This window comes from Balearica regulorum, chromosome 7, assembly GCF_011004875.1.
Source record: "Balearica regulorum gibbericeps isolate bBalReg1 chromosome 7, bBalReg1.pri, whole genome shotgun sequence".
Taxonomy (NCBI): Eukaryota; Metazoa; Chordata; class Aves; order Gruiformes; family Gruidae; genus Balearica; species Balearica regulorum.
The window spans coordinates 21,995,977-22,139,834 of record NC_046190.1 but is presented as its reverse complement, the minus strand read 5'-3'; the positions used below and the strand labels follow the sequence as shown (position 1 = coordinate 22,139,834).

The 143,858-nt window shown below is 46.3% G+C and overlaps 1 protein-coding gene across 22 annotated transcripts; it reads right to left on the bottom strand.

Moving 5' to 3' along the window:
- Window positions 1–34,903: 34,903 nt before the first annotated feature.
- On the bottom strand, window positions 34,904–132,829 carry PAX2 (paired box 2). Of its 22 annotated transcripts, none has more exons than XM_075758456.1 (13): window positions 132,782–132,828; window positions 132,414–132,562; window positions 119,807–119,917; window positions 115,821–115,989; window positions 114,285–114,482; window positions 85,666–85,751; window positions 83,475–83,594; window positions 61,347–61,522; window positions 59,382–59,508; window positions 46,969–47,178; window positions 43,158–43,259; window positions 37,212–37,298; window positions 34,904–35,864 (listed from the first exon to the last, which is right to left on the bottom strand). In XM_075758456.1, exons 2-13 carry the CDS (start codon window positions 132,436–132,438, stop codon window positions 35,788–35,790), a joined length of 1,488 nt encoding a protein of 495 aa, XP_075614571.1. In that variant the 5' UTR covers window positions 132,439–132,562; window positions 132,782–132,828; the 3' UTR covers window positions 34,904–35,787. The 22 variants fall into 22 exon arrangements, 21 of the variants coding, with proteins under 21 accessions (XP_075614571.1, XP_075614569.1, XP_075614585.1 ...); XM_075758454.1 differs by having other exon boundaries at window positions 34,904–35,845; XM_075758470.1 differs by having other exon boundaries at window positions 115,821–115,986.
- Between the last annotated feature and the right edge of the window lie 11,029 nt (window positions 132,830–143,858).

Here is a 143,858-nt window from a genome sequence, read left to right as displayed (position 1 = left end):
CTCTGTCCCCTTTGATTAAAGTGGCGCTGCTGTGAATTTCTCAGTTAATCATGCCTTGGCTCGCAGGGTCAGCTTGCAACTTGGCAAGTTCAGAAAACTACAGCGGAGGAGAGAAAGGTAAAATGTATTATGCAAATGCAATTATGATTGAGTCCGACTCCACCCGGCCCAGACCTCGTGCTGCTGGAGAGGCTGGAGGGAGAGGAATCAATAGCCTGTCCTTCGACAGGAGCCTCTCGGTGGGGGAAGGGGAATGGAAAAGGAGACTCACCTTTCTTTTCCCTGAACTTCCCGTACCACTGAGGAGTGCAGGGTTTTGGGGACTTTGAAACGCCCAGCAAGGCACGGTGTGTTGGGAGGAGAACGTGACTTCCCAGATGTTTTCCATCCCTGGGAGCTATGATTTATGTTTTTTCCTTGGACTACATTGAAATGGGAGCTCCGCCAATGGGTTCAGGACCACTAACTCTGCTTTCCACTCCACATCACTTCCCAGAGCCTCAGGATGAGAGGTATCAGCAGGCATCGGTGGCAATGTGGATCCAATTTCAAAGCACGCAGTAAGATAGACAGGTGTGTAAGTCACGAGGTGTATGTGCAGGGCTAAAGATGAAGGTTTGAGCCCCGGGAAGGCCGTAGTGTGGGATGTGAAAATCAACAGAGTTGGCAGTGAATTAGGTTAGCGAACACAGCAGCCTAACCCTGTTTTGAGGATGCTGAAGGATAGGACTGCTGAGTAGAAAGAGGTCAGCGTTGTTGAGTCTCATTATGAAAATCGCTCTTTCCTGTTCTGTGTCTTGTTTTCCCTACCTGCACTAGGGTGTGATGGTATTTCCCCACTGTATGGACATGGATATGAGAGTTCCTCAGAACTCAGGATATGGTTAGGTTTTTTTAGGAAGGTACCCTATTCTTCGTAACATTTCGGTAGCCCCTAGAATTGGCTGTCAAGAACTGGGCTATCTAGAAGCATATGGTAAAGCCATATGTACATGCGGAGATTTTAATGGTGTAGAAATACCAGTATAATGTACCAGTGAAGCATTTCTACTGTGGTTGCAAAACAGTTGCGTACATTCTTACTGAATCCAAGTGAAACAAACTACAGCTATAACTCAATTTTTGCCATTATTACTGCATCTTCAGGTGTGGTTTTGCCAACTAGCTATCGATCAAAGTTTAAACCCTAGCTACCAGAGTTGCTCCATAAAAGATGTGCAGCCTAGGAAAGGTCTGAGAGGGACGTTAGACCAGCAGTAGCTGCGGCAGAGCCACTGAGCCACGGGTTGCAAACAGCTCAACAGTGCAGCCAGGAGCAGAACCATGTTCCCGGAGCTCCAGCTCCCCTGTGTCAAAATTCCTGCTTCTCCTGGCCCTGGTTGACTTTTGCAGTGGTTCTCAGATTCAGGAGGTTGCCTGCAGATAAAGGGAATTTGCTGTTTCCACTGGCCTGGCAGAATCTTTCCTTATCAGTTCATATTCTGTTTGGATCCCAGTCTATTTTGCTAAGTCATCACATTCCTACCTTCCTTCCCACTCTTAGGGGAAAAGGGTGTTTTCCTGCCACTGCCGAAACCTGTTGTGCTTCCTGGCTGTGAAGGGGAGAGGAGGGAAGGCAAAGAATGAGATGTTTCTAGGGAGACTGGTATTCAGGAGTGCTGGTTAAGGTGGCACAGGGGGATGTTTCAGCTCCAGCTGTGCTGCAAAGCAGATCTGAACTGGTGAGCAGAGGTGAGAGGAGAAGGCAGCGCAGGGGCACGCCTCTGCTGCTGCAGTGCGGGTCTGAGCAGCGTGCCGAGCACAGAGGGGGAGTGGGGAATGCTGGAGGAAGAACGAGCACGGCAGGGCATTCTTGATCAGACCCGCTAATTAACTGCTTGCTCTTATTTTATTTACTCCAATCTTTCTATTTTTGCATCATTTGTTTCCCTGTTCAAGCGAAACAGCAAGGAACTTTTTAAAATTTAAATTCAGAAGTGCTGGAACTGAGCTCCTGCTGGGGAGAAAGTCCTGGAGCTCTGCTCCTGATGGCTTTTGGGAACGGATGGCAATGTTTCATTGTCTCTCGCTCCCTTCCAAAGGCAGGTACCATTCTGCTCTGTTGGGGCACGTGGCTCTCATTATGTTATCAAGCCTCACAAGCATGGGAATGGAACCGCAATGCCTGCTGCTATTTGAAAGACCCCTAAGCTTGCATTTTAGTAGGTAACAGACATTTTCCCATTTTAGGCTTTTCTTTACTTTACATCTATCTTTTCCTTGTGTACTGCTCAATCTTCTTGCACTGTTTTATTGTTTCAGATTTGTGACATATAATCATTCTGTATTTTTTTGGGAGATGTTAAAGATACTATCCAGATGGCTCAAAGGTGCAACATGGTCCTGGGCAGGATTTAACTAAAAATTACAGTTACATGCCCAGAATTTCCTCTTTTAAAAAAAGAAATGCTAAATTACATCTCTTTTGTCAATGTGCTTTGGGAAGATAATGCAGTATTGCTGTCCCCATTGCATGGATAAATCGTGGCTGGGAGAAAAGTTTCACCCAAGTCATGGGAGAAGTCGGTACTAGAGTCAGGAGGTGAATAAGTGTTCCTGGTAGTCCTTCTGTTGTATTGTATGTCCTCTTCCTACAGAAAATGGGTTTTCTTCCAGCTTCTGTTTTCCCATCTTCTGAATCTCCCTCTGATTTCTTGATCAAGCCTCCAGGAAAAGAAACTGGCATTGCACTCTGAGCTGAGGATTAGCAGAGTTTGCTCAAGTCCGGAGTGAGTGCCTTCTGTGATTTACTCTAAGGTCTAGCAGCTTCGCCGTCCAGGAGGTAGTCATGAAACACCACAGTCAGGGAGACTGCTCCTCTGTCAGGACTTGGTGGGGCTCTGTAGAACAGAAGCTGCACCTTGAACTTCCTCTGTAAGCTGTGAACTAAAGTAACTGTGAAAGAAAGGGTGTGATGGGCCAGAACCAAAACTCTTAAATCTCTGCATCTTACCCCACACACATTATGTTTCTCCTAGCAAGTGTGAGGACCTTCAGCCCAGATGAATCTTCCAGCATCCTTTCTGTAGTTTCTTTTGCAGATCTGGATTACTTGATCTGTAAAGGGGCTAGATAAAATTAGGCGCTCAGGTCCTTTTGAAATCCAATGTAAGCTGGGCTTCTCTCACCCTTCACTTAGTTTAAAAATCTCTAGCAGTGACTAGAATGGACTCAGCAGAGCAGGCTTCTTTGAAACACTTAATGCCAGATTTCTTAAGTCATTAATATCTGATCTGTGTGCTACTGGATCCTCCAGCAGTGTTAATGTGATTGATTCAGCTGCAGGTACAGGTGGAATTTCTGTTCAGTGTGCTGGAGCACGTGGTAGGATCTTAAGTACGCAATGTTTTTATGCATTACAGGATATGTGGGAGAGTTATGCCTGGGCAAACATGGCAAAATAGTGGAATGGATCTGTGACTCAGGTTGTTACAGATTCTTTAGAAGAGATATTCCTATGGATAGTCCTTGCCATAAAATGCAGCACTCCCAAAGCTGTTCAGATTTACATTCCAGATTTCCCCCTGCAACAGCCTAGTATTCCAAAGTTACAAAGGAGGGAAATGCTAACACCCTTTAATTTAGAGGTCCAACATAAAAGCTTATTCCTTATTTATCACAGCTAATTCTTTCAGGGGTGCTCATCACTGTAATATCCTGCTTCCTCTCCTCGCATCTTCCATCCTTCTTTCTTTCCTTCCTTCTTCCTCTTGCTCTTCTTTTCCCTCCTTTCTTCCCCTCGGCCCTCTACTTCCCTGTGCAAGTTTGCTGCCTCTTGATTAAAATGTTGACTTTAACTTGGAATTAACCTGATTAATGTAATTGAAAGTAAAAGTCTGCTGCTCAGCACTTTGGGTGATGAGTGGAGATGGATTGAGAAAGAAAGCTTTCAGATTGAATACACTTCTCTCCTCTGGCTGTTAATTGCACCGTTTACTGGTACCTGACTCACTGACCGTCAGTGTTTAGTCCAGTTAATGATGATACACAGTCCATACTTTCCAGAGATAATTAAAAAACATTCCAGCAGACACTCTGCTGCAGAGAGCTTTCCTATCTGTCGCAGTCAGCAGGCCCCAGGGGTTAGGGGTTGTAGTAGGCAGAGACAGAGAAGGCTGTGCTCTGGGTGCAGAGTTGAGCTGGCCTTGGTTATGCCGCTGTTTTGAAGGGACGGTGACTACTTCACGTGTTGGCTTTAGCGTGTCTGTCTCCTGACTGTACAATATTGTGCGTGGGTGAGCATGAAGGCTCTCTGGGGTTGGGGACTTATTTTCGTGCTTCCAAAACGCTTTGGCTAAGACATAGGATTTGTAAGTAGAGCTCTCTCCCCGCAAAGTCATTTGAGCTCTTATCCATAAGGGTAACTCAGCACTGAGATCAGTGAGAATTAGGCATTTAAAGGCTTTGTGCATCTGGACATTGGTCTCTTGTGGCATACTTTTACATCTGCAAAACAGGAATGCTCAGGCTTCCTTACAGATGGGGAGCTCTCAAATGGCTGTGGACAGAGATTTAGAGAAAATGCCTTGGCTTCCACATCCCAGAGACTCCCATACACTGAAGTGGTAGTAGAAAAAAAATTTTCTCCAAATATAAGAATCCATTTGGATGCAGACTGGCAAGAGATGTGGTGAGAACTCTTATATTGCTGAAAGAAGTATTCAGGCAAAACAGGCAAACTGTACCAATGCCAGCATTGGTTAATATATTTGCTAATGACCTGAAAAAGGAATGAACAAAGGGAAGAGGAACTTGTAGGTGTGACAAAGGTGGGTATGCTGATCAAGATCGGGAAAGATGCAAAGAACTTGAGGAACCTGGCAGCAGTGGATGAGTAGGTAACAGAAAGAATAGATTTACACAAAGAAGGAATCCTGAAATCATCTACCCTGCCCTGCTGAGTGAGGCACATGCTGTACAGATGATATCAAGAGAGTGAGAACTCTCTATTTCAGTTGGCACTTTGTTCCAATAGCTAATCACTGTAAATTAAAACTGTGGGACATATTTTTATGTGAATTTGTCTGTGTTCTAGCTTCCAAGCCACCAGTTCTTGTTAAGTCTTCCTCTTCTAGATTAAAAAAGCCCTTTTATACCTTACATTTTCTCCCTGTTCAGGTATTTCTGTGTTAGACTCAGTGTAAGATAATGCACACCAAAAGCTATGATTTGCACTTCTTGTATGCCTTATGCTGTCAGCTCAGGAAAAAAAAGCTAGGTGTCACTGTGACCAGCTAGACAAACACAAGTACTCAGCATGTCCTTATCCACCCTCTCTTGTCCTGCTGCCGTTTCCCTTTACACATGGGCTATGTGCAGTGACCTATGAGCAGTGCTGAAGCTCTGGGGAAGAGGACGAGATTTTAATGAGAGGAATGGGGTTAGTGTTTATATTACAGTAGCAATGAAAGGCTCTCATGAGATCAGAGCCCTTGTCATGATAGCTTTTGTGTTTTGGTGGTGGTTTTTTTTATTAAAAATATATATATATATTATATCCCAGAGGCTCTATAATCCAAATGGTCTGGAATTTAGGAAGACTGTATCCTCTCACACATGCGGAATTAAGATGTGGATTTTGAGACCACAGAGGGGAGCAAAATGAGGACTGCAACCCTCACCTCTTTCCCCTTGGTCCAGCACTGGTATTGTAAGAGCCTTCTGCATCTTGGGTAATTTTTAAAATTGGTATTGCTGTGCAGAAGAAGAGTGAGACAGTGTTGTTGTGTTGTTTGTTGTTTTTTTTTTTTTAAATACTGTTCCCTATTCCCAAGAGACTAGGAGTCTGCATGTAGCAGTGGTGTATTTCTATATATCAAAATAAAACGTAAATAATGATAATTGTAAGTGTTAGGGGCTACAAGACTCCTTTCCTCTGAGCAGGTGACTCCTCTAGGGGATTTTCAAGCATTTAAATCTGGCCCATTCCAGACACAGTATCAGGTTAGGTATTTGGTCAGGATGCTTAGCCAAAGCATCTGAAAATACTAACTCCAAGAGGATGGTTTCTTGTCCTACTTCTCTATCTAAAGGCATGGGTTGAGGGGTGGGGGTGGTGTTTGGCTTTAAGTGGAAACTTATCTGGTAAATCCAAGCTTTAAAAAAAGGCAAAACTTTGGAGTATGAATGAAGAGCTGTGTCTTGGCTCTGTTCCACAGTACTTTTCATTTTTAACTTTCCATTCCTGTATCTGCTTTAGCCTTTGTTTATGCTCTTTTCCATAGTTATACTATCTTCTCTGACCCTTCTTTCTGCTCTGTATCTCATCTGCTTGTACACTTACCCACCAGCCCTGGGTCCTTTACCTTTGTCCATAGCCCCAGGCTGTCTTTATCAGATTTACCCTTATGGCTACCCCATGGAGTATAGGAGTGCTCTCATCTCCATTCAGCAGCAAAAAAAACAAGACTCAGAAGAGGAAGGGGACTTTGGCCAGGGCCACCTAGCAAGTCTTCGGTACAGCTTGGGTTGACCAGCCCCTAAGACCAGGAGTGCTTAATCACTTAAGAGCTGGGTAACCTTCCTCTAGATTTTCAGTGGGATTATTTTCATTGAAAATTTTTCCCATCATACTAACAGTGCTTAGATGAGAAGAGGGACAATTTCCTTACAGTGGGCTGGTCCCTGTCCTTGGCAGACCTGTGCCTCTGGAAGTGGGACATAGCTGCACCTGGGGGCGTTACTAGGGTCCTTGAGACCTGGCCTGCAGGCTGCTGGGCGAGTTCCCAAGGGACATTGCCCCATCACAGTAGAGAGTGACCCTGCTGTGGCTTGCCTTGGGCTTGAGCTTGATGCTGCAGTGAGTCTTTGACAGCACCTAAATGTGGCTGGTGGGTGAGGCTTGCCGAGGCAGAGCGCAGTGGGAGGATGCTGCCGTGGGACCAATTGTGCTGGCACCTGCGAGGAGGCCAGGCTGGCTCTTGTTTGCTATTCCCTGCACACACGCAGGGAGCCTCGTGCACTAAATGACATCAAGGCTCATTATTTTCATCAGATGCCACATTTGTAACCTGTTACCGAGTGAATTGTGATAAAATAGACTGGAGCAGCCTAGAGTCTTACTCTCTGAGATGGCTGCTGTGAGCATAGCAGGCAGGTATAGAGCCTTACAGGGCTGCTGGCTCCAGCACCTTAAAGGCGCAGGGAGCTCTCTCAGAGAGTGGGGTGCCTGGATAAGCAGATGCTTATGATGCATCTTTTTGGCAGACACTGTGTGCCTGGGATGAGGGTGAACTGTGTCCCTTCCAATGGTCCTAGGAGGTCATTTACCTCCCTCCCTCTCCTTTTTGCTACTGGGGAAACTGAGACAGGAGGAAAGAGTGACTCACACAATGTCACATAGTAAATCTACAGCTTTATCTCCTAGTTTTGCACCCTGTGCTTGGAGCCAAGAACAGGTTCCCTACAAGTTACAATCCAAGTGGCAGGGTGAACAGTTTTCACTCTTTCTTTCCCCCATGCTGGAGTCCAGATGATGTATGTGACTTGCAGTGGTAGTTAAGAGCACAGAAAAAAAGAAAAAAAGAAAAAAAAAGAAAATAAAAAAAAACCCCAGCTCATTGCTAGGGTTTAGTTTTCTGTCTTTGAAGATTCTCAAAGTCTGCCAGGGACAGTCAGGTTTTTGAAGAGGAACTGTGTTTGTTTCCATACTAGGAGATACCAACTCTTTCAATTGCTTTCTGCTTCCCTCCCAAGCCTCTCCCTGCCCCACAGATGCAGACAAATATATTTGCCCTACAACATATTATGAAGCTGGATTAGACATTATCTTCAGTTTGTATGTGGCGAAACTGAGGCAATGAGAAGCTAAGAAATTTCTGCAAGGACACCTTTGTGTCTTGGAGAATTAGGAAGCTGAGAGCAGGACCTTTAGAGGAGATGAGATCTTCCAGTGCTGTGCATATATGTGATTGAACTGCACATCTTTTTATCTGGCTTCCAAATAAATAAGTTTTTATAGGATTAATAGATGCTGAATAGCAAATACAAAGATGCTTCACATGTGAACAGTATGTGTGACTGGTGGTGCTGCAGTGGAACGTGCTGGAGGTGGTTATAATGAAGGTTGTAAATACAGAGTTTCTTAGGAATTTTAATACATCAAAAAGTGTAGTTAGTACATCAAAAAGAATAGTTTTGGGGAAGTTTGACTAAACAGAATGAAATAATTTAAGAGCAAGATAAATATTTCACCTTGGCAAAATCAAGATGGTGTGACTTTTATAGCCTTTCTGTATTTTAATCTTTTACAAATAGAAGAAAATGTTGATCTGAAAATGTTTTCAATAGAAGTACAAACATTTATCAGAAAATAAACTGAAAATATTTGCTTCCAGATTTTTAGAGTTTAAAAATGACTCTGACGTAGTGAAATTATGAAGTACTTTATTGATATGAAAGGTACATGTTGGGTTGAGGGAGGGAATGAGCATTTTTTCTAACTTTATATGCACATGGACTCTGGTTACCAGCTGACCAGCTCTTTACTGCAGCACTTCTTTAATGCTTACTGATCCCTTATAAATATAATAGAAGGTATGCTCTACTCTCTGCCCCAAAGGTCTTACAATTTAAATTGGCAGTTCAGAAGAAATATCTCCCTATTTCAGGAACTGGAGCATAGCAAGATCAGTGATTTGCTCAAGGTGACATGGAAAGTATAAAAAAAACAGCACCAGCTCATTCCATTGTCCAGATGAGATTCATCTTCCAAGTTACCCCTCATTTTGGGAGCCCTCCATGATTTCCAAGCTGGCCTGCTTTACTGTCAGAGTGGCTTGAGGTGGGGAGATGGCCAGTGGCTAGGGACAGGAGTGGCCGGCCAGCTCTGCTGCAGCTGTCACTGCTCTTTGCTGACAGTTGCTGTAATCCATGGTGCCTGCTTTTATGGTGCTAATTAATCTCTTTTAATTAATGAAATCCTTCTACCTCACGTTCCTCCCCTTCTTTTCCTCTTTGCCTCTCTTCACCTTCCACAGCTGAAACCTACAGTCCTCCTTGAGCAGGGGCTGATAAAATCTCCAGCCTTTAAACATCTCTGTGTACTCGTCTGTGGCAGTGCTGGTGGCTCCATCTGCTTTTCTCCTTTGGTGCAGTAGCAGCTTAATCTTCATGGCCTGTTATCTTTGAAGCACACTTGATTTCTCAAAAGAAAAACAGCTAAGCATTTTAGCACCCGCTGCTTTCCTTCATAGTCTGCTACATGTCATTGCTGTTTAATCACGGCCCGAGTTTGCAAACACTGTGTATGCAATGGTACTCCTTTGAATAGGCTTATGGGCTTGATTGGGACAACACATTCAGATAACATTGCTTGCCTGCATCTTTGCACTCCAGGACTATGTTTCTCTTCTTTAATTCCATCCCTTAACTCCTACTCATAACCTTTTCTCTCTTCTCCTAGGGGTACATAGTCTAATTCTTGTCCTTGTGCTATGAAGCTTGTCATTGTGGGATAGGTAAATCATGGAGCAGAAAAGAGTCTTGGGAATTGCAGGACTGGATGTACCCAAGCAGTCCACCCCTGCTCCGAGTTATCACTTCTGGTATTCCTGAGAAAGCGAGTACCAGAGCCCGGCTGCACAAGCAATGCACAACACACAACAAAAATATAGTCCTGGTCCTGCAGGACATTCAGTTCATCTTGGGACAAAGGGCCCATTTTTGCACTCGCAGACACATGTCACTGCTTGGCTGAAGGGTGATAGAAAGTTCCAGGGAACAGAGCCATTGGCATTACAAGGGGAGATTTCCATACCTCTGCACATTCGACTGATAATCACAGCATATTTTTTCCCTTTGAAAGCCCTGCCAGATATGTTGTTCTCTTTGTTAGATTTTTTTTTCCAGCAGGTTCTTTCCCTCTCTCAATGTCTAAGTTTACAGTGCCTTTCCTCCAGTTCTGGTGGCTGATTTACATACAAAAGAGTGATCAGCTGCGGGAAGAACAGTCTAGCGGATCAAATACTAAGTGACATTAAGTGGCATCTAAATGACATTACTTCGATTCTCTGCTGAGCTATGAGTTGCTGTGTGACCATGCACAGAGTAATTAATTCCTATGCCTTAGCTCCCCAGCTGTAAAATGGGCATGGTTCTGAGTTCCTGGGAAGTCCTGCATTAGTCTGAGGCCAAAGTGAGCCCTGCCTGGGCAGAGCTGAGAAACAGTGGTGGTGGCATTCATTCAAACACATCCTTAGAAAGCTGCTAGAAAGGCAGTTACTGTGAGTGGGAAGAATTGTATTGTGTCTCGTTTGCGTGACAGACCCATGCTTTTACGTGACAGAAGAACTGCATAGGGACCCTCTAGTTTTATCAGCTTCTGTTTTTTTTTCTGTTCATCCCCATCCCTTTGGGTCAGAACATGCACACAGTCCAGCAGAAGGTAGAACTGCAGACTGGCTCCTTAGCACAATGAAGGTCCAGGTGTACAAATCAATATAGGGAGATAAACTTTCATGGCTTTTATAGTAGTTCATATTTTAGAGAGAAAAACATACTTTAAAGAGTGGTGATAAGAAAGTGATGTTAAAAAAAAAAGAGCTTTGTCTTGCTGAATGCATTTGCTCACACTCGGTCTCACTTTCCTCATGACAGTGTAAATCCAGAATTGGTCTGTTAAAGTCAACATGAATAAATTAATTTTCAGCATATGTTCTCCATGTACTTGGACGGAATCAAGTCATTGGTGTAGCATCAAGTCACTGTTATACCAGAAACTGCAAATGCTTTATGAAAGGCATATACCTTGTGGCTTTAAAGGACTAGATTCTTTTCCTGATTGTGCTGATGTAAATTGCAGATGATCCTGTTCAGGTCAGGGTGAATCCTGACAGGCTGAATAAAGTCTGACTCAAGATGTAGAATTACATGAAAAAAGAAGGGTACAACAGGGAGACCACAGAGGCTTAGTAAAAAGTCTTGTCATCTTCTCTCATGGTTGCATACAAAAGGTCTACCCCAGCTTTCACTCTGTCTCAACCCAAAAATAGACCCCAAGTGTCCCTTGCAGAGACCTTTGCCTCTGGATTGGAGGTAATTTCAGCCAAGCAGTAATGTGGAGGTACTGAACCTTTCTTCCCAAAAGGCAATCTCATCCATCCTTGAAAGGAAACCTGTGGATCAGCATGTGCTTTCATGCCCTATCATGCTTCTCAAGCAGTAAAAGAGTATCATACACTGAGAGAGAGACTGTGGGGTCTCCACTGACACCAAACACGTCACTGAGCTGCCAATGCAATGAGAGCTGGGAGAGCTGCTGGCCTAGGATCAGATGTCAAGAAGTGGCAGGAGGTGAGAAGTGCCAGGAATACTGCTTCCCAGCTGGCTCTGGAAACAGTTTATGCCTGTGTCCGTCTGCACTCAGATCAAAGCCTCCCTGAATTATTCAGGTGCTCTTTGAAAACTCTCATCATGCAGAAAGTGAAGGCAGGTTGGCTTTACCTGGTGGAAAACGAGCACTCATTGTAAGCTCCAGGGCCAAACCACGGTTCCTCTGCTCACACAATGACAGTGTCTCCTGCCACCTTTATGGCAGGAGTTCTCTCTTCTTGTTACACCAGGTTCTTGCGTATAGGTCTCAAATGTGTGAGCCTTCAGTAGGTACTTTGCATCTAATTGGGCCCATCCTTGCAGTCCTGCACTCATGCATTGATACTGCCTTCCCCAGTGTTTTGGGCATGTGGAAATAGGTGCATTTAAGAATATCTACTAGCAAACCCATCTGGATGGTTCAGCCTAAAAGAATCAAATAAGATAGCACGAACTTGAGATTTCCTGGAGGGTGATGGCAGCGTGCATTCTGTTGTGCCATGATGTTGCAACCACTCTGTTGAAGTGATGGGGCACCAGCGCTGACCTCCATGCTCCGAGAGCAGCAGCGCACAGCAGACAGTGCTGCACAGCAGCTTAAAAGAAAAAAAAAAAAAATGGCCTGAGAAAGCTAAGTGAGGCAGGGTCAGAGCTCTCTGCTGTCTTTTAAGCTACCAATGGCTTCCTCTTCTAGGGAGTGAGTCCCGCAATGCCCATGTTAGAAGAGCTGGTTTGGTGTCTTCATGGGCAGATGCAGCTGTCTTACAAGGAGAGACTATGTGCAGTCTTCATACCACTTTCTGTATATTAAGCCCTCTGCATATCCAAGGCTGGGGTTACTCAGTCCAGCATTATCAACTGTGAGGTCTTTGACATATTTCAGTTGTGTGTTTTCTTTTAAATGCCAGTGCAAGGAGACAAATTATTACATGAAAAAGTAATTTTCATTTTTAGAACGGTGCTGGACTAGCCACATGGCTGAGAAGGTGAAAGGATTAAAAAGGAAAAGAAAACCCTCGATCATCCCCAACATCTGAGATTTTGAGGCTGTCTTCTGAGTTGTCGAACACTTGCAGCCCCTGTTACTAGAAGGTTCATCAGCCAAATCCCACTTTTCATCCTCTGCTGTTGACTAAGTTAACAGCTTACAGATTTAGAGAGTCAGGCTGTTCTTGCAAGAACAGGTACCAGCAACAGTAGTGCTTGTGATAGTCCACATTGATCTCCTAGAATCACATGACCTTTTTTCCTGCTTGCAAGGCCTGTGTCCTTGATGTGCACAACTGCGAATGATGGTGGTCTGGAAACCCCCCAAACCCCTCCTCATAAATCATTACCAGCAGCATCACAGAGTAGCTCCCCAATAGACAGTGAAGTGGTTTGACAATTTCATACTGGGAACTGATGACCTGTTGCATTCTAGCTTAGGCACGTATGTTGCCACGTACTACCAGGAGATGATGCTTTGAGAAAAATGCATGCTTCAGAGAGAAAGTGATTATATGGAACAATGTCCACAGCAGAGCTGCAGTGCAGGGACCTGCCAACAGTTCTTTGGCCTCCAGAGTGAGGTATATTTTAAAATATTTATTTATCTATTGTTTTGGTCATTTACAGTTTCACAACAATATCTGAGTGGCCTCAGCATTACTTGTGGTTTCTAGGCGTTCATAGTTCCTGTTACAAAGAAGTTACAATCTAGTGAAAATATGTTAATTGAATGTTCCGTTCTGAATATTAGCTGTAACTTGAGAGAATTACCTTGCAATATGATCCCCATTCTGAATATCTGAAATATGAGGTTTTTAAAGGCCAAAAAATGACAGTTGTATACCTACACTTTTAAAATTCACTGTTTTCCCCATCACTTTTCAGATGAAGCACAGGAATGAAATGAACAGGACTAGCAGGGATCTCAGGGGTTATCGAGTCTGGGTTTTTTCCATGGGAAAATGACTGCTTTTCCTGCTGTATTGTAATGATTACAAAAAGTGAAGGGAGTGGTTACTATTTTTGCATGCGTGCTAATACTTGCACTGCAGTCAGTTACCGAAGAGTCAGTGGTAAAGATTACTGGAGACTGTACAACCTGCAGATCAGCTAAAAACGTCTTTGCCCGTGTACATTACTCAATAGCTGAAATAAAAGATTCTCTTCCTCTTCTCATGTGAAACTAAGGAACAGAAAACATTTTTAATGTAAATTTCTCTATGAAATATTGGTTGTTATCAAGAAATGAATGATAAAAAGCACACTTAAAGCCTGATTGATAAACACTACTGCCATTGATCTTGGAAGGGATTTGTAAGGATCCCGTGTGACTTAAGTAGTCCTTTGTTGACTGAGTTTCCTGATCAGGCTGTATCTTCTGTAACACTAATATTTATCCATAACTGGGTAAGTACTGAGAGAATGGAGCCATAGAGGTATAGATTAATACATAAATACGGATTGTTATTGGATCAGATACTCACTTCATGGCTTTTGTTGTTCAAGATATGCTCTTTAGACATGTTGTTGGGTCTTGAGGACAGAATAGGTATCTCCCCCTGGCTTGCGTAAAACATCTCTCTTTTAAGGAAACTGGCACAGTTATTCCAGTTTAGCTGGCCCATAGTGCTACAAGGTGGTTGTGGAGTTGCGATCTTGGAAGGTTGCCTCTGGGATAGGTGCAAAGGAGCAGTCTAGGATATTCCTCCAAGCTGCCCTCCAAGCTTTGGAAGGATCTGACTGGTAGGCCTAAATTAGGAGGATACATTTTGTAGTTTGTGGTGTTAAACTAAATCTAATGTGCCATCTGATGTGCTGGAGGGTCTGTCTGAACTGCTAGGTCTGTTCTCCCCTCTGTGTACCATGATAGGCAGGGCAAGGATTTCTTGCCTCTTTAAAGCGGACCGCGGTGTGGTTAGGAGATGCAAAGGCAACAGCTTTTTGCCAAGATAGAACTGCTGTGATTCACCAGCTCAGACTTCTACTGTACTTTGTGTTCCTATCGCGCTGATAAGCATGGAGGGACAGGCATGTGTTTAGAGACATCTGCAGAAGAAATGCACTTAAACCCCATATTTGAACACTGCCAAAGACTGGGAAAATCCAGACCAGGAATTCAAAACTTTGAAGTACAACTCTGCATCTCCAGGTGCCAGATGCTGCAGTTCTTCACTGGACACCAGTAATCACGTGCAGAGGAAGAAAGGTTTCTTGTTCAGCAGAGTTGTTAGTGGGAGGCCTAAACTCTGCAACACCAGCGCAATATCACCACTCCCAGGACTTCTTTGCATTCTTCAGCTTATATATGTAAGATAAAGTTTTGGTTCTACTGACCCAGTTGGAAAATACACGTTATATTGGATTAAACCAGAATGCATCCCATTGTTTTCCAATTGGGCAAGAGAATGTGAAAAGCAGTGCAGGCATCATTTGTAAATCTCTGCCGTATGGTAGACACGTATTTCTGTCTCTTGTTTAAAGGCGGAGATACGTCTCAGGGCCTGGCTTGATGTTTTCTGTGAGGGAAGTATTTTCAAATCTTAAAGCCATAACAGCATGGAGGGGGGAATGGGGTAATGGAGCACTGGGGTGGATTGCTTAGGGAGGTTGTGTAACCTTCATTGTTGTTCTTAAAAACAGGCTAGACAAAAAGGTTTAGAAGTATTTTAACGATGGTTGATCCTGTCTTGGCAGAGGCATGGTCTTGACAATCTCCTAAGGTCAACTGTAGCCTTATTTTCTGTGATTCTGTAAAAGGATAATGATATTATTACTATTGTTATTATTATTATTTATTTTCTCTTGCTACCATTCAAGGATTCAAGGAGCACTTCTCCGAGATCAGAATCTGGCATTGCCTGGTGCTGTACTCACATGCTAGAGAAAGATGGTCCTGCCCTCAGAGAGCTTACAAGTATGAGTCAAGAAGCAATGCCTAGTATGGACAGCTGAGGGAATACAGTAAGGAGCAATGAGACGCTATTGATCAGCAGGATAGGCAGTACTCATAATACATCAGCAGCCTAACTGCTGTCAGATTTTTGCAGGCATCATGGCTAAGGAGAAGTTGAAGGAGGATAATGAGGAAGCTTTGCAAATGAATTCTCCAGGCTCCCACCACCTCTGCTCCAGAGCTGGGCAGCAGCAGGATAATGGTTTGCCTCCCACTTCTGACTGTTCTCGTGTCCCTGCCCGCCGCTGCCCACTCTCACCGAGGGCACAGGTGGTGCTTTTGCAAACTTCCTTCTAGCCTGTGTTGTGTCAGGATGGCAGGAGACAGAGCCAGGATAAGGCCTGGCCCTCTATCCCACATGCTGTGGGATCTCTTCCAGTGACAAGAAGTAAAGTTGATGAGTCTGTATCGAGACAGTGAAGTGACCCCCGTGCTGCTCCACATAATTAATAAATAAAGCACTGGGGGAGTTTTTGCCATGCCGGCTGCTATGACAGGGCTGTCTACGGTGCACTTAAGCATTAAATGACCAATTTCTGTCAGACTAACTTCCCAAGCCTCTCTCTCTCTCTCTCTCTCACTCACAAAGCTAGCTTCCTCGCTCCCTGCACTTGGAGTTTTTCAGCAACTGATGGCTCCTGGTTCATTTCTGTGGAATTAATTGGTCCCTGAATGAATTCTGTTGACAGGGCAATTTATCATGTGTTTGGGTTGACAGTGTTGGATACCGGTAAAGGGGGAGAGTGGTGTGTGAGTGGGATGAGGGGAGATGGACAGGGTGGGGGTGGGTGGGAGGATGAAGAAGAGGAGGAGTAGACGAAAGGGGAGGTGGAGGAGGAGATTGTTTAAAAAAATAAAATGAAAGAGAGGAAAAATTCTGTTCCTCTTTGACTCCCTCCAGTCTAACTCAGTGCGATGGATAGTGCAGAAAAGGGATGGGAGAAGAAGGGGGGAGGAAGGGAGTGCCACTTGTGTCATGACAGGAGTCAGGGTGCTGCTTTTTCACAATTTGCACCATGGCTATGGGGATTAAAAAAAAAGAAAAAGAAAAAAAAAAAAAAAGAAAAAAAATCCCAACAGTAAAAGCTAGTAGTTGTTGTGTGGTATCTCTGGGGCTCAGCCAGAAACCTCCATGTGTAATGTCCCCATGTCTACTTCTCCCTCATACCAAAGTGAGTGGGAAGCTAGGGACAAATCTGGTTAACCCTCAAAATGCTGATACGTGCCCAACTACTGTTTCAATAGGTACTGAGTGGTGTCCAGCACCTCACAATATGTTGGTATCTGCCATTGTGTCTACTAGTCAGAGACATCCAAGAAGGAATCACATCTTACAAAATAACATCAGGGATTTGGGTTCTGTTTTCCCTCAGTATGGGTCAGAAAGGGGTGCCTTTCAAAGAATTTGAATAAAGATCAAATAGATTTTAAAAATTATGTCTTTTCTATGAACCTTTGAGTGACCTAAAGAGGTACACTAAAGACTTGATCGGGGGAGGTATGTCTGTGAAATGTTGGTTGCATGCACGTGCAGAGGATAGGCTCCATTAGTATCATCTTCACCTCAGTCTCCTCCCCAGCCTTCCCTACACTGTGAGTGGGATGTTCCAAAATAATCAATGCTGAGATCAGTGGAAGAGTTATCAGTAGTTTTCCTGCTGATCTCGCTGGGAGCAGCAATAAGTCAGAGCTCAGCATTTCTGAAATTTCCATCTGGAGCCTTCAGCTGCATTTGAGCAGGACCTGCCTTTGTTTCTCAGAGCACTGTGGCTCAGTTTGCCAGCGTTCAGTCGTCATCTTTGTCTTGGGACCAAATGTTTCATCAATCCAGCTGACAAAATGAGGCCCATATCATAAACAGCCTGGAGACAGAACTGAATTTGAGTGGCAAGCCCCAAGTGGGGGGTGGTGAAACACGAGTGGGGTGGTGGTAGATGTTCTCTCTCTTATTTTGTTCAGTCAGATATAATGCAAATGCAAATACAATTCTCATCTGGTAAAAATGGTGCAACCGAGCATTAGAAGACAGACTGCTTGTTTATGGTTGTCTTTACATTGTTGCTTTTACCCTGGGTTCTAGCCTGCTCCTACCTGAGAACATTTGAGCATCAGATCTTCTAGAGTGCTGAAATGGAATAGGTAGGGTGAGGAGATGTAGGGAGCTGGCACAGTCAAAGTGCAGAGGATTTGAGAGAGACTTTTTGTAGGGACCCCCGAGTTTCCTGCCAATTAGAAAGCCAGTTAAAGTTACAGCACTAAGAGCGAGTGTACAGGAAAAGACAGCCAGGCAAAGGGATACTGGATAGAGGGAAGATTTATTTTCAAATACTTCTATTTTTGTTCTCTTGGTATGATCACTCCAAGGAAGTGGTGCAAGCAGCTCCTTCTCAATGCTTTTGTAACAGGTTTCCATGGTAGTTACTCAGGCAAATAAAGCTCAGATTCATCTGTAGTGCACAGGATCAACCCTAGAAATACTCCTATCAGAGATGAGTGGATCCAAAATAACAAGTTGTAACTTGAGATAGTAGGCTAAGAAGGAAGCACATGAGTGTAGCAGTTTTTTATGTGAGATCCTAAAGCACAAGTTGTGTGAGTTGAGGACCTGTTGTTTGTTGTAGTTTATGACAACAAACAAAAATACATGTAGGAACTGACATATACAGATTGACAATGGTGGCAATAATAACTGAGCAGTGATTTTTCTGCACAGACGTTATGCAAACAGAGCTTAATCAGAAAACATAGGAGATGTATGTGGTGGTTGGAAAGGACCAATCTGAATTGGGGGTATCTGAAGGGAGAACCTGGTTGGTTACAATCCCACGGAACAGAAACATTGTTGATTGCTAATGAGAAGGTGCTTGCATAGTTGAGTGTCTTTTTATAAAGAGAGCTTCCACACAGAAATATAAAGCTTAAATCCAGGTTATTTATTAAGGGGTTTTTTTTCCTCATTAAAAACAAGATTAGTAGTATTACAGTTTATGAATCAAAATTAAGAATATACAGTTGGGTAGCAAAGGCTCTGCAGCATAATATACGAAGATCTGACAAGCTCCAGCAGCTATAAGTTGATAGTAGGTAAATTCAACCAGAAATAATGTGCATATTTCCAACAGTGCAGGTAATCACCTGTCAAAATATTCTAGCTAGGGTTCACTGTATTTTCCAGCACTCAAACCTTTGTACTTGGTAGCAAATGTTCCTCAGAAAGATTCTTCTAACTCAACCCTAGCTATTGGACCTGCAGCAGGAATTAATTCAAAGCAACCCTATGGGTATCTCATATCAGAGGCCAGACAAGATGATCACAGTGCACTAGGAGTCTCCTCTGGGGTAGCTGTGGCAATGAACTTGAAAACAGCTATCTTAAAAGTCAATGCCTGATTCCAGTTTCATTTACACACTGTTTACATGAGTGTAACTCTTTTGACTTCAGACTTCTGATTGACAGTGGTGGATACAGAAGGCAAATCAAGCTTCTGAGAAAAATGGTTATGATCGGGCTGTCCTGAGCCAGTCAGGTGAACATGACATAGGACACATTAATGGAGTAAACAGGCATATTTTCACTTATGTCACTGAGCCTTTGGGACAGAAACACAAACGTTTTTATAAAAAATAAAGGCTCTAAAAATTGAAAAGAGAGTAAAACCTGAAACAATACAAATCTTTCTGTATTGTGAAATGGAGATGAAAGAACTCTTGTGGTTGAAAAGGCAATGATTCAAAACTGAAGTCTGCATAAAATAGTGGAGACAAAATGGACCAAAACGAGCTCCAGGCAGGTTGCATTTAGAACTAACCAGGATACAATAGGTAGCTAGCTAAGATGACAAGGCTGATGACTTAAAAAATATTCAATATGAAGTTCCTGCAGCAGCTGCTATGATTGGAAATGTAGGCCAGAGTTGCAGGCTGAGTTGCCTCACTTTTAATGCTAAATCTGTGGATTTAGGAGTATAGGATTAGTAAGACTGGGCCAGGCCTGTGTTTTGTTTGGTATACCATCTCTAGGAGTAGTCTCAACAGATTCTTAAGAGGAAGGCAGAAGAACTGCGCAATGGGCAGACATAGGAAGCATCTGCAGTTTGCTGGAGCTCAAGTAATCTGCAGGTTGGCTTAATCCCAGAAATGTTCGTATCTTTCCAGAATGCTTGTTGAATGTTCATAACTCTGTTTTGTTTTTTTTCTAAGCTATAAAACTGTCCAGTCTTTTCTGGAATCTTGGTAACTTCGTGTGGTTACAAATTCAGTTGGTCAAAATACAAACTGTTGGGGAAAAATTTTAACCAGCTTTGAATTTGCTGCTTTGTAATCTAACCAAGTGTCATCTTTTTCATGTGTTCTTGTGACCTGCAGGGTCTGGTTCTGCTAAGGAAGCCTCTGGCTTGCGTTCTGGGGAGTGTTCAGGAACCATTTTGATGAACTCCAATTAAAAGTCTTCCTGACACAGGGGACGCAGAGGTCAAAGAATGCCCTGAGCAGCACAGCAACAGACTACGTGGAGCACAGATAAAGGTAAGAAAATGGCATAATCGGAAAACAGAACAGAAAATTCCTGAAAACATGAGAGAGATTTGAATTTGGAAGGATCTTTGAGTGAATGGTTCAGCTAAGATTTCTGCCTGGAGCCCAGAAGAACTTGATAAAGATTCTTGTATACTTGGTGGAGAAAACAACAGTGATAATAATGCTCTGTCTCATTATGTAGTGATTAATCTGGAATGGAAGTTTGCAGAAAGTTGTAGATGGTCGGATCAGAAGCAAGAGCTTTTTATAGTCATGTGAGACTTGTAAGGAAGAATTATTGTGGTTGCTTGACGATAAGAGATCCCTGAGTGCCTTGTGTATGCCTGTGATTCCAGTTGAAGCTATGGGAAGTCTGTTGCTCTTAAATAACCTAACATAGGTGTTCTGAGACACAATGTAAGTGCCTGATCTTGTGAGAGAAGCAGGAGACCTTGATATGTTGCTAGAGATGGCACTAGTCTGCTTAGCAATTTGTCTTTAACCAACTCTACCTATGGCTAGTAAAAGAAATTCAGAAGACTGACTTCCCAGCCAAGTGGATACTCAGTCATGAGCAGAACTGACAGATTCTCGCTGACATTTGTAGAGTCAATCTTTGTCTTTAGGACAGCATGAGTAACCTGTCATACCAATGTTGTAGCATTAACTGAGCTAGATAGGAACTCTCCAATGAGTCTGAGGGACTTAACCTCAATGTAAATAAACATCTATCTGGCTGTAGGACTAAGAAAAGGTAATGACTTTGGACAGAAAGGTAATATCTCATTGCTCAAGTTGAGGACCATAATTGATTGCATAAACAAGTTGGTTGCTATCAGTATCGTGTATTTTCAAACACTGGAGTCACATTGGAATTCACAGCAGAAACCACTGTGAGTAGTAGTCTACTACTTTGGCAGCTTGGAGAGTAGCACGAATGAGCTCTTTTGCACCATGTTTATTCCAGGGACATTAAATCCTCCTTGGAGGAGGTATGGGTCATGTTCACAAAAAGGTGATGACTAGTGCTTTTCTTTTCAGACTGTTTTCATCTCTCCTTCTAATGACCGTTTTCTTCTCTCTTTGGCCTCTTTAGTCTGGGCTGTATCTTAGGTGACTTGTTCATTATTTGAATAAGAGATGGCTGAGAAAGATCACTTGGGGGGGAATATAGTACAATGGGGATAGATGGCAGAAACTATAGTTGTTGTTATTTTGGCCCTGCTAACCGAAACTAGAATCCCACCATTTTTTTTCAAAGTTGATCAGTTTGTAAACAAGCCATGTTAGACAAAGCACTGCTAGTTTTGGGTGCCTAGGGAGAAACAGTGTCAGGAAAAAACTTTATCCATCTTCACTAAGCAAACCAGATAATCAGTGGCTTACAGATTCACTGCACCTTAGTCGTTTTGAAATTGGGTTAATGGGACAAAGTGAGAGGACCTGCGATCACAGCGCTTATGTATGATGAGGAGCATAAGGAAGTTTGCAGCTGTATGATTTTTTTGTCAGTGTATATCTTCTCTGGTATCAGCATGGGTAATTTCAAACTGAGAAGTGTCTCTTTTGGCAAATTAAGAGCATGAGAACCCTCTGCTGTTCTGGAGCATAAACCTAACTCAGTATTAAGATTCCAGCAGCCTTTTGAGGCTTTTGGTTGGGCATTTAATGCAGACTCTGATGCTCACTGTTACAGTATGCAGATATGTATTGCACCAAAACCACACATGCAATTCTGTGTGTATGTAAACAAATAATCCAGGCTTGACTTCCCTGTATTCTGAGTGGCTGTGCAAGGGAAGAGATGCATCAAAGCTTCTGCTTTTTCTTGTATTAAAGCCCTTCTAGATGACACAAATCTAGTGCCTTTAGTGATGTGTGACTCAAAAGGAAGGGTTCCAAAAAGCCTTGCCTCCTTTCCTCCCAGTCATCTTTGAATAGAACACAAAAGTGATGAAGCCCTGTGATATAACCACATAAACATATGCATTCCCCTGCCACATCCTTCACCATGGGTCCCGAATGTTCTGTGTCTCCCTGTCTTCTGAGAGAACAGGTGATGTCTGTGCTCAGTCTCAGTTTGTGAAGGCGAACAGGTCTCAGAGCAAATAAAAATGTTATTGATTTTTTTGTTTTTGCTGTATCAGCCAAGCAAAATACATATGAAGAGGTAAACACATGAATAAACAAACAATAATGGGTCAAAATAGGCAATCCATATGCAAAGATAAAAATAGAAAGACACATAGAACAATATTGGAGACATCAATGTTCAGGTTTCCAGAATCAAAGACTGTTCTGAGTTCCCTTTAGTTTTGTTTCCACTCTCCTCTCCTCTCCTTTTGGTGGGAACTTCTCATCTGGCACCTTGACTTGGAGCAGGATTTCCTGGGGAGTCAGTAATGGCAGAGAAGTTGTCTTCAAGGAGAAGAAATGTTCAAAATCACTAGGATGTTTCCCAGGAATGGTACTTTGTAGCCTTTCCCCCCAAAATATTTTGCTTTTACGGTTTATTTTGTGGTAGCTCTTTGAGACCTCTGGCATGGGCCAGGAGCCCACTGTGTTACCTGCTGTGCAAACACAAAGCAGTAAGAGAATTCCTGCTACAAACAGTAATAACCTTAACCTCTCGAGAGTGATCACCTGATATAGACAGAAGGGGGAGCACAATTAATAGTTGGAGTGTATAAGTCCCTTCTGATTTATAGTAAAACTTAAAAAGAAGTTGGATGGTGAATATGTATCCTAGTTGGTAGAAGAACAGGGGAAGGTTTTCCTAATGAACTTAGAGAAAAGAATTTTCAAAGAAGGGTAAATTAAAAATAAATTCATTAATTAAAGCCAAAGTCTGATTAGACATAGAAAAAATGATGGATCAGGGATCTTTAGCAACTGGTGTTACAAAAATTTTCTAAAAAGGCTCAGTGTATAATATACAGCTGAGTTGCCTGAACACTCCTCAAAGTCTCCTAGTAAAAATACTGATCTGTACATATTTAAATGCCTAGCTCACATGTGGATCCTTTCAAGGAGCTGGTCACAACTGTAGAAACTGAGCCTTTGGAATATTCTGACAAAGGTGAAGATAGATAATAAAACATTATACAGTTCAGAATATTGGCCAATTTCTTATGGTTACTGGCCAGTGAATCCTCAAAGTAGAGTACTGGGATGGGAATAAATCATGGAAGAAAATCTCACTCCTGAGTGCATCTGCAACAAGCACAGATGGCTGATGAACTAGGAGAGTGCCGGGCTATTGGTGATTTGGGGAAGTTGTGGTGTTTGGTAAGATCCCTGAATACGGGTGACATTTTAGAGAGCTGCTTTTGGGAACCTTGGCCAAGCATCTCCCTGTATTAATAGTTTTATGGTCATTGTTGGGACTGTCACCGTGAGCTATCGGTTGTTAGCACTTTCTTTCCACTGTGTAACATCTTAAAGTTTCTCTTCTGTCACAGCATTTTTCCAGCTGATTTGCTTAGACTTTGTTTACATTATGTGTATGTATTCCTCTGCCAGAAAATGATGCAGCAGGTAGAAAACTTGTGTTGAAGATTCATCATTTTTCCTTGCATTTACTCTCTCAAGAATCTGGCAAACCTTTCAAAGTACATCAGTGGGGTTGTCTGAGCAGCCACTTCTTGTCTCTTCCCAGAACGTGATTGCTTCCCAGCATCCTTCTGCTGGGGCTAATTGGTGGTGGCCCCCTTCGCTTGTATTCATACCTGCACAAAGGGCAGGAGAATCCAGTGTGCTGACATGGCTGGTGAGAATTGTGTGTTGTTCCTTTTCTGTCAATGAGCAGCACTGAATGACTCGCTTCCTCTCTCTGTTTTGTCTAACAATGAGTAGGTTGGTCAGGACAGGAATGATGTCTTACTTTGTACAGTGCGTAATGCACAGAGTCTTCATCTCGGTATCTCTACGTGATATTGTAATATGGTTCATAATCACAATACATAGGGACTCTAACGTTTCTTTCCGTGACTGTAGCCTGTGGCTATGTTACTCTGTGTGCTCATTCAGTACCTCTTAAGCTGCCTGCTATAAGCATTCTTTTAGCAGTCTTTTCAAGACCCCAAACAATGATGTACAGATTGTATTTTGACCTTATACGTGTAGCCCAGCAAACGTGTATATGAATGCTAACTAGCATCATCTGGTCAATGTTTTACCAGATTCATCTCTCACATGAAAATCAGTACTTTGTATGCCCAGTTTGGCAAGTCTCAAACACTCAGTGAGAAAGAATTGCTTTCCTCCACCTGCAAGAATAATGACATGAGCTTAAATGTCATAAAGAGCTTTTTTGCTATTTGTTTTCAAGCTCTTTGTCTTGTCTTTTTGACCCTGCGATTGAAGCAGGACAGTGGAACCACATGGACTCACAACTGTTTTAGGAAGGCTGAGATTTTTGTTTTATATCATATATCCTGTAACTGCAGCAAAAGCACAAAACTTTCATGAGATTTGTGAGGCAACTGTGAGAATTAGTAACGTACCATATTCTGGTTTTGTGAGAACTGGCTGGCTACTGCACTGCCAAGACAATTACATTGATACCCGCGAACAATGTAAGTGACATATGATGGCAGAGCTGTTCTGAGCAAAGCAAAGTAAAAAGAGAAGATACAGGTGCCTGAGATGAGGTTTGTGATGGGGTGCTGAAGAGGCAACATAAATCTATCATCAAACAGCAGCTCTGTGGAAGAACAAGTTTCTTGAATGGTTCAGTGGCAACCTAATGCAAATATGCAAATGATTACTCTTTGAAAAATTAGGTTAAATTCTCTTTTTGAATGCAAAAAAAAATTATGAATAAAAAATTGACACCCTTTTTTGGGGCACACAGCAGAGTTCAGAATTTTCCAGTGAAAACTGGGCAAGTAGAGATGTCCCCTAAAGTCTGATCTCCCTGGGGATCATTCCCACAGGTATCATCAGCTCCTAAGTGCCCCGGTTCCTCTCAAGCACCATGGTGTGAGCTATTGCTCTTTGCTGCCATTTTTCTTACTCTTTTATGCCTTTATAAAAAATGCTTTCCTTGACATGCAAGGCCTCGTTCAATCAGTTTGCAATCCCCTCCTTTCCTAGCAGAGAGGCAGAAATACCTTCTCTGCTTCTCTTCCTCAGGGGGTGACCAGATAGGCAGGGTGCACGCAGGGGTTTGGAATATGTCCTCTCTCTCCTCTGTGGTATCATGGCTCAGTCCCCAGAGCCCCAGGGATAGAGCATGTCACATTTACTGCTCCTGCTACATCCTTTTAGCCACCAGAAACCCTGCATAGTTTAAGGAATCAAAGCTTTCACTTAAGATGTGAAAAAAACCCATGTCCAGAACAAAAGGTGATGCCAGTTCCTTGCCACTCACCAGAGCCATGAGGAAAGAGCCGAGCTGCAGACTGTATTGAAAGTGAGGAGGGTAAACTCCCCCTTCCTCCTTTCCCATCCCAGCCCCAACCCAGCCCCCAATAAGGCTTCATCTCTCCGTGAATGGAGTCCCTCTGAGCACGATGCTGAGCCAGAGGAGTGACAGGTGCCTCCTGATATGCCTAAATGAGAAGAACCAATCGGAGGAACCTGCCCAGCTTTTGTTGTCATCTGGCTTTGCTCACGAAAGATGAGTTTGATTGACAGATGCATCAAGGTTCACAGTTTATTGGTTTTTGCAAAAGAGCCAGATCTGCCAATTTAGACAGGGGAGTGACACAAAACTTTCCATCTAAATGGACTAATTTTACCACAGGGAATTCCCAGGCAGAGCGCGCCAAGGCAGGCGCAGTCCTGTTTTATTTTTTAACAAGGACTGAATGACAAATATAAACGACAGTTCTGGGCTGACGGAACATCAGCATTTGACACTTCACAGGGGAGCGGTGAAATAAACAATAGGCAGAGAAATTGAATTAGAATCAGATCAGAGTCAGCTAGAGAGGGAGAGGAGGGCCTGATTCTCTACCAAATCATTTATAAAAGAGCAAACTGAATACTAAGTAGGTATAACATGCTCACATCCTGGTTTATTAACAAATTTAACCTACTAGCGTATTACACTTGCGTGATATAAATGGATGGCTGGACAGAGGTCGGTGGTAGGGGAGACCAATGCACAGGGCGTGGGAGCGGATAAGGGGTTTCTGTCCATGGTGATGCAAACCTCTTGTGATAATCTTGCCCTGTGTTACTAATAGACTCTACATAAAGTCAGAAAGCAAAAAGTATGACAAATTTCTCTCCTGTTTCCCCTGCATGTTGCCTGCAGAGTTCTGTCCGATCTTCCTGTACTCTGGTGCTTGATAACTTTTGGGTACCCAGCTTTGCAACCTTGGCTCAATTCTTTTGCTGCTATTTTTTTCTCTAGGACTTTTCAATTTAAAACAGGCAATCCATGACATTTAAGAAGAATGATTCTGTGCAGAGTCTGTCTGGGACTTCTGAGTGTGGACCGTGTCTGCTTGAGATAAAAGGTTGTCTCAGCTGATAGCGTTAGCAAGCTATTATCCTATTTCTGCTCAGCTTTAACAGAGGGATAGGATATATAAACTTTCCCAATGGGTTAGACAGCTAACTGTTTGTTAGCTAGGCACTGCTTGGTAGAAATTTGGATTCCTGGATTTTATGTCATGCTCTGAGATTTGAAGCGTATCTAGAAAAGTGATTTTCTATCTTTTTCAATTAGCAAACAGTAAGAACAAAAAACAATCAGTAGAAGAATAGCTGCCAGTATAGTGCATCTAGGTCCATAAGCTCACTTTTTCCAGTTACGTTAAGAGCGGTTTCCTCAAAAATAAACTAAATATTTTAAAAACATAAGTTAAAAACTACTACTGATCTTGATGTTAGAGAGAGGGGCATGAAGATAAGGGGCTTTGGATTGATTTGCTTGTTAATGATGATTTGACTTTCATATATAAGTCTGAAAAGCGCATATGTGGAAGCTGCCTTATTAGCTAGGTGCTGTAACTAACCATTGCTGGCATATTAAGGAGGTGCCAAATGCAGATCTGTAGTTAAAATTGCATTCTGGTGGAGGCTGGCATGGAGGAAAAATGCTTCTTTCTTGTCTGTACATAGAGGTACTATATCTGTGTGAAATTTCACACTGTTCAGTCTTACACCCTTTGGGTTTTCTGTTTGTCTTCCTTTCATAAATGTTCAACAGGGTGTGTTTGAAATTGGTCTCAGGCTGAAAGTCATTATGTTTGTAATATTTCATTGTCAGCGTGTCTCTTTAAAAGAGAGTGATTTGTCTCCTTTTGAACAGGCACAGGGGCAAAGCCAGTGCAATTCTGATGCAAATAATATGTTTTGAAAGGAGACCATTTAGAAGTGAAGCCATTTTTGTTATGTTTCATAACGGAAAGCTTATCCTTCAGCAAAGACTAGCACGTAGTTCTCAGTGAAACCACGTCTGTGTGTTGCATTGCATCAAGAAAGTCCCTTACTTTTTTTTTCCCGGGGACGGAAGCCACAGGCAGTTTCAGTTTCAGCTGGTCAACATTTACTTGCAAACTCTGGCAGCAGAAAGTCAGGCTGCTGGCAGTAAAGATGGATGTTGCCTCTATCCTGAAACCTGGTGTTCCTATCAGAGTAGTAAAGGGGCCTGTGGAGAGCAGCAGAAAACAGTAAGGATAGAGAAGGTGCTCTGAACGTGTGGGGGAAAGTGATGTGTGGAGAAGCCAATAGTGCCTGAGCAGGGAGCGTGGGGTGTGGGGTGCAGGATGGTCTCCCCAGTGTGTACAACAAGGAACATGGGAGGGTTTATAGCTGAGAGGGTAGGCAGAGAAACGAGGAAGGGGGATTACGGGGATCCACGTTTTCCACATGAGGGGTGATGCCGAGCAGCAACGTGCCTGGGGCAGGAGAACTGGCAAGGCACTGAAGTAGATCTTGAAGGAAAGGGTGGAAGAGGTGTCAGGAGGCAGGGGCTGCAAGAAGCAGCCGGGGTTGACAACAGGGGTTCTCCTGCTAGGGGGGATAAGGAACAGTGGAAAAAGGTCCTCTCCGAGCAGCTGCTATGGAATGAATTTGCAGGTAGAGTTTTGAACCTGAAATGATCAAACATGCTTTGGATGGGCAGCTTCCACCAAAATGTCACACAGCAGAAGGCAGGAAAATAACCCAAGTCTTTGACAAGCTTTGGTATCAGACCAGCTCTGTTAGCCTTGCCAGGAGTTACAGGGCCATTTCCAGGTCTTGTGACATTTGAGCTGCTTCCTAAAGCACTAGACTACAGGGTGCCTGCAATGCAGTGAGATGCTCACTTTTCACTGAACTAGGTGAATTTCTGACTCTCACAGTGGAAGAGGCACAATTAATAACGTAGCTATAGACGCCTTGAGAACATTAGAATTAGAAGTCAAATAAAAGTTCTTTTTATTTTATATACATGTATATAAATATACATATATACAAAATGGTAGCTGCTGTTATATACTAATTACATGTTTTCTAGTCAATCTTGTGATTTTTGTGTGTACTTGGTTCATGATTTTCAAGCACAAGGGGCTGGCAATACAGGCTCTAACAAACTTCCTGTGCTTCACTGCAGACAGTTCCTGAATCACATAAATATCTGTCCTGAGGATATTCCCAGCTTTTTTTTTTTTTTTTGTCTAAAGCAGACAAGAATTTATGTATGGATTGTTTACTATGCGTTTCTTCATTAACTGCTACTTGTTCAGTGAGTTGATCCTTCCCTTAATATTTTGAAGTATTTTCCTTTGGTTACAAACATCATTGTGTAGATTTACCAGATGATAGTTTTCAGAATCAATTTTTTTTCCTTTAAAGCATTGGTGCTGTGTTTTCTGTTCTTCCATTTTAGCCATTCCCCAGCTCCTTACAGTTTTTCAGTACTGATTGTGTGTCCGGTAAATTCATCCACTACCTCAATTAATACCTTCAGACATGTATTATCTTTCCTTGCCTACACCTCATTAAAGAACATCTTTATTTTTAAAGAAGGTTGTCATCATCTCAGAATGTTCAAAGCTTTCTTTATTTTTCTTGTCAGAGTAATTATAAAGAGGATTTCTTTACTTAGTGTTGCATAATCTCTTACAATATCATTTTCCTCATTAGGAGACAGACTGTGATGCTCTTTTTAGTTTTATCACACAACATTTTCACACTGAGAACTTCCATTGATTATGCAGGATTCTTAAAGGAACATAATACTAGTTGGAATGGTAGAAATAGCTCTTTCATGCAAGCATTTCTTTTTGCAAGATATATAAGTTCTTGGAAATTGCAAAAGTTTTGCTATAGTTCAACTATTGGTTATGGAGACTTATGCAGGAATGTCAGGGTGCAGTTCTCTGGGCTGTACTAAGTGCGGTACAAATGAGATGATAATGCTAGCTACTAAATCTTTCTTCTAAGGTTATTTTACCAGGATGAATTTTGAAAATCCATTCTGCTTTCTTCAGGCGCATCTGTCTGTTGATTCTTAGCCCGTCTCTCACCTCTGACAGCGAATGTACATTAGTAATTTCCTTTCATTCTGGTCAGTTTAACACCCAGGATCTCATCTATTAATCTACAGTTTGATTCTTATCGCCTAACCTTCAGTAGAGAAAGATAATTCTGATGCATAAAATATTCCAGAATTTTGAAATCCGATTTTGCTCCGATTTTGAGCACAAGCCCATCCCTGTGTCACATCCCAGGCCTGTCTGTCTCGCAGGCAGTGGACCCTGGAAACCCAGAGTCTCCAACTGCAAAATAGTTGCCAGGCAGTTTTACTGCAGTGTTGTGAAAATTGAATTGCTTTTACAGACTGTTTGGATTTCAACAAATTGACTTTCACTTATGGAAAATGCCCTCTTGGAGGATTTTCAGCCTATTCTATTAATACTGCAAGGGAAAAATGTAAACTGAAACAAAAGGAAATGTTTTAACTCTCTGACGAACAAAAGCTTCATGAAAGCATTTGATTTTATGACAGCACTTCTGCACAGGCTTTCCTTAAGATACACGTACACCAGCAGAAAATGTGGCCCACTGGCTTTCATGAGTTGTTGTGAAAATATTTTTAAATGACTAAGAATTGTAGAAGTAAAATTGATTTTGCCTAGCCTGACTCCTTGCTACATTTTTACTCCGCCTCTGTGACCTTAAACTGCATCTGACTTCCTGGAGAATTAAATGCTTGACTGAGGAAAAATTGAGTGAATACCTCAGTATTTGGTATGTTTATAGCATACCTTAATATAATGCCTAGCTCTTTGTTAGGCGGACAATGAATAACTTGGAGAATGGGTTATTAATGACTTTGCATTTGGTTTTGCCCCCTGGTTGACCAAGACAGATAGAGATTAAGAGAGAGCAAGCTATAATAAAACATTAGGCTAACAGAATTCCTCTCGTGAAACTAAAACCAGGGTAGCAGAGAAGGGGGGGGTAAGACCTGAGAGCTGTCAGCCACCCTCCCTTTACTGGGACCTCGCACACAGCCCCCCCAGCACTCTGACGGAGCATCAGAGCTGATTCTGGAAGCTTAAAATCTTCCCCAGATAAGGCTATGAGGAAACAGGCATAGAGGGGAAGGGGATTCTGGGTTACCCCGTGTCTCTCTGATGTTGCAGCTACCCAACAGTGTTTTGATTATCTGAACTACCTGGGGACACCTGATGTGTTATGGATCATTGGGAGTCAATTGAGTGAGATCAATAGAAGAGGGAGTCCTGCCAGCAACAAATAGGAGCAGGGTGGTGGCTGGTGGGGACTCAGAAGCTGGATTGCACTGTAGGGTGTTGCAAGCATGTGCGGTGCCTTCCATCACACGGCGTGGTGGTTGTTAGCAATCATAGTGTTGTTTACATGGTGCCGGAAGGATGCTAGATGCAAGAAATGTAACATCCTGGAGACCTCAAGGGGAATCCACTGGAGAGAGAAGTGCTGAGGGAGAGAGTGAGAGGGAGAAGGAGAGGGAAAGAGAAACAAGCCAGAAGCCACAAAAATGACATAGAAAAAAAAATTGGTTTTATTTTTCATGTGCACAAAAAGAGAAAAGAAAAGAATCAAACAGAACTGAAGCGATGAGGAAAAGCCAAGAGTGGCTGCAGCAGCCTAGAATGGATATGACCCTGCACCTGGCACTAGCCCCCTCCCCTCCACAGTCTCAGGCCTAGCTTAGCCTGGAGAGCATCAGCAGAGCTGCTTACAGTTGGATTTGTCATCAGTTCTGTAATTGTCATTGTTTGGTCCCTCCTTCCTGCTTTGCAAGTTTGCCACCATCCTGGGCCCAGCCAAGGAGCACACTGTGGTGTTTGTGGTGTCCCTCAGAAGCCCTTATTCTGTCAGTGCCAAAGGGGACAGCTATGATTCTTATTTCTTTTCCCAGAGGGGTGCTTTTCCTTAGGGACAAAAGGGCGGGGGGGGTGGGGGTGGGGAGGTGTTCCAACAGTTCAGCAAACCAAAAATTCCTTTAGGAAAATGTATATGTGCATATATAATTATATACTCAAGAGGAGAAAGAGGTGCAGGGGGGTTGTTTTTCTTTCGTTGTTTAACATCCTTACATTCGTGTTGTGATTAATTCTGAAGTCTTACTCCGAATTTGAATCATCACTTCCGATGGGTCAGAAAGCATGCAGACTTCTCCCTGTTTCCACAGCAGGGGCTCATTGCCACCAACCCTCCCCAACAGATTTACAGGTCGCAAGGGTGTCAGCTTTAATGCATCCACCCAGCACAAACCTTCCTCCCTTCTTGCCCCACATCCCATTGGGCCAAAAGGACGTGGGAGCTTTCTGCTTGGTCCGTTACATAAAGCAAATGTAGCAGCTGAACTAAGAATGATAGGAGAAGAAAGTGAAGGGAGAGCTAAGGAAGAAGAATAAAGAAATGAAGAATGATTTGTGAGAAAAAGGAAAAGAGAGAAATGTAATGGAAACATTCATTATTATTCAGAATAATACTTAACACTTTGATAGAATTTTCTTTCCAGGATCTCAAAGCACTGAGCCGGTGCTAATTAATTCAGCTGCGCAATCCTCCTGTGAACTAGGAATTATTGTTATCCCCATTTTACAGAAGATTGGAATTGAGGCATGGGGGGAAATTGGACTTGACAAAGGTTCTCTAGAGCCTTTGGGAGAACTGGGGAGTTTGAGTTCCCAGGTACCTGCTCTCATATCAGTAATGTTGTTCACTCTCTGGATAGAAAAATGCATTGGGAATGAAGAATAATAAAAGCGAGAGACAGAAATGGAATGGAAAGAGGGTGTGAGAAAGAAATGGGAGAAAGGGAAGAGACAGCAGAATGAGAGAGATATGAGTCATAGACTTCACTAGATTTTGCATAGAGACTTCTTTCTCCAATTCTTTTTCATTTTTTCCTGTAAAACCTTTTAAAGAAAACTGAAAAAAAAATATCCACAAAGCAACTATTGGCCTCTTGGGGAAGGGGTCCTTCCAAGGTTTGGCTGTTCCCTCAGGTTCTGGATTTGTGCTGTGCTTTATTGAACACATCGTTTTGTTTTCAGTGAGCACAACGAGACTTGCACAGTACAGACAGCGTGTTCCTTATCTACAGGATGAGACGAAGCTGTTTTAATAACTACTATGATGAAGATGAAGATGGACTTATATACAAGAGGAATTGCCTTCACATTACACACATCATCTTCCTACAAAGCAGCAATTGTTTTTGCAAATAACATAATATTAAATAATTGGTAGAATTTTTGCGTTTCCTGCATAGTCCAGTCTAATGGAATCTATATGAATATTGATGGTTTTCTTCTGCATAATATCACCACATAAATCCCCATGTCAGCTACTAGACTTTAGCTATAATACTGCTTTACAATGCATCCACCGACTGTAAATCAAAACAACCAACACAAGAAACTCTTTGGCAAATGTAATTCAGTACATTCGCATGGGGGTCTACAGATGGTGGTGGAAGAGGATTAGACTGCCCAGTCCTTTGCATAATTCTGCTTTCCTTTTAATTTTCCTGGTCAAACTACATGCCATACTTAGGAGCTTTCCAGACCAATTCAATGCCTGGTGGAAATCCTCTTTCATCAGTGGAGTTACATCAACAATGGATTTGGCCCTCTGAAGGTCAAATCAAGCCAGCCATGAGTGAGCCAACCAAATCCTGCTTTCATACCCTAGCTCATGTCTCAAGTTTAGCGAAACACCATTATAAAAATAAGCATTTCTGAGCTGCTAGCTTCTCTTGAGGTGGCCCCTGGGCTGCAGGTTGCCAAGTGTGAGGTGTGACAGTCTCCTTTTCTCTAGCCTCCTCACGAGGTTCTCCTTGCTGGTCCTGGGATTTACTGCCTCTGCCCTGACCACCTGCTGAGTGAAAATGGGTGGTGTACAAGGAGAGCAAAGGCTGTACTGAGGCACTGAAAGGGAGACTTTACTAACAGGGTCTAGCATCTATCTGGTGTCTGTGGAGGAAAACAGAAGGAGCGGTGAAAGTAAATTTTTAGAAATTACTCAGAATTTTCTTCTCATCTAGAATAAGATGAGATAATGGGCCAAATTCTGGTCTCGGTGACAGTGTAACAACTCTGCTATTTGCAGCAGGTTACTCAGAGGTAAGACGTGGAATAACACTTTTAATAGATCAGGATTAACCTCTTTGATTTTATTCTGTACAGGAACAGATTTTAGCTCTATATCTTCTATGTAAACATTCCCCCCCCCCCCCCCCAAATACCCTTAACATTTGGGCATCCCGTTAAAGAAGACACAGACCTGTAATCAGCTAGAGCCATGCAAGGGCTAAAAGTGTTAGGTGAGAGGGGCCTTTGGGATCAACACAGCTGTTTACTGATGATGGATTTCATACATACAAGTTAAACTTGGAGACAGAATACCGAGTTTGCAACCACATCTCCTCTGAGGCTGTACAGATTACTCCGCTGTTCACTTTTATGCCCTTTGGGGGTTTGATTCTCAATCCTGTCTTTGTCCATGGACAGTAGCCCACAAGTTTTATCTGAAACCTCTCTAAAACAACAAGGATCTACTTTGGCAGACTTGATGCCCTGGGAACAGGCTATAGCTGCCTTCATGTTTTCTTTGAGTATTTTTTGAGGAAGTGTCAGTGCAAGGAACAGTTTATGAGTTTGCTGACGATACAGGAGTAATAAGCATTTCTATTGACAGTTAGCCTTTTGCAGAACAGTGTTTGCCAGTCACTTGGGAACCAAAAAGAGCAGAGAAGCCCTAGAGAATCATCAGGTGAGCATTTGGGGTAAGGGGTAAATATTAGGGTGCACAATATAGGATTGAAGATGAAAAGATGGGGCTGTTGTTGGGACTGGCTGGTAGGATGTAGGCATATGGATTTGAATGGAGGCCTATAAATTAGTAGGTGTATGAGCAGATGGACTGGGAATCGAAGGGGGCCCATATAGCAAGGCTATAGTGGTTAGGAAATTAGGTGTTGGGCACAGATAATGAGGCTGTTGTCACCGGCTGCGGGGATCTGGAGAATGGGTGTTGGGCATATCTAAAATTGTGAAAGTTGGGATGTGGGTGAACTGAAGTTGTCACGGGTACAGGGGTTAAGGTAAAAGGAGCGGCGGCTAAGGGCTAGGGAACCAAGCAATAATCCCAGCCAATCCTGAATTTGTCCATCTCAGTCTCAGCTGTCCAGAGGGCAATCAGATGGGCCCACGTGAAGCCCCACACTTTCCTTTCCACCACACAGCGCAGTTAGAGCGCAGCTGGGCTTGTTTTCTTTGTTTGCCAACCAGTGACATGGAAAACATTTGTTGACTCAGAGTGCTTTTTTGTCGACTGATGTGTTTGGTAACTTTGTCAGATGTGACTTGTCCACACTGCTCCCCAGAGACAGGATTTGGGAAAGGGGGAGGAGGAGGAGGCGACGGGGGTGGAGCTGGCATCCAATCCTCTCCAATACCACCATCCCATTGTAGTGCAAAACAGAAAGGAAACAAAACCCTAGAGTGAAAGAGGAGCATCAAACGTCAGAGGAACTCTGCCATTCAGGTGGCGGGGAGGGATGGGACTTGGAGTTTTATTTTTGTAGGGTTTTTTAATTATTATTTTGGTTTTTTTGTTGTTTTTGTTTGCTTGGGTTTTTTAGAAAATTGGGGATTTGTTCTTTTTTTTTCCTTTTTACAGACCTTCATGACAAAGCATAAAAACACAGTTATATTTATATATCTATTTATATATTTCTTCATTTCGTCGGTTGGTTTGTAAATGTTGCTCCATCCTCCTGTCTGAGCTGATTGTGTGTCACAGAAATTGTGGGTGTATGTGTGAGGTTTCTCCCAGCTCTGGCCTGCAAAGTCACCACGCATGAGGTGCAGCCAACTGTGGGGGAAGCCACGCTGGAGAGTGGGGATGAGGTGCACAGAGAACCCCTCATGGGGTGGAGATAGTTACTTGGTCCTTTTCTTCATTGCCAGATGGGCCAGGTCTCTGTACCACCATCTCGGCTCTAGCCGCACTGTTCACTCTGTCCTCGGAAACAGGGTGAGCATCACAGGTTAGATATGTTGAAGAGTCCACCACAGAAGAGCGTATCTTTGGGGAAGAGTGTTTCATGAGCGGTGTTCTCCCCTGCTTCCCCTGGCCCCTACCGCTCCCAGAAGAAGGGGGTCCTGTAAGGCAATGGTTGCCAGCTGCATTGCTTCCCAGTCCCCCTGAAGTCCTGGAAGCCAAGGGGACTTCACATGGTTGAGCTTTGCCCAGGTGCGGTGGAGGGCTCCCGCAGGAGAAGCCATTTGGCCGCAGGCTCTTCCCAGTGTGGGGGGAGCGGTCGGAGTGGAGGACAGGGGGAGGGCAGGGGGGTCTCAGTCTCGTGTGGTGAGCGCTTGGTCCGGCGCCTTCGTGGCGAAGAGGAAGGAACTGGACTGTGGGGAGGAATGGAGAAGGTCTCTTCACCCTTCCCAGGGATGGAGGGAGGTGATCAGACAGGTACAATGTGGAGGCCTAAGCTGTCGCCCTGCAGTTTCATGTGGTTTCCATGGTAACTAGTGGCGGTCATAGGCAGCGGCAGCAGTGGGAGGTGCGGAGCCCCGGGATGTGGCACTATAATAATAAGGGGAACCTGAAAGTTAACACAGGAGAAGAATGGACTGGTTGAAAGGACAAACAGTAAAAAAAAAAAAAAAAAAAAACAAAAAAAACAACAACAACAAAAAAAAAACAAACCAACAATCAAAAGAAAAAAGGGAAAGAAACAAAGGAGAACTGAAAAGGAAAGGAAGAAAGAAAAGGAACCAAAAGAACAAACTTGGGGACTCAGCTTTTAATTAGGGAAAGGCAATCAGTGGAAGCCAGCCGAGGGCCGCCTTTCAGTGGAGAGATGGTACTGTGGCCTCTGGCTCTGAACCCTTCTATGGGAAGGAGATCCTTTTGCCCCTTCTGACCATCAGTACGTTGCCAAGAGGGAAGCCCATGAGCACTGCAGCACAAATACGCCACACCTGATCCATGGCCACGAGGAAAGTGTTGGGGTCGGATGTTCTGAGCATACCTGACAAAGTATAGTGGGTCACTTTTAAAACCAGGAGGGGAGAAATGAAACAAAATTACCATGTTTTATTGCTTGGGATTTTGGTCACATTTGGCATGAAAGCTCTCTAGATGGTTATTGAATGTGTGTTAAATAGTGATTGATTATTAAGATCACATTTACTGAGGTTTAACAACACTGGAATAAAATGTGCATCTATTATCCAGTTGTTAAACCTCAATAAATACGTAGGTAATAATCACAGCTGATTTATTTTACATATAATAAATCTCTTCCTATTCCCTTGCAAAGAAATGTTGTAGTAGAAGAGATGGTCTTATAGGAGGTTTTTTCTCCCTCTGAAAAAAACCTGGCTATTTCTGGGCATACTAGAGTCACTGGACATTAATATATTCCTGCAAGAAAACTCTACTGTCTATTATAAACCTAGTAATGCAGCCTGTCTCCCACTCTGGACACTGTTCCAACTGGTCTGATAGGAAGAACTTCTGTGGGACTTCCAGATCCCCAGGAACTGACTCTGTGTTTAGCTTGGGAGAGGAGTGAAACCTCATCTGGAATTTTTTAATCAGACCTTGAATGGATGTTAATTGCGGCCTCAGAGAGCAGCAGAACCTGAATTTAACTTCTGATCTAATCTGGAATAAACTGTGGATGCAGCCCAAGGAGAAGCCAGAGCTGAAATGGAATTTAGAATTGTCTCATGGAAGAGGCTTCAGAACAGATACAGAACACATGAGGTATATACCTATCTAGACACTGGACTGGAAAGTGAGGAAAAGAGCCTCTTATCTGGCCAAATACTTGAAAGCCCTCTTCAGAAACAAAACAAAACAAAAAAAAAAAAAAGAAAGAAAACAAAGAGACAAACAGAAGGAGCGCGAGGCTGGGGGTGTGCTGTGGGAAAGAGGTACTCACTTAGTAATGCAGGGTTGCTGAACCGCCAGGCCTCGTTGTAGGTTGTGTACTGAGGGTGGCTGTAGGGGTTCCCTGAGAACTCGCTCCCTGGAAGAAAGCAAGGAAGGTGTGAAAAACAGTTAAGAATGAAAATTTATGTCTGCTATTCCATCAAGCCAGTGTTCATGTTGAGTCTGTATGCCAGCAGGAAAACTAGTGTGTCTAGCTTGCTTGCCCAACTGGGACTGTGCCCTTCAGGACACTGTAGTGTTTGTTCAGTGCAATGTTGCTTACCCATACAATCAAAAATTGTAACATTGACCTCTTCAGAATCAAGAAATTAGTTTAAAATAATGAAATTCAATAATACATATAAATAAACTGGTTTATTTTTCATTGCCTTCTGACTTCTGATTCTCAGGTTGCAGTAGGAATGCATATGCAAGCTTTTTCTGCAACTATCAGCTTTCTTTTAAATAGGATCTAAGGTTCTCCGGTTGTGTCAAGACAGCAGGCATGGGAGCCTGACAGTACAAGCTCACAGTAAACTTATTGGAACCAGTGGCGCTGTTGATGAAAATATGTATTGCTAAGTTTTGTTTGTAGGGTACTGAGGGTGATGACGTGTTTGTGGAGAAAAGTATCATTTGTTATTGGAAATGTTCTGAGTGTAAAGTGGTTTAAATATAAAATGAAATGGAAAACATATTCTTTCTCTATATGATGGTATTAGAAAAGCGATTCATATATGATGAACCTCACCTTTATGCTTAGAGAGTTACAGAGAAATCTTGCTGTATTCCAGTTCCAGAAAATAATTTTCTAATGATTAGCACTATTCTGAATCTAAAAACAAGCTGGGCTACAGCTCTCTTCATATTCAGTAAAATGTGCCCAAATCAAAATACTTGTGAGCTTTGTCATCTAATAAGACTCTATGATTTGTATGTTGTAGAGTCTTTTTGAATATTTAGTTTTATTGTGCATAAGGAGATGAGTCTCCTTGTTTTATAGAAGTCTGTGCAGGGCTAAGGGAATTATATTTGGTAACTGAGGAAGCATGGTACTGCATTCAAAATAAATAAATCTCCCAAAACTTAAAAATATATGATTCTGTTAAGTAAAAGCATGCCATTATCTGATCATAACCTCAATTTAATGCAGTACTAACAGGCTGGGGACAATTAGCGCTATCTGAAAGGCATTATGCATTTAAAAGACAGTGAAAGAGCAGTGAGACTATTAGCTTCTAGTCTGCCCTGAGGCAGGGGTGGAGTTGTTATAACAAAAGTGTTTGGAAAGCACCTGGGGTTCCTGCTAGATACCATGGAACAGGGAAAGAAGGCAATGCAAGATGTGCTGGATGCCTGTGATACAATTACCAAAGAAATGTCAATTAATTATACTGTAATCTCTGCAAATCTCCCCTCACCAGAGAGTTAAAGCCAAACCCACGGATTCTCAGATGGTGGAAACGAAGTCTGTTGAAGTCAGGGGATTTGCACTGGTTTAAACTTGAGGAGAATATGTCCAGCCAGGTTCTTTAAAGACACTTGGGGTATTAACCAAATAAATCAGTATGAAAACATGTATGTATTGAAAACAATCACCATCCAAAGGTATTTTAGTCATAGTAGGTTTTAGTTTCAGCATAAAACCTCATTTTGTGTGACAGACCTTGCTAAATACTGTTTTAATTATAATAACTTGGTATGTTTCCATGTCTAGAAACATCCTGCACTGAAAATCCTGACAGCTAGCTGGGAAGGAATAGGTGAAACCTGCTAAGGTGACCAGGATGCTGTGGGATAGAATACGAAGGCAAAAAGCAATGCATAGTCCAGATTTACCTCTACCAAAGTGACTTATCTGTGGGATATACTAGAATGAGTTTGCCCCCCAAAGAAGGAAAAAACCTATCCAGATGAATATTTCTGCTTTGAAATGCCTCATATAAACATCAGTTCTCTGCATGGAGGGAAGTTGTGATATTTCAAAGCTTCTCTCTCACCCTCTTCTGAGTTGTCCCCCTAAACTGTTTATAGTGTTCCTAAAGAATGGGTTAAGTAGAGAAGAAAGAGCCCCAGCTACGGAGAGCTGGGGAGGAGGGAGGGCAGCCACTGGAAACAGTGTTTATTGACGAGGAGTGAAAGCATGCATGCAGCAGGATAATGAGCTTTTGAGCTCAACTGTGACCAAGAGGAACTGAGCTATTGCCTTCCCCGATCACTAATGAAACAAGTGTAATTTCCTCATCAACATTGGATTCTGTTTAACGACTCCCTGCCGTTGCCATCACCAGCAGGCTCGACGCTGCTCTGTGTAAACTGCAGTTCCCTTCAGCGGATGCTCACTTCACCAAAACAGTGCGGAAACTTGATGGCCTTTCTGAATTGAGACAGGGATAAAAGGTGCCCTGGTACCTGTGCAGGAAACATCTCTCAGATGCACAGGTTAAGTGTACCACAATACCTGATTTGTCTGTCTTTGAGCGACTAACCCCTGCTTTTTCAAGTGTGTGCTCAGATACCACTGGCTTTCATCCACGTCTACAGCCTGGGACCTGAAGTTACAGGCAAGGGCAGAATGTATCTTGCCACACAATCCACATAAACCTCAGAGATATTTGCGTGCATGACTGACCACGTTGCATGGATGTACTGCTACCGGAGACGAGCTCTTCTCTAGACTATGCAAGTACAAGTCTAGTGAAAGGTTGTCACGGATAGAATAGAGCAGCTTTGGTTAGCACTGGTCAAACAATCTTCTCAGAAACAGTTTTCCACTGGAAAATGCTGTCTCATTGAAATGGAAATGTTTTGCACAAGCTTGTCAGGTTCAATGGAGTTTTGGAAACAAAGTTCTGAAATGATTGCAAATTGAAACAAAGTATTATGTTTCAACTTTCTTGTTTTGTTTCATTTTGCCTTTCTCGTCTCATTTAATTTCCTTTCAACTCTTTTATTATTTTAATATATCTTGACATCTAGAACATGTTGACGTTATTGAAATGTTTTATCCTGATGTTTGCAAATTGAACTATTTCAAGATTCTGAATCCTCATCCCAATGTAAGATGAAAACAAATGTCAAAAATCAGAGTTTTGCATGGATTGGAAATTCTGCTCTCTGACCAGTTCTATTTTTAGCTCTGCACCTTTATGTAGAGAAGACAGAGCCTCTTTCTGGTGTTCACTCACACCTGGACACTAAGGTTCGTTTGCATATCAGTGTGTTTCTTAGAGATGCTCCCTGAGTGGTCATCGGGGCTGGCTTCTTGTTTCCAATGTAGCTAAAGCACTGGCCCCTGATCTTTCTTGGCCTGGGGGTGACATTGTAATTGTTTTCTCTGTTCAACCTGGGCTCTTAACAGAGGTTGCAAGCAAGCACAGAGGATCGATCTCATGAGGCCTATATTCTGTGCAATCTGTGCTCTGGGAACCTTTACTAACAGTATTTCTTGGTATCTGTATTTAAATCTTGGCACGTTTAGTCTTCTAATACAGAAACCATGAGGCATGAAGTGAGCCTAGCAGGTGGCAGGTTCAGAACAAATAAGGGAGGTAGTTTTCACACAATATGTAGTTAGGTTACAGAACTTCTTGTCATAGATTGCTACAGATGTTAAAGGCTTATATGGGTTCAAGAGATACTGTTTAACTTTGTGGAGGGAAAACCTATCAAGGGTGTTTAACGCTAAAATAGAAGGATACTAAGTCTGGCTTAGGAAGTCTCTGAGCTGCAAGTTGTTGGAGGCTGGGAGATCTTTTGAGAAAGTACTGATATGTGCTTGCTCTACTCTTATTCCCTTCGCCAGGCATTCACTTTTGGCCCCTGACAGAGAGTAGTGGCTGCAGAGATCTGCAGTGTGACCCATTAAAGCAAAGTCTTATGTTCCTTCCCAGGAAGCCTCTTTATCTCTAGCTTGTTGGCTTCAATCACATTAGAAAACAGGAATAGAAGGACTGCCAGGCTGAGTTTGACCAGTGGGGTATGACTGAAACAGCCAGAACTTGATGCTCTATGGAAAGATGCAGTAACTACTGCAGGATGCCCAAGTAGGCCACCGGAAAAACTTCCTCTAATTGAATGCTGACATCAGATTTGATGTAAAGATATCCATTTGACTGGAATAATCTTTTTTTCTTTGAACTATAAGTCAACTTTTTTTCTTTATCATTCTGTTCCTACCTTGAAATACCCTAATCTTGGATAAGTGACACCTGTGATTAGTGGTCTTAAATTTTTTGTGCCAGTTTAGATGTCAGTATCATACTTGTAATGAAGATGTTAAACTTACATAGCAATCACTGAACAGTTGAGAAGTTGAAAACAGTTAGGAGTTGAGAAGAGCCCGTTTTTTAGAAGTACCTATTCAAAGAGCCAGCTATTTTGGTGTTATTAACCATTTCTATATGCTAAGACTTTCTATAAATTTTGACCTATAATTGACTTGAATCTTGATAACTGAGTCTACCTACTGTTACGGTGTGAGTATTAAATTGATTTGTATTGTCTTAATGCTTCTCTGATTCTGGAGCCAAACCATCTCCCTGAAAAATTTAGTGTAGAAGGAGATGCCCTAAAATTTGCCAACTCTACATCACCCCAAAAGTTCAGCAAGCTGGTCAACTATACCAAGGGACTAAAGTGGGGGTGAGGAGGGGACCAATCCACTATCTTTTCCTGATCTGGAGGTCAATCACATCATCTTCACAGCATAGCCTGTGGCTTTGTTTTGCCTTAGGATCATAAGCAGTAGGTAGTTTGTTAGCTCTGGAATGTGACCGTAGGTATTAGACAGTACTTCACAGTATATAAGCAGTGATCTGTCATTTAAAGATGTTAAGACTTTGACCTGAAAACATTTCCTACCAGTGATATTTTCACTGTCCGCGCTGCAGTGTAAGTTTGTTTAGCTAGCTGTTCTGAGATTTGGATGAGAGTTAAGTTAGGCTTGTCACTCATAAGCCCTGGCAAATCATATCATAGTGATTTAAGAGCTTTCTGGCCTCAGCTTTCTGCTGCTTCAGTTCTGGAGTCATCCCTCCAGTAGCAGAGGCTGCAGAATGGACTGTGTAGCTGCTTGTTGGCCATCAAAACTCACAACCCAGGGCAGCAACATAAACAAATCAGTGGCAGATGAAGTTCTGAGCTCTGAGATACCATGGCAGAGAAATGAAAATCCTGCCTCTTCATTTATCTGCTGGGGATAACTGTCATCAGAGGACTGGGGAATAGAGCCTGGGGAAATAAACTCTTCAGTTGCCCTGGTCCTCTCTTCTCCCTAAACAGTGGGAGAATCCATTTGCCAAGAGAAGGTATTTCTCCAAAGGCATTAGGTAGCAAAGAAACAGTTTGCCTTTGGATGTAGAATTAGGTAGATAGTTTCTTGGATTGGAGGTACTATCTCACAAACAGGAGGTGGGTAAGTGGTTGGTTGTTGAAAGTGAATAGTTAATTTCTCCTGAAATGCTGTTAATCATTGCTGAGTTCTTAGCTAGTTTAGGCTATGGACAGTAGGTCTCCAAAACCTGCAGGTATTAAATTACCATTGATGATTTTCAGTTTGATGCCCTGGCTTTAGATAGAAGGTAAGTTGTTACCCTAAGTTAGAGGATAGCTGAATATCCTGAGCCACGAGCAGTACATAATAATCTGCACGGGTCATTGGAAAATAATTACATTAGTTAATGAATACTAAGGTTAATTAATTACCAATTAATTGCCACAGGTTATAGATAGCTAGTTGCCCATAGCAGCAGTGAATCAGTTACTAGGGGGAAAGAGATACATTACAGAAAGGGTTGTTAGCTACATTGGTTATAGGCACCTGATGATTTCTTTATGAGAAGAATAGGCCTTCATATCAGCAAAGCAATAGCAAAAGCCAACTGTAACAGCTCTTACAATGCTAGTATACCATTCAAACGTGTGCACTGTTACTGAAGTCTGGAGGCTGACTTACCAGGAACCATTCCTGCAAGAGTTGAGGTTGGGTAGCTGCCTTGTCCAGTTGGGGGAACATGGGGTGGGTAGCCAGGCAAGGTGGTGCTTGCCATGTCACGACCTGGAAAGGGAAAGAATCAGAACAGGTGATCAATAGGGATAAGATCTTTCAATATTGATTTGATATCACCTCTTGTCCCACCATCACATGACTAGCAGCTTGATAGGCAAGTGCTGTGCAGCCTTCTCTTACATAAGTGCTGTCCATCCACTGAAAACTTTGGGGGAATATTGTGGCACTTTTGATCTCACACTGTAAGGATGGATGTTAAAACTTAGCTTTGTGAGGCTCAAAAGAATTTGTTTCATTGTAGATTTTGGATCTGTTTTGACTAAACCAAAATAGCCCTGAGCTGCAAGAGGATGGCATCATATTCATTGCCAGTGTAGCTGTGGTCCTGTCTATATGCAGTGGATGCAGTTCCAGAACTGTGGTGATGTTGCTTTAGGGCATGATCAATGTGCAAGACATTGGAAAGTGATCCAAGAGTTTTCTGTGCTTGTCTCTCTTCCCACCTCTGCTGTTCACCTGCTGATGATTTTGGGCAAGTCATTTCACCTCTCTGCACTTCTTTTTATGCTGCAAACTCTTTGGTGCAAGGGCGCACTTTTAGTACATTTGCACAGTGCTTAGCATGGGATCAATACTGGTTGGACTCCTTCCAGGTGCTGGTGTAATATATATAATAGGATCATTCAAATTAGTTTGAGTCCCACTTCATTTTTACCATAGATACAAGTTTTTGTTAGTAATACTTAAAGTTGTGATTTCTTTTCTCCACCAGAGAAGTAGAGAGGGGTGTGGATGGGGTGGATGATTGTAATTTATTTTTCATCTCTTAGGAAGTGCAGCTGGAGGCTTCTTGGTTGATGCCAGAGGCATTTCCTCATTTGGACTGGTTAGCCTGAAAATGGGCCAGCCAGAAGGGCATTTGCTGTTAGTGCTTATTGCATTTAAATGAACTAAAATCATCTCAGAAGCTGCTGGGAGTTTCAAGCCAAAACCAAAACAAAAAAAAAAAAAAAAACAACAACAACAAAAAAAAAACACGGCTAAATAAATTAAGATAATCTTTCCCCCACAGCTGCTGGGAGATTTACAGCTCAACCTCCAATGCTGCCTACTGAGATCTCAGCCTGTTCCAGACATCCAAAGCCTTTCACATTCCCTAGGTTAACTGTAGCTCACCAAGAAGTTTGTGCCATTTGTTGTTCCTTTGTTAAATTTTGTCTTTCCTGTCTGTTCTAACTGGAGGGCTGGAGTCTGATTCACCTTTAGAAGTAACAGGTTAAGTATGGCCCATTAACACCATTGGTGTCACTGGAACTGTGCTGGGGTATGCCAATGAAAGAAGAATAAGAGTTGGTTTAGCTCTACTAGTGGCAGAATGAAAACTGGTAACTCAGGTTCTGGAACAAGCATAGACCTTGGCTAGGGAATCACAAATAAATAACAGTTACACAGCAAAGCAAAAACTAATCAACACAGAGCATTAACCTGAAGGGAGGAAGTTTCTCTGGGATGTGGTAGGCTAAACTAGTGTTCATTGCTTTCATAGGTCTTGACTAAAGATTACTGAGGTGATTTGCTCAAGAAAAAAGAAATGCAAGTTCATTCTTTCTCCCTGAAGAGGTTCCTGATCAGTGGCTGATGTTCCTAGCTCACCTCCTCAGATAATGGCGCAGAACTACCAGACAACAGCTGAGCCATTTTCCAGCCACTCCCCAATGCTGATAAAAATAAATATATAGTGCCTCAGGGATTTATATTCTATACTCTTCTACTCTTTTATCACCATCATTCCTTTAGTGATTTGTAGCTGTGTGTTAAGCTGTATGATTAACACCTACTAGATACAGTTCGTTGTTTTTTTTTTTCCCCTCACATTCTTTTCAGGCAAGAAAGCTTTATGCTTAAAATTCATGTTCTTTTGGTTTCATTTATTGACTAGCCTGAGAAATAACAACAGGTGATGAGTGAGAAAACAGTGTCACTGAAAAGTTAGAGAGAACATTATGTAGCAGCAGGCAAAATTAATTCATTTTGACACTTCCATTCAGGTGGGAACACATACATGCTCACTCTACTACTCGATCTATGCACATACACCCCTGTGTTTTTATTCAGACATGAGCACACAGAGGCTGATGTTCAAAACTCAGTGTGGAAAATTCATTGGGAAGTGATCATCTGTCAAAATCCCAGTCTTGACAAAGAAGATAACAAACAAGTACAGTATCAGCAACATGAATAAGGGCCCCACAGAGAGACTCTTAAAATGCTGTCACGTACAAGCAGGCCCCTCCCATTACCTCCTCTCATTACCAACAGGTAGACAGGATTATTAAATTATTGTATCCAGGGCTATGACAAAGCTCGCACCTATCCTGCTCATAACATGCTTCCGACTCCAGCCATTCTCCCTTCTCCAAGAGCCTTCTGAGTGAGGAACAGCACCTTCATCTCTGTGACATTGTTTGAGCTTTTGAACACTTTCTCCTATGTCTAATTCTCCATAAGGGTCCTAAGGCAGCTTCCTCTCCTGAAACACCGTGCCTTCTAGGCTAAAGGGTCATCATATGTGACTGCATCCCCGGAGAACTGTATTGTTGGAGAGAGTCTGTCAGGTGACTCCTTGGCTTAGGAAGTGCCTGGAGCTCAGAGGCCCTTACTGGCTGCAGTAAGATTGGACCAAGACAGTGTTACAAACACAAAAGTCTTCTCTGCTGTTACTTGCTGCTTTCCTACAGGGAGGTTTAGAAATGCAAATCTCACCTGACAAGACAAAGGAGGATGTTAGGTCAAAAGAGAAAAATAATATAGGAACATGAAGGAGGCGGAGGTGAGGTGTGTTTTCTTTCGTGAATATTAGGAACTGCGGTCTGCACTAAGACTTGGTTTGTTCTGAAAAAGCCCAAGTTACATTCTTTGACAGTGGAGTGACAACAGCCTCAGTGGTCATCTCAAATGATACCCGCTATTTCATCCAAGTCACCCCTGAGCTTCTGCAGCAATGTTGCTTCAGTCACCTCGCACAGGACTAGTACCTACCTGAAACTTCTCCTTCCTCCCCTCCAGCCTGCTGCTTCTAAGCGCTGCCATCTTCTGCAACCTATTTCTTCACTTCTGTCCTTCCCTTCAAGGCAACCTACCTCAGGTCTGTATTTCTTTGGCTGTAAGACATTATAGTCTCTCAGCCACCCTTCTTAATTACTTGGTCTGCTGTGTGAAGGCACCAGCTCACATTGACACTCCCAAAGTAGGTGACTCAAATATTGCTCACAGCATAGCTATGGTAGTGCTCACCAACTTATCTTAGTAGTTTGTACAACCCATGCTGAACGACCCTGTCAGTCCCAGAGCTGGCTAGGTTATTGAAGCTGCTGTCATCTCCTTAGGCTAGCACACAGTACCCTTGCTGGGCCGACAGTACTCAGGGGCGTTATGACTATTGAGGCAACACAGGGTTTTGCTGTATGAGTGTTGCTGTACTAAGTCCCAGACCCATCCAACTGGGACACCCAGTCGCTTCTAGGTAGTTACAGCTTCTTTTCCCATTTTATTCTAAAAAATGAAGGACAGGCATGAAATCTTTTTGTGACTCTCCATGGAGCTAAGAACGCATGCTGCATACACAGAACTGGAATATGGTTGCTCTGGTTCCCACTTGCACTCAAAGAGCTTGCAGCATTTACTGGTCTCCCCGTCAGACGAAACTGAACCCCTTGCCTGCAGCATCCCCACTGAGTTTGTGGCCAAGGCCAGTTACCTGCTATCAGAGGCTGGCTGCTGGACTGCCCAAAGTGGGCACCATGATGAAGGAAGGCACTGTAGCAAGGCGTGGACGCATCGTCTGAAAGGGCCATGTGGAAGGGCTGAAGATCAGCCTGCCCAGAGCCGACCGGCGTGGTGGGGGTGAAAGGGGTGAGAGAGGCTCCATGAGGCTCTTGCTTTATACTGAGGGGAGAGGAGAGGTTTTCTGTGGTAGGGTAAGGGATGGACACAGACAGACAAAGGGAACAGGGGGAGGAAGAGGAGGGTGGGGAAGGGAGGAGAGGAAGAACAAAATGGGTAAATGAAAATGGAGTGGTTAAAATCTACAGGGAAATTAATTTAAAAACAAAAATAAAAATAAAAAAGGTTAGGAGTAGATCAGAGGAGCCAGTGCTGAGACAACAGCAGTAAATGCACCCGGGGGCTAGGCTCTGACTGCAGGGAGGCCTCTGCAGGGGCAGCAGGAGATGAGGAGAATGGAGTGCAGTGGCAGATGGGGGGAACGGGATGCAGGAAAGGAAAGGTGAGGGAGGGAACGTGCAGGAGAGGGAGGAGAGGAAGAAGCGTAGGGTTGGGAAGGAGAAGAATGCTCTGAAGCTTCTGTGCTCCCTTTCCTGCTGCTTTGTCTCACTGGCTCAGGGTGCATGAAGATGCTACACTTAAGAGAGTTTGGCCCAGGGAATCATACCACTTTGTCTCTTCAAACCCAAGGTAACCTTCCCCAGGAGAGCAGTGTGGTTATGAGCACCTATTCAACAGGATGCTCAGTATAATGACCAAAGTTTCTCAAGCCAAACTCTGACAAAAAAGGTGTAGCTGAAGTTTGACATGCTTAAAATAAAAATGGGACTTTGCAATTAATAGGTGGATAGACAGATGACTCAATTGATCTTGTTCACAGTGGCATGCTTTGGAGCTTTAACCATAAAAGCAGTCAGTACTTACTCTGGTTGTTCCCAGAGTATAGCATTGCCAGACAGATACCTTGACAGAGAGATGCAATGGAGGAGAGGAAATGCGGGGGGCTTATAAAAGGTCTCATTTTTCATTGTTGTTTGCATTGGACCTCCATTTCTGATGTGCGGATTTGCATAGGCACAATAGATACAGCTTTGCAACTGCTCCTAACTTGGCTGCCAAGTAAGAGGTTTGGGAATTGGAGAACTCTGTAACCTAAAGCATGGGTGCTTCAGAACACCCACTGTTGTTGGGTCAGCAGTAATAGAGTCCTGTATTTGAACACCTGAAAGAGAAGTATGGATGATGTGATCAGATCCAATCCAAATCATCTAGCAAACCATCCACCCTCAGGTAAACAAATTAAAGCCAATAAATGAAAGCCATCTCTCTGCCATGATGGCAAGTGTTGCCAATGGCCTATGAAATAAGTTAGTTCTGGTGGTTTTGATTTATACAGAGAAATATAAATGTGACATATAATTAGGTCATAAATCTGACTTCATTAATGTAGAACTGGCTTAATTAACTCCAGGCACCTTATTGTGAGGCTGCAATGCTCACCTAGACGATAAAGGGCTGGGCAGTTTCTATCTGTGAAAGCTGTTTATCCTGAGGCATTTGTTTCCTAAAGGTTTGCTACCTGGCAAAAATGATAGTTTGCCATCTGTGTTCTCCTCCAAGTACCTCTAACCTGGATGGCCAGCAAAGGTCTCTGATCACTGAGACTCCCTTGCAGCAAAGACATATGTTCATGGTTCAGTTGATTGGGAAGGATCAGTCCTGGCCAAAAGGTGTATAGTTCCTTTTTAGTTAGTTTACTTATGTGAAGTCTCTGGTATGCTAAGTGAGGATTGTCATTTCTTCTCCCTTTTTGCTATAGGAAGCTCTGTTTGGCAAGGACCATTTGTGGAGGATATGGGGAACAGAAGCTGGAGTATCTGGTTGTTGTTGCACAGTTAATTAAAGTCACCAGAGTAAGCAGCACATCAGCGCCCAGCTTCTGCTTTTTACAACTATATATTATCCTACAATCCTACCAGTGAGCCTTCATGTGCCAGTCTCGGTAGATGGAGAATCCCCAAAGCTATTTTTCTCCTGCATTCTCTCTCATCAGATGGCAAGGAATGCACAGATTTACCTTCAGGCCAGGCAGGCAGAATCACCACCAGCAGTCTGGGAGTGCTGAAGCCTCTATTCAAATAATGTTGATACTAGCTAATTTGGATGAATAGATCTATCTGCAGGCAGAGGGCCAAAAGTTCCCCTGGCTTTCCGGGGCTGCAAGTGAAGTGATATTTTTCAAGGAAGCCATTTGACAGTCATACCTACATAAGCTAGGGACACTTTGGTCCTGGCTCTTTTTCAGCTCTCTGTACTGTGTAAGAGAGAGCAGGTGTGCGGAGCTGCTGGGGAGAAAAGGGCAGAGAAGAAGATGGACATGGGAAGTGCGGGTGGGCAGAAGCGTGAGGTGCTATGGGCAGAGGTTAATCCTGTTTGCACAGCCCCCAGGCACGTTGGGTTTCCTAGTCCCTCCTCTGCTTTATTTCTCTTTTAAAGCATGGAATTTTCAGCTATAATCCTTCCTAAACCGCAGCATTTTTCAGGCACTCTGTGTAAGTGAAACCATAATCTCTGGTAAAACAGACCGCTTAAACTGCTGTAGCATTAGGCCAATCTGATCCAGCCCCTGGATTTCCGCTCTGCCCAGCCACCACAAAGGGGATTTCAGCCTGAAAGACTGGCTAAAGCCCTTGCAATGGGAACAACAGTGCTAGGCCTTGCCTTGCAAAGCTGAGAAGGGTTAAGGGACCAGGAGCTATTTGTCCCGGTGTTGTGAGGCTGTTAAAGCCCCTGTCAGACTCACAGCAGAGATGAGCCCAGCCCTCTCTTGAACACATCAAGGCTTATGAAGAAAAATTCCTCGCACCTTACAGAGGCAGCACCTCTTACTCAGTGCAGGGGGATAAAGAAGTCAACAGTAACATGGCAAAGCGACTGGGACACAATAATGCTAAACACTCTTCTCTCTGAGAGTAGTGGAGAAGAGGCGAGGATAAGGTCAGACAGCGAATGATTGCACAACCAAAACTCAGACTTTTATGTGTCTATTTATCTATCTGTCTATCTTTCCCTCTACACTCTGCAACTGCACAGGAGTAACATATCTCATGTATCTTTACTGGTGGATGGCATTTACCAACTTTTACTCCTTTGTTGTCCAACTCTCCCCTGACTAAAAGCACCTGAATTCTGTCTCCGATACAACTCCTGCCACTCCTATGCTGGAATAATCGCCCCAGCAGTAAATTATAGGTCCAAAGCGTGTCAGTGTAGACGAGATCAATTGATTGATCTATCTATCCACTTGTGAATAGCACAGTCCCATTTTTCATTTTAACCACCTCAAACTTCAGCTGCACCTTTTCTGTTTTCACTTCTGATTTTCTCCATTCTCTTAACTCTTTCATATTTGTGATGGAGAACTTGCCTTTTCCTATCCCAAGTCCTGCTAGCGCCAGCAAGGTGTGGAGCAGTGCTGTGCTGACTTGTCTGTGTCTTAGAGGGTGTCCCTCAGTAAGGCTGCATCAGGGAACCCCAAGGTATCTGTCAGTGTTTTCTCTCTAAGGCTGGAACACCAACCTGTAACCAAATGGGGGATGGAATGAGTTTGCAACCCACCAAAGCAGCAGAAATCTATTCCTGTCCCAGGCTCCTTTCTTCTTCTAAATGGCAAATGATATCCTTGTTTATAAGTGACAAAAAAATTACCACCCAATGTCACGGTGGGGGAAATTTGAAAGGGTCAGCAGGTGGGCATATAGCTAGAAACATAGCAGAGGACTACATATTTTCTGCACCTCCCACTCCTTGCTTTCTGATTGTACTTGCTGAGTTACGGCTGTTTTTCTTCCTTTCTAACCGTCTCCTCTGTTATTCTGGCGGAGAGCTAGAACTGGTGATCTCTGGTCTAAATTCCCCCTGCGAATGAAGGGATTTTGGCCAGACAGGGCGAGACAAAGATTCACAGCTTTGGGTTCCTACAGGGACTCATCTCAGCTTTTATCGTGCTGTCTGCTTCTGAAGGGAAGTAGGGGGGTTTGCAGGACTAGATAAGCTGCTTGTTTTTCATTGCTGGCTTCCTGGAGGATAAGCTACCTGCATCCAGTGCTCCCTTTTCAGTAAACAAAGAATATCAAGATGGCACATCCCTGCATAAGGGATGGCTTGTACACACCCATTTAACAACACTGCTCACCATCTTTACAATGCTTAGCATCCTTCATCTTTTCCTGGAGTCCCTATCAAATATTTATATGACCCCAGCGCCTCACTCTTTAGCACACATATCTTTACAGCATCCCTTAGGGATCACTGTTTTATCTGTGAGGAACTGAGCCCAGAGAACACATACTCAAGTTCATGTAGGAACCCTGTGCCAAAGCTGAATTTTATCTCAGGTGTTTTGAATCCTATGCTTGTACCCACCATTGAAACATCTTTTTCCATATTTGCATTCTCCATTTCTTAGAAACGTTTCATTGTGGCAAATAGAATGGGACTGGGTCCTCAGCATTCATGAACCAGTGAGTTTACACTACAGCCAGTGGAGTCACATCACTTTATCCCATGTGAGAATCTTGCCTCAAATTCTCGAAGTCATGCAAAAGACCAAACTGGACTGACACAGCATATCTTTCACTTTGCTTTCTGTCATGTCAGAAGAACTACTTGTTCTTTCATTTCTTAGTTTTCTAGCTTTTCTTTTGCAAGACCATTATGCAAGTTAAGATAAAGATCATTCTAATTTTTTCGTTTCTCTGTGATCATAACAGACCTTTGCTAGAACAACTGAAAGGTGTGCAAAGACTAATATGCTTCTTGTTGTACCTTTCTTGTTTTCTTTTTGTATTCCTGCTGACTACAGAATAAGCCTTGTGTGTTCAGGTTTATCTTCTGTTTCTGCACATATCCATCCATGCTCTCAGCCCAATACATTACTTGTGGGTTGTTGAAATACGTGTTTAAAGAAACAACCTTGGATTACTTTCCCCTGAGAGTCAGAAATGATGTGACATCAAGTTTTGAAATCTATTTGACCCATTTTTTATAAAACAGAATTTTATAAATCTAGATTTTGTGTCTGATCCAATTAACTGCTGCTGTCCAGGTAAACTGACCTGCTAACTCTGTATGTTACTTTAGAAAGAAAAAGTTTTATAGTCTTGGTACAGAGTGAAATATGGGTCTTCCAGTAGACCTGTTATCTGGACTTAACTCTTTGAAGCTAGTTGAATACTGTTAGTGTTAATCACTTGAGAACTCCACTGAAGTCAACTTCATGTGGCTATAAGTACATTTGTTTGCAGATGGAGCTGATGAAGGAAGATGTGCTTTAAAGTCTTGGGGTGGAGGGGAGGGAAGACGTGCAACTTGTGCACTTGGCAAACAGAAGTTCAGTGGAGTTCATGTTGTTGTCCTCTTTCTTCAGTTCCAGCCCATCAGGTTGGGCAATTACTTCCTGCCTTAAAGTGTAGCATATGTTTATTCCTTGGTGGGTTGGGACTTGAATGTTACCTCTTAAACAAGATGCTTTTGAAATATATGCTAGGAAATGTAATTAGAACACATTAGTTTTTCACACAGTCCTCGTGATAGGTATCTCCAAGGTTTCATCACAATGATATTCTGCTGATCATAAGATAGGATAGATTTTCCTGGGTAGCCCACAGCAATCCTAAACGTACAAAGAAGGACCAAAGATTGCCGGAAGCTCTCCATTTCTCTGAAAGACTGCATTGGACAATTTCAATTGTACAAGCAGCTGGCCTGCTTAAATTCTGTACAGCTGATGGACATCAAAAGTTATTAACACCTGGTGACAGGTGTTGCTTAACTCAAAATATAAAACAACATCTTTTCTGTCAGTGGGCAAACATCTACATCACAAAAATTTTCATCATAACCATGCTTACTGGATGCTCCATTTTTCCTCAAAAGAAAAGGCAGAAACTGCATTGTTGGGAAGACAATATAATTATTTTCTCTAAAAAAGTTCCTTTCTGTCTGGTAGCATAGAGCATGGCAGCCTGCAACGCTGTCCCCTTGCTGAGGGAAATCGGACTGGGAATGCCAATTCACTGCTATTGTCATTACATGACATTATTGTCATTCACTGCTATTGTTCACTTAAATGCTAATTTAAGGAAGACAAAGACCTTATTTCTTTTGGGCCCATCCATTTCTGGGTTCCTCACTTCAATATACTTTTCAAGCCCACAAGACGCTGCCTTCAGCATCATAAAGTTATTGTCGGTGAAACTTCCATTGGATGCATGGAAATAGTTGATGTGATTCCTTCCCCCCGCCCCCACTATTCCTGTCTGTCCCAGGGATCATTCATCTGATCATCTATCACCCTCGGCCATTTGGTTCTGGAGAAGAGTAGTAACACCTTTTGCCTTTCCAAATTCCCTGACCAGATAAGAAGATATTATCTCTTCTCAGGGATGGGAAACAGTTGATGAAATTTGGAGGTCCTGTGGATTTCTACTTTTGCCGATTCCTCATCTTAAATAGAGGAGAGGCTTGCTCACAGAAAATACCTCCTTCATTTTGATGAGGCAGGATAGTTACAGCCTTGTAGGAGCCACATGAATGATTGTCGTATTCCACTTTCAGGGCCTTGGGGCATCCCGAGATGTGCCCAACAGGCTGCCTGACCTCTGACGGCTGCAGCCGTGATGCTGTGCCGCAGTGTGGGTCTGCGTCTGTGGGATTTGCCATCACCAATGCCAATTTGGGGCCCCTAGCAGGTTGTTAAAGATGTTTTCTTAAGTCAGCTCAGTCAAACCCTGACCAGGGCCATTGCTCACCGGTGTCAGAGGCTAAAGTAGATTGGAGCAAGACAGGAAATTTTCACCAGTACAAACAAGGAAAAAGGGAAGGAAATGCTCCCCCTCTCAGCGTAATGATATAAGTACAACTGAATGTAATGGTCAGTTTTAATCATGATTTAAAAGAGCAAGCTGGATCAACTTGTTTTATATTTGTACTATGAGGCTGTTTTCTAAAAGGTTGACTTTTATGGGTGGTAATGAATATTTTGACAAATACAAAATTTACACTAAATGTGGTTATTTCAATTTTTGCTAACTAGATGAACTGCATCTGTGCACATTTGTTTAAGCAATTATGTTGTTTAATATAATTTGTCTTTACATATTATTATATGACAAAATAGTGAACGATGAGTCCGTATTATTATTTTATTAGATTATTAACTTTTTACTTGTGATCTGTGTCAAGTTATATTTGGATGGAAATTAGAATTAAATTAAAAACAGTATTTGTAATTATTCATGCTAATTAAATAAAATGACCACAAGTTCCCTGACTTCCTAAATATACTAGAACAGAAAAAGCAAGCTTTTCTAAGCAGGTTTTGCATTAAAAATAACTTTTTAATTGAAGGAAAGGATATATATAAGGAGGAAATTGAACTGATTTCAGAACCTGGTTTTAGAACTAATAGATCTCATCCTTTCACACCAAGCTTAACTCACTCACTGACAGAGGAAAACAAATGTTCCTGCTTTTTCAAATTCTAGTTTGTTTCTTAGTTTTGAATGACCTGGTTATTGAACTGAACAAAATTTTCTTCAGTTCACTCACTAAGCTGAAACGAAGGAAATAATATCTTTTCACCTTTCAGGAGGCTAAAGTTCTCAAAAGATTGTTTATAATTTCAAAAAAACTTTGCATCCAGGTGTCTAGCCAGAGATTTCTCCATGCTTAGCATCACAACTTTTTTGAAAACTTTCATAGAAATCAGATGCTGTTTAAGTACTATTTTTGTATGTCTTTCAGACATAGCAAGTAGCCTTTCTGTCAGTAATTCTAATTTTTTTCCCCATACATTCATGTATGAATTAAAGAAATTAACTGAAACTGAAAAAAAAATCTGCCAGAGAGGGGAGGTCTGGAGGAAAGTGAGATCGAAGGGGTTTGTGCTTTTTTGGTACTTTTGTCTGACACATCATGAGTTGTCGTCTCGATTTCTCACCCTGGATGATACTTGTTGCTTTAGGGATTATTTTTTTTTTTCCCCAGAGAGAAGGAAACATTTTCTATATGGGACATAGTAGCTGTTTTGGTAGGTGGTGATGATTTTAAAAGTTATCTATTCCTGTTAACGGGTGCTAACCATAGCACAGAAGCACTCAGAAACCTCCTCATGGGAAGAGAAGGGGACACATATACTCCTGTTTCAGTCAATGGTAGAAGTTCCTGAAGTGCTTTTTTTTTTGCCACATTTTTCTTGGGCTTGTCTTTTACCTTTACTTTTCTTTGTCGATCTCACTGATTGTAGTGGGCTGGCAAACAAGGTCTATTTAGTTAAAACTGCTAGGATTCAATTAAGGGAAGTTTTTCTTTACCTTTGCTGTAATTTTACGATCCATCTAGTAGGTAAGTCCTCCCCTTTAGCTGCCTGTTAATAAGCAAGTTTCAAGCTATACATGAAAAGTCCATTGTGTTTTATTTCCCATAGTGCTGCCTCTTTGTTGGGTAACTTCTAGGCTAGATAACAGAGTTGGAAAGGACTCTGTTCCGAAACTATTAATCCCCAGAACTGAGAACCTGGTTTGAAGACACCTCACTTCTTTCATGCATGCCTATTCCAAAAGATGTGACTTCTGACGGTGCTTAAAGAAGGACCTTAACCTTTTTTCTCAAAGGATTTGAGGCTTCTTTTGAACAACCTCATGCTTTTAAAGTGCTCCTGTTGCTAGTAACAAAATCTCGAGGTTCTCCTCTGCTCGCCTCTCGGGTGTTAGCTACTGAGTACCTTCCAAACTCAAAGATCTGTGGAAACTACTGAATAAAAGAAAGCTATTGAGGTTTTATGTGTTTACTTAGTCCTGTACAGATTTATACTCATCTGCCTGGGCTGTTTGCCTTCAATAGAAATAATTGAAGCAGAACATCTCTGAACAACAGACTTCTTGTCTTGGTGTTCAGCTGCATGTACTCGCCTTATCTTGGTATGTTCAAGCTTAGATCTTTGCTTATAGAAAATCTGATTGGTGTCCAAAGATACTGTCCAAGAAACTGTCAGGGACCTACGCCAATTGAGCTATGATGGCCATGCAACATCAAGGCAAGATGTAGCTGGCCCATGGGCCTGTGTGTGAAAGAAGGAGTGAGGTGGTGTTCTCAGGTAGCTCTTAGCAGCTTTCTTTCTCTGATACTTCACAAGGAAGTGGAAAATTTCTACATTGTTCTGTATGAAGGACAGCAGGAGCATGTTTCCTAGCCTAGTGCCCAGCTAGCCCGTTAGCTCTTTCATGGAAATTCCTTGCAGATACTTATGCTTATGTTGGGGATGTGGCTGCCTGTTTTGCAGCATTTCTAGCTCTTCAATTCTAGGAAGCTCACAGACAGATAAAGAGACTTCAGCAACATCTGTACTTAACTATCTCACTACATTCCAAGATTTTAGGTAGTTACATATTGTTGAGGTTTTGATAGCTTTTGGAGGAGTGTATTCTCAGAATGGTGTGAGCTGAGATAGCTTGAGGCAAGCTAGTCACAAGCCAGAGAGAGGAGCAGGACCTTCTCTGAAGTCTTCAGCAAAGGCAAAAAGCCGGTGCCAGACAGCTTTGGTTTGGAAAGAGCTAGTGATACTTTTTTCTGTCTGGGAAGACTGAGCGGGGGAGGCTTTCTTGTAGACTGAATCTAAATCTTACATCCTGAAGTGGCTGCACACGGAGTTTGTACCCTACATGGGTGGATTTGTTTCACATTTGTTTCAGGTATCACCTGGGTTCACAGACCGCCCTGGGGCAAAAGCAGAGAGGCATTTCAAAGATGACACTGTAGGAGCAAAACAGGCAGCCAGCAATTCAGTACTCGCTATTACCTCAATATCCCTTCTTGGGAGAGGGATCTGGGTGATAGCAAAGAAATCTGCATGCTCCCAGCCTCTTCCTTAATTTCCTGGCCAGGGTACATCAGGAGGCAGCACTGAGTTCCTCACCCTTTTGGTTCTTCCTGAAAGCATTGCCCAGCCCCATAGCAAACATATCATGAATCATTCATCTTTAATAGATTATGCAAATTGAGGACATCAGATCAATGAAAATCAATAACTGCAACCATTTAATTGCCAGCAAAAACATTTTAAGAATGAGCATTATCTGAAGTCCTTTCTTGGGTAATGGCACCATTAATCCAAACATTGGATCCTGGCCTAAGTGTAGAGGAAAAATTCTCCGCCCCTCTTCCCCTGCTGCCTTTCAGGGTGTTGAGGGGTTTTTTTTCCTTTTCATTTCCAGTTTCTGAATTTCCCCATCATTACCACCAGTGAACAGCTCCCAACACTAATAGTTCTGCTTTTGTTACTCTGCACTGATTGAAATGTCGCATACAGATTGAGATGTTAGTGCTAAGTTGCCACCTGGGAATGTCAAGCTGGGTCTGAAATGAACTTTTCTCACTCTTGGATCCAGATGGATCAGATGGGAATGTTCTTGAGCTGAGCTGGGAGTGTTGCAGGGAACAGAGTGGGGATGGCACAAGGTGGGGGGGACATGACAAAGATTTTCTGCCTTAGCCCACAGCCTCTTCTGTGAGGTCAAATCTGTCTCCTGTCCCCTTGTGAGAGTCATGTCCAAAGCTTGTGCAATGTCCCCAGCCTTCGGGAATTCTGCTCTCATATTAACAGGCTGGAAGGCACCATCTTCACTTAGGCAGAAGGACTAAAAAGAATTATTTTAATGGCCCCTTTGAATCTTAAACTCTGGTTTTAGGCACCTCGCCTTTACATCCAGCTGTGGGGATCTGCCTTCCATGAAGGGAAGGATAGTACTGCTCTCCTACTGGCTTTGCCTCACAAAGACAGGAAATTATTTCCTGTGAGAGATGTAGATCTGCTAAATGGTAGATGGACACCAGCTGAGTTTTGTCTTGCATATGCAAATACAAAGAAAGGTGGAAAAATTTTGCCACAGCTGAGCCATTTTTTTCTGGTTGGCTAAGAAACTGCATGCCTACAAGGATCTTGGATCAAGCCTGATAGCAGTAAAAGCCATGAAAAAAAAGCCTGAGTGTGTCATGCTTTCTAGGCGCTCCCTAAATATGCAGTTCTACTCCCCATGGTTCTCCATGACATTTTGCAGACCTCACACAGGATGTCCTCTGTATTTGGGGCGACTGTTACTAATCCCAAAGTTCCTGGTAGCCAAAAGTTGCATGTAACAATATGCTTTTGCTCAGTGTTTGCTAAACAAGCAAGGACTGCCTGCCTCAGCCGTGAGCTGCTTTGACCTCATTAGCTGGGGCTACTGCAGTAAAAAGTTGAGATACAAACTTCAGTACTCTTGATTCTGTGCCATCAGAGGACAGCTTTTTGGCCAAGAGGCAACAGCTCCTTCCCTTGCTAACAGGACTTATGCCTCTTACACTGTGAGGTTTCTAGAGGGGCCGCAGCAGTTGTAGGGAAAGGGGGATATACCAAAACAGGGGCAAGTCACTCGGGCCTTGCCAGCTGCTTTAGCTACCCGGGGGGAGATGTGCAAATTTATAGTAGCTGTGTGAGCAGGGACAAGTGGCAACTAAAGCCTGAGAAGAACGGCTGTGGCACCAGAATATCTCCTTATGGCTCGTGGCAGTCAGTCTAACACTGGTATCAGGATGGTGTGCCCCACAGCCCCAGGACAACACTGTGCTGCTCAGGTCCTGCACATGTCACCAGCAAAGAGGAAGTTTCTGTGGAGCAGCTGCTGCAGAAATTGCCTCCTACTTCTCTGCATCCCGATTCCTCTACTGTCTTGCACTTGCTCCGATTTCCTACTATCCCGGACATGCCTGAGTTCAATGGGCCCACACGTGAGGGAAGGGGGAAGGCTGTGAACAAATTTCTTTTGCCAACTGCTGTTAGAAACTCACGGGCTTAAGGAGGAGAGAGTTTAGCAATCACAGTTCAGCAGACCTCTAGTATTTAGTTTGCAAATGCCCCTTCCAAATGCCAGGGCTGAATAAAACTTGAATTATTATTTCTCCCTGAGAAAACCAAGCGCAGATCATGGGTAAGCCACGACCCGCTTGTTCTCAGACACAAAGGAAAAAAATCACAGTGTGCATTTGGACATATCTGTCCTCCATCAACATCCATTCCTAAGCCCCATCTGGGCACACAAGTTCCCGATTCACACCTGGGTTTGCCTGTCTTTGGGTCACACCTGGGCACCGCTAGATGTACCCAAAACTGCCAATACTCTGAATTTCAAGCTTCTCTTCAGCCCTTACATCCTCCACAGTCTTTCTGTCTCTTTCCATGTTTGCCACAGAAGGATATCTTGCATTAGCAGAAAAAGCAGAAGCTAATGGTGATGAGGGAAATAAAAAAAAAAAAAAAGCTTGGTTCTACTGTTTGGTCAGGCAGCTTACCGGTCACCACAGGGTACGTCTGGGGTCCTGACACATTTGTCCCCAGGTCTGGGTTAGCAGAGGTGGATAGACTTGATTTGACTTCATCGAGACCAGGGGTCAGAGCTGGGAGGGAGTACTCATTACCCTGGGGAAGAGAGGAGAAAGACAGCTCGCTATTGATGCGCCAGGAGAAAGGGAAGGGTGTACAGATGGGGGGGAGGAAGAGGAGAGATGCAAACCCCTGCACAGATGGAAGAGGAGGAGGAGGAGGAAACGGAGAAGATGAAGTGACAAGAGGGTTGGGGGGGGGTCCTAGGATGAGCTATCCCACCCGCCTGCGGGCTGCTCTGAAGGAGAAGAGGGGTGAGGGATCTGGCCCGTTATCCGTGGTATGGCTGAGCCTTCGTTGAGTGCTGTGGGGATGGAGATGGCTGCCTGTGCCAGCCCAGGGGAGAAGAAAGGGGAAATCCACATCCTCTCCTCTTGGCTGAGCGGGGGCAGGAGGTGTTTGCCCTGGTGACAAGGACAGCTGGGGCAGAGGACTGCAGTGACATGACTGGGACAGGCAGGCTGTAGGCAGCAGCCAGCGTTGGCCGACTGTAGCCAAGCTCTCCGCTGAGTCATCTGCCTCCCCTCTGCTGTTACCTCTGTCCTAGCTCTTTAAAAACAAACAAAGAAGCCTCATCCCCTGCCTCTGTCACTGTGCATTGGGGTATGAAATTGGGGAGGGGGGAGCCACATGGCTAACAGAAGGGTGGGAGGGGGAGAGCCATTGAATCTGAAAGGGTGTCCTGTCCGAAAGGCTCTGGTAATTGCCTTTTTATTGTGGCAGCCTCTGGACCAGACGCGGGAGCTGGAGAAACTGGGAAGGCTACAAAACAGCAGGAAAAGTTGCTCTGATTAATATTACGTTAAATTAAAACTGATTTTCTGCTCTTTCTGCTCCGTTTTTTTCCATGCTCGTCCCCAGCCCCCTCCCCGCATCTCCCCCTCCTCCAGTGGGCTCCCCGCACACTGCCCCCTCCCCGCCCCTGTCCCTGCTTGGCTAGGACTGCCTAGTCATTTCCAATTCCTTCTCGTATTGATCTTCCTGTAGAAATCAGTTTTGTAATTAGCTGCAAATTAGGCCTTCTACTGGGGGTGAGCCTGCCCCCTGATTTATCACCAGAGTAATTCGCTGTGATCGGAGAGAAATTAAAATGAACTCAATTAGGCTTCGGATTTGCTTTATGGGCCCTGCTCAGAGTTTCAGGGGGAAAAATGACTGTGCTGGTGCTTAATAGTCTAATGAAAGTAAATAAAGGTTATTCATTGTAATAAACCCAGGGACTCTGGGATGAAGGGAGTCCACAGCCAGCCTCTCCTTCTCTTCCTTTGTTGGTTTATGGCTTGGGGCGGTTTAAAAAGACTTTTGATTTTAATTTTATTAAGACAAACAGCTTTGGGGATAAAAGGCCGGGGAAGCAGGGGAGTAAGGGAAAGGGGGGCAGAGCTGCAGAAGTGCAGAAAACTGGGTTGGAGATGGGAGTCAAGTCTCAGCTTTGGGCCATGAAGGAAAATGCTGTGTTAAAGCCCGACCCTGTGGCTCACTGGTCACCAGCGTGATCTGAGAGTGCAGGAGTTTCCGTGCCGTGCTGTGTGCCGGTGGACATGCATGGCAGTGTTTGCGTGATCATGGCAAGAACAGGACTGCATACCTGCAGGTGGGCGTGCAGAGGGAAAGGCGGACGTGGGGATTTAGGGAGAGCACAGTATGCATGTATACGGCAAGTTCACGAGAGGAGATAGAGCTCGTGTATGAGCGTGCATCAGCACAGTGATCTATTTACAACTAGAAAGTGCTGTAAAATGTAAGTGTAATGTATGTAACAGCTCAGTGTGAGAACAAGGGGTGAGGAAGGGAAGAGTGATTTCAGTGACGGAATCTCCCTGCCATCATCCTATGGGTGCCTGTGGGTCCCCGTTACCAGGCTGGGCCCTCACCTGCTCAGATTTGATGTGCTCTGATGTTTGAAAGACGTCAGGGTAAGAAGGACGCTCAAAAACTCGATCTAAAGCTTCCAGCTGCTGCTGGGTGAAAGTGTCGCCACGAAGGTGCTTCCGCAAACTGTCCACGCTGCTCTGGGAATCTCCGTTGGGAACTGAGCCCTCGGATACATCTGCAGGGCACAGACAGAGAAAACAGGGAGTTAGCACCACCCTGGCTTGGATCAGCAAGGGATGCAGTACAAGGACAGAGTGGGAAAGAGGGGGGCCCTCCGCCTCCACCCATGGAGCTGTGCCACTCCTGTGGGAAGGGGAGGCTGTGGGGACCCGAGGGAACCCCCCTCCTGTCTGCTGGAGCGGCCGGGCTGCTCCCGTGGGCTCCATGGGACTCTCCTGCCCAGAGTGAGTGAGGCTGTGGAGAATGGTGCTCGGCTCAGAGATGAGTTTCGGTTCCGCTGATTTTCAGTGTTAAAAATTGCCAAATCTCCATTGCTGAGCATAAAATGGGAGCAAAGCACAGCGATTAGCATCGCTAGAAGGCTACTGGAGAGGCAGCTCACAGAGAAACCAGAGTGCTGAGGATGGACTTGTATTGGAGAGGGCTGAGGAAGCCTGGAATGGAGAAAGGGCTCTCTTACAGCTCAAAAGGGAGTCAGTCTCTGATGTAGCTCCCTGGTCCCAATAGTTATATCTCTGTTACAATTTCCTTCTCATCTGATCTTGTCCTATCGTACCCCAGATGAATCTTTCATCCCTCTCAGGTAACAGGAATGATCCTGTTTCTGACTCCATTTTTCACCAGAAACAAGTCTCTCCCTGGGGAGTGCCTGTCCCATCCAACATACGTTGGTTTCTGTTATGATCTCTGTCCCATTCTCCTACAATATAGCTTGTGCTTTATCACAATCCATATCTCTGTTATAAAACTCCCTCCAAAATGAGATGCATCTTTGTCTGTGTGAGTCCCCCTTCCTATCCAAAATTAATTATTGTATTACAAAGACTAGTCCTACTCAGTGGGAATCAGCCTTCTTAGTATTCCTTTGTTCTTACTAGGAAAAAAGCCTTTTTCTGGTGCAAGAATCACCAGAAGTGCATCTCTGTCCCTACAACAGCCCTCTGATAGAGTCCAGTCTCACTGTAGTGCCTCCTGCCACGTTCCAGGTGTCTCTATCTCTGTTGTGCCATCCCCCATCTCTTACAGCCCATGCATCCCCTCCAAGGTGAGTCTGTCACAAACACCCTGCCCCATCCAAAGTGAATCTTTCCCTGTGATAAACCATCTTATCACCCACCTGTTGGGTTTTGGTTGGGTTTTTTTTCCCTGTTATCCCCCAACTCAGATGAGGTGCATTTATCTCGGTTATAACCCCTTTTTATCTGAAGTGAGTCTCCTGCTATTAGCATCTGTCACATCCAAGGTGAGTCTGTCTGTTATAACCTCCTGTCCCAGCTGAAGTGAATCTTCCTTTGTCATAATCCCTCATCTCATCTGAGGAAAGTCTGCTCATTATAATCTTCTCCAACTGTGCTGAGTATCTTTCTGCTGTCACCTCTCAGCCTAACTTTGGTGAGATCGGTTATAATCCCCTGTCTCATCCCTGCTGATATACCTCCATACCCTCCATGCTGAATCTCTGCCGACTGCGCTTCATCAGACACAAGTCTGACTGTCTTATCAGCCTGCCTAACTTAAAATCAGGTTCTCCCTCTTATGCTGTGATTACCTTCCTGCTTTTTCACTACTGTTCCTCATACTTCAGCCTTTCTTAGTGGCTTCCAGGCTGTGAATCTCAGAAACTTTTGCTGCCTGTCAAGAAAGTGGTTGGGGGATCTGTATGGACCTTTTCCCTCCTCTGTGTGATTGTGAGTGTGCTCATGGGCAGATGATGCTCCCAGGAGCCTGGAGTGGCATTCACTGTGCAACAGCCAGAACCATGCCACTCTGCCACTTCATCTTTTAGCTCGTGGATGGTGCCAAGATGGGTATTTTCCTGGCACAGTTAATGCCCAGCTGGTGGCCCAGAGTTATAACTGAGCCTGCTGCCTTCTGGCTATGAGATATATCCGTTTATAGGTGATTATATGATATGATATAATCAATAGTACATTATATACAGTAACGTAGTACAGTACCACTCACAAGACCATAGAAAATATTACATATTGATTTGTCCCAGCCAGCAGCCTTCCCTCAAGCAGCCCCTTCTCTTTCTTTTCCACCCCTAGCCAGAGCAGGGCTGTTCACTGGCACTGATCCCTGGCATTTTCTCCTCTCCTTGAGCTTTTTTGCACAAGGTAAAATTCTGAAGTTCCTGAAAGCTGCAGTTCATGACAGATTTGACTAAGAGAAAGCAGTGCAAAGACAAGGCTTGGCAGACTGCACAACATTGTGTGTGTCAGTGCAGTCTTTGTGTTTTAGATGGACTCGGCTGTTACTGTAGGGGTGGCTTTCAGGAGGACTAGGGTAGCTCAAGGCTTAGGCTCCCAATTCCAGTAGGCACTTCTCTCTGATCCTCCTGGCAGAAAGCTGGCACAGAACTCCTGGGTCCAGTCTCAGGGGGGAAAAAAAAAAAGTGTGTTTCTGTCTCAGCGCTTGTCTTAACCTGGCTGCAGCCTGTGAAGCTGTTTGAGGATTTTTCTATGTGTGTCAGTCAATGTGCATGACTGTACACACCATGATGCTAATACACGTGGGTATTTTTGCAGTTATTCTGCAAAATCGTTATTCTGGTATTCTTTAGATTCTGCATCACTGTACATGCCAGAGCAGCTGTTTGTCTGCACCGTGTGGTTTAGGCTATGTTTGATTTTCAAGGATGGCAGCCTTACACTGTGCATGGTGTTTGGTGTGAGTGGACGGGTGTTTGCATATACAGTAAAACTTCCATTGTCATTAAACCGGATTTTACCCTTAGTGAGTTGCCCTGGGTGGTTACACAGATTAGTGCACACATACACGTGTATTTGCAATTCCTGCCTGCCTGCAGAGCCCTGTGCACACGTGTCTTCTGTGTGCGCACAGGCCATGCCTTTGTGTGAAGAAGCTGAAACCACAGCTTTCCCAAGTCGCTGTAGGAGTCTCTTTTCCTTCATTTATTCAGGGGCCCTTCAGATCTTGACAAATCTGTCACTCTAAATTTGCGAGAGATTATGGTGCTCTCTCCCTAGCACGGAGAGAGGTGATATATGATATCTGCTGCCCCTATTGATTGCCTGATCTGGTGGCAGAGGGCTGGCGAAATGAACTTGAAATGAACATCATGCCTCAACTCATTGTGCGTATAATACACTACTTAATCCCACATTTTTCAGCCGCTATGGAATTCAATTGATCAATCATGTCCCTCTGATAGTACTGTTTTAGGGGTTATTGCTGCTCTGCTCACTGACCTTTTTATTTATTTATTTATTTGTGTCAGTGTGTGTGCGTGTGTGTCTGCACACGCACATAAGTGCGTATGTGTATTTGGGAAACTCAGGACCAGCTGATAAGAAAGGACCTGTATAGTGAGTGGGAAATGAAAGAAAAGAATGAAGGGAGGAGAAACAGAAGGAACAGGGTTAGATAAGAAATCAGAATGATCAAAGCAAGCAAATAGGGAGAGGTGGAAAAGTTGTAAGGAGAAAGGCAATGCTTTAGTTTAGGTGGGACTTCTGGATATGGGGCAGGGGGACATTCTGCCATGGCCTAAGCTTTAAAATCTACAAAAGAAACGAAACTTTTGAGAGAGGCCTGTAGGCTACCTCGAGGTGGACCTTGTCTAAACAGCTTGCAGTAGTGTTGGACTTAATAATGGTAGAGCACACAACCCCCAAAGTTCACAGAGCAATAATATGAGCTGTGCATATGGGTTTTGCTTATGAAGCTGAGAAAGTTTCACAGAGATGATCCTGAAAGAGAGATTTATGTGTCTTGTGGTGCTAACACTGAGACATTCACAGTCATTGGTCATTATATTATCTTCAAAACCAAAAGACTGTAAATCCCCTGTGTTTGTTTTCTGGTGTCAATACCTATAGAGGATGCGTTTTCATTTTTTCCCTGAAACTGCAAGGGACAGACACTTATGTCTGGTTTAGATCAAAGCTGCAATTCTCATCTAAGTGTATGACTCTGTGATGCGGAATATCAGGAGAAGCCTCAAATATCCTAATACACAAAGTATAGAAGCTGACAACTGCGTGGCTATGAGCAAAGGTGGAGTAAGGAGCAGGGAGGACTTTGGGGAAGAGGTGGGGTCCATCAAAGGACTGTGAGTGAAAGGGAAAGGAGGGCTCATATGGAAAATTTGGGTTGGGAAAGAATAGCAGATCCCATGAGGAATGGCACTGTGGTGGGCAACAGTCACTTCAACTGATGAAGAACTGTGCTAGGAGTAAAAGCTTAAGGGGTGGGCATTTGCCAAGAAAGCAGCTCTTGGAAAGGGTGCTGCGATGAGGCAGGGCTTCAGCTGCAGGATGAGTCTGGGGATGGCACCTAGGTAACTGCGCTAGCTGTACCGTAAGGAACCATCATCACCTTTCCCAGTTCCCTTTTTACTGGCGAGGGAATCTCTGTGGTCCTGTAACACAGGGACACCTCTCTCTTAAATCAGAAGGATCTTAAACAGCTTGAGAGGTGAACCATGGCCTCGGTCACTGTCCCCCTCACAAGAGCACGCAGTTGCTGTCATCGTGATCAGGACTGGCCTTGCACATGTGACAGGAAACATCTCTCCTCCCGAGGGGCTGCCGAGTGAGTACGCACTGCCAATGTTCAGCGTAAACCTTCGACACAAGACACAGAAATGCTCCATGGGTGTCACAGAAGTATCCTGACAGATAACAAGGAAACGCTGTGCCAGAGGACATGGAAACACCCTTAACTACATCTGACACAGGGAATATGCCCATTAAATAGCTCCAAAACAGAGAGAGGTTCCCAGGTCTGGAAGCCACAAAGACACCTTCACGTACAAGTAGCACAAAGCAGCATAATACAGTTACTTCCCTGGCTACAGGTGACAGCACCCTTGCTCAGGGTGAGACAGGGCTATCTCAACAAATAATTTGGAAACATTGCTGACATTGGAAGACCTTTGTGGCACAGAAACATGTAGGAAGGTCATGAGAAGCTGTGCAGCTGGCACACAAACGTGGAGATACTGTTCTCTCTTGGGGCAGGGGCTATTGCCGCCCCCATGACGTGTCTGCCTGCTGCCTCGTGGGGCCCCAATCTCAGCTGGGGCCTTGCAGCACTACCAATAAAAATCACAGTCATAATAAAAGCGAATGTGACTGGCATGAGAACTGCCAGCCAGGTGACACAGCAGAACCCATCTAATTGTCAAAGCCTCCGAGGGAAACGCATCTGTCTAACGCAGCAGTGCTGAGCCTGCTGCTGAAATGCCATCCCTCTGCGCCAGCCAGGCGACCCTGTCCTCTCCTGCAGCCTGCCTTTGGCACCATCCCCGCTGGGGTGCTGAACCCAGAGCCCCCTGTCCCGCTCTCCGAGCACTCGTGGCTCCATGTGCTGCCCTTTCCCAAGTCACCCTTTGTGTTAAGACTGCTCTTTCCCTTTATCCGATTTCCCTTCTCTTTTTTCCCCCTCTGATGTGTTCCCGTGTCCCCGCGCAGCCCGGGCCTGTCAGGCAGCTTTCCTGGACGTCCCGGGGGGCCTTTCCCCGCACTGCCAGTTGTTGCAGTTTCAAACTCAATTGTTCTCCTCGGTACTGAGGCAAATGGAGTCATTAATTACCTTCTATCGGCTGGGCCGAGTTCAGAACGCGATCGATAGCCAGTGCTTGTCATTCATGGCAGCCAGCCCTGCGCAGACCCTCACACCGCATTCGGCACGGCTCCAGGAAGGAGCCCAGCACTATCAGACCTGGGCTTCAAACCCTGGCATCGAGCTCCTGCTGGGAATAGCAGACCTCTTGCATCTGTGTCCGAGCTGACCCCCAACCAAGGGCGAGATCAAGGACAAAGACCTTGGCTGAAGTAGCAGATCACACATTTGCACATGGTCAGAAGTGTCTGGCACTGGTGTCCTGGTCTGCACAAGCTGGTCCAGTCTGGCTATTGTGATGTTTCTAGACACTCCATTTGCATCCTCAATGGTTATTAAACCAATGCTGTACTCCCCACAGTAGGGACAAGGGCAAGGACTGGCAGTCGTAATCTGGCGATCTTTTCATTTGTGTAACTTTCTTGCCCTGCTCAGTAGGGTTTGGAAAAAGGAAGACTGTGAAGTTTGGTTTACATTTCCTTCTAGAAGAATTTTTGCAGCCTTTTGGGCAGCGTAAAAAAAGGTGTCATCTCTAGACTGGTCAGTTCTGTATTTCAGCATGTAATAGTGCTGCAAGAATTGTGAGGGCTTTGATTGTGATAACTGAACAGGTGGGGAGAAAGATGAACTTCAAATTCAGGTGGAAAGGATCCCAAGTGAGCGCAGGATAGAGGTGACAGAGCATGGAAGAGGCTGGCAAGGTCCAGCAGCGCGTAGAGAAGGAACGGTATCAGGGATCTACGCTGTGATAGTGAAAGAAGATACAGATGGTACCAGTTCAGGTTATGTACAATATCGTGCAGAAATAGGGATAGTGGGAGATGAGTGCTGGAGGAATATGACCTCAAGAAAGTCTATCAGCCTTCACGAACTCTGCGGTTGTTCAGATTCCTGTGTCCGTTTGCCTCAAGGGAATTCATAACCCTGAATCTGAGTATGCTAATTGATGGTACTGTGCTGGTCCACATGTCTCTGTAATTTAAGTGTGTCGAAGACACATAAACTGTGTGTTTGTTACTTACATGCTCCGGCTCAGAGCAGAAAGGCTCAGAAACAAAGGGATTTTATGTTTTGAAATGAGAGTATAGCTCAGATGAGGAATCGGTGAGCAAGGAAGGCTGCTCATGCAGGGAGGTGAGCGTGCCTGACCGAGGAAGAGTGAGATGTGTGCCGGTGCCTGACAGCTGGGGGGCTGCAATGCTTTTAGCATGGGGTTATGTATGACCGTATGACAGAGTACCTCAGACGGAGCAGGGATGGGCAGTGCAGCTTTAACATAGGGCTTACATGAGCAAAATGGCAATGCTCAATGAGAATGTAAATGAAATGAATTGTGTGTGCAAATGCGTAATGAAGTGTGTACTCAGATCTGTCTTGGATTATCATGGGAGCATGCAAATGTGCATTTAAGGAAGTGAGTGTGTGTATGCGTATGAAAATCGTATGTATTTACTACAGCATCTAAGTGTAGGATTGCAAATTCGGCCCAGAGCATCTGGGAAACTAAGTCTGTAGAGACTTAGGTTAGTGCATTAGATAGTAATAATCAGCACACCCAGCCTGACTGAATACACCAGTAAAGGCCTTTCCAGGTGTCAGGATGCAAGCAGCTGCCTCAGATGTGCGTACGTAGATGTACTACAGCATGTGCGAGTGTGCAGATGAGGCGTGTTAGCCTGGGTAGCTAACCAAGCTGGTGGCTTCTCTGCAAGCAGTCACTGCAGCTTTCTGACCTTTGGGTATGCTGGAGGTGGGTGGACATATTCTGCTCACAGTCAGGTTGCTGGAAATTCACAACCATTTCCCTACCTCAGAAGAGGCACTGGGAATTTATACCATTGTAATGAGGGACAGAGTGTGGGTCCAGTATCTCTTACTAGCACTATTGGGCATGACTGTTAGCCGGATAGAAATGCAGCTGCCTCCAGGACCCAGTACACTTGCTTTGTTTATGTTGGCGGAGTAGCAAGCAGTGCTATCACACAGTGGGCCAGATCCTCTAGTTAGTGTAAATCTGTAAGTCTTGCATTCAGTGGTTATACTGATTTACACATCCTGAAAGTTATCAGACGGGTTATCCTGATTTATGCTGTTCTGGTATCCACAACATTGCCTTTAGTGCAGAGCCCTCGGGGAGAGCTGCTGCCGGGAGCTGTGCTGTTCCCTCTGCCAGGGCAGAAGATATTCTTGGAATCATTGGCATGACTTAGCTCTCTCCTCTCATCTTCCTAAACCCATTTGTTGGGGAGCTACTTCTTGGCAGGATCCCCCTTGGTGAGCACATAAAAAAGGGTGGCTTTTGCAAGCTCCAAAGGACAGAAGCAATGCAAAAAATTACATCGCATGCAGCTCTAACTATGCTTGTTTAGAGAAACTGCTTGCATTTATGAAGTCTTTGGTGCGGAAAGCAGGGTTGCAAATGACTGCATCAGAGCGACAGTAAAGGCCATTAATTTCCTGTTATGTTTTCCTGTGTTGGGGGCTTTATTAATTTAATTTTACACTGTCGAACAACAGCGAGCGCTGACACCACCACACTCGGAGGTTTTTTTTTTCTCAAGCAGTGCTTTGCCTGACATGCAAATCAACACTGCTATCAAGACCGCTAGAGACAAGGGAGGGAGCACGGAGCTGGGCTGTCCCCATCCAGCCCCATATCCCGGTTTCTGGGAGATCCCTGAGATTCCGGTGGAGCACACAGGCACCTGAGAGCTAGGGCTCAGCAGATCTGGATCAGGCCATGGACACCTCTAATGCACAATCTAGACAATATTAATAGCTCTTTAGCCTGCTGGGTTCCATTGGCTTGGTCCTCCACTAACATGCCTCTTAATACCTCCTTTCCTTCCATTTCCCTTGCTCTAGACTCACTCTTCCTTTCGTTCCACCTTTATTTTCCGCTCATACACACTTTTACCTCACAAGTCTAAGAAGGCTGTGCCTGCCGCTGAGGCAAATGCTAGTGAATCACGTTATTGGAAGCTCTTCTGAGTCAGCACTAAACCAGCGCTCAAGCAGAGTGTTTTTAGAGCTGCCATTTTTGATGTGCCATAAAACAAAGGCTCCAATCACTCAGTCATTAAAATTCCCATGGCATTTTTTGCAAGAGTGCAGACATTAACCTGGCTGTCCTGAACAAAATCCAGCCTGAGTGATTACCCACAGCATATCTTAATTCTCCTGTGGTTTCATTTGGACATGGCACAGCAAAATTTTGCTGTTGATGCTCTGTATTGCTCAACATCTGCCATGGTCCACCGGAGAGTCAGCCACATTTCAGTAGTAAATGAGATCTTCAGAATGGGAAGGTTAATAAACAATGTATTATACAGGATGGGTAATTGCAAAATGCCGTGCAATGAAAGAGCTACAGGCTTGCGATATGCTGCAATCTGCTTGGACTGTTACGATGCAAACTCTTTTTTTGAATGCTCATTCCTATAATAATTGTAAATCATTAGTAGAGTAATTTGGAATCTTTCTGCATGAAGTCATGTAAAGGCCCTTACTGATATATGAAGGATCCTGTACTGATATGTTCCTATAAGATATATGTCAGAGATATGTTCATACTGCAAGAGGTAGTCCCCAAAGAAGAGGAGGGCTGGTCACAGGTAGCAATCAGTTTCACAAACAAGAGAGGGCTGTGCAGAGAAGAGCCATAAGTATCTCTGAGTATTAGCTAGTGGGGTATTTTTTCTGATTTGCTGGGTTTTAGTAAAGTTGTCCCAAACTGTAGGATAGTTCTGATCTGCTTGGAAGGTCAGCTTCTTGTGTTCAAGGCCTACCTCATCCCACACTAGATGCCAAAAGCCAAAGCAAAAAACAACAGCTCCTTTGGGAAGCCAAGCATGGAAATGTACCTGTCCTTTATAACAGCCTTTTCTAAAGCATCTAAGAGAGGTCTAGAAGGCACTCAAGACTTGACGGACATTTCATACACAATAACTACCACATTAAGGTTTAATCAGACACACCTGTTCTGATGCAGATCCCCTAGCTTAAAACCTCTGAGCTCCCAAAAAAGGCAGAGTCAGTGAGAGAAAGAAATCCTGACCTACTCCACATCCAAATGGAAACAGTGATACTCATGACCTAACTCCTGTTCTGGCACTGTGCTCCTGTGTGTTTTCCTGTAGTTGCTGACCTATGTAGGAAGAGGACTTTTTACCTTGAACCTGATGGGATGTAAGCAGTAGGGTGTTTGGATGGATGAAGGAAAAGCAAAGGAGAAGTGTGGATCTAGGCATTATTTTTAGGGCCCTTGACAAAACTTGACATTTTAAAGGGCCGTAAAAAGGGCATGAATTGCATTTGACACCTATTCAAAGTGTCCTTTATTTTAGCTGATTGATGCATGGAAAAATCGCCTTCAAAGAATTATGGATGGAGACAGACAGAAGACAAACAGACATGTCTGCTATGTCTCAATAGATAGGTATCTGTAACTGCTTCTTTTGGGCCACCTACTGTTAACAGAGTTGTCCTCCATATGCAAGGTCTTAGAGCTTAGCCTAGCCTCTGCAAGCCAACACAAAATACTGTTGATTTCAGGTCTTGCTTGGCAGCCACAAAGGTAGATGGAGGAACTCAAATATTCCCTGGAAGGGTCTTAAAATGTACACAAACTGCATTTTTCTTTAATGCAAGTTCTTGTGGCAAAATTAAGCACACTGGCTTTTCTCTCTCTCTCCCCTCTACTCTAGTCATCCCCCTGCCCCTCATCTATCCAGCCAGGATTCTCACGGCTAATCACTTGGTGAGATCTTGTTGCTTCCCCCTGGGATCCAGTGAAACAAGGCTGGAGGATCTGATGCTATCACTTAGGGAAGCAAAGAGCTCCTGCTTTTCTTCCAAGCAGCAGCAGCCCCCATTTTGGGAGGAGGAGGAGGGGTTTCTCTCTGGCCCTGACTAAGAACAAGGTGCTTAGTGTTTTCCTTTAGCACAAGAAGACACCCCTCTATAGGAATGATTTCCATCTATGAATGGCAAGCGATGCTTAACATTACATTGACGTAGACTTGGGAGTGCAGACTTAGCCAAATTAGGAGCTAATTGGTGCACTGGGGACTGACTCTTGGGCCCCCTTGGCTGCAGGGATGTGATTGCAAAGAGAGAGAGAGAGAAAGAAAGAGAGAGCAGGAGCCGTCCTCTGCCAACGCCTCTCTAAAGGTTGGGATTCCTGAGGCCGCTGCTGTCTAGTGCTGTCAAGGTCAGCAGGTTCGGGTTCACTGAACGGTCAGGATGGTTTGAATTACTGGCACTGCCTGCCGATTCCTCCACTGATCGTGATCCGTCTTCCAGCGCTGGCTGCGGGATGCTGCTCCCCGGCCGTGTGCTGTGCACGGCGTGGGGCACAGGGAACGTCAGGCAGATGCTCTTGTTAAGAGGGTAAGTTTTTAGGAAGATTTAAGGGGCCAAGGCAATGCTGAAGAAAGGCACTACTCCATGCACTGAGCATGTGGAGACCAGGCTTCCAGAAACAGCAGTTCTGATCTGTTTTTCTTCTACCTGGAGAACTGCCCCCTGCAAGCTTCTGCCTTTCGTGAAGGTTGGGAGAATGGCTTGAACATGGCCCTATGGGGTGAAAAACCTGTTGGTGAAGATTTCTGTCCAATTCTGTATAGGTAGAATGCTTAGTCTGCAATGACTAAGGTGTATGTAAACCACACTGCTTAGGACATTTTCTCCCCAAACACAGGCAGTGTATGACCAGGCTAAAGGGCAGGGGTAGCCAGGCGTGTTCCTACAAGGTTGTCTGCAGAGAGCACCAGAAGGTGCTCAGAAAGCTGCCTGCCAGTGTGCACCCCAGCAGGCAGTCTTGGAGCCACCGTAAGGGACCTCACCAGAGCAGGTGGGGAGAAGCCGTATCTGCAGGGGTGTGAGTATGCACAGGCAGGCTGCTAGTGTCACAGACGTGTGCCTGGGGTGGCATCAGCGTGCGGCTGAGTGCCTCTGTGTGTGTGTGTGTGTGTACTGTACACATGCACTGTCCATGCATCCGTAGCAGCAGAAGTAAGCATGTGAAAAAGAGCATGGCAGGAGAGGGCAACAAAAGGGAATCAGAAGAGGACTGGGGGCCGTGTGGAAGTAGCGTCCAGCGTGTCTTTGACAAGAACATCTCCACAGGTGTCATTGACTGGCGTTCAGTGGAGCTGCACTACTGAGAAATCTGGCCCTCTCCGTCCATAAACTAAAGTGCTTATTTTTGCTTCTTACTCTGAGGTTTGTTGTGTACCTCTGCAAGTCAGTTAGGTCCTGGGTGCAGTCAGCTGCATCTGCCTATAGCTGTGTATATGTAGCTTTCATACTCACACCTCCACCTACATCTCACACATCTGCCTACCATTTCTACATATTTCTAGACCTGCAGGAAACTCAGGGTAAAGCTGAGAATGGGGTTGCAAGGGGCTGCCCATACCTGGTGCCAACACATGCAGCTTCTTGTGCAGCACTCTCAGTGCTCACCAAGACACAGAAGAGATCAGGGTTAATGTCACGCAATGTCCTGTGTAAAAGGGAAGCCCTGGTCTCCTCTAAGCTCAGCACAGGGATTCTGAGCAGGTCCTCTGTGTGGCCTGGTCCCTATGCATTAGGAAGTACATTGAGCCTACTATCACCTCTGCTCTTGACTCCTCTCCCAGTTCCCTCTTCCAATGCAGAGCAATGGTCTCTGGCAAGAAGGGTCAGGGACAGTACCCAGTATCGTGCTGGTTTACATTAATGAGATACACAGAGTGTAATCCAGCAATGGAGTCAGCTCTACAAAAGGAGGTAATAGCAGGCTGCCATGAACAGAGCAGCTCAGGTAATTGGTTTATCTATCTAGAAGCAGTAGTAGCAATCTCTGCACAGACAGAGTAGCAGTAAAGTCTCTTCCTTAAGGCTATTTCCTTTGTCTTTTCAATTGCTTGCACATCCATGTGAGATAGAGAGAGAGAGAGAGAGGAAGAGAGAGAGAGCTAGAGAGAGAGGGAGAAATGTTAATTTGTGAATTAATGGCTTTTCTCAGCGGAATTGTAAATTCAAATGTCACCTCACAGGGTGACACTACGCTGGGCTGCTGAAGAAGCAATGATAAGATCCCCCCCCATCCCCATGCCGACATATACCCATGCCCCTCCCCTCCCTGAAAGATAGCTACAGAGTGGAACATGCTACTTTTAATTTGCAATAACACCACAGCAAAGGGATGCAAGAATGACTGCTTTCCGACCCTCCCTTCCACAACAAGCCGGGCCACATCTTTCCCTTTCCACCTCTACCTCCTTCCACCCCCTCTTCAACCCCTCCCATTTTAAACTCAGTCCAAGACAACACATTATCTCAACTCCCCCCACCCCAAACTAATCAAAGGATGAGGTAAGGGAGGGCTCTTTAGAGCGGATGGCTCTGCAACCCTCTCCTCTCCTGCAATAATCAGGTGAATTAATGACCCTGAAGTTAAAGTGAGCGCTGATACTCAGGCGTTGTGCAGCGTAGGGGAGAAAGCCTTCATTGTTTTCGAGCAGGAGGCGGGCAGCAGCAAGGGAGATTCATGGATGGAGATTGAATATGCAATTTTCTTTCACCTTGCCAAGAGCTGCCCCTGGGCTGTGCCTGGCCTAAATTTTTTTTTCCTCTTGCCATCTCTGCCTTATCCGGCCCTCCCACCTCCCTTCCATTCTTTCCAGAAAATTACCTTCAAAATTGATTTCCACTTTTACAAACAAATATAATGGGAACATGAGGGGGGAAAAAAAATCTTGGGCTGTGATGAATTAGGGCTGTCAGGTGCTTCCAAGTCTCCTTTGTTTTTGTTTTACTGCCCGTTAGGTTCTTTGTTTTTCCAGCAACTGGGAATAGTGCCCCTGCCCACACAGTATAGTCCATGGCTACCGTCACAGGATATGTCCGTCACCTGATGTCATCACTGTGTTATCCCTACTCTCCATCACTGTGATGCTAACAGCGACTGCTAATGGACTGCCCCAGCCCTTCACACCAGGATGGAACTGATCTCCTCATGGAGACACTGTGTGTCCCACGCTGCCAGTGACCCGGCTCCTACAGCCACTGTACAGGTCCTTTGAGTTGCCTCAGATCTTCTTTACCCTGCTCCTCCTGTTCTCCTTTGCCTTATTCAACTGATTCTTGATGGAGGTTTCCCAGCCCTCCCTGTTCTGATAGATCAACCTGGGTCATCAGCACGTCACCTTGATCCTTGCTGTGCCTCAGTGCCTTGTCACCTGGGTTCCATAGCAGTATTGCCCTAATGTCTCATTGCCATGCCACTCAACCCCAAAACAGTGTCATCCCTATCTCCCACCGTCATGGCAGCCTGATCCACTGTTATATCAGTCTCATGTCCCGTTGCCATGTCACCAACAACCCTCTAAAAACACCATTTGACTGCACATTGCCAGCTATTCCTGATCACTTTTGTAGTTTATTCTGTCATCCGCTGCGTATTAACCTGGGATCCTCATGGATCCAGGCACCGTGCTCACTCTGACTCCCAAACTCTTTACATCCATGAAAAAACGTAACAGTCACCTCCCGGAATGCGGGCAGAACCAGTGTGCAACTCATCTAGAGTAAGCAAGAAGATCCAGAGAGAGACAGGCACCAGCAAAGCTAGGGAGCAACCTCTGCACGGGTGGACACGCGGAGCAGGCAGAGATGCTGGGAGGAGTTGTAGCTGTCTGACTGATGACTCTGACACATTAGCTGCAAAAACCCCTCCCAGGAACGAGTCAAAAAGTGAAGGGAGAAAATCTAACCACAAACTAAGTACCCATAAATAAACAGTCAGACAAGCACACATTCACAGCACTCACACAAATAAACTTAAAGAAAAGCTCTACACAGAAGTAAGACTCACAAAACGTAGCCAATAACATTTAAAGACACAAGAAGGGAAACTGGGACACAAGGAGGTACTAATGCACGTGCATGTCAATTAAATGTAATTTCTGAATAAACAACTTACAAAAATGTACATACACTAACTAAACAAAAACCTGGAACCGAAAGGAATTTCCTTAATTTCACATATACAAAATTAAATCATGTAAACAAATACAAACTATTTACATAAATAAACAACCTTCATACAGGCAAGAACAACCGACATACATATACAACATACACACAAATATATAACCCCAATGCAAATACACATCTGTACAAACTATATACAGAAGTGCACAGCACTAACAGGCTACATATTCATATCCAGGAACCACAAAGATACAGTGATACTCCAAGTATGTAACAACACATACACACAGAATATACATACAAATATACAACATTCACATATATATGCTCGAAATGTGAATACAAATACCTGGCATTCATAGAAATACATAGCACTAATGCTGAGCCGTACATGCCTAGATATCCATATGATCCACAGTATGCGTACTCCTACTAAGCAATATTATACACAGCTTAACATACACATTTTCCAGGTCTCCATAGGCATGCACAAAAATATGGGTCCAACCTGCCACTCACCCCAGTACATAAGCACAGATAAGTAGAAACCAGTAATCCTAACCCAGAAATACAAAACCCAAACAGGTGTGCATTCCTAGAGACACAAATACACGAGTAGAGACGGACACAAATACAGCTGAAGCCAGACCAGCTTGTCTTCAGATAGTACCAAACCCTGCCAAACTAAGCAGCACTATAAGCTTTAGAAGCAGAGCATTCTGTCCAAACTGCTTTCTGTGATGTAAGCTTTTAACTCTCCCTTACCTGAAGTCTTCCTGAGCAATGCGTATCCCCCCAAACCCTCAGGGTGCGTGCAGACACACACACATATACATATACTGTCTCTCTTGCTTACGGACTGACCTCCAGATTTGTGGGGCAGCAGCCCACATTTTTGACAGTGCTGTGCTTCTTATTCATTGCTGCCTTTATCCAGTTTCCCCCTCCTCTCTTTTTCCACATATACTCTCCCTTTTCTGACCATCCTCTTGCAGTTTATTTAGAGACGTGCAGGATGAGTAGCATGTGCCTTTCTCAGGTCCTCCTAAGAGTCTCACCAGCCAAAGACCCTCAGGAGGAAGAGGTGTGTGGCTGCTGAGAATAAACTCCCTCTTCAATTTACATTTTCATCTAGAATGGAAGGGAGTGTTACCTACGCTTGTGTGTATAGACCCCATGAGCTCAGATGTCCCCCGTGACAACTGCTGTTTGCAGCAATACACCATCACTGCAAGCTGATAGCCACTGGAAACTCAACCACACTGCATGAAACAACACAGTCCCAGGGAAAGTAGGAGAAAGACAGTTTCAGAGTGTGAAACACTGCAGAAACCGCTCACCCCATGTGCACAGCCACAAACTGCTGGGTGCATGCCCCACAATGGCGTGTGATGGTTGGAACATGGGGTTAGCACCTGAGACAATGTAACCACATGTGTGTCCAGTGTCATTAAGACTATTGCTGACCTGCAATAAAGCAATCATATGGAATAACGCAAACACATCAGCTGTGGTGACAAGAAATCACAGCACGAAACAATGCAGCCTGTTGTGTCACCTGCAGGGGTCCAAACACACTCTGTTGTCTTCAATAACACAACAGCTTTGGGAGAACAGAAATACATCTAATATGCTCAGAGATGAACGTACATTAGGTGCCACGATACAGTCAAGTGGAGTGACTCACACATACTCTTTGCAAACATATGTAGGCAGCATAGGAAAACTAATGTATTTCCCTACAGGACAGTTAAGGGCTAGACCTCTCTGCACTACTACAAGTACAGCACTGACAAAGCATCACCATGCTGCAGATGACAACATAAGCATGCTGTATGTCCCGAAACAACCCCAGTAAGCTGTGGAACAATATGGTCGTACTTCGTGAAAACACACAATTCTCAACGCAGCACTGCAGTGACATAGCCATATTGACTTCACTCTCACGGCCAGGTGACAGTCTGTTGTCAGTCAACGCATTACATCAGCTGCAGTAACAACTATATGAATTTCAATGACAGTACAGTACAACCTGAAGCAGAGTACCAACATTTACCACATTGAAACAACCTTACTGCATGCAATGATGCACCGGAAACAATTCACAGCTGCGTCTGAAAAGTGTAACTGCCTCAAGTGTGATGGGGCAGCATGGCAAGCAGCGATACAGTTAATCTCATCATTAGTGTCACAAACCCACAAACTATACTGATACAGTTACAACACCATGAAAACCACAGCCACACTGCCTGCAAACATATATGGATGCCACTGACAATGACACAGTCACCCAAAATACCACAAGCACATCTCCCAAATTATATCATCCTTGCTACTCTGAACAACCCTAATGGGATCATACTTGCAACGGCACACTCAGCTGCTGTGTATCTGCTCAAAAACTCAGACCTCCTTAAACACATGACACATCTCTCCTCTCTGCAAGGAGACTTAAACAATTGTCCACTTAAAGAACTGAGTTCAAAATTTTCCTCAGGACATTCGATGTCCTGGGGCAGTATCTTAAAAAAACAACTTTGAGGACTGGGACTGTTGCACATCTCCCTGCCTCACACTCCACCTGAAGGAGGCATTTCTACTTTCCCAGCAGGAAAATGAGATCATGGCCAGGTAGGAAAATCCCCAGGCTGAACACTGTCAAAACCCTGCCCTCAGTCAGAGTCCTCCCATTTGGAGTGAGGGAAGAGAAAACCACCTGTAACAAAAGCAGTGCTTCTCAGTAGAGGGTGTCGTGGTAGTAACAGTCAGAAAATTATGTGTGTAGCAGCAAAGAGAAGTGCAATGATGCTGCCCATCCTGCAGCTACATGACTAAGTGCAAATGCTCCTACTGCTAGTAGGCAACACCCTGTTCTGCATAGCTCAACCCTGTTTTGAAGAGTACGGTGAACCACCTGCACTGATACAGTTAACACTCTGTGGAAAACACCACCAGATCTGCCAAAATGTTGGTGACCCTTTACGGTCCTGCACTGACACAGCCCTGCATCGCTCACTTCAGTGTAAATCACTCTAATCATCAAAATGACAGGTGAAGAAAGGAAAGGAGGAACTTCTGCCTTCTCAGGTTTGCTCCCCCATCTCCACTGGGGATTTCTTTACTGCAAACAGCCTGAGTATTATTGCCATTTACAGTAGCAATCACCCCGTCCCCTCCTCTCCCACAAACCTACTGCTGATATTAGCACTGATCATACTAACAAGCCTGTGGGTTTTATTACTACTGATACTAATAATACTGGACACATTACGTCTGCTCCCGCCAATAACAGGCTGCAGATATGATCCCTGCTAATGCTAATAATACTGAGGGATATTATCTCTGCCATTGTCGGCACTGCAGATATTATTGCCAGTAATGCTGTCAAATACTACAGATACTGTCAGGGACCAAGATTAATAACGCTGAAATTGTTACAGCACCAGCCTCACTGGAACACGAATCCCAAATGAGAATTTGGGTCTATAAAGGAAGTCTGTCTGTGGCCTGCTATGGAGAGAAAGAACTGTGTTTAGTACAAGTGGTTTTGTAAAGATCCCAAAAGTTTCACCCAGCTGGAGATGCTGTGGTATGCAGGGACGAATTTGAAATACTGTTTTCATATTATCTAATTATCTGTTTATCTATCCATCTATCTGTCCTTCCCTTTCTCCTTATCTCTCCCTTTTTCTTTTTATACAGTGCTCAAGACTACAGTATGAGTGATACTCATTTTTTGTTAGTGCCTCAAGGTCACCCCAATTCTCATCCTTTTAGCTCTCAATCAGTGGGTTATGGAACAACAAAAATATTTGCATATTATTTTTCTTCTTTATCCTTCTGTACTTTTTAATGCCGCTCCTTAGTCTGACAATGACTCTGCTGAGCTTGGCCTGCCATCACAGCATTAGGTACAACATTAGGATTGTGAAGAGCCAGGAATTCCTGTTTCCAGCTGCAGCTTGATACCCCAAGACTCTCAGTGCTCTTGGGAAAGTCATTACACGCTGCAGGGCCACTTCTGCCTCTGGAAGATGGTGGGTGTAAGTGGTGGGGAACGTGAGAGGGAAATTACAGCAATGCTGGCTGTGTCCATAGACTGCAAGAAATGGCACACTGTGCTACACCAGTGGTGTTAAACTCTTTTAGTCAGATCATTTTAAAAATTGCAGGAGACCAACTCTCTACTTTGTCTAATCTATCACTGAAGTCAGAGGTTTCACAATCACTGGTCAAAAACTGAAACAAAAGGAATACAGGGTCTTAGCAGGGCAAATACTGACCATCCTTCCTAGGCGCTCACCTGAAGAAGAGACACTGTTTTGAGGAAAAACCTGTGATCTGACAGTTCCTTGTTGTGACTAGTAGACACTCAGAGCTACCTCCGTGCTAGCTCTCTCAGTGCCATAGTCTTCCCAGGACACCCTTGCAGTTAAAACCAGCACATTTGGTAGGCTGGGATTTCCCCTCTTCCCTCTAACTCCCTGTGAGGGACACACCTGGCTGTCAGCGTCCATCGCTGAGCCCACCTCATGCATCTGTCTGGCTCCTTCTGTCCAACATAGGAGTTCTGCTACATCATCTTGACACATAATTATCTTTCCTCTTCTTAATCATCTGTGCTACTGTCTAATGTAGGCACCAGCTGCAGCAAGGAGGACCTGGGGGAGGGGGTGTGCTCAGACAGAGGCTCCTCTGTCTTTCTCCCACCCTGTTCCGCCCAGCCATCACAGAGGTTGCTAACAAGGTTTTCAGAACCGGGGATTCAGGAGCAGCTTGATACTTCCCCACTTTCTGCTGAACTGCATTCCTCACAGAGGAATCCTTGCAGCAAAGCTGGTCCAAAAGAGTGGAAAGAAAGAGAGAGCAGTGTTGCTTCTTCTGCCTCCTTTAGGGAAGAGCCACCCCCAAAATGCTGGAAAAGTAGATGTGCATTGGGAGCTCATAAGGGCTTTTCAACATGAGAATAAACCCTGCAGTTAAGAAACTGCAACAAAATAGTGCTCAGAATCTCTAGGAAATGCCAAGAAGGTGTATACATCCAACATGAGCATGAAAGAAATACCTGCACTGGATTTCTTGCCTGGCTTTCCTAATCCCCATCTCAGCTAGGAACAATCACAGCCCTCAGAGCTACAGGGGAGTGAGTGCAGGAGTGAGTGCAGGTCACTGGATGTGCAAAACCTCCTCTTGGACCCTTCTAGCCTTAGGACCCAAGCCTGCAAAGTGACGATGTCTTTCATCATTTCTTAAGGGCAGTGTGAGCCCAGATAACTCTTGGCTAGGGGTGTCCAGCAGCTGGCAGGGGGTCCCATGCAAGGTTTCTCTGGGACAGGAGTGCAACCTCTCCCTGCAGCAGCTATCTGGGATGGCAGGATGAAGGCTGTTCTCTAAGGCAGTTGCAGCTGTGTGTCATGTAACTGCCACCTAAAACTCTGAGAGCTAAAGACTAGCAACATCTCCAGAATTGTCTGGTACCTTTTTGATTCCTAGTGGGATATGTGGGCTCTTGGCCAACAGCAGGGAGTTGCAGAGTGTTGCTTGCCCTTCATAAATCAAATCTGGTATGAGTTAAGGACAGACATAGAGAGTTGTTCTTATTGTCAATATATCATTGTGAAGTGTCACAGTCTTAGATGGCTGCTTGGTTGTTTCTGTGTTTAATTGTACTGCTCAAAAAAAAGCTCAGGTTCTAAGGCTGGAAGTGACTGTGTGGCTGCATCTAAAGTGGGATGATCTTTCCAGGTATTTGGAAAGAATAGCTGCTAAAGCCGGATTGAACTGCTTCATTTCAAAATGAGGTATGGAGGCACCATGTTGAAGAGCTGGTGATCACCACGCTGGACTGTATGAGAGCAGGCGTTCACAAAACCCCCAAATAACTGCCAAGAGATTTGCACAACCATTAGAGAAACTTGTCACTCAGTTTGAAATGTCACTATTTCCTGTATATGCAATGATGGGAAACGCTGGAGGGGTTTGCAATGTTTGCAGTCTTTTATTCCTGACATTTTTTGACTTTGAGGCATTGACTCAGCCCTTCCATTGCTACACGTTTCTCTTAGCTGGGCCCTACTGCCATCTAGCTGGGAAATGGATCTTCCTCTGGGGCCTGATCCAATTTCCAATGACATCAGCAAAAATCTTCCTGTTTGCTTTAATAGAGTTGGTTTGGGTCCTTGCCTCTAGTTTTACTTTGTATATAGGGAGAAAGGGGTCACAATGACTGCCTTTTTTTCTTGGGATTATTGTTTTTATTTGGATCAAAAACTTACAGATGTGAACCTCACCAGAACCAATGCTGAGAAAATTACTAGCAAAGTTCCAAAATGCAGCATCTCTCTCAGGAGACCTTTCTCTTTGCACCACGTATCACAGAGAACCCTCATGTTCTCTTGCACCACACAGCCTTGGGGTTACAGCATACACAGCAGACTGAGCCACCCATACTGCTAAGAGGTTCCCCCCATGCAACAGGCAATAGCAGAAACCAACATACTGAAGGCAAGGCTGAACCGAACAAACTGATCAGGCACTACTTTTAGAAAAGTTCACCTCCTGGCCCTCAATTTTTGAATGCATCAAATTAAAAGAGCAACATTTAAGAAAAAAAGTTTACAAAGCCACCATAAGAGCACCAAGACCTGAGCCGCCCCTCCTGACTCAGTCTATCTAGACCTAAGGCTCCAGCTTTTGGCTCATTTCAGGATTCACTTTGCCCTGAGTCCTTCCCAGCAGGTAGGAAGGAAAAGCAGATAGCTTAATCCTAATTCCTTAGAGCCCTAGTGAAAGGCTTAGATAATAACCTTAGGGCCACAGCACTCAGAAGACCTCCTGTTCTGCTTTCAGACTGTTGCAAGCATGGCAGTTCTGCTGTGGTAGATGCTACCCATTGAAAACTGGGCCCTTACGATCACCAGCTAATGTAGCTCAGGGCACATCACCGGGCAGGAACTTGTGTGCAAGGGGAATGAAAGATAACTCCCACATTGCTGGTGCTTCTCTGAGATGGCATTTTGTTTGAAAACGAGTGAGTCGGGGAAACCATGTTTACCCGCAGTTCAAAGTCCGGGCACCTGCTGGCACCTGGGGAGTTCAGTTCCAGCCGTTTCCAGCAGTGAATGAACTTGGGATCAGCTCCAGCAATGGAGACGACTTTCTGCCTGCCGAGCAGATGTCTGGAGACGCAGCCTGTCATGAAAGGGCCTCGGAAGAAGAGCATTCCAAGCCAGCAGGGCAGTGGCGGGGAACTGGTCTCTGTTGCTAAAACTGATCTAGCCCCTGGAGCAGCTGCAAACCTTGGCCTGAAATTGGAGCCTGTACATGGGGACAAAGAATATAAAAGGGAGGATGAGCTTCACCCCTCCCCCTACCTTCATCACGTTTCCTCTTCTCGCCATTCGACCGAGGAATCCCCAGGATCCCGTTAATGGAGTAAGAGCCCACTGGATCATTGGAGGCACTGGAGACGGGAGGGGATGCCGTGCTGGGCACTGGACAAAAGGAAAAGGGAAAAAGGGCCATGAGGAGAGCAGCACAGCACTCGGGGATCCCCCAGGTGAAAGCTATGCATGCCACCAGTCTCATAGGAAAGCCTGAGCACTGAGCAGACTTCCAGCCCCTCACGCTGAAGGACTCATACTTGCTCTACTGCTGATGTTGCTGCATCCCAGCTTTGCCAGTCCACTCCTATACCATAGCTCCGCAGCCTTCCAGTACAGGGCCATTAATAACAAGCAAGTGTATTCCACCAACAAGCTAAACCTTGTTATTATATCCCAGTTTAGAACAGGCTTCCCAGTGCATGCCATGGTAACTGAGTGCAATGCTGCATAGGCCACATTCTCTAGTCACCTGCTAACCCATCCGTATTTTGCCAGATTGTTTCCTCTCAGCATTTTTCCACCAGAAGTGCAAATGTTCTGTCTTAGCCAGACCAGCCTCTTATGTGTCCACCCAAAACACTCATTGAAAAACTACCTTCTTAGCATAGGTTAGAAGCGCTTCAGTGTTGGGCCAATAAATTAAATTCCCTACTAGAACAAATGGTGAGTTGGTGACACATACTCCAACCCAGATTAATAAAAATGTAGTGTCTTCCTTTTGCACTGACCAATGTCAACAGGCAGACTTCTGCTGCTAAGGGCTGTCCAAGATTGGTCATGAGTTTCCAGTACATCAGAAATGACAAGTCATTCAGATTAGAAATTAACACTTCATGATAATCAGGGCTTCAGAGTATAGAACAAGTAGAGCTATGCATCCAGTAGTCATGCCCATTATGTCTCAGCATGTCCCAGTAATGGGGAGAATATCCCAGTTCTCTTATAGGCCACTACCCATCATTAGGTTCATAAAACACTGACCTGAAGCAATCAATACCTCCAACACAAGCCTTCCAGGATGGAGCAGAACCTGTCACCACTATCCAATGTAGACCCACACTTCCCAGTACATCCCAGAGCTATGACAGACTCCAGCAGCAGCGTTCACAATCACTATCGCTATCCCAGCTCAGCTAGACATTGCGCTACTTTTCCAAGAAGGAATAATATCTACCAACTCCATCTGTTGTGGTCAGTGATTCCCAGTCCAGTGAGCAAGTCCAGATGAAAAGGCCATCCAGAAACGCTCTTCCATACTGGCCCGTTAATTCCATTGTGCTCCTGAACACAGTTTGTGTACAGGATTATATCTGCCAGCTCTGTCCCATGTAGACCAGCACTTTCCAGTAAATCCTTGTGTAGCGGCTGACTCTCAGTAACCAACAGTACCTAAGACAGGGTCTTAGGGCACGAATAAGCCACTGTGTTTCACAGTATCCCAGAATACTGCATGTTTTTTCCTGCTCTGAATTGTTACTGGATAAAGCTATGCTAGCAACAGCAGACCATACAGCCCAGAGAGACATCAGTGAAAAGTACCTCATCACACATCTAGCACAGTACCTTTGAACACAACAGACTAGGAGACATTTGGTCGCTTTATTACAGCCTCCATCTTCTGCTCATCTCGATAAACCCATCTCCCCCAGCAGAAAATGCATTTTCTCAGTGAAATACACCTATGGTATACCTGACTGCAGAGCTAGAACAATGAAGAACTCAGTTGTGAGGCGTCGGGAATATCTTTACCCTGGTCTGTGTATTACTAGCTCTAAGAAATGGACCAGTTCCAGCAAAGGGAGAGAAGAGAAATTGGGAGAAAGAGGGGAAAAGAGAGTCAGAGTAAGAAGGAGACAAAAGGTGAAGACGGGTGCTTAGACAGGATAGTGGTAAATATTTTTCTCTAGGGAGGCGAAGGAAAGAGCATGAACATGAAATGGATGTTAAGGCAGAATCACTTTGGGCAAAAAACATGGTTTTCTGCCATGATTCCCTTCTCTGCAATGCAACAAGGGAAACGAAGAACAGAAACCTCTGATTTGCATTGAGGCTTCTTTCCCCCCTCCACCTCCTCCCTTTTGCTCTGCTTAGCATCTGCTCGTCAGACTTTGTTCCCTCAACTAAGCTTCATCCTGATGTCCACTTGTCCTGTCACCACCCTTTGTGCCAGTCTTCTTACCGATAGTATGTCCTGGTGCAGTCACACCTGTCCCGCTCCCGTCTGGCGTTGGGTGAAAAGGTTGCTGAACTTTGGTTCTGATGATCCTGGAAAAGAGCAAAATACATTCAGAACTCAACTGCAACTTCTCTGTGCCTTTGCATACCTGCAATCCAGCTGTCAGAACCTGAAGTCTGAACTCTGGGTACAGCAGAGTGGCCTCATTTGCCTTCTTGTGATCCTGATTCTACTGCTTTAATGGTCCAGTTCCCAGAGAACTGTCCTTGCCCTGCTCTGACATCTTCTCCTCAAACTTCGCTATTCACTGCATAACTGTGGTGCTCAATGAATGAGCTAGGATCTTCTATGTGTTAGCAACTGTATTATCATTTATGAACTGATCTGCCAGCATGACCACAAAGAAGTCTTTGCAGCTAATTGAGCCACTGCTGGATTTAATTTTGTTGTGTACCTAAAAAATACCTTTCTGGCACAGAACTGAGTGCTTTGAACTGATGGAAGGCTTGCCCAAAGCCCTTGCCCTTCATAAATAAGAAGGTGGGAGCAGAAGGCATCTGTAGGAAGTGCTGATGGGATATAGATCACCAGGAAAAAGAAGCTCCAGCAAAGAAGGCAAAAATTGGTGTTTATCAGGTGGTGAATGAACACAGCATGGGAATGCAAAATGATGTCTCAAAGAATGCCACAAAGCTCATATGCAGCTCAGAATGAAAATAAACTGAACGTAATTGTCAGTGCTCCGTTTCTTGTTACGTGAAATCTTTCACCTCCAGGTTGCTGGTTTAAATCCAGCTGAGGTCTGTGGTGAAAGAAAATCACTAGCACCTCGTACCTGCCTGGCAGGGTCCCTGCCTGCCTGGCAGATGTTGGGTATCTGTGACTCAGGAATGACTGCTTCACCAAGGAACTCAGCAAATAAGCCATGACCTGAGGAGGCCATGGAGACCAAATTCCTTTCTGAGATTAAAACGAGCCTCTCCAATTAGAGTGAAGGCTGCAGATGCTCTTCAGCCTGAGTTTCTGGAACTCTCAGCCCTGCATTATATTAGCTTCAACTTCTCCCCAGAAATCTCTCCAGAAAGTGAAAGCAAATAACACATTCTCCCTGCCCACCCAAGAGCTTCCCTTAAAGATGCGTTCTAAAGAATAAGCTGGTAAAACTTCAAAGAGCAAATGTGTGGCTAGTGAGCGGTATGGCATGGATAGAGATAGGCAGAGACGTTGAGAGGGCATTTTTGAAAAAGCACAACTCCTGAGAGTGAAACCTTCTTAGGAAAAGAAAGGTATTTCAGAGCATATCACTCAGCATGTTAGGAAACTCCAATACACACATGATGAAGCCTGGGCAGTAGCTGGAGCGACAGAGAGGCTGCCTGGGATGTAGCTGGAGACAGGGAATGTCAAGGTTCTAGCTGGGGATGGAGCTCCAGATCCTCATCCCATATAGGTCAGCAGTACCAGGGCCCTAATCTATCGGTGCTGAGGACTTACACAGAAGGTGTATGAGGGCCTCAGGGCCAGATTCTGAGGTCATGCTGATTTGTACTAGCTGAGGAGCTGATCTGAGAAGTCTGTGCTAGGGCAAATAATATAACTTTTTTCTTCTTTTCTGTTTTTTTCTTTTCTTTTCTCTTCCCTCACATTCCCCCTAAAACCCCCTGAAGTGCCACTCTGGTTGTGTGAGTTTATTGATTTCCCCCAGCCCAGAGAAACAGAAAGAGGGGATGGGGTGCAGGCAAAGGGATGGAAATAGAAAGCTATAAATTATTTGTGACAGGAAAGCAATAGTGCCAGAGTGCTGAGCACAAGTCCCGTGTCACTATTAGATTCCTTTTAGCCTGATGACACTGTAAAAGAGGTTAAGTGTCTGATGGAATCGTACACCTTGGGGGCAGGGGCAGTCCAGGAGCAGAACAAGCCACAGAGAGCGGGTATATCAATTCTCCAGGCCAATAATATTCCCCTCATTGATCGCAACACAAAGTTCAAAAATCTCATTATAGCCAGGCAGACCTGGAACTTTTTAAAAATCAATAGAGTGATATAATGTATGTATACTTTGTATAAATGTATCTATCCATCCATCCATCTGTCTATCCAAAATCTGCCTGAGGGTGTCTAAGTTAACCTACACATTATACTGTGTTATGTTCTATTGTAGTGTAGCATAGTGAATGGATTAGAAGATTTCCCCTGCAGCCCTAGATGACATATTACAAAACGTCCTGTTAGCACTGAGGTGACATCAGACGGTTCCATTCCTACTGAGATATGACATCAGATTCGCCATTTGTACTGGGAGGTGGCATCAGACAGCTCAGCTTCTACTGAGGGGAACCATAAGATGAGCTTAATTATACTGAGAGGGCCAATCAGGCTGTGCTGAATCATGCTGCATGAAAATTGCAAAGTTTTGAAAATCCATTTAGAGTAAAAACAGCCTGTGAAATGATAGGGGTATAAAATGCCTGTCCATAATGTTTCAAAACCCCAGGCAGGGGACAAAGAGGAAGGTTCAATTTCCTTCCCCATTCAGTTCATGGTCTCTCAGCTGAGAATGCCAGTTAGTGCCAGTTGTGACTGTGTTTACTGAGATGTGTCCATTAGGGACTGGAATGAGACTCACCAGCTCATTTCACCCAGTAGCCGTCAGCTGGTAATGATTTTCGGTCACTACCAACCAGGGCCAGATTTCAGCTAGTGACCCAGAGGTGAAAGGCTCTGTTCAAAAACGTTCCCTTCCTAAGAATGAAACTGGTTTTATGTCAAGAAAAAGTATCTGGAAACAATGAGCAAAGGGGAGCTGTTCTGGTTGCGCAACGTCCGGTGGCTTGGGTCAAATAATTCTTGGCATGAAATGCACAGTGAATCTAATGAGGTCTCAGGTAGAAGGTATTTCCTATGGCTAAGAGGCAGGTCATGAAGAGGCTCTCCCCAGCACTGCTCCTTTGCCCTATGGTCACACTGAACTCTAGTGTTGTAAGGAAAGAGGAGAAATTTCAGGACCCTAACACTACGTACAGAATACAGCAGTGCATCCCTCTGGGTCCATTCATTTAGGGACAGTGATAAACAGCAGGCTAGCTAGGCATCACTGCTGCTGCTTTAAGAGACTTCAAGTGAGTCTGTCCTACACGAGGCCACCTAATGAAACAGCAGATGAAAGATGAACAGAGCTGACCTGGTCCTGTAGCAACAGATGCAGCATAATAATGCTGTCTTTTAACTTCAGGATTGCTGAAAGCTTCTCACCCTTACTGGAGACTGAAATACGCACTAAGCCAGCTCTGCTGCCTCAAACCTAGGATTTCTGGATTACTGCTGTGTAAGAGGGAGGCAAAACTTTTGATCGCCTCTTGCTGCCTTTGATGGCTTGTTCTTGCCTCTAGACACTGGAGAAAGACAAGCCTTTTTGCAGAACACTTCCTCAGCCCTTCCCAAAAGCAGCAGGGACACAAATCCTGGCACACCAGTTCGCTGTGCTGATTTCTTGAAGTAAATGCCGATATTTTCAAACGTCTTTCTTTTCTCCAAAGGAAATTCAGACTAAATTCATCCCTGCTCTAATTCCACACAGTCAGTGACTCCAATAACAGCATTTGTTTTTAATTAGGGGCATAAACTGGTACTTACTCTAAAGACCCATTTTTCATTTTCCAGTGGGAGGTTTTTGCGCAAGTTGTTCACTTTGAGTTTCGGAGAATATACACAGATTTAATACATAACCTAAAGTTTCAGCAACAGGACATTTATAGATCTTTGATTGCAGTAAAGCAACTGAACTTCATTTCACAATCTGAATTTAATATGTGATATTATCTTAAGTAATGGCATATAATGTCATTACAGTACGTAGTATCATACTGTGAATTATACATCCATTCCTGGAATTCATGAGTTACCACAGTTGGCTTGTAGTACCTCTTTCTAGAGTTAATACTGCATACTGCTCCAGCTGAAACCAACTGCCTGTTTCCAAATGCCTTTGACTTTCTTAAATGTTCAGCATTAGATCATGAATTCCCAATGTTTGAATTCTATTTCGTTATTTTCAGCAGTTTCAGTGCAATTCCTTTTGCTGATTCTGAATACAGAAATCATCTCTCCTAATATGACAGTTGTAACAAGCTCTAATCAAATTTGGTCAAGAATGTAGAAAGAAATACTAGAAGTTAAAATTAGCTGAGCCATAATCCTTTCTGAGAAGTAGAACTTTCTTTCATTCTTTGTAATAAGCAAGTAAAAAATCACTCCTAAACCTGTCCAGAAATCATTTACTAAAAGAATGACAGAGCATAGGAAACATCCCTCACTTCTCTGACATTTCTATCCAAACTGTCTTATAGCCTGCCATGCTCTGTGGTTTCTCCTCTCTTACTATTGCTGGCAGAGTCTTTAGACAGTATCTTAAATAAAAAATTATTCTAGAGCTGATCAGAGGGAGATGAGGTAGGTCTGAACCGTCTGGAGTCCCAATCTGGCAATTCTTTTAATCCTGGAAGAACAGAGTGAAGTTGCACCGAGAGAAAAAGTGGTGTGTCCTGCTGCCCCAAGGAGACCCTGACAGATTTCAGAAACACTGGTATCCTCACTTTGATCATACTCCTTTGTCATGGATTATTTTTCAGAGTGGAAGGATACACTCAGCAGAGCACCAAACTCCTTGTAATTGTTTTGGAGTATTCATATTTTAAATGCTCCATATTAGAAGCACATTACAAGACCCCAGGGTGTGCATTACTGGGCAATTAAAGCGGTTCTTGGAAGGCTAACATTGCGAAGCTTCAGCCTTTTCTCTGCAGTGTGTCCAAGGGAGGCTGTGATGGCCAAGGAACACACACCCCGCTGTGCCGCACTGCTTAATTAGCGCAGGGCTGCACTGCTGAGCCACGGGCTGTGCCGGCGGGAGAGACGAGGCAGCCTGCAGGGGACTTGGTGCAGGGCTAAGTGAGACAGCGATGCCTTCTCTGCATCAGATTGCTTCTTACAGAAGGGCTCGTGACCATCCCAGTGATGCTGGCGTCAAAGCACGCCTGAGGAAAAGAGGGACAACATGGGATGGGAAGAGGCGGCTTTGGGCTCTTTGGCGACAGCCCCCATGGAACCAACAATATCCCACCTGCAGACTGAGACTGCTGCGCAGGCATAAAGAGCTCTGAACGTGGCCTTGGTTCACGTAGGAGTTTCTGTGCTGAATTCACAGTTGAGCAAAAGAAAGGGAGAAAAAAGGTCTTGTTCACACAAAGTAAGTTCAAAATGGAAAGCAAGTTTCATAGCATGGTGAGGAAAAAGAACCAAGGGATTTGGAGGGTGAAGGAAGGGAAATAGAAAGTCTGATAGTTAGAGCCTAATCCAACTTAGGGAAAGGGCTTCAGTTCCTTGCTCTGTCATGGACCTCTCATCAAGACTTAGGACAAATGGCATTTCTCTCTGTGCTCTGTTTCCTGCCTGAAGTGTGAAGATAGGAGCATTGCCGTGCCACCTGGGGCACAGTGAGGACAGCTGGAAGGAGGAGTGAAGGGCTCAGACTCTCTAATAACAGGGGCCAAGTAAGTGCTTCAGCGAGCTGTAGCACAGTATTGGCTTCGTTCCCCTGCTTGAAGCAGAAGTGCAATGTACCCTGCTGACAGTGGCTGTACGTGAAGGGAAGGGAAGGGAGGCAAAGGCAACAGGAGCTGTATTTCAGCTGCACTGGCTTTGATGGTCACGTTTGAATTTGCAGCAGCAGATGTAGTTGGGAAGATCAGAGCTTCCATTGCCCCCCAAAAGCCACAACGTAATTTCCATTAGGATGGGGGGGCAGTAGCTTCTCCTACTGCTCTCAAAATCTACCGCAACACTTGCAACCCTCAGAACAACAGCTGACATTGGCAGAAGCAGCAGACTCGGCTTCCTTGCTAGCTGGCCTGAGGCTCTGGCGTTCCCTGCCAAGACAGCAGAATGCCTTCAAACCCTGCCATATTCAGGGGCCACGAGCAATATTCACACATTCAAACTCTCTCCTGTCATGAAAATTATATTTCCTTCTCCATACCTTTTGGAAAGAGAGAGAGAAGGGTGATCATGTATTACATTAGTATATAAGCACAAGTATGACAGATTAAATAGATAGATCGATCGATGGATCTAAAAGGTGCCTGAAGTTATCTGTTTTCCTGAAGTTTCCAAATAGATGTGAGGTCGAAATGGAGATGCTTTATATATCTCAAAACACAATCCCAGCCCTTCCTGAGAAGATTTGACTCCTTATCTGCTGTTAACCTGTGTAGGTACAGCTACTTCACTGGAGCTACACTGACATCATACCCGAATACACGGGGGAAAAAACTGCCACTTTGTTCCAGGTTGCCCTCCTCACTCCAAATACAAGAGAAAGCCCAATCCTGCCCTTTTCTCTCACTGCATTTCTTGGCTGCACTCTGAGGAGAGGCAGGATTCACAGCAGCAGTTTTACTATCTGAAGGGCTTAGAGAGGAGCAAGGATTTTTTTGTTGTTTTAAATCAGTGACCCATGATGACACCATATGGTTTTATTTCATTTAATTTGAGCAGAGCATTAACGTTCAGCTTCTAGCAGATCTCTGCCCATTCCAGTTCTGCTGTGCTACATGGTACAAGTCCAGATGTAAGGAAGAGAAAGGTGAAGATGCCTGCCTTCTAGGGGGGAGATGTGCCAGGCAAGGGGTTGTCCTGCCAACTCATTCTGCTGAGCAGTAACACACAACTTCATGCCACTGGTACTGATGGGGTTGACAGCAGCCAGCCCCATGTGTACAGGTTGCCGAGGCTGACCTCCCAGAATAAATTGCTGTATTAGGCTTTAAGAAACATTTTCCCGTTCATCCGAGTGGATTTGTGTTGGGGTGCAAAACCCACCTGGGAAACAGAAGGTGTGCTTGAATAGTTGCTGTGTTCTGCAAAGCTATGGCTACAGAGCCATCAGGACCTGGGCTGGCTGGCTTAAAGCTGGCTAAACTGTATCTACATGAGCTGCAGTCAAGCAGTGACTGCAGCATAGAAATGTCCTCAGGCAGGTGTTTCTACTTTTATTACACTCAGTTCACATTTGGAAAGCTTTCTTTGCAGTCAGGAAAGCCAGAAATTCATTAAAATCCAAACATCTAGAAGATGTCATACAGTTTACAAAATATTGGAAGCAAACTTGATCCTGGGTGTAGATGTTTAACATCCTGGCATTTAAGGTGAATTAGGAAATCTTAAAGGACAAAAAGGCTTCTGCTGGTCTTGGAAATAGAAACACAGGCCTGGGAGGAACCACCTGGGTCATCAAGTCCAAATTCTAATATCATAGGCAACCACGGAGCAGATGTGTCAACTCACAGCACCCACGAGAGTATCCATCCCTGCAGCTACAGACCTACCACTGCCCCCTCAACAAAACTCATAATCCTCCGCAACAAAAGACCAAAAGCTTCAAAAACAACAAGCCGCAGGAAGAGAGCAGGAGAGAAGCATTGCGGTAGCTAGGTCCCCTTCACTAGGAAAGAGATCTTTACCATGAAAATGCTCAGGAAATTTTTGAGCTCTTAGGAATTAATAATTTTCTAAGAGTACCCCTACACTGCAATGACTGCAGCTCTTCTGTCACCTACGGGCTGGCCGGCTTGGGCCCCGCCAGCAGCGTTGCTGCAGCAGCAATGGAGCTGGCGTAGCTGCCAGCACAACCGGTGACAGCCACGCAGCACGGGCCGGAGCTGTCAGAAACCAGCGGCTGTGCCAGCAGGTGAGTTCAGAAGACCTACAGAAACACATCGGCTTGCCAAGGTTAAATATCTTAATCTGGAGCATGGGAACTTTTAATTGAAAGCTTTGCTTTGAGCCCATTTCCATTATTAAAATTCAGGAGGTCTGTGCTGAATTCCTTGTGGACATCCATTTTGATTAACAGAAGACATGTGTGTACTAGGAAAGGAGTCTTGAACTGGGAGGAATCAGATAAATGTAGATAACATTCTCAACTCTCTTGCAAGTTATGCCATTGCTGGTATTTTGTGTAAAACCTCAGATCTTGAAGATAAGCAATTATTTCAGCTTTCATTTAATACCAAGGTATTTCTGGCTTTCATGGCTGCAAAGACCAGGTGGAGGTGGGACCTGGCTGCCTCCCAAGGGGCCAGAACTGGAGGCAAAGGAAAAAAAAAAAAAAAACCAAATACATTCTTATTTACAGCCTTGTGAATTTTATGCCAGTCTCTTCATTTTGGAGGGTATTCACTCAGGACTTTTTAACTTTTAGGCTTGGCAGCATTGTGTATTAGCTGTTTATTATGTCTGTATCCTGCAGAATGCTCCACTGTAGTACGTGCTCGCGTGTGTTGGGTAAGTCAATGATTCCCTGTGCAGAGGTGGCACTGTGTGTGCCTCCCTTACGTTTGTCAGAACTGGTGAAAATTTCATAATGGACCCCTTACCAGTAGAAGATTTTGCCCAAAATCAGAAACAAAAACAGTGCTGGGAGTGTGTCTATTTAGATCTAATGTTATTTTTACTTTGGGTTTTAAAGAAATGAACAAAATTGTGAGAAGAATTTAACTCTTATCAGAATGGGGGAAAAAAATTCCCTTTAAAATGACCTTTTTAGGGTGAATGAGAGACTACACTAAAAAAAAATAAAATTAGAATAATTTAATTATTTATTCCTTGCTTTATCATGCTGCCCAAGGCAGTCAGGCACAGGGAAGCACTTCAGGGTGCAGGTGCTACATAGGCTCCCAGCGTAAAGCTGGTGCCCATCTCCATAGAAGATAGTCTAGTTTTCATATTTATAAAACAAAGCCATCTTTTTATAATGAAAAGACAAATCTGCAGCCAGTCTGCCTGGCTCGTGTAAGTCAGTATCAGGTCTAATGTTTAGACAATACAAGCTGTATGTTTGTTTATATTTCTATATTGTGTTTCCAAATGCACTAACATTTGTCTCTTAGTATGTTTTAATTTACCACACAATGTGTATACTTGCTTATCTTTGCCTATAGGTCTGCATTTATAACTGTGGCTATATGGACTTAGACATCTGGGTCACATATTATATATTCAGACCCCATGAAGAATTAATAAACATTTATTCAACCATTACAGTTTTTAACAGAGTTTAATGGGCAAATAGGCTGTTCAGATCTGTGGCTTGTAACCATCACCAGCTAGCTATATGGATGTTTTTGTACAGCACCAAGCACAGTTATTACAAATAATAAGTCATAACCACCTAGAACTCATCTGTAACAAGGCTATAATATCCATGATTTAATAATATCTAACATGTCTGAATACTGATACATAATCAATGTGGAACCTTGCTGTATTATAAGGCCCATACTCGTGTACATTTGCATAGGTGTGCAAGTTTGTGAGTGCAGATCTGCTGTATTTATAAATCGTATATCGGGCATCTATTCGATTAACTGCAGAGCTATGGGGTTTCTGTGGTCCTTTAGCAACCTATTTTTTTCTGTCTTTTTCTGTTACAATCACGATGGCTGATAGAGTACGTTGGACTTTTGGGTCCCCTTTTCCTGGCCCCTGTATAAATATAGTCTCTGTCCATAGGAGTTAGCAGTCTAAGGGTTTACCTACATACAGCTGTGCAAAATAACTAATTTGAATTAACTGAATGTGTGAAATTAAAGTGGTCTAGTTAAACTACATTACACCTCTGACTCCCTTGTTTAGAATTAAGGCAGCTTTAATTTAGTTTAGCTTAACTCACTTTGGAAATTAAGTAAACTAAATTCATTTAGGACACTCAAATTTTGAATGAGCATCCCGAACAATGTTTTCATGCTTTTAACCAATGCACTTGCAAAGTTAATTCAGATTAATTTTCTCATTTGCCCCTGTGTAAACAAGCCGGTTGCCTATTCCCTGTCAATGAAACCATCTCAGCTGAGACTCCTTCAACAAATCCAAATTGACAAACAACCTCCCAAGAGCAGCAGTTTAAATGATCCTCCCACGCGCACAAGTGTGTCTTCATCCCCACATCCTCATGCAGGCAACTTTTCTCCCCGTGAGCTTTAGCGATCTCTAAGACTGATTTGTCCAGAGCTTGACACACTGAGCCAGGCCTAGCTGGGGTAAACACAGAAGAGGTGCAGCAATTGTTTAACACTATATGAAGACCTGAGTTATAAATATTTAATTATTCAAATTTTACAGTTTAGGCTTTTGCAGTGGAATACTGTACTGCAAATTACAAGATATTCTTTCTGAAAAATCACAATATTCTAGAAAATTTTAAAATCTAGTCATTTTATCCAGTTCCGTTATTTTAAAATATGGTCCCCTTAATCTGAAGTACTTGTTCACCTAATGAATCGGGATACCTCCAGCTGTAAATTAGCATGTATTTCATTTTTTGATCTAACTTAGATCGGACAAGATCAGATGCAATCAGGATTCATAGGTAGAGGAGTACAGAGAAACGTAGGCAATGGTATTTAGAAAACTATACTACTTTTACATTTTTTCTTGAATATATTGTAGTCTGAGAGGACAGGAGGTAGAATAAGGTGGCCCAAAGATTCTATCTTGCCATTTTTAAAGGGCAGTTGCAAAATCAATCATGAACAAAACTTAGAAATAACACAGAAACATATTTTAAATGCAAAAATATTAATTTTTTTAAGCATCATTATGGAAATTTCAAACTTTTCATTACCTTGCTTAATTTTAAAGCCACACTGTGTATTTTGTCAAAAGACGTCTCAGGAGGAAAATGTTGTCAAACATTATTTTTATCACAATGCAAAAAAGCCCTTGAAAAATTGCCTTTTGGAAAATCTCAACTCAGAGAAAGCACCTGCCCTAAATCTTTGCTAAAAACTCAACCAGACAAACAAAAAACCAAATAAAGCAAAGAAAACCCACTTAAATATCCCAAGCTATCAAGTATGATTTGATTAGATGGTTAGGTTATATTTTTGTGTGCTTGATTTTTATAGAGTTAGTGCTAAAGAATAAATGTTGTTTGACGGCTACTACAGTCTCAGTTCTTTGACTGATAGAAAACTAGCATAGTTTCACTCAGTTACCAGTATAATATAATAATGAGACAGTCCTATATATTAATATGCTTGTGCAGAATGCATTTGAGTGTGTGTGGGCATCCACATATGTGCAGCTAGTTAAAAGATACCACTGTAAGTAAAATCTGGGTTTGTAGCAACACATCGGTTTGCATGACTTTTTTGGTGTGGATATACAGCTGTACAAGGCTATACTGATGTATCAGCATGTGCGTGTATGTGCTTGTGCATTTGCACACACCTTCATTTGCATGTATGTCTGTCTGCAGGTATGTTTCTACTTGTGTGGTGTAATCTGGCTGCGGTGCTTTCTGAATAGTGATGAGCTCAGGAAAAGCATGTATTTGTATCTGTGTGTGCATCTGTCTGCATACGGATGGGCTTGCGTGGTGTCTGTGGGTGCATTTCTTCCTGTGTGTTTGCGTGTCCCTCCTGTGAGATGGATGCCTTCTTGCGCTCTGATCTCAGTGACTGTGTGTGCTTTCATTTCAAAAGACAGCGTCCTTCTGCAGCAAAAGCACTAACTGGGCATCAGGACACCTGGATCCTGGTCCAGCCGTCCTGTTGATGGGTTCTGTGACTGAGCAGGCTCTTTTAATTCTCTCCGTGCCTCAGTTTCCTCTCCCATCTTTTTTTTTTTTTTAACAAATACTGTGGACATAGACTGTGTTCTACCATGTGGGCATATGTAATGCCAAATGTGATGGGCTCTGCCTAGCTCAGTCAAGATCTTGGGTCCTGAGAGGATCTTCTGTGCCACTGCCTTACAGTAATGTTCATCCCTGCACATACCTGCCTTCGTGTTTGGGTGTCCATCTGTGTACTCTGTGGCTGGCTAATTGTAGTTTTGTTGAAGAGTTTATCCCCCCCATGTACATACAGAGCAGGGGGAGGTGGAAAGGAAGGAGTTATTAAATGCCAAGCGGATATGCAATAAATCCCATTGATTTTACAAACTCCAACTTGTCTTCAGTCTCTTTCTGTTCTTTATCCTGGGGGCATTGCAACAAAACCCTATTTTAAATACCTTTTCTTTCCTTTCGCCCCCTCCCCCTCCTCCTACTCCCCAAAAAAGTGTCAATATTTTATTTGGATTTTTAACTTCGCTCCATAACAGTTGTTTGACCTCCTGACTCATGTGAGTCACATAAATTCTGGGACTTTATTCAGGAGCCATGTTCCTGCTATTGAATAAGCAATTTGGGAGGGTGAATTAATGACTTGTGCTGTTGCTGGAAAGTCCCTGAAGAAATATTAAAATTGCTTGCAGACTGAATCAATACTCACTGACACCCAGCATGAGGACCCTGGGCTTTTTAATGGCTACAAGCAGCGGCAGTCAGTAGAGGAAGGGGAATTCCTGTACACACAACACACGGAGGCACACACAACCGACAGCAGTCCTCCCCCAGCCTGGCAGGTGTTTTCAACAACGGCATGTTGTTGTGCACACAACCTGGTAGGAGCTGATGCCTGCTGTGCCAGGGAAGGGACTTAGAGCCTGATTCCCCTGTCTCCCTCCCAAGAAGATCATGCAGGATTTGCAAAAGCCGGCCGTTTGGGCCTTGTGTTAAGTGCTTGGGTTAGCATGCTCTGGCACAGTCTGCGAGGCGCAAGGAAGGTCGATTATTTGTGGCGTTATGAGCATGTTTTATGTGGGCACTTTCCTTTTTTCCTCTCTGAAGGGGAAAGACACTAGTGCTGTGATAGATTTGGGTGTGCTGCCATGGTTTGGGAAGAGGATTGGCCTGTTTTGCGGATGCACGTCTGTGAGATGGTTCTGTAGCTTTGGGTGCTGAACAGCGTTTGCATCCGCTCATAGCGTGGACGTGTTGCATTTCTAATATTCAGGTTTTGCTTTCTTATGTTGCTTGTGTAAATGGTCAGTCTTGAATGTCATGCACCCCTGCTTATGTTAAGAGTGACCCCACAATGCTTTTGGTCATTGAGCAAAGGTGTCACTTCACTGGATCAGTCTATTTCAGTGGCCGTGGGTGCAATCCTGCATGGTTCTGAGCGCCCTGGGGGTCCACCAGCCTCACTAGGACATGAACGTACTCGGTGTGCTCCTCGGTGAGGCTTTTACTATTTGTTACTCGCTAGGCTGACAACAGCCAGATTTTGCCCCCACCCTAGGTTTTGCTCTAAGCCCCCTTTGGCAAGGGTGGGTTTTGTTGCCAGAGTTTTCAAGTCTCCTTTGAGAACTCAGCCCCGTGTTTTGCCATTGTGGTCGTGAATGGCTGTTTTGTATTCACTTGTTGGGCAGCTGTTATTGTGTATTAACACCGGGGTGGGTGCGCTTTGTATGACCGCATGTCTGTCTCATTGATTCCATCAGTATTATTTTGTAATCGTGTGTCTCTGTGATTGAGTTAGTGTGCATTTCAGGGCTCCTGTGTATTGAATAATGATGTCAGGGATTGGGTTGTTTGACTGGGTAATGGCCTCTTTTCAGTGTTGTAAGTGAATGTGTCCTTCTCCTGTTTCCCTGCCTCGGCTGGGGCGGGATCATTTACACTAGGTGATTCCTTAAGATGCTCACATGCACTAAAAGAATATCCCTTTGGCTCCCGAGCTCTCCCTGCCAGCGGGGCGTGCCGAGGGTACACCGCTCGCGTGTATGTGACACACGGGGTGGCACGTCTTGCTGGTTCTCAGCCACATGCTTCGAGGTCTGTGGCCACTTACGTGGGAATAACCGTGTGTGTGTGTGTGTGTGTGTCACCGTGTTTCTAAGGCTGTATGAATATGTTTACATGTGTGTGCACCTTCTGGTGCATTCAGGGTTTTGCTAAGACTTTTCAGTTATGTTTTTGGACAAGTCCTCCATATCCAAATTCACATATTCCACAGTCACAAATATATGCAAGACTATACTGTGCAGTTTTGAATAGATTTGACTCTGTAAAGGGATCTGTAAGTGACTACGTACATCGACAGTGAAGCACACGCTTGCCTTTGCAAGGGTCTTCTTGTGTGGCTTTCTATATTAATGCATAGAAGGGCATCCGTGTCAGTTAGCAGATGCCTCTGAATCTGTGTGTGACTGCCTGACGATGTTCCCATGTCTGAACTGACCTGGTTCTCTTATATATGTAAGGAAGAATGGGATTCTGTGTCAGCAGCATTTAGCAGTAAATATATGTGCTAAGGAATTTTAAACGTACAATGAATCTCTAGGTTTGTGTGATGGCTTTCTGACTTGTGTGGATATTGTGCGCTAAATGCCCTAAGACAGTGTAGCCACATTTGGTCCCTTGGAAATGAAGAAGAGAGTTCAGTTATTTTCAGCTGATGATTATGGTGTCATTGCCTCATGGATTTATTTGCTCTGTGCAGGCAATGTGTCTGGCATTGGGCCTGTTCTGTGCTTCTCAGCCGTCAGGATTTGGCCCAGCAGCAGTCACATCCAGACAAAGTCTATGAAAAAGGCTGTGAAAGATCCAGAAAACTTGCAGAGAAAGCTTCTCAACTGCACCCTCTCACCAAAATATCCCATCAGGGAAAAAAAACCCATGACCTCTCTCAGGTCATCTATATGGCTGGGATTAGCAAGCCAGTGACTTTAGCTTATATTTTTTCAGTGAGGTTGCTAAAAGGGGTACTCCTTACTCCTCCTTGCATTAGCTCAAGCCTTGTTACTACCCCCTGCCTCCTTGTTTGTGCTCTCCCACTCTTTTTCCCCCTTCCTCTTCTGTATTCCTGCCTGCATTTGACCTTGAACAAATGACACCATCCTTAGCCCACCCACTGCTTTACCAGCTCCCACCCCTCACACTGGGGTAGCAGCATCAGGGTAATAGGGGGAGGAAAAAAATGAGGGAGTGAGGAAGGGAGGGGGGGGGGAGAGAGAGAGAGAGACCTGTTTGAAAATAATTGGAGGCTGTTAAACAGAGGAGCCCAGCATATCACTCTAGTAATGGAAATAAATTCCATTGTATTTGCATTTTAATTTTCCACATAAACAAAGGCCCGGAGTGTGCTGGCTTCGCCAGAATCACCGGCCAGAATTTAATTAGAAATGAAAAGTTTATAGGGTCCTCTTTAATGCGATTAATGCACAGTTAACATTTATCACATACATATGCTGGAATCGCCTTTTTTAAGCAACCACCGGCCATGAAATGAATTTCTTTTCAACTTTTTTAGCGTGCGTGAGGAAGGCTGTCTCTGGTGAGGCGGTCCAGTGAGCACACTCCTGACAGCTTGGTAAACTGCAGCCCACAGAGGCTTAGTAGCCCCCATCCTCACTGAGGAAAGTTCAAGGTGGCTTAGAGGGAAGCATGGTCTAGTGGTTAAAGCCTGAGGTTGGGAGTCAGGGGATCTGGGTTGTATTCCCAACTCTGCCACATGCTCACTGCATGACTGACTTGCTCTCAGCGGCTGTTTCTCTGGGTGTTAAAAATAAAAGAGAAATCAGCTGGAAGAAGATATCTCAGCCACAGACCCCTCTGTGTCTCCAGCTCTCCAGAAACTTGCCCATCCCTGCTGTATGGGATCTGGATTGGATCCTGCATTGTGCTGACCTCTCAGCTCATCTCCCTGTGCCTCAGCATCCCTACACCGGCCGCAGGGACAGGGGAGCACCCACAGCGCTTGCCTGATGCGAGAGGCTGGGCTTCCTGGAGGGACTTCTTTGCACTGCCCCAGCTGCCTGCCCACGCCAGGCAGCGCTGGTCCCTGCCGCGTGGGTTTGTGTGGATCTTGCGTTGCTTGTGTGAGATACGCATCCTTCTGCCAAGGGACGTGAGGCAGGAGTGGAACCAACTCCGCCTGTGCAGTGTGGGAGCCCTGGCAGCCCTGCCACGGAGGGACCTGTGTTCACTGCTGAGGCAGCTTCGTGTTTCTGAAGGGGATCCTCTCATGCCAGTTTGGTCCAAAAAACTGCTGAGAATGGCTTGTGAGATACTGGGGCCACCAAGCCTGAACCTCAGATCCTAACAAAAGCCTAATCAGGAGCAGCTACCAGCCCTCCTTGTGTTAGGGGTAATTATACCTCCCCCACCCTGAGGGGCCCTGAGAGGTCACCCCGTGAATGCTTATAAAAAGCTTTGAGCTTGTCTGCACGGGGACACTAGGAAAAGCAAGTCTAAATCTAGACAAATTATCAATATCCTTCCCTTGCAGAGCACAACGCCGAGATAAAAGGCCAAAGGTGAACACCTCCCCTGTGAGCTCGTGCCCCTGCCAGAGCCAGGAGGGCATCAGGCTTGTCACCTCCCTGCCTCCTCCTGGCTCCCAGAGGGGACCATATCACCGCCAGTGTCCCCATTGTCCCTTCCTTATGCCCCCTCCCCTGCTCTGGCTGTGTGACAGATGGGGGCTACAGCCCCCCCTACTCCCACGCTTCCTTTCCAGGCTTGCAGACAAGCAGAGCAAATAAACCAGGCCCATGGACACAGAGTGTTAGCGTGTTAGGGACACAGCAGGGGAAGGAGGAACATGAAACCTCTATTGATCCCTTGAGGAATGATGTCCCTTCCTTATCTTATCAGATTCTCTTCACTCTTCAATTATAGTCTGTTGAAATTGGCCTCTTAACCCAAACAAGATAACCTGGGTAATGAGGAGAAGAGTGTGAGGGGAGGGGAGGGGAGAGCAGAGCAGAGTCCAGTGCATTAAACTATGGCTATCATTAGAAATATCTCCTTTAGCGTAACCCCCTCTGCCCCCACTGTCCCCAGGTATACCCTTCTTCCATCATGTATCAGATGAACTGGCACACATCCACTCCCTGCCAAATACATCACGCCATATACACCCTTCATTCCCTCAGATGCTCTAGGTACCCCCAACAGACACGTCCCCCCATTCCTACATGGCATCTCTATGTATACGTGTACCCACCCTGCCGTACACCTTCTGTGCTCACACATCTCAGCAGATGCCACCCTGCTGTACGCACAGTCACACATGTTTGTGTTACTGACGCTGCCCATCTCCCCAGCTGCACTCTCCACGTCAGTGGTATGGCTGCTGGGATAGACCCGGGTCTACCCAAAAGAACTGCTGACAAAGACACAAGCACTGCTAGGTCCCCCATGCATCTGTTCACAGCCACAGTTTATCAGTGTGTTCACACGACTGCCTTGACACCGGGAAGCAGTCACACAGAATCCTGTGCAGAGCCCCACAAAACCAGACAGGCTTCCCAAGATCCCTGTTGCCGTGCCTTTGCTCGCCCCTATGACTCCTAGCATGTAACTGCAGAGTTACGACGCTGTTTCCATGGATAAGACTATTCTTAGTTCTTACACGGACCAGTAATACCTACTTGCTATAAGTCTATACTCCCAGCTGGACATGTTGCCCTAGTGATATGCCCACGCTCCTCCTTGTACACATGTCATGGGGTACAGGGCATGTCTCGCCCAAATATCCATTACAGAGAAGATTGTCTGGTGGAACAATAGAGACTCAGCGGTGTATCTGCACAAATGCACCCAGGTTTCTACGCTCAAATTACTTCACTGTGCACAGAACGATCCAGGAGCACATTCAAATGGTGCAGAAGGTGCTTTCATTTTGGAAAGGTGGTGCTCTAAGCAGTACAAAGGCCTCCTTTACAAGGCCGACACCCTCCTCTTGCACTCTTCTAAAGACTGTATTCCCCAGGATCATTTTATCCCCTGCCTTTCACTGTGCCAAGGGCATTGCCTTATATACACATCCACCTGAAATGGGCCACATTCCCTTCCATTTCATGTCTCCCTGCGCCACCAGCTCTGCCAGTTTTGCCTGCTGGGCACCAAGACCCATAGCGGGTGACCCATAGGCATGTGTTTTTCTTTAAATATTTGTGGGTCGCAAAAAGTCATGTAATCTGCAAAAGGAGCTTAGAATCATGGCAGTCATCTTTTTAAAAATTTACATGTGCTGTCTTATGTGCAATCATACAAACTCATCCATGCAGTTACTCCCTGCTCTCCAGCTTGTGCACCTCACAAGAATCCATGCACTGCCAGATTCCCTTAACTCTGTCCCCATCCTTGCTGCCTCCATATGCGCAGACCCCTGACTCAGACACACATGTAGCCTGAAATTGTTAAAGCCACGTAAGGAAGTTGGATGTCAGTACTAGATTACTCTCTGCATCTTGTTTGGCACAGTGGCCAAAACTGCCTTCTGTAAAACCACAGCAGGTCTGGTTTTGACACTATCCAAGTCAAATCTGCCTTAGCCTTTCACTCCATCCTTATCTCTTGCCCTTTCCTCCCCCAACCTCTCCCAGCCTGCTCTCCACCCGCTCTGGAAGCTTCATGTTGTAGCTGCTTGTCTGCAAGAGACAGCACCACAAACATTGTCTCTTTAAAACTCTAAATGTGCTGTTTGTTCTGTAGGGAGAAGGAATTTGTGACGTTGTTCATTTCCCCCTCTGCCTCTGCTTGCACAGCCTTGGCCCATTTGTACATAGCACATCCCAGAAATACACTTCCCCAATGCACTCAGTATGCAAACATGATCTCCTTTGCTTCAGAAATATTATTCCATCCTTTCCTGTTCTACATCTCCTCACTTCCCTATTGTTTTTATAAATAAGTGAGTGTATATGTATTTTTGGTGTATGTAATTTTCAAGCTCAAAAGTCTAAATTTAAACAACCAAGAAAGGGCCTTAATTTAGGTAAATATTAACAGCAGGCACGATTACATAGTCCTGCAGTCTTTCTTTTTAAAGACAGATGACCAAAAATTGTTCTTAAAAGAATTTTTAGAGAAACATGAGTATGTTGAAGGGCAATAGTCCCTTTAAGAAGTGCCCAAATGTTAGTGCCCAGAGACTCTATCGCAATTTTAAAGTGAAAGCTTGAAAATGGGTAGTGGGGTAACGAGGTTGCCCTCATATTTCAGCCCAGCTTGAAGAAAATGAGGACTAGTTCGGGAGTCAAAAGGCTGGGATGTTAACCCTCCCTGACCAAAGAAATGGGTACTGTTATTGCTGCCAGAACCGTCCAAACTACCCTGAAACCAGAGGTGGTGCAGGGCACCCTGTCTGGCAGATGTGTGAGGGTTTCTTTTGTGACTTTGTTGTCTGGTTGCAGACTCTGCTTTTCCTTTTATAAATTAACAGTCACCAATCTGCCTTGCAAAACATGGATAACACCCCTCTCAACTGAAAGACAGTGATGGGCATTTTGAGCAGAGCTGATCCCTGTTCTTGATGCAATTTGCCTCCCAATCAGACATGGAAGTTTAATGCTGTGCCTTGGACCCTGCAAAGGCAGGTGGGTGCTAACCTTGGAAGGAAGAGGAACTGTTCAAAATGGAGCCAAAGGAATAGAAACTAAATTGGCCCCCAGGAGAGAACAATTAATAGAGGCAAACTCCAGCATATTTGTGTGTGTATGCATGTGTGCGTGTGTTGAGGGAGTTGCTAAAAGCCTGGGGAACAACAGGCCGTGCAAATTTTAGAAACGCTACAGGAACTGCAGAGCTAGGGGATGACAGCAGCAAGAAATGTCCTATTTCTATTTTTCATACAGGCAGAGACAAGCCACCAGAATCTCCCTTCCTGATTTAACAGTGAGGTTTGGGTAAATGTTTCATACCTAGCATTTTCTGGGAAGCGTATCTGTGAACTCACAGTCCGTTAGCTCAGGCTTTTGGCACATCACTCTTTCTCCTCTCTGTCAAAACTGGGTACACACATAAATCCCAAGCCAGACTGAGGACAAAGGAATATCCTTCCCCAACCACATCAAACTCCTGCATATGCTTCCTTTAGCCTACCAGCATTTTGTGTCACCGTCTACATGCCTGCCCAGAGATACATGTTCCCTGCCATATACCAATATATTTATATGTCGTATCCAACCAGCAGGCGCGTTTCCCCAAAGGTACCTATCTGCATTGTACTCACAGCCCCCATATAAATGTCCTATAAAAAAATGCAGTATAACTGCATTTTTCTTCCCCATACCCACCTCTGAACACATCAACCTTTCAAATTTGCCTACTATATATATAAACGTATACCCTACGCTCCTCCTATCCCATCATTCCTCCTCAATATCTATATGGACAGACATATTCTGTCCATACTCTCAAACACTTCATGCATACATCCCGTCATTCTTCATACCCCAACCATGGCTATTCCTCTCCTATGGCTCTAGGATTGAACTATTGTGTTGTCCATTTCCCAGCGACAAGGGGTCTAGTTACAGGGTTATTGATTGGTTTTCATGCAGACAGATGGATCTGCCTTTGGTCTCCCCACCAAAATCCACCTCTGTATGGGCTGATTGTCACTGCTCCAGGGGTAGGATTTCACCAGGAGACCACCCTCCATGCAAACATCCTTCACCCAGGCCACGGATGGTAATAAATGGAGTCAGGCTGAGCCATAATAAAAGCAATTGAGTGGGTTACCTGTGCAGACCTGAGATTTATACCTCCTCATATTTGATGTGATTGTTTTATTGAGTTCTCAGTGCAGTTAGGATGCCGTTTATTTATTTATTTATATGCCTACTTATCAGGGAAGAGGGGGGAGGCTGTCGCAGTCTAGCTAGTGTTCAGCCTCCGTCTTGTCAGATAGGAGCCCGAAGACGAGGACTCTCCAGTTTTGCTCTGCCTTTCACCTAGACTTGGACTTAGTGGGTGAGCCCTGGCCAGATATCTCATTTCCTGTAACTGACAAAGATGTTTGTTTCAGGATCCCTGAAACCTTGAGGACTGTCTGAATTATGAGCCTAGCAGAAGCTAAGGGGATGGTGTAAAGAAAGACGCGTGTATATACTGATTTTCTAAAAGAACCTCTCGAAAGAAATTCCTATTTACGCTGTGCCTGTTTTGGACAATGGGCTGTGATCTATGCACAGATCCTCTTTATGCTATTGCAATAGAAATAGTAAGCACTAGCATTGCTTCTGACTGTCATCACATGTGAGCGTTGAGAAATATTAGCAGGTGCAAATTGATTGGAAATGAATATTTCTAAGTGCACTCTGAGGAGTTTGGAAACCAAGTGATTAGATTTGTGATTTTCAGCTGGGTAGATAGCCATATAAGTGCTACAAAATCAGCTCTCAGTTACTGGCACTAGAGAAAATTGGAGGCTAGTGCTGAATATCATACTGTCTAGTATTTCATCACAAGCTTAACGGTGTTTGTTGTGGGTTTTCCAGCTCCTCTAGTCAAGTGATAGCATGAGAATTTCAGTTCCCATTTAATAAAGTATGTTTCCAGCGCTTGGGGGGGACTTGAAAAGGGGCCTGTCGGCTCTCTGAAGACTCAAAGGAGTGCATTGTTAAGGTGTTTTTAAAGTCATTTAATGGTAGTCAGATATCCAAATCCCTTTAAAAATTTAGGGTAGAAAAGAGAAAACAACTAAAAACAAACCCACATTGTATTACAAGTACTCATGATTTTTATGCCAATTGCATGATTTAGGCTCTGCCTGAGCATTTTTAAACCATTGGGACTGCTAAATATGGCCATGCGTGTACAGGCTTCAGTAGATTAATTGGGATTACAGTGGAACAATCCTCATTCCCGTTAGCTCTCAGTTTAAAGAATGATTGGGAGAAAAACTCAAACCTTTCTGACGCTTCCAGGAGTAGTAATCATCATCAGAACTGTCTACACACAGACGGGATTTCCTAAAGCCCTAGTTAACTGCGCGGATGTTGGGCTGATGACAAATGCTTTTGAAAGCCCATACCTTTCCACTTATGGAGACTCTCCCCAAAATTTAGGGATCACTAAATATTTTGTTGATTGTAAGTAGTGAGCCTAAACTCCATTTGAATTTCAACATGCCTTAATTAAAAACCATGGCAAGATAATCTGAAGCTCAGCCTTGTTCAACAGTTTTGAAGTCATATATTTTTATTCAAGTAATATGGAACCTTTTGTTTGAATGGGCTTTAGAATCCAAGACAGGTTTTTTGCGATATTTGATATACTGCTGAAAAGACGAGTTTGTTTTGCATGCATCATGTCATCATATCATAAAGGGTCCAGCTGGCCTTCTAGAGCATTATCTATCTCTTTAGCCAACACCAAGATTATTTCGTATTGTATATTTGCTTGTTATAAATACCATTTAGTTATATATATTCCAAGAAATCAGGAATTCCTGTGGGATGCAATTCCACAACTTAATGGACGTCCCTATCAGGAGATTCCTTCTGCTACCATTTAAATGTTTCCTTTCTTATTTCCCTCCCTTCATTCCTGGCTGTACTGCTTTGTTTAAATGTGAATAATTTCTTTCCTGTTCGAGGGACTCTGCCCTTCAGATCACTGTATTGTTCTCACCACTTCGCCATTGCTTGGCCAAGCCACTTATATTTTCTCCTCTTTTCTCCCAAAGTCAAATGAGTTTTCCACATAATAGTGATTCTGGTAAATGAGGTTTAGCTCCATAAGACTCATTCACCCAGCACTGAAATGCAGCTACCTCTATGGCAGAATGCAGCAATCATTCACTAGATGCAAAAGCCTGAAAATGTTTAACTTCCAACAAAAATCAAGCTTTCTGTACATCTGTACAAAAAGGAAGGGCTGGGGTTTTGCGTGATAAAGAGATCGATGTGGTTCTGAACTTCGAGGTTCACAGAACAGGGAGCTCAAAACTTCTCAGGCACAACCAATTTTACTTGCTAACTGCCTCTGTTGAGCTAATATCTCTGCAATATGAAAATTAGAAAAAATGCAGCTAGCTTATTGTAGTTCCCACCATACAACCTTCCAGTGGCCAGATATAAGACAAAGAGAAATGTTGTGAGCGTTCATTTACTCTTTCAGCTGCAGTAACATTGTCTGTAACCTCTGCTTTATGAGCCTGTCCTTTATTTGCAATGATAAAAAGAAGATAATACCAGGTTTGTGTCTGATGGAAAAGAATCTGAATTTAAAGGAGTGTATTCCTTGTAATGAAGCCCTGTGTGACCCAACCACATTCTTTACTCAGCTGAAAGCAACTGGCAGTAGAAGTCTTCTGCCTTGAGAGCATCCCCTGATGCAGGAAATTGCATGGGAACCTTAGACTCAGCATCAACTAAGTGAGAGGATCCCAGCTGGGATCCTGAGTTTCTTCTGTGCGCGCTAAGAAGTGCCAGATTACGAGACCTGGTAAACTCTGTTGGGTGCTGTCAGACAAGTTTTCTTCGCCCCTGCTTTGCACCAACCCATTGTCAGTCAGAGGCTAATCCAGTCTACATGGCCAGTCTAATCCTTGGCCTCTCTATTAAGAAAACTCACATGTGGGCACTAAATAGTGATGATGGTGATAGGTTTGTGTGACGCACACACTTGCCATTTAAAACTGTGCAATTCACCCTGTGTTCACTGCAGACCATGCAGTTGTCACTACTTTTGGTCACTATGAACAAGCTGCCATTAGAGAAACTCTGTGTTCTTCCAACTTCTCCTTAGACTCATTACCTGTCCTCCAAGAATTCCAGATTTGTTTGGTGGGAAAGACAGGGAGAGATTTACCAGTGGCTTTGACCAGGATGCCCTTTGCGGAAATTCTCAAGCGAGGCTAGTGAGAGTGACTCAGAAAACTCTGTTTGCATAACATTGATTTCTTCTGCATATGACACAGCCCCTGCCCTAATACGCCTGCCTTTTGCAAGACTGGATTGTTTATCTTTAGACGTTACGTTTATCTCAATCGTGATTCTGTTCAATTCTATTTCCCTTGCGTGGGCTAAAGCCTCAGCTGATGTAAAACAACCTGGCTCCAGTTTCGAAGCTTTTCTCATTACACGTTGAACTGCATGGGCATTTTTAGTGAAAGATCACACTGAGTTTTACAAAGATAGCTAAATACCGTTATTTTCATTTTACAGATATCAAAGCAGCCTCATAAGGAGTCCGTGTGACCTGCCCAAGATCAACCAGAAAGTTAATGGCAGAACTGGTAAGAGAAATCTGATCTCCTAATATGCCATTCTTTGCTCTAAACTACAGGCCTGCCCACAGCCACTGAAACTGACCACATGCTCAATAACATTTCAGTGTACGAGTATATTTCACTGGTCATTGAAATCAACCTGAATTCAATGTGTGTGTCTTTCTATATGTATTTTTTAAAAGCACATCATTATTGGATACTTTGACTAGGAATCATTAGCCGATTGTTATATAATGAAACAGGAAACAACTCCTGAAACTAAGCGCTTAACACTAGAAATTAACATATACCCAGTACCTAAGAGAAGATTGAAAAAACATCTAACGGCTTGACTGAGGTAATATGTCCACTAAACTCCATTCTCTGCTGTGGGATATTAGTTAGGTGTACTCTCAGGAGCTCCGGGTCCAAAGCGTATCCAGAAGGCTGACTGAACTCGGTAATGCTTTGGCTTTGGCATTCCTTGGACAAGGACTAACTGGGAGTCCCTAGTACTGCACCTAGCTGCAGGAGAGCTGGGATAGAGTGACACATTTTGTGTGGGGTGTTTTGCTTTGCTTTTCTGGATCTGTAAGGAATTAATGAATTTAAGAGAAGCAGGAAATAATGCTTAAACTATGATGTCCATTGCATCACTTGCTGCATAACCGTGAATGCGTGTCCGTGATGTTCTCCATCCTGTTCCTACTTAAGTACGCTGTCTAATTCAAAAGATTTTTCTGGGGTGATTAGTATCTCATGAAACCTGTGTTCCTAGGCTAACTGTATGTACCACAAAACAAAGCAAAAATTCCGATTAACATCTGCTGCCAAGTTCACACTTAGGAGACCGCCGCAAGGTTTACAGCAGTGCCTAGATCAAGTGCCGTTGAAATATTCTAACCCAAAGTGACCAAAGATAACTCATTTATAGTCATATGATAGATGGAAAAGTTTGGGCTGTCAGGGTGCTCAAGAAGCAAGATTTTCAAATTATTTAAAGTAAGCATTCATTGTTTACCAAAGAATTAAGAGCTTCTGTCACTTGCCTGCTTCTCAATTACACGCACTGTGTATGTTTATGTGTTTACATATATGCACGTATAAATATATGCATATGTTAATATGTGTGTGTAATCTACACATACACAATAGGTTTATACTGTGTAGTACCTATTGCATGAAGCGGGAACAGGAGAGCTCGCAGTGCAGAGATAACTGCTCTGTCCTGATCCTGTCAGTTCTGGTGCGCCTTGCTTATTAACTACTAAACTCTCTAGACTTTTTTGCCATAATTAAAGCAAAACTACCACATAGCAGAAGACTTAATTTTTTTCCTGAATCTTGACAGGGTAGTTAGATCATGTTTTTCACCGGAGTTTGTATCTAGCCTTTATCTGCAAGAGTTTGGTATGAACAAGTTTATGGTAAATCTCAATACTGAATTACATGTCGTCCCAAACGTGTCCTGATATCCTCAGTGCAATACTGACAGACCAGTGCAATGTAGGCATATATAATTCATGTATCACAAAAAATAATTAATGGAAAATAGATTTTTTAAATGTTTTAGGGAGACTTCAAAAATGGAATTGAAACTGTGTTGTTTTGTATTCTCTCACATGAAAACCTTTGTTAGTTTAATGTTAGACTAATCCTCAGAAAGAAAAGAAAATGTAATTAATACACTTTCAGAAAATCTTATAATAACCAAAAAGTCGGGTTTTTTCTATGTACCAGGAGATCTCCATTTTGAAGTGCAGTATTCACAGTCTAACTAGGGACATAGGTAACTTCTATTTCTGTAAACGCCTCGCTTATAGTCTCAAGATGTTAAACTGCTCATGGATGTAGCTCCAACAGTTCCAGATATTCGGCCAATGCAGTTTTTGCTTTGGAAACCCCACATTTGGGGAAAATACAGAGACAGCTATTTCTACAAGGTTGCGTTTAAAAATTGTCATCTATCTGAAGCTGCTCAGAGAGTTGGAGTGTTAGATTAACTCCAATTTGTGATCGTACCGCAGGTAAGGGATGTGCTGTTACAGAAGATTGACCCAATTCTGTATGTTTATTTTTACAATGGGAGAGAGAAAATTGTATATTTAAATTGTGACCTTTGTCCTCTCTTTGTGTTTTGTGAGTTTTGTGAGCTGGAGTCACAAAAGTCACTGGAGTGACGAAGCTCACGCTAGTCTTCACGGCACCAGGATTGGGCCCTTGTATACTTGCTATTTCCTATTCTGCTGCAATTTTTCCCACTTCGATCTCTTGTTCTTGCCTAGCACAGACTTGCAAATTTTGTGACCTGTGATATGGTGGGCTCACTTCCTCATGGATGTGAGTTTTGGGGAGCCCCGTACAAAGGTGAACAGTAGGAAGCTGAGCCTGAATTTTTAAAAGCAAGGGGAAAAACTTAATAATAAGAAGCCAAAATTCTCTTGTGCCTTGGTGACTATACAAATGCCATCGCAGTATGAATCAAACATGGTGGGTCACAGCTGAGCATCTTTAATATAATAATACTTAGCAGCTACAAAGCACTTGTCCTTCTCAAAGCATTTTATAAGCGCTGTCTAACTGACATCTGTTCCCACCTCATTCTGAGAAGGATCGCTTGTCTTTTCCATGGTGGGGAAACTGAGGTAGAAAACCCCCAAAGCCCTGCCGCAAACCGGTATCAAAGGTGGGAGCAAAACCTGACTCTCAACCTTATACACGGGACAGCGCAACCCAGACGTGAGGCGCTGGGTCCGGCAGGCGTAAGGCTGTGACTTCAGTGACATTTGGATGCTGACAGCCCTTGAGCTAGCAGAAGTATACATGTGTGTCGGTCCCTATATGCTATTCCTCCAAGGAGCCCACAGCCGTTCCTCTGGACTCCTGTACCATCAGCTTAATTCCTCCCAGGGATAGCTGGCTGTCCTTCCGCAGCTGCCTTTGTAAGGTGTCTGAATGTCAAACTGTTATTATTTCAATACCTGACTGAGAGAGTAACAGAGACCTGGAGGTTTTTTAGGAGGGTGTATAATTAGCCGATCAGTATTATGTTACCCTGTTCATAACTTAATAACCATTTTAATACAGATGGCACACACAGGGATAATTTCCTAGGGTAGCCTAGCAGTATATTACAGAGACAGTGTGTCTGAGGGAATCTTTCTTAGCCAAGGTACATTCCACTAGCTAATTCTACCTGCTGTTTTCAAGATGATTTGGGATAATTCCATATCATTTGCAAAATATTAAAACCCATTTATATAGGATGCCAGATTTAGAAATACACAGTCTGAGTTATTAGACATATTTTGATAAATCTGCCATGAAAAGCGCAAGACAAAAAATACCACTGCAGTTGCCCTGCTATTTATTTTTTGCTTCCCTTGCTATAAATACACCAGGTTTAAAAAAAAAAAATCTGGCTAAACTTGTTATATATCAAAAGGGCCAATATACTGACTTGTGCATTTTTATCTATGCGGACACTACAAAAGCCTGCATGCATATTTACATATACCCATTATACATTTATTTCAGTGGGAAGTGCCGTATATTTGGGTTTGCGTGCAAAATTTCATGTATTCTTACTTTGTCGGTGAGGTATTTTGTGCCAACATATGCACCCTTTGCAAATATCCCTGATACTCTGTTTCTAGAGGTTGTATTTCTGTGGGCATAGTGAAGGTATCTGTACATACATTACACTGAACTAGAATAATTACTTTTACTGCATGCGTAAGAGTGTCGTGTGTTGCCCAAGTGTGAAGATCTGATATATATGTTGCGTTTGAACGTGCAGGCATGTGAGCAGTCTGAGTGCTTTGCAGTGTATTAGTACTTGATTACATCTATCACCGGCCTTTTTCTCCTGCATCGATCCTTTTTTTTTTTTTTTTTCCCTGTCATATGGTTATTTTTGTCACCTCAAACCTGAGACCAAATCTGAGTCCCTCCACCAGCAAAAGTCGCACCCTAACAGCTGGGGGAGGAGATGGGGGGGAAATTGTTCGCTAATGCTGAATGAATCTCGCTGCTTCCAGCTTCCTGCCAGGGCAGGGATCAGCCCGAGCCGGGAGCCGCAGGCACCGCAGGGAGCAGCGGTCCCCAGCCGGGGGAAGGAATCGCCTTGCCAGTTTAGCCGTTCCCTCGGGCTAGCCATGAGGAGTGAACCAGGGGAGTGGGTGCAAGGGAAGCCTTCCTCCAGCACTCAGCGGCTCGGGGCTGTGAACCCGGTTTGGCAGCGGATAACGGCAGCTTTTCGGCTCAGAGCCCTAATACCCTGGCAAGGCTGGCGGTCATTTACACCCCGGGAGGGGTGTTGGAGGGACGGGGGAAAACCCGGCTCCCGCCGCCCGCCACCCCGCCAGCCCGAACAGCCCCCAAACGTTGCGGCACCGCCGGGCTGCTCGGCGGGGAGCTCATCTGCTCTCGCAGCAGCGCTGCCCGCCCCGGGCCAGGCGGCCGGCGCAAGCTGCAGCCCTGCGGTGTGCAGCAACGAGCCCCGGGGCAGACCCGCTGCCCGGGACTGGGCTCGGGGGTCACGGCGGAGCCGGGGAGCGCCTGCTGGGCGGGGGCTGGCCGACCATGCCCAGGGGTCCCGCTGCGGGCGGGGGGGGCTGGATCTAACCTGACCGAGGAAGGATTGTACCGTCCGCGCTGCGGAGAGAGGTTTTATGGGGCCGTAAAGAGGCGACTGGGCCGCGAACAAGGCTGCGGGCTTGCTCTTACCTGTTTATGGAGGAGACGCTGGGGACCGTGTCGTTGTCGCAGATGCCCTCGGCCAGTAGCCTGTCCCGGATCTCCCAGGCGAACATTGTCGGGTTTTGTCTCTTGTACTCGGCGATTTTATCCACTACTTTGGGGGTGGCCACTTTGGGTTTGGAGCCGCCGATCACGCCGGGCTTGATGCTCCCCGTCTCGTAATACCTGCACAAAGGACGGTCAACGGCCTGCCGTGCCCGGAACATCCCCGCCGTCCCCGAGCTCCCGGTGCCCGGCTGCCCCTCGGAGCGCCTTGCGACCCCCGGCCTCGCTCCCGGCACCGCGCCCCCACCTCGGCTTCGGCCCGCCGGTGCGCGGCGTCGGGCCGCGGCGGTACGGGTGCCGCATGGCGCGGCTCCGCAGGGCGCCGGGCCCCCTGGGGCTGGGGCTGGGGCAACCCTTCTCCTCTCCAGGGCTCGCTCCCGCTTTCCTTCTTTTTTTCCCCCTCTTTTTTTTTTTTTTTTTTTTTTTGTGTGTTTTTGTGTGTTGTGTGTGAGAAGCGAGGGGCGCTGGACCGTTCGCTGCCTCCTCCTTCCCCCGCCTTACACGCACACACTCATTTCAGGCCCGGGGATCGGGAAACAAAACAGGAACCCTAGTCCCGATGCGGCCGGCCGGAGGCGAAGCCCGCAGACTGCGGATCCGGGCCGGGCGGCCGGGGAGGGGGCGCGGGGAGCGGGCAGCGCTGGGCTCACACCTCCCGCCCCCGGCTCTCCCGGCCGGCACGCTCCGCTCGCCGCGATCGGGGCGCTGGCAGGGCTGTGGGTGCGGGAGCGCGGTTTATTCCTCCCACCCCGGGTCCCTCGGATGCGGGTGCTCGTACGGGGCAGCTCCAGCCCATCTCCCCGCTGGCCATTAGCTCTGCCCGCGGCAGCGGCTCTGACCCGTCCTCTGCAGGGGGCACGGCAGCGCACACACACCGCACGCACAGGCGTCTGGGGCTCTGCCGCCTGCTGACACCGCTCCGCATCCAAGCGGCCGGGCCCGGGGGCGCCAGTTCCCCCCCTCCCCGGCTTGCCTCTGGCGATATTTCACACCACACTTAGCGGCGATAGGTTACCGTGGGTATTTATTTATTTGCCCCGTTGTTTGTTTATTTACCCGTGTATTTGCTAAGGCCGCTCACGGATTGTTGTGAGTCGGGGGATTTTTTTTGTGTTGATTTTTTTTTTTTACGGTCGTTCTTTCGTTGTTTTTTTCTGCCCCCCGGCCCTTCTCTTTCCCGCCGTTCCACCCACCCCTCGCAAATTGTTTGTCTTCCCAGGAGTTTCCAAACACCGCGGGGGAGGAGGGGGGGGGGGAAGGGGGAGAGCACGTCCTTCCCGGCTGGAGGAGGGGGCCCTGCTCCGCTGCGGGCTCCCACGGCGCAGAGGTGCCGGGGCCGCTCGGGGAAGTGGTGGGGAGAGCCCGGCGCCGCGGGAAAGGAGGGAGGTCACACCGGAGCGGGGAAGGGATGCACCGGTGCTGTCCCAGGGAAGGGAAAGGAGCTGCCTCTTTCCTTACCTGCCCAGGATCTTGCTGACACAACCGTGGCTGACCCGCAGCTGCCTGGAAATGTCACAGGGTCGCACCCCCTGGTGAGCCAGCTCCACTATCCTTTGTCTCACCACGTCAGGTAGGGGCCTGCCGTTCACAAACACCCCCCCGAGCTGGTTCACACCCCCGTGCCCTGCTGGGGAAAGAGAAATAAAAAAAACACAACAACCCACGCACACCAGAAACACACCGTTAGTCGTGGATTCTTCACTACTCGTACTGCAAAATCTCCAGTCACTACCGATGGATGGAGGTGATGGCGAGGGGTCGAGAGGGGGGAACAAGACGTGGGGGAGAGAAAGAAGAGAAAAAGGGAGAAAGAAAGAAAGAAAGAGGGGGGAAAGGAGAAAGAGAATGGGAGAAAGAGAAAGAAAGATAACGAGAGAAAAATAGAGAAGGAAAGATAGAGAAAGAAAAAAGAGAAAAAGGAAGAAAGAGGAAAAAGAGGGAGAGAGAAAGGAAGAAAGAAAAGAGGAAAAAAAGAAAAGAGAAAGGAAGAAAGAAAGGGAGAGGAGAAAGATGGGAAGGAAAGACAAGGCAGGGTGAATTTTCCCGAGCCGAAGGCTAACCGGGGACTGTCCCCCCCCGTACGCCATCTCCCCTCCCAGGGCCGGAGAGCACCTCTCCCTCCCGCGGTCCCCGCCCGGGACGCCGGAGCGGCGGCTTCTCAGGGCCATTGTGCTGGGGCGAGGATGGAAGCAGTGCCCGCTCCGGCTCCTCTCCCAAGAGTTGGGGAGAGATGCGCTCCCAAACTCCGGAGCTCAGCTGCTTAGCGGCTCCGGGCAGACCCTGCCGCAGGTTCCCTTCTCTCTACTCTTGGGCTTTCCCTCTCTCCTTTCATTTTCTTTCCACGATTTTCTGTCACATTGTCAATTACAGCTACTCGCGAACCCCTCCCTCCCTCACCCCGCGGCATGTCCCCCATGCAACGCGTTCTCTCCCGTTATTTTCGGATGCGAGTTGAAGGGATTCAGAGAGAAAAAGAGAAAGGGAAAGAAATGTAGGGGGAGGGAGAGAGGAAAAGAATATTTTATGTCCCGCGCCAGTGTTCGTTTACAGACAGACCCTCTCTCTCCTCAGCTTTCGATCTTTAAAGGAAAAATCCTCCAGTAAAAAAAAAAAAAAAAAAAAATTAAAAATATGACTCGCACGGTTCCGTCTTCTTCCCCCCCCCCCCCCAACCTAATTCAGGGAGAACTTAAAATGCTCCGTTTTCCTCTGTTCCCCCTTTCCAGGCAAAAATCCGCGCTTTCTCACATAGGACTGCTAGGATCGCTTTTTTCCCGATCTTTCTTCATTTCGAGAAATAACTTGGGGAAAAAATAAGTATGCACCTTGATAAGCGTGGGCAGGAGGAATGACGGGAATAAAGGGAAATATCTCCTTTTGGGACTCAGCAAGACAGGCGGTCGTGAACCGCTTGCACCTGGGGTGGTCTGCCTTAGAGACGGGAGCAGCTCGCCTTTGCCCGGGCGTGTGGGGAGATGCACACTCGCAGGCGGTGCAGGTTTGCTGGCGCTGCTACCTGGGTGTCTCTATCTCTGGAATATCCAGCTGATATAGCTGTGGAGTGTACACTGTATTAAAGCTTTCCTTTCACACAACCCTAACCTTCTGTATCTTCCTCGCCAAGAGATCTTAGTTCGTTTTGCAGTTTGCTGAAAAATGATCTGTTTGTATTTTCTGTGAGGTTTTTTTCTCTCCTGCTTCTGACACTGACTTATTGGCTCTGAACTTAGTGGAAACTCTCATTGCCCTGCGATCGATCCAAGTCCTTTCGCACAAATAGAGTTTTTTCCATCTCCCCCACCCCTTCAGTAACACCTCCACATATCCCCTCCCAGCCGCCTCGGCCAGGGCGCCGGCTGGCTTCCCCGTCCCTTCCCCGATGAGCCGCGGTTATTTGTTGCATTCTTCTGTTAGTCTTTCTTAAAACATATTTAGGGTTTCAGAGGGGAGGGGGGGGATATTTGTCTCCCTCCACTAAAACCCGCGGGTATATGTTGTTGTGTGTTTTCTTCGTTTGTTCAGGAGCCCTTCTGCACATGTTGCCTCTAAAGTTACAAGACAGCAATTTCTTCGGCAAGTCCATGATAAATAATTCAAAGTACCTTTTATAACTCGCATTACAAAGTATTAAAAGGCAACAGATGCAAAAAAGATTAAAAATTAATAATTCAAATTATTGCAGCCCGGATATTTTTCACACGAGTTTGTTTTGATCTGCCCCGTGCTTTTCTAAGGTTATTTTATCGGAGCAGTAAGATATTTACGTGTATTTATCTGCGTGTAAGTGCCGGCGTCTGTATATACATATACGCAGCCAGTCGTACCGCTTTCGTACGGATCGTGTTTTGCTGTCTCTGTGTGTGTCAGGAGCCCGAGCCCGCATGTATTTTAATTGCTCACTAATATCTAGGTCTGTGGCTCTAGAAATACATTTTAGGGAACAAATAAAATGTTGATTTTTAAATTTTTTTTTTAATCGGAAGCCAAAATTGTTGACGAATCTCACTGGAGTTTTGTTATGGGTTTGTTGGGGTTTTTTTAATCAGAGACAGTGAAACGCCTCTTTCGGCTGCCTGCATGTTCCGGATCGTACCGGAGGCAGAATTACTGCAATCGCGTCTGAAAGCAGGTCGCAGCGCTGAAAACTAAAAATAACCTCTAATGCACGGACTATTATTCTGTTAAAGGGCTTCGAAAATTAATCCCTACATTTTTAGCAAGGTATCCTGGAAATCATTAGTTTGGAAACAGGAAGACAGTTACCTCCATTCACGTTTGGGGATCTGGTCGTGGGTTTATATTTCTGCGCCTTCCTTCTCACGGCAAAATCGGGATTTTTTTAAACTTCTAGCATTTCCATTTTGTATCTTTTCGGTTTGTTTTTATGCAGCGGGCAGGGCGTGTCCTCAAAAGTTTCGGTGTCAAAAGTTACAAATTGCTCTTAATTATTCATTTCCTGACTCAAGATGCTCTCAATCTCGGCTTCCTATTTGTATTTATTTTTCTTTAATTTTAATCTCGGAATTATTTTCCCTCAGTGCAGTAAAATTAAAATCCCTGAAAATGTCTTGTTACACTCCCTGGTAAAGGGGTCTTTTCGCTTTCCTTCGTCCCTCTCTTATAGAAAGCTTCTTTAAAGTTAAAATATATCACGAATGCACTTTCCTCTGTGCCAGGAATGCATTTAAAATGTACACCGGGGATCTGGTAAATAAACCAGAAGGGATCCTGACTTCTTGGGAGGCTCCGAAGCCGCCACATCTCCCAGCTATACAATTGTCCTATTTTTCCCGCAGTCCAACCTTTAACCAAACCAAACCAAAGCACGGAAGAGCCACCGACCAACCCGCCATTAATTTCAAACTGGCGTCTCCCCTTCGCTGCCATCGAAATCCGAAATCAAAGCAAGCAGCACCAGACCGCGAGGGAAACTGTGGGTTTAGAGCCACGCAGGGTTGCGGGAAGCCCTGGCTTCCCTTCCCCTCTAGGGACGGGGAATGGGTCCAGCTCGGGGGCTGACACGAGTCGGAATAAACTCGTGTTGTCTGAGGGACGATGGGGAAAGTGCCTTTGCGGAGGAAAGGTCTGTTTCGGAGGAGTGTTCTTTCGCGCACACACACGGCACGCAGCACAGGCACAGCCGCACACAGCTCTCTGCCCCCCCGGGCTGGGGGTCCTGGCCCCCGCCCCACCGCCGGCACGGAGCTCTGCTCCCCCCCGGGGCCCGGGGCTGCCCGGGACCCTCGCTCTGCCGCCGGGGCCGGCGGTGCCCGTCCTGCCTTCATGAACGCCTCTCTAAGCCCGGGCTCGGCCAAGGGCGGAGAGGCTGGCGGTGAAAGGATGGACCTGGAGGAGGATCAGGTGAGGAAGAATGGTTGGGGAAGGAGGAATGGAAGGATGAGAAAGAGGGAGAGCAGCGGAAGGAGCCGGGCTCCAGTACTCACGGTGCATTGCTGAGAAGGGGTCTGCCTTGCAGTGCATATCCATGGGGAGGCAAAGGAAGGGGAAGAAATCGGCTGAAGCCGCCGTGTCGCCTCTAAAACTCAACTTCAAGACTTAGGGGAGAAAAAAAATAACAAAAAAACAAACCAAAACAAAACAAAAAAAAAAGCACACAAGGAGAGGAGAGGAGGGGAGCGGCGGGGTGCGCTGGCCCCCCTGCCCGGCGGAGCAGGGAGCGAAGTACTTTCCGGGGGGCGGGAGGGCTGCGCCGGCTCCGAGAGGCCGGGGCGGCGGGGCCGGCGGAGTCAGCAGAGTCCGTGGGAGCGAGGGGCTGGCGGCGCCGAGGGGCAGGTGGGTGTCATGGCTGGGAGGGCTCAGAGCATCCCCGGCGGCGGGGAGGGGGGTGCCGGAGCAAGGTGCGGCCAGGCGGCAGAAGGCGCAGGAGGACGCGGCTCTCCCTCCTCCTCCTGCGGTCCGGGGCTAGTTCATTTAAGTTCAAAGCAGAGTAGCAATCCCCGGAAAGCTGCGAGCGGCGGGCGGGCGCGCCCCCTCCTCTCGGCCGGGCGGAGGATCCGGCGCCCGGCGGACTTTCGCCCGAGGTGGGAAGTGCTTGCGAGGAGCCGGGGCCGGAGACTGGAGCCTCCGCTCCCGGTGTGTGTCTCTCTAAAAGCCGCAGCGCCCTCAGCCCCCCGCCCGCCTCCCCGGAGATGGATGACTTGTCAGACAAAGGCAATAGATTCCGACACTCTCTGATTCGCCAGCGCGCCGAGCCGAGCGCGGCCAGGAGAGGAGAGGAGAGGGGAGAGGAGAGAGGAGGGCCGGGCCGGCGGCGCTCGGCGCGGGGGGGGCCGCCGCCTTCGGGACCCGGCGGCGGGGGAGTCCCGGCCCTGCGCTCCGGAGCGCCCCGGGCCACGCGTGTGCGGGACGGCGGCGCCCCTGCCCGGCCCGCGGGAAGGGACTTGAGCCCTGCTTTGTTGTCACTTGCGGCTCTGGATCTTTAACTCCCTTATTTAACGCACGCACACACGCACGCACACACGGCTTGGTAGTTTCGTCTCCCTTCTCACGCCCCGCTCTGTTTTACCGGAGACTTTACTCGGGGTGAAACAGGAGGGGGGAATTCGATACACATCAAGGCTTCCGTGGTTTGCGGCTTAGAGTGGGAGACGGACAGGGAGAGAAAGGGAGCAAGGAGGTGAGGGAGGGAGAGAAAAGAAAAGGAAAAGGAGAGCGATCAAGAGAGGAGAGAAAGAGATCAAGAGGAAAAGACATAAAGAAGAAAAAGAAAGAAAAAATAAATAGAAGCTAGAGAGACTGAGAGGAAGAGAGAAAGAAAAAGAGAGACAGGGAAAGAGAGAAAAAGAGAGAAAGAATGAGCGAGCTTCTTGCACATCTTTGAACCAATAGGTTGGGCCCATTTCGGTCATTGCAAAGTTTCCCCTCACGTGCATTTGGGGAAATAACAGCGAATCTAACCTCCCGCTTTCCACATCGCTGCTGCTTTTTTCTTTTTTTGATGCTAGAGTGGGATTTAAGAATTATTTCACAAATAGGTCTACGGCTAAAATAGACGTGGCTTTGACCTAGCAGAGCGACAGAGAGCAAGGGAGAAACGCTGCCTTAGTGTAATAGCCAGGGGTAAAAAGATAAAGTAGCTGTGAGCTCAATTTTGATTTTCAAAGCGCGAGTTTTTCATCGCCTGAAATGTACTTTCTTCCTCTCCTCTTTTCCTTCTTCATCCTTCCCCATCCCTCTGCTTATCCGTCACGGAACAGCCCCTTTGTTTTCTAACTGGTGTAAGTAAAGAATCTCCGAGAGATCTTTATGAAATATTTTCCACTGTCTCATAAATCATTTTGGCACTTCAGCTGATGTTTTATCTTCCTCTCCCCACACTCCCCTCTCTCTTTCCCTTGTGCGCAAAAAGGATGATTTAAAAAAGAAAAATTATTTTTTACACCATCGATGGTTACATGTAAAGCCAGCGCTCAGCTCCCGGCTCTGCGCTATGGAGAGGCACGGCGGGCATAGCCGAAACGCAAGTACCAGCAGCCCCTGACAGCATCCCCACGCAGGGTGCGTTTTCCACACGAGTGGGGGCTCCCCGCTGCCCGGTCAGGAGCGATGTTCGCTGCTGCTCGGCTGGAGAAGGCGCCTCTCCGGCCTCACCCGGGAAACTCCTGCCGGACGCCAAGTTTGCAACCGGCTTCTGCGCTCCGCGGGCAGCCCCGCCGCCGGGCCGGGGATGCCCCCCTCACCGCCGCGGCCCCCGGCCCTGCCCTGCCCCGTCGGCTGCAGCTCGCCCACCCGCGCCGGGCCCACGACGCCCCCCGCTCAACCGCGGACCCCCTTTATCAGCCGCTCCCCCCCCCCTCCCCGGGCAGCCGGGGCCGCCCCCCCTCGCAGGGGCGGAGGGGGCGGCCGGGCGCAGGTGCGGGGCGGCGGCAGAGCTCCCCGCCGCGGCCCCTAGATGGCGCCCTCCGGTCGGCTTGGCGGCGCGGGGAAGGGGCGGCGGCGCGCGCGGGCCGGCAGCGGGGCCGCCACGATCCCCGGCCCCGCACACGCACCTGCCGGCGGCCCGGCCCGGCCCGGTGGCTTTTAAGTCCCCCAACAACAACAACAACAACAACAACAAGTCCTGTTAGCGGCGGGGTGGGAGCGCGCTAATCGCCACCGCCGTTAACCCCTTCCGCCACCCCGCTGCTCCCGCGCCGTCTGTGGCTGGAAACGGCCCTTTTATCGCTCTGCTCCGCCGAGCGGTCTAGGTCGCTTCTCGTCTTCCCGCAGTTCCCCTCCCTTCCGCCGCAAGCAGCCCCGATCGCCCTACGCCCTACGGGCCGGGCTCAGGCATGCAGCCAAGCCCGGAGGCAGAGGCGGGAGGTGAGGGTAGGAGCCCCAGCCATGCCGGGTGGAAGGGTACATCCTCCGCCGTTGTTTCTGCCTTACCTAACCGCCCATCCCCAGGGCCTCTGCTTTCAGGGAACTTCCTCATCCCCCCGCCCTGTGCAGTCATTAACACTTGGGGAGTTCATTTTGTCTCTCACAGAGATGCTCTGGGGCTTTGTAACTGTTGATTGTACGGTGAGGAGATAGCAGCTTGGTGGTGGGCCGGGGCCGGAGGACCTCAGATCTCCTCCCGAGAATGTCTTTTCCCGTAGTTTCCTCACTCGCTGTTGCTGCTTCCCCATCTCAGTGAGGAGAAAGGCAGGAATAAGAGACTCGAGAAATACACAACGTGAGCGCTCTGCGAAACGAAGCTTGAGTCCTACGGCGCGGAGGTAGCCCGTGTAAACGCGGGAGCCCCGAGCCTGGTAAAACAAGACAGCTTTCTCGGGAGGGGGAAAGAGAGGAAAGGAAAGGAAAGGAGAAAGGAAAGGAGAAAGGAAAGGAGAAAGGAAAGGAAGAGAAGAGGGGGAAAGGAAAGGAAAGGAAAGGAAAGGAAAGGAAAGGAAAGGAAAGGAAAGGAAAGGAAAGGAAAGGAAAGGAAAGGAAAGGAAAGGAAAGGAAAGGAAAGGAAAGGAAAGGAAGAAGAGGGGAAAAGCTCCCCTCTCGCTGTCCCCTTCCCCCACCACACATACCACAATATCACCTGGTGCCCGTTCCCACACCAGACTTCCTGGAAGAATAGCTTTGTCAACGTTTAAATCCACCGAACAATTTCTGTCTGCCCAGATTAAAAATACTGGCGTATCCCCACGGCCCCGGGCACGGCCGTGTGCCCTGCGGGACCGGGAGAGGCTGAGGCCACGGGCCTCTTCCCTCTCCCACGGCTCCGCACGCTTCTCCCCAACCTATTCCCACCTCACCAACACTGGGTGCTTTTTCCCCTGTCTCACTTTAAATGAACCTTGCAGTCTTTTTTTCTTTTCTTTTCTTTTCTTTTCTTTTCTTTTCTTTTCTTTTCTTTTCTTTTCTTTTCTTTTTTCTTTTCTTTTCTTTTCTTTTCTTTTCTTTTCTTTTCTTTTCTTTTCTTTTCTTTTCTTTTCTTTTCTTTTCTTTTCTTTTCTTTTCTTTTCTTTTCTCTTCTTTTCTTTTCTCTTCTTTTCTTTTCTTCCCCCTTCGTTTATTTCTGTCACTCTTTCTCAAAGAGGATCTGAGGATCTCCCTCTCCTTCGCTAGCCCACCCCCCCCCCCCCCAAGCTAGAAACATTTACACTTCAAAAGAGGCGCCCGCCTCTCTGCGGAAATTTCAAGAAAAATAAACTTTTGGGGGGAATTGCGGCGATAGTTATCTTTCGATCTGCTTCATTAGCCGGCTTTCTCCAGCTGATCAAGCCAAAATCTTCTCCATTGATCCTGTTTTCCACCCCCGGCCCCAATACACATGACCGCGAGGGCCCTGTCAGCTCCCCTCCGAAGTCTTTTTAGTTCTCCCGTGCTGCCTTGGCTTCGCCAACTTGCCGAGCTCGCCTTGTCCCTGGGAAGCCGGTTAAACAAACGCTGTTCTCGGCAATTGCCTCCTCTCCTTCGCTGCCAGCCTGGGAAGGGAGCTCCGCCCGGGAACAATAGGGGTCGGACGGCGAGGGGAGCCCCTTGGAAAAGTCAGGCCTTGAGCAAAATTGTTGTGTCTGCGATCGTCGTTGTCTCCAGAGCCAGGGCTTGCGCCCACGTTGGCTCCCAGTTTCCCAGATTTTTACGGGTTATCTGTTGCTGATTACACTGGAAACCAGTTAAACGCGACCTATGGCTAGCGGGAGGGCGCACAGTGGGGGCAGAAGTTTTGTATTTATCCCACCTCGGGATGCCGCTAACTCCTCTGCTCAACACATCTCCTGTCGTCTTCCCCCTTGCCAAGCGTGCGAGCGCTTTCAGCCTAAACGTTGGTAGTTTGGAGGAGGTTTAGCTCTGCCCTTAATACTCCCCAGCAGGATAAATCTGTGCTGACCATCTATATGTATTTTTCTGACCTGCGACAACTAATTTAACCTCGCGTGGGAAACTCGGGGGCGAAATCCCTGGCTGTGAAAAGATAAAGAAGGGGGAAAAAAAAAAAGAGTCCAGGGACGTGAGCGTTTAAGGGAAGGAGTCAGCGTGTGTGTGAGAGGGGTCTTCAATGAAGGGGGAGCTTTGATAAAACCTTCCTGGACGACTTTTGGGGTGTTTTGTCTGAGGACCCAGTGATTTCTGGCCTGAGGAGACATCCCGCTGCCTCTCCCCAGCGAGCACTCGGGGGAAAGGGACGTCCAGACCAGGGATCCCTACTGCTGGAGGGGTGCTGGGGATCAGATCTCCCCCGGCGGGAAAGGGCGAAGGGGCAGGGCTGGGGTGCCGGGCAGCAGCGTGGAGATGTGGGAGCGGGATCAAAACTGACTTCAGAGGCTTTTCCCGGGCCAGGCAGGGCGAGGGGAGGCAGGCAGGGCCCTGCCGCCCCTCCCCGGCTCCCCCCCCGCCCCCAGCCGCTCTGCCCAGGAGACCCGAGTTGCTCTTGGTAGCCGAGTTCAACAAATAAACACAAAGTTAGGTTTTAAACGAACAATTAATAAAAAAGAGAGCGCGAAAAGAATAAAAGACCCCCATCCTTCCCCTCCCCCCGTGTCTCCGAGCCCCTCTCCCTCTCTCTCTCTCCCCCTCTAAGCACCTCTGGTCACGTTGGAGGATGAGTTTTTGGAGAGCTTCTGGTACAATATGGAGCACCACGGGCTGCAATTTCACACTCCACAGCACATTCCCCCTAAAGCTACTTTCTTTTTTTCCCATCTAAGACCCCCTCATGTCTCCCCCTCTCTCTTTCTCTCGCTCTTTTGTGAGCCATGGGTGGGTTGCATGTCTGGGGGACGCCGGGGCCGCGAGGAGGCCGGCGGACGGGCCCTGCCAGCGGGGCGGGTGCGTGTGTGCGCCGGGGGGGCCGCGCTCCCCCCTCGCCCTGCCTGCTGCTGGCTTTTCCCTTCTCTGCATTTGTTTGCCCTGAATGGTAATAGCCCACGTGTGCTGCTCTTTATTCAGTCACCGACACTTTAACCTCTTCTCTTTACAAGAGAGCGTTTGCCACAAAAACGAGACAAGCCGGAGACCTTTTACAGCCTCATTGAGGGCGAAAAAAAAAAAAAAAAAAAAGAAAAAAAAAAAGAAAGAAAGAAAGGAGGGGGGGGGGGGAAGCCAACAATGTGAAGAGACACTTCTGCAACAAAGCCGCCTCTTAGCGCACCGGGCCGGCCGGAGCTGAGGCGAGTCTCTAAGCCTCCCGGGCCACAGACATATGGGGACGGGGACAACCTCGGCGCTGACCGCCCGAGCCTGCCCCCTCCCTCCCCAAGCAGGCAGGGAGGGAGCGGGCACACGGCTCCCGGCGCCGTGCTTCGGCCTCGATCCATCCCCTGCCCCTGAGCCTCCCACCCGGCCCAGGACTGGGGGAGCCCTCCCTGCAAGCGGGGTCCCCGGACCTGGCTCCCAGCAAGGCGGCCTCCGCGGGCCGGCACTGCCCGCTCGCCACAACCCCCCGCCATGGATCTCTCCCTTTGTCTGTCCCCCGGTCCCGGAGCCCCTCCGCTCCTCTGCCTGCTCATTTCTTTGCCCCCGAGCGGCGGTGGACGGTGAGGGCAGGGCGGGTCCGTGCTGCTCCTCTGCCCCAAAGGAGCTGGCCCAGATGTGAACCCTCCTGCCCCTCTCGTGATGGGAGGCCGTTGCACTGGCGAGGCCCAGCTGCCTCTTCCCTTTGGCCTGGGCTGCCGCTGGGGTAGAGGCGTGGGAGCCCCCCTCTGCTGCCTCCTCCCCCCACGCTGGAGATGTCTTTTTTTTGTCCTGCTCTAATTTCTCCATAAAACTCCCGATGAGTGAATTAGACGCTTATTAAAGTCTCCTTTTAATCAGCAGTAATGGGAGACCCTCCCTCCCTCCCTCTCTCTGCCCGTCCAAGGTTAGTTTGCCTCCGGGCCATTTGCAAATGTTAGGATTTACAGTTATCACACGCAAAAACATTTATATAACCCCTAACTATAATACACCCATAAAAACGGGGAGGGAGCGAAAACTGCTGCGGATCAGCGAAAAACCCTATGGCTTGCCCATTAAAGTCCCCGGAAAGGGTAATTCCAGCAGTCAGAGGGGCCAAAGTGTGGTAATGACTGCCTGGGATTCACATCTCCAAAAATGATCGCACAAAGAGACCTGCCGGGGAGAGGGGTGGCCGCTGCGCTCCGCTCCCTCCGCAGGGCCGGCGGGGGAAGTTGGGAGCAGACTTCTTCGCACATGCATTAGAAAGTGATAGATACGCCTCGAGACTTTATTTCTTCTTTCCTTCTTTCTCTCCTTCTCTCGCTCCCCTTCCTCCTCTCCACCCTTTCCTTATTTCCTTTCCTCTTTCTCTCTTACTCTATTTTCCTTCCCTTTCTTTTCTTTCTTTTTCTTTCTTTCTTTCTCTCACTTTCTCTTTCTCTTTCCGTTTTTCTCTTTCTTTCTCCCCATCTTCTTTCCTTCTCTCTCACGCTTTCCCTCGTCTTTCCCTCTTTTTTCCTTCCTTCCTTCCTTCCTTCCTTCCTTCCTTCCTTCCTTCCTTCCTTCCTTCCTTCCTTCCTTCCTTCCTTCCTTCCTTCCTTCCTTCCTTCCTTCCTTCCTTCCTTCCTTCCTTCCTTCCTTCCTCTCCCTTTCGTCTTTCTTCCTTTTCCTCTTCTCTTCCCGTCTTTTTTTTCCTTCCCAACCAAGCTGAGCCCGGACAATTTCTACACACACACGAATCCACCTCCCCAGAGAAAGTTGCCCCGGTCGCTTTCCTGGCAGCGCTTCCCAAGCCCCGTTGTGAGTCCTGCATCTCTCCCCGTTTCCCCCCGCCACGGACAGCTCTCCGGTCCGAGGGGATGCGCCGGGAGCCGGGTCGGGGAAGGCAGGCTCGTTTCCACCGCTAAACAAAGGCTGGAAACGCACCAACAAAGGACCTGGCGCGGCCCCTCCGCCCGGTGCGAGAGCCGCAGGTGAGGGTTGGGGCTTGCCCGGCCGGGCGCGGGGGGTCCTGCTTGCGAAGCCGTGCTTGAATCGGCGGAGGGTGGGTGGGTGGGTGTGTGAAGGCGGGGGTTTGCAGGGCTTCAGGAGAAACTGGTAGTAAGTTGGTGGGGAAACTTTCCCCTACCTCCCCTTCTTCTGGGAAAGCCGGGAAACCGGGCGATTTCAGTTCTCTCGTCGCCTGTCCCCTTTGCACAGGGGGTCTGGCTCCTTCCCTTCCCCTGGCTGGGGACCGCGAAAGCCCAAGTTCGGCGCCTAATTAAAAAGAGTGGCAGGAAGAGTCATTCCACTTTACCATCAGCTGTTAATGGCCTCGGAGTTTAGTGCATCTGAGGAGGAAGACACAGAGCGAGAAGCTGGGGGATGGAATGTGCAGGGAAACGGAGGGGCTGAAAGAAGGAGGGGGGTCTCTAAGCGTGGTGGAGGAAGAGAAGGAGAGAATAAAAGGAGAGAAAGGGAGAATTTTAACTTAAAAAGAGGAGCTGGAAGGTGGAGGGGGCGGGGAAGGACTGAACTGTGAGCCGACACCAAATCTCCCCTCCAGCTCCCCTGGCTGCCTCAGCTGGGCAGGCTCGGGAGAGGGACGGAGTCGGGGAGCAACTGTGCGGGCGAGGGAGAGCGGCGCGCAGCAGAGGAGAGGACGAGCGGATCCGGGATGGAGGGATGGAGCTCTTCCGAGCCGCGGAGCGCTTTTCTTAGCTGCCTGTCTTGCCTTCTCCTCTCTCGCACCCTGATCTCTTCCCTCCTTCCTCTCCTCTCTGAGGTTTGCAAACCAAACGTCACCAATCAATACGAACCCCGGCTCTGTGGGTGCGTGTGTGTGCGTGCGTGTATGTGCGTGTGTGAGCGCGTTTGTTGATCCTGACCTGCTGGACTTCAAAAATCTGCCGCTTCCGACTCCCTCCCAGCCTGTAAGTTCAGAATTACAACCTTCTACATCTATGCAAACTTTTATTTATCGGAGAATTCCTTTCTCTAGGAGAAAAAGAAATTGTCACCATGTGATCGGCTAATTTCTGTCACACGGGGCTTTACCCCTCCCCCAGCGTGGGGAAAAAATATCTCCCGTGGATCTCTTTGAACTGTGCACAATCCATAACTTTGGCAATATATATACAGTGTTATTTCTGCAAGGCAGTTTTCCAGGGTTAGGGGAGGTGGTTGCATTCTGCTAAATGGATCCTTTGTGGTGAGTGCAGATTTATGCCCAGTTTTGATTTATAATTAAATTAGCTTCTAATTTGCAATATGTGTGTCTGTGTTTAAAATGTATCTAATCTGTGAAATTGAGGACGGGGGCACTTTAAATGAAAATCTACCTTTCGCCTCAAGGGTTTCTTTATGAAGGGATAGCCGGGAGGGCAGCGTGCAGCAGGAAAGCGGGGCTGTAATTTCCATTAGGAGATGTCAATCAATCCCTCTTTTCAATACATCAATTAATAAATCCGATTGGTGCTGCAGGCTGCTCCCCCCGGGCACTCTTTCTGGCCGGATGGGGAAGTGTGAGGGGAAGACAAACTTTGGCAGGGAAGTCCCCGCAGGCAGCGCCCGGCCCGCCCCCCTCCCCCCCGGCCCTGCACTGGTCTCCGGGACCGGCTCCAGCCCCGGCCCGGCGCGGCGCTGGGGGCAGCAGGGGAAGCCGGCGGGACTCTCCCCGTCGGCTCTCGGGCTCTGGCAGAGCTAAATTAGCACAACCTGGTGAGACACGGTCGATTTTTTCGCCCCCACACGCGCGCCAGAGTCACGGCGCGGCGGTGGGGGTGTGCACACGCGGTTAGAGCCGGGCCTGGGACCCCCCGTCTTAGGTGATTTATATTTAGGCTTCACTTATTTAAACGACACCACCCCCCCGCACTCCGTCCCACCCCACGCAGCTCTAACCCCGGCAATAAACATCATCGTTTTGTTCGGTTGTTTTCCAGCGGCACCGCAGCACCTAGCTTTCATTTTTCACAATTAAAAAGGGGACGGGATGGCGGGGAACTCCTCCAGCCTGACAGCTCGTCCTAGCTCTCTCCCCTGTTTCCGTGCGCTCCGCACCTACAAATCAGCGGGGAAATGGGGAAAAAAGGGTATTTCTTTATTACTTTTTTTTTTTTTTAAACGGGCAAATATAGGAATTCCGTGGTCTCTCTCTAATTTAGCATGACCCCAATTCTCCCTCTTTTTAAGTGGCGCTGGTAGTGCAGAATGCCACCGCGGCGGGTAGGCGGGTGGCTGTGGGAAGCCCGAGAAAGCCCGGCGCAGGGGTGCCCGGTGCCCACCCGGGGAAGGCTGGCCCAGAGGGCACAGGGCAGGTATGCGGAGGGGGCCGGCGTCGGGACAGGGCGGCACCGAGGTCCTCCCGTTGGGTCCCTGCCCTTAGAGCTTCACAGGGTCAGAAAAACCCGACAAGCAAAACTAATTCAATGTGTCGCCTCTCCCTGCCAGCGCACACACGGTATTTTATAGAAATTTGGGTAAAGAAACGGCTCACTTTTCTGAATCCCCGACCGATGTAAAAAAGACGCTTAGAGGTAGGGAGAGCATCCTCAAACTACTACTTTGCCATCATCATCAAGCCTGTCCGTTTGATTTAAAACCAGCACGACAGGGAACACGCTGTCACTGAACGCTGTCTTCCCAGCTTTTTTACGCACCCCACACCCCCCAACCATACGGCTTTTTACCCTCAGATTTGCGGGCTGCTGTTGTCGGTTTGAATTGCTCGGCACAAACGTCTTTTGCGTGTCTCCAGCGATGGGAGTAACGCTGGGTAAACACAGGGCTGCGAGCGGGAGCACGGGCAGCCTGGGTTTGCAGGGCTGAACTTCGGGAAGGAAAGAAGTAGAAAGAAGAGAGAGAGATTGAGAAAGAGTCTCCCAGGCAGCTTGATCCCATTAGCTCCGTCCTTGGGTTGCATATTTATACGGTCTAGGAGGTGAACAGATGGACTATCAATTTAATTCCATCTTCAACACCATCAGAGATTGATTTTCTACTCGCTTTTAATTTTGCCATAATTAATTAGATCATTACAACTGTTTTCTATTGATCTCCCTATTTAAACCTCAGATGCAAAGGGACTTCGGCAGATCCTTTAAAAACACAGAAGGGAAAAGGAACGGAGGGGGTTGCAAACTTTCTGAAGGTTTTTTCAGTTTCGACTTAGAGGATTTTCGGTGCAGAACAGTGAAAAAAAGCCGCCGTGGCCTTTTCTTTCAGGAGGCCTTTTTCGTTGCCTTTATATTTTTCCTTTACGTTTTGGTGAATCTTTGTCATGTTTATATATAATATACAACATATATAATAGATTTAATTGGTTCGATTATGAAAATACATGCTTGCACGTATATGTGTGTATATACGTGTATATACGCACATACAACGTATTTAATATAAAGATTTACTGAGGTGGTGCACATGCATTTATATACGAGGAATCTATCGACAGAAAAGAGATGTGGTTTTCTGAAGGGCGGGTGTTTTTGTTTGCCTCCCGTACGCGTCTGTTTGTGCACCTGAATTACTCTCTAGACGGGGGATATTTCACCCTGCGACTCCGCCAGAGATGACAAAAGAAAAGCGGAGCTGCAAGCCCCGGTTCCCAACGCCCGCCGGAGCCTTTCTTTCCAAGCCTCCCCTTCAGCAAACGGTTGGCAGCCGGGGCAGCAGCACGGCTCCGTGCTAACAGTCGGCGAGGTTTCCATTTTAAACTTCCGTTTAGGTTTCTGTCTCTTTTTTCCCCCCAAAATCCCTAAATTAAAAGCTCCGTTTATATACGTCATTTGAGAGAACCAAACCGCGTAATTGTGCTTTTACCACGAGCGGCAGCGCCGAGAAAAACCTCTCCTCTCCGGCAGGGTTTGTTTGAAGCTTTGTTTGCAAATCATAAAATTGACGACGGGGAAAAGGGGGGCGATCCGGAGACCCGTCCGTCGGCGGGGCAGGTTTCGGGGGGCGCGGAGCCAGCGTCGCGGCCCCCGCCCGAGCCCCGCGCGGGGGCGATGCTGCCCCGGTGCCGGTCGCCGCCCGCCGCAGCCCCGCTCCCGGGACGCAGCTGCTCCGCGTCCCGGCCCCGCAGAGACCGGCGAGGTGCTGGGCTGTCGGAGCGCCCGGAGGCGCGGACGGTGCAGGTCCAGAAGCAAAACAGCCACCACAGCCAGCAAAGTTTGACGGGGTGGGGAGAGAGTCGGTAGGGGAAGAGTTTAGGCGATGCCCTGAACTTTCTACGGACGGGAGGGAACTCCGGGGCTGGGGCAAATCGCCAAAACCGGAGCGTAACATAGGCCGGGGGCTGAAAGCGGGTGGTAGCGGCTTGCACGGCCTGCCCGGGCGCCAGAGGGGGGCGGCGAGGCAGAGCGGCCGGGGCGGGGAGGGCGGGAGGGGATGGGGCTCGGCCCGGCTCGGGTTCGCGTCTGAAGGCTCCGCTGCGGGTCCTCGCAAAGCTCTCACGGAAACACGGTGGGAATCCAGCCCTTCGAGGGGGGCTGGAGAGGGTACCCATTAGGAGAGGGGAGCATTTAGCAGGTGAGATGGGAAGTGTTAAAATAAGGGGAATCTGGCGAGGCAAGGAGGGTGTGTGTGGAGGAGAGTAGAGGCAGGCTGCCTCCTGCCAAAGGAGGGAGTTGGGGGTGACCGTCTCATCCTTCCCTGCTGAATATTCAGCGGCCCCCCCTCCCCCCCCCCCCCCCTTACCTGCTCTCCCTGAGCTCTGAGCCATGGCTCCTCTGCCTAATGGCCCGTCTCCCCGGGACGGCTGCAAACCAGTAGATCCGCCGCGGCCTTTTCTTCGCTTCTCTCCTCCCCGCTTGGGTGTCTTGCTTTCCCCCGCTGACTTTCGAGATCTAGGCGCAACCACCCAAAACTAAACGGTTTAGATAACAACACACACACACACACCAGAGCACCACCACCACCAAAAAAAAAAAAAAAAAAAAAAAATAGCCAGCCACAGAGAAAGAAACGCCGCTCTACTGAGCCGGGACAGGCTAAAAGGAGGGGAAAATAAATAACAATCAAAGCAAATGCAGCGCTGCTGCTTATAAAAGTGGAGAGGGACTCACCTGCTCCAGTGTAGCAGGGCTGTACGGCCGGGGAGGAAAGGGGCTGGGGGGGGGGGGGGGGTTCTGCGGGGGGGGGGCGGGGGGGGGGGGGGGGGTAGCGCCTGGACTTTGAATCTGCTTCCCCTTGCCCCCCTCCCACAAACCGGCTACCTGTAGGGAAGTCTTGTTGCAACAGCAGATTAATTTGTTGTCTTATTACCATAAAAATGTGCTCAGAGAGGGGCTGGCAGGGAGAGGGGGACGCGGGACAGAGGAGGAACTTCCTCCAAGTTGAAAAGGGAGGCGGTGGGCTCTGGCTGCGGGGGGAGAGCGGGGAGCGCGCCGGGACTGGGGCAGGAGGGGGGGGGGATCCGTGCGGTGGCGCAGCCCACCCGGGAGCTGGCAGCGCTCAGCGCAGGGGCCCGGGCAGCCTCCAGCTGGGGTGGTGGGGACGGGGACTCCGCCGTTTACTTTGGAGGTGGCGGAAGGCAGTCCTGTGAAGTCTGCCCCTGTGAGCGCCTGGCTTTGTGCTTCTCAGAGATTCTCTATCTGCCCATCCATCCGTCCATCCATTTATCTGTCCACTCTTCTCTTCCTTGCTCCTATGGCCGCGTTTTGGTAAAGGCTTCGCGACTGAAAATAAATAATAAATAAAACAAAGCTCCAAAGAAAAGAAGAAAAATTCCCAGTGCTAAAGACATCACTGAGCGAATATTTTTCTTTCTTTCTACCCCCCCTCTTCCATCTCCCCATTGATTGAAAGTCTCTCTCAGCTCCAACAAGGAGTCCCAGGAAAAATGAACCATTCTGCTATCGATTCTTCATTAAAATTACATTTCTGCATTTGCTAAATTGGTTTTAAAAAGCTTCCCCTGTTATTATTGTCTTGTCAGAGCCGGCGGTGCTGGGCAAACAGTATTTAAAAGCTTGGGACATCTCCAAGATGAGGCTGTTGGGGGTTTTGTGTGTGCATGTGTTTCTTTTTCTAAAGTGTTTAGGAAAACGTTAACAACGCGGACTGGCGAAAAGCATACACCAGACAAGTGGATCATTGTAAAAATAAAGAAGGTGGAGGGAGCGCTTTCTTTCATAACACTTAAAAATCATCGATTGTCGCTTCAAGCAAGGAAAAAAAAGTTTCATTTTAAATATTAAAATGGGACGCCAAAAGTCAATAATGGCAGCAATGAGTATTATTCTAAGACGTCGTCTCCAGCTCGGTCTGCAGCAGCCGCCAGACCTGTCTGGAGCGGTTCCTCACCTCGCTGCAGCCTGAGCCCTGCTCGCAGCTGCACACTCTCTGAAACGTGCTTCCACGGAGAGATGTTTAAATAAGTCCAGCTAACCCTCACACACGCACCAGATTCCTCCGACCTAGCCCCAATAAACCCCACGGAATCCCCCTCCTCCCTCCCCAAACTGGTGTGGGAAAAACCCAGGAGGGACTCTGGGAGATTTACTTTGAATTCTGCAAATCTCTCTCGAAAGAGCAGGGAAGCAGAAATGTCTTCCTGATGTGTTTATCCCCTAATCAGTTCATTAGTTATAAACAACATGACATTAGAAGTTAGGAGGCAGTTGATATTAATTTTTATTTAACTAGTTGATGTTTAATCCGTCACGCCAGGCTGCTTAGAGAGAGCTGCCTGACACAAACCAGTTAGAACTTCATACACCGCGATGATCGTCCGGGCACCGGGACAAACAAACGGCGGCGGGGGGGTGAGGGGCAGGGAAACTGAGGGGAAGGGGGAGAGGGAGAGAGGAGCGAACCCGGGAAAGAGGGAAAAGCAGCAAAGGAGGCTGGAAAATTCCCCCTTCCCGGAATAAAAAGAGGGGAAGGGAAAACAAAAAAAGGGAATCGGCGCGGGGCGGGGGGGGGGGGGGGGGGGGGGGAAGAGCATGAAAAATATCGCCAGGAGGCTGAGCCGAGCGGGCCGGGAGAAGGTGCCCGTGCCAGGCACCCCTGCGGGCGGCCCGGGAGCGCAGGGCGGGCTGGGCAACCGGGCTGGGCAACCGGGCTGGGCAACCGGCTGGGCAACCGGGCCGGGGCTGCCCGTGGCCACGCGAGGGTCCCGCCCGGCCAAGGGGCGGCGTGGGGCTGCGCGCCGCCGGGCAGAGCGGGGGTCGCCACCGAGCGACTCCTCCTCTTAATTAAAAGAGGCGCCGGATAATTACAACGGGGCTGGCCGAGGGAGAACAGCAACGCATGCTGGGGCCGGGATAAACGGGGACCGGACTTCTCCCGGCTTTCCGGGCTGTAACAGTTTCCCTTGGTGTCAAACTCCGACCCTTAACCAAAGAGCACAAGTGCTACCGCACATAAAAGGAGTGAACGATTAAGGACGGAAGGCTCGTGGGTACATTTACGGGCACACGTCTCTTCCTACCTTAAAGCCGTGCTGAAGTATCATCTAACTCGAGTCTAGAATTACAAACATCCCTGGTGTCATCTCTTGTTTCTCCCCTTGTAGCAAACTGATACCCTATAAATGGGTTTAGGGTACCTGTTAGGCTATACACCACCTTTATATACGTGAATCTCTGTTCTTTACCCACTGACCCCCCACTCGGCACCGTTTCTCCCGAGGTGACCACCTGCGTTATCTCAACACCTCCCTCTCTGCGGCGGGACCCCCGACGTGACACCACCCCCCCACCCCCCCGTGAGTGCTCCTGTGCCCCCTCTGTGTGCCCTTTCACTCAGCACTGTTCAGAATGCATTAATGTGAGCTATTATAATTATATCCGCATGTATTTCACAATTAAAGCGTTTCTTGGCGAACCAGGAAAATCGTCGGCAATAGCTCGGTGCATTGCTTGCCCTGGACGCCTGTGCCTCCGTGCGGCTGTAGCCGTGCGGCTGTGGCTACAGGGAAAGTGTGCCTGCCTACGACCCATATTTTAATATAAATTTCCATATTAATCAATCACCCCATCTATCTGCTGGATAAAGGAAATAGTTCGCATTCCGAAGAAAATTGCCTGCTTTCCTCCAGTTAATAGTTAACTCCGGCATAGAAAGTTCCCAGGGAAATGCGGAGGCAGAGGGAGAGCGGCTCTCCGGCCGCCTCTTCCCCCGGCCGCGGGAGCGCGGCTGTTCATAACCCCCCCGGGAAAATCTCCTGGCTTCTCCGCTGCGGGCTCGGCGCTCTGGCTGCCCCCGCATTTTTAGGAAAGAAATTGGGATTGAGTGTTTTAAGGAATAAACTCCTGATGGGGATGTGGGATGCAGGAGAGGGGTAAACTCTTTCCCCATAAACCGAGACATAAAGTGACTGCAACAGGTAATAGGGCAGACACCAGCCACACGGGGAGCAGGGGGGCTTTTCAGCGGCGAGGGGAAATGCCTTGCCTGTTTGGCTTCAGAGCATCGTAAAGAAATGGGTACCTTTCCCTTTGTCCGGCGTCTCCTCTCCCTTTCTCTGAGGCAGGGTGTGCTCTGAAGGCTAGAGAGGATATTAAGCAGGGGACCTGCTGAGGAACCTGCGAGGGAGGTGCAGGGGGAGAGACGAGGCTCGGCCCCGGCCGGGGGGCTGCGGCGCTCGGAGGCGGCTCCCTGGGGTCCGCCCGGCCGGCCGCCAAGCCTGGGGCCAGCCCAGCCCCTTCCCGAGAGTTTCGGGGTGACTTCAGAGGTGCGGGGATGTCCGTGTCGCTGCCGCTGTGCCCCGCACAGTTTCCTTAGTGCTGGGCTGGCCGCTTGGCGCCTTTTGGCCGTGGTGGTGGTGCTGGGGAGGACACAGGGAAAGGGGAGAGGAGCAGGGGATGGAGTCGGCCTCCGTTCTGGTTCGGGACTCACTGTAGGGGCTGTGGGATGAGCAGTTTGGACTTCCAAAGTTGGAGGGATGGGGAGAGGCTGTCCTTCCGGGGGCTGGACTGGTGGCAGAGCAGTGGAGTAGGAAGGGGTTTGCGAGAGGTGCGGGGTGGGGGTGAATGCCTGGGGAAGCGGTGGGTTAGCGTTGCCGTGGGACGGAATCCGCCCGCCTGCCCGCGGGACGCACCCGCAGGGGCTCCCGCTGCCTTCGCGTCTCCCCGGCGGGGTATCGGGGTGCTGGTGGGGAGGACGGAGGCGTGGGAGCCGGTGGAGCTGCGGCAGGCGACGCCGGTGCCGCGGCCTTGGTGTGAAGTTGCCGGCCAGGACCGGGACGTGGCGCGGGGAGGAGCGGGCTGGGCGGGCGGGCGTCCTGGTGCCATCCCGGGGCACAAAGCCCAGCCGGCTGTAGGAAGCCGTGTCCTCGGCCGGGATCAGGCCGGGAGCTCCGGCATTGGCCCAGAGGGAGCCGGGGACGGGGGCACAACTCTGCTGTCCTGGGGGCCCCGACGCCCCCGCAGCGGGGCGGCTCCGGCACCGATCCCCGGCGGGGCGGCCGGGCCCCGCGTCCCGCCAGAGGGGGCAGTGCAGATCGGCGGTGCCGGGCCCCGCTCCGGGCGAGCACGGGGCTCCGGCCTCGGTCCGGGCAGGGGAGCGGGCGTCTGCCCTGACCCCGCGGGGGACGGGGACCTTTAACCCCTCGCTGCGCTGTGGTGAGGCTCAGAGTCCAGAGCGCTTCCCAAAATGTTTCCACGCGCCCGTCCCGTCCCATCTGAGTGGAGGCGGCGACATGCAAAACCAGGCAAAGTCTCCCGGGGTCCGGGCTAGCGCACCCCCCCGAACGGGGCCACCTCGGGGCTGGAGTGGCCGGGAGCGCTCTCCTGGGTTTTGGGAGATGTCGGTGGGAACAGTTCTTCCTTCCCCAGGTAGTTCAACACAAGTTTCTAGCCCGAGGAGGGGGATCTAGCAGCTTGAGCGGCCTGCAGGTGCCCTGTAGGGACAGCGTGGGCTAGCAAAGGCCGGGAACCTGCCCCGGGGCTCGGGGGGTATGGGGAGTCGCTGCGTGGATTAGGGGAGAAATGCGGGAGAGGGACACGCAGGCGGGGAACACCCACTCGCCGTTGCCAGAGCTGAAGAAAAGGAAGAAACCTAGAATATCACGTAAAAAATGCGAGAGGTTGGATATATAGAGCGCGCCCTGTACTAATGTGCAAAAGAAGGGGAAATAAAAGAAGGACGAAACTAAGTGAGAAGATAGAAACCAGGGTGGATGGATAGACAGATAGACATTGATTTTTACTAATATTAGAGAAAAATAAAATAAATATATAAATAAAGGGGACGTTTAATTTGAAGATGAAAGGAGGATGGATAAATAGAATAGAGATGAAATTTTAATGTGGAAAATACAAGAAGGAAACAGAAAATGAGGCAAAAAAACTTCTAGCGTTTGGAAACAGAAAGAAGGGAGTGAGAGGGAAGAGAAAGGAAAGAAGAAGAGAAGAGAAGAGAGAAGAGGTTTTTAAGAGCCGTCAAACAGTTGGTAGACATTAGAATTAGAACGGAAAAGCAGAAACATTTATGGCAGCCAGCGCCGAGGCGATTTTCCCATTGGCATTTTATGGAGTTCCTAAATCTCAGCTTAACGCTGCTTTGAGCTGTAAGAATTATTCCCCACCACCACCACCACTTTTCTTTTTTTAGGTTCACTTCCAGTTTCCATTGCAGGTCCCTCGGAGCAGGCGCACCCTGGCGCTCCGTATGCCGCCCCCCAGAGCGAGAGCCTCCTGCCGGGCTCCGCGCCCGGAGGGGGACACACACGGAGCTCCCGGCCCTCCCGCCCCGGCCTCCTCGGCAGCCCGGGAGCGGCTCCCGGCGGCCCCGCAGGAGCCGGTGTAGGCCGGCGGGCAGGAGCAACAGTTCCCCGGCGCGTCGAGGGAGGGGAAGGACCTGCGTTCCCCCCCGGGGCACGGCTTTCCCAGGGCTGGGGGAAAGCCGGCCCCGCGGCCGGGAGGCAGCACGGCCGGGCTGCCTAGTTCCGGAGTTCTGGCCGGGCGGGGGGGGGGCGAGGGTTGGGGAACGGCTACAGAAACAACAAAAGAAAGACCTCAAGGTGCGGAGAAGTGAGGAATCGAAGTGGCTCTCCCTTGCCAGGTAGCCTGTCCTTACACGCCGCCTCCACGTCGGTGGAAACCTCCAAACCTCGGTGGAAAACTCCAATACCCCAGACATTAATAATGATAAGAGGAACAATAATGACAACAACGATAATGCGTTTCCGTATATTAAAACCTAGGCAATAAATGTGCTCCTACACTCGCTGCCTCCCCGGCTCTCTGGGACGCGCTGAGTTTTCTGAGTGTTTCGAGGGCTGGGGTAGATTTGGTAGAGGATGTTGACGGGAAGAATAAAAGCCAGGGGAGATGTAACTCGTGTGCCTTTCACCTTATCCCGGTAACACAACCATTGTCCTTGTGACAAGAATCTCTGTTATGGTCTGGGAGCTGCAGAGAAAAGGGAAGTTTGCAGGGCTGTCTCCTAACTCCGCTGCGGCCAGCTCCCTGCCCGCCTCCCCCCAGCCTGCCCCGACAGCCCCGGCAGCCCCCGGGCTCTGAACCAGTTGATATAAAAGTGTGTGCGAGGACGATAAAAGTTCCAGTCTCTCATGAGGGGAGAAGGCTGCAGGGGCAGAAGCAAGTTAATTTCCAGCCGATTTCTCATTACTCTTCTTAACGCCTATAAGGGAGAGAAAATTAGGCACACAGCACACGTTTTGGCCACTTCATAAAAAATGCAGATTTGAGAGATGATGTGAAATGTGCCCTCGAGTCAATGATTAAAGATAGCTGACTACATTTTTTTTTTCCTATTTGGAGTTGAGATGAGAAATGCCCCTGAGCTCTGTAGGTCCAGGAAGGGTCCTTTAATAACTGATAAATTGGCCCAAGAACTCCTTCCCCACCCCCGCCCCCGCCCTACCCCCTCCACCATCACACACCGCCGGCCGTCAGAGGAGAGATGCGATCCGCTGCTTTTCGCCCGGCAATCAATACGAAACGCTCTCCTGGGATTATTTCCCGAGCGGTCCTTGTGTGCGTGGACACGGCCGGCCGTGACACTCCAGCGAGTGGGTGCGGAGGGCTGCGGCCAGTCCTGCCTTGTCCCACTCGTGTCAGCAACTTTCCCTCCCCACCATCCCCTTAGGTTGTCAACTTTGCCTCCGAGCCGGCCGAGGGACGGAGATTCAACAGCATTAAAGATCTGCACTTAACAATAATTGCGGGTGGAGATGGCCAGCCTGGAAACAGGCGTATTCACGTTTATTTTGGAAGCGGATAAACTTGCGGAGGGCTGATGGCAACGGGCATCTCTGGCAGCTGCCATCTTTCCCTCAGTGCCAGCACTTGTGTCTTCCCGCAAGTTTCCTAAGGAAGTTTTGTCATCGACCTATGTCCGTGTAAAGGGGGAGCACCAGCCGCCCCCCGCCACGGCCACTCATAAGCGGACAAAGCAGCATTTGCCGAGCCCTGCCAGGGAGAAGTTTAAAGACACAATGAAGGAAAACTGTCAGGAAGAGCCCAGTTCTGTCCCTTTTCCCTGCCTGGAGTCGTAGCAAAAAGCCCGGGCTGCTGGCTTCCAGGGCTGGGATCATCGGTGGAAACAGGAGTCATGAATGCTGAGGGAGGGGCGAAGGAGAACAGTCCCCTCCAAAAAGCGCTTCAGTTTCTGACTCTCAAATGCATCCTTCCCTGCTGTCCCCACCGCAAACTTTGGAGGAAGGAAAAATAGAAAGGGAGGGAAAGATAAGAAGGGTGGGGGGGTGTATAAAATCAAAGCTTTCCAGCCCGCTGGAAGAAGAAATGTGTATTTCTTTTCTCTAAACACTCCTAATTTTTCAACCCAATTGAAAATAATAAAATGTATAAAGAAAGCAGGGATGCAGTTTTCCAGAGCTCAGCTGCTGAATAACTCCTCATCAGCCGCACCGATTTCTTTGATTAATCCCGAGTTCTGAAGCAGAAGCAGTTCCAGTGTGATACCTTACACGCCAAGCTGCTTCTGCTTCCCTACTTTGTTAGACTCGTTTATGCGCAATTTTTTTAACAATAATTTCAACTCCTTTCCCCCTTAATAAATCCATTTTTTGAAGCGGTACCTGCTTTCTAATTGCCCTGAATAAATGCTTTTTCCCCATCTCCGGCTTCCTAAATCCCTCAGCACCCCGGTGGGAAGGAGGTCGCAGGCACCAGGCGGGGGGACCGGACCACCCCAGCTTCTGGCAATTTCCTCCTGCTCTGTAGTCAGGAACTTATAATTGTAATTTCGTGTGCGAAACGGCGCAGACCGACATTCACTCTCTTAATGGGACTTAATGTAACTGTACACGATCCTTTATGCAACTATATATCTAACGAGTTCTCTTATTGCTAGACGTATTGGCAATTCTCAGATTCCCTGCGTAACTATAAGTATATATGTTATATTCACAACTACGTGCATATACCCGAAATACATTCGTCTGTGGAGAGGAATATGTGGGAATATATACGAAATGTATAATATAAACCCGAATCTCTATATCAAAATGAAGAGACTTTAATTTATATATATTTTATTGCATATAACCATTTCTTTTGGAGACAGCTAGGGAGCATTTAATATGTGGAGAGATGTACCTGTGCAGAGATTTGAAAGGGAACGCTCCTGTGTGCTTGCATAGCCTGTGCTTATGCACATATATCATATGTATCTCTCCCTCTCCTCTCTTGTGCATGTATAAAATATCAACGTGATGCTTTAGAAAAGCTGTGAGCTCTGCACAGTTCTTTACCCTTTTGCCAGATGATGCTGTTGTTTATAAAACCACACTTCTCTGCGAGGCGGTTTGCGCCCTCCACACTAATTTACACTATCGAGTCATTTATCCAGCTTTCTTTTCCCCCTGAATTACCCGGCTCGGAGTCAACCAGAAGCACCAAATTCCTGCCTTTCTGATGAATGGACAATATTGTCTGCTCCTTTCAGGGCGAGAGAAAAATAGCTCGGGCAAACGAGACCGAAGCCGGGGGCTGCTCGGCGGCTGCCCCGCAGGGAGCGGAGCGGGGCCGGTCCCCTCTTCACCGGGCGCGGGGGCAGCGGCCGAGTCACCCCCCGCGCTTCTCCCCGCCGCGAGTGGGTGAGATGTGGGCGCGGCGGCGGCCGCGGGTGGGAGAGGCACCGAGGAAGGCTCCGGCTAGAGCCGGGCTTCCCCCGGCGAGGGGAGCCGCGCAGCCCGCCGAGGGTGCGTCTGCCTCTGCGCCTCATCTGCCTCCCGCTCCCCCCGGGTGTGCGTATGTGTGATTTGCCTGGGCTGGCTTTGGGCTGCTTCGCAGGAGGCGCTAATTAGAGTGTAACTGCCAGGTCATTGATTTCATGTTACCAGAGTTGTTGTTGTGGGGTTTTTTTTTTTTTTTTCCTATCTTTCTTTATTTTTTTTTTTTTTTTTTTTTTTGACATGATATATCAGCCCAGATCAGAGGCAGTAGGAGCTGGGCTGAGGATGGTCTCCTATGAGATCCCCCAAACCCACAAAACCCAATTAACCTAATACACGCACACTGCTGGCTTGGGAGTTTCAACCTCCAGACTCGGGGATCTGTCTGTTTTCCCTTTGTTGCTTTGTTGTAAGTCTCCTTCTGAAGCCGAGATCTGAATGCAGGGAGCATTATCAATGACTTTTAAATAATAACAAAGGGGGAAAATAAAAATAATTAGCCCCGCCTCTTCTAGTTTCAATTACTCTAATTAAAAACCCGAAAGGCAATTCCTAGGCAATATCTAATAATAGAATTAGCAATCGGATCCATCATTTCACACGGGGATTTACTTGCAGGGGTACTGTGCGAGCTCTATTAATAATAATAAAAAATCCTGCTAACCCTCTTTTTAAAATTAATAACTCTGTAATTATAATAATTTTATGTGCCTTTTTATAAGAAGAGGTTAATGTTGCCACAGTCTGCGGATGGGAAGGATGAAGTGAAGCGAAATACTGCTGCTTAAACTGACACCTTCCTATTTTATTAGGAGACATTATTATTATCAGACATCTGCAGGTAGAGAATTAAAATTAAAATCGCTTTCAACAATCCAATACACTTTTTATCAGCCATCTATCTGAAAATCATGAACATTCATCATCGGAGGCATTCTCCCTGAAAACAAGAACCCATTCAAATTTTATACAAATTATCATATTTATCATAGTCTGAAACTCTGGAGTAACATCTCCACAAACTGTCTGCTAACTCCCCAGGGAACTGAATTCCACTCCGCAGTCGCTCAGAGCAATTCTCGCTCCCTCTCCCACTCTCCCGGCCCTTTCACACTCTCTGCTTCCTGCGACTCCGCAGCCCCCTGAACAGAGAGAGCGAGGGCGCAGAGAAGGGGGGGGGGGGGGGGGGGGGGGGGGGGGGGGGGGGGGGGGGGGGAAGAAAGATGCGACGACAAACAACATTAAAACAACATACAACAAGGCGAAATGCCATCCCCACCTCTTGCAAAGGAAGTAAGTTTCGCCGGGTATAGCGAGACTTTAAAGCTAACCGGTTCTCCGTGCCGATTTTGGAAGGGTGGCATTGGTTTACCTTTAAGGTTGACTCTTTGCATGAAAACATTATTATTAGGAGCAGTGATAATAGTAATAATAATAATAATAATAGTAATGTCTGATTCGCTTCCCCTCCATTTTTTTTTTTTTTTTTTTGAAAACGCTGCCGGTGTTTTGCCTTGCAGAATTCAACCGGCGCAGCGAAATATATTGGCTGTTATTTATATGGGCACTTGGTGCTGGTGACAAATGACACGAATCGGTGCTTCCTGTTTGCGGGTTTGGATGAGACAAATCACTTCCCACGCTTTGCTAATGACAAAAAGTTCATCAGCGCTGAATCAGGGGCTGGAGCTGCGCCGGCTCCACGCCTTTATTTATCCCCTTTTAAGATCGCGCTTCTCTCGGGGAGGGACCACCAGCCGCAGAGGGGCTCTGCTCCCCCCCCCCCCGCCGCCGTGGGGCCGCCCCGGCCCCGCCACCCCCCCCGGCCCCGCCGCCCCGGTCCCGCGGACCCCTCAGCACCGCGGAAAAAAAGTAGTTCCAATACAATGTTTGTTAACTAGGTTATCTAGGCTGTAGAAGATTTTAATGTTGAATTTTATAGCTTTACCACGCTCTACCGTCCTTGTGAATATTGTAATATTGCATTTTTTACAAGTTACTCTTCTGTTAATGTTCCAGCTAGTAACTTTTAT

Bases quoted from the DNA above. Each gene is read 5' to 3' on its own strand.
- PAX2 (XM_075758448.1), bottom strand. From the start codon at position 116,530: ATGGCCCTGAGAAGCCGCCGCTCCGGCGTCCCGGGCGGGGACCGCGGG. The intron at 114,483-115,820 runs GTAAGGAAAGAG...TCCTTTGTGCAG, and splicing joins GTCAGCAAGATCCTGGGCAG to GTATTACGAGACGGGGAGCA. The intron at 37,299-43,157 runs GTAAGTCAGCCT...GCTTTCTTCCAG, and splicing joins TCTTGCAGGAATGGTTCCTG to GGAGCGAGTTCTCAGGGAAC.